General features: G+C 48.6%; 6 protein-coding genes and 1 non-coding gene across 11 annotated transcripts; 5 read left to right on the plus strand and 2 right to left on the minus strand.

The window, feature by feature from the left end:
* The first annotated feature begins 6,639 nt into the window (after positions 1–6,639).
* Positions 6,640–30,765, plus strand: SOAT1 (sterol O-acyltransferase 1). The gene is made up of 16 exons (XM_088524872.1): positions 6,640–6,657; positions 9,286–9,415; positions 16,946–17,004; positions 20,286–20,428; positions 20,524–20,583; positions 21,002–21,109; positions 22,474–22,756; positions 23,790–23,868; positions 24,576–24,657; positions 25,340–25,385; positions 26,390–26,519; positions 26,982–27,079; positions 27,574–27,672; positions 28,676–28,811; positions 29,707–29,852; positions 30,705–30,765. The coding sequence occupies exons 2-16, from the start codon at positions 9,292–9,294 to the stop codon at positions 30,759–30,761; spliced, it is 1,650 nt and encodes a 549-aa protein (XP_088380998.1). The 5' UTR covers positions 6,640–6,657; positions 9,286–9,291; the 3' UTR covers positions 30,762–30,765.
* Positions 30,766–35,619: 4,854 nt separating this feature from the next.
* Positions 35,620–52,954, plus strand: AXDND1 (axonemal dynein light chain domain containing 1). Its single transcript, XM_088524892.1, has 25 exons — positions 35,620–35,716; positions 37,705–37,874; positions 38,227–38,327; positions 38,902–39,028; positions 39,408–39,493; positions 40,058–40,114; positions 40,254–40,362; positions 40,907–41,028; positions 41,367–41,507; positions 41,902–42,006; positions 42,541–42,661; positions 43,238–43,339; positions 43,892–44,058; positions 44,894–44,957; positions 45,406–45,640; positions 47,258–47,471; positions 47,999–48,092; positions 48,493–48,695; positions 49,410–49,503; positions 49,833–49,943; positions 50,145–50,255; positions 50,423–50,551; positions 51,488–51,579; positions 52,236–52,387; positions 52,797–52,954. The coding sequence occupies exons 1-25, from the start codon at positions 35,620–35,622 to the stop codon at positions 52,901–52,903; spliced, it is 3,111 nt and encodes a 1,036-aa protein (XP_088381018.1). The 3' UTR covers positions 52,904–52,954.
* A 3,022-nt stretch (positions 52,955–55,976) lies between these two features.
* On the minus strand, positions 55,977–61,667 carry NPHS2 (NPHS2 stomatin family member, podocin). 2 transcript variants are annotated; one of them, XM_010215961.2, is made up of 8 exons: positions 61,385–61,667; positions 60,701–60,804; positions 59,930–60,002; positions 59,586–59,668; positions 58,599–58,802; positions 57,858–57,913; positions 56,989–57,067; positions 55,977–56,275 (listed from the first exon to the last, which is right to left on the minus strand). In XM_010215961.2, the coding sequence occupies exons 1-8, from the start codon at positions 61,641–61,643 to the stop codon at positions 55,997–55,999; spliced, it is 1,137 nt and encodes a 378-aa protein (XP_010214263.2). In that variant the 5' UTR covers positions 61,644–61,667; the 3' UTR covers positions 55,977–55,996. The 2 variants fall into 2 exon arrangements, with proteins under 2 accessions (XP_010214263.2, XP_088381025.1); XM_088524899.1 differs by having other exon boundaries at positions 55,977–56,151; positions 61,385–61,661.
* Positions 61,668–62,742: 1,075 nt separating this feature from the next.
* TDRD5 (tudor domain containing 5) lies at positions 62,743–80,405 on the plus strand. The gene is made up of 16 exons (XM_088524874.1): positions 62,743–62,993; positions 63,860–64,264; positions 65,092–65,216; positions 65,652–65,735; positions 66,035–66,091; positions 66,601–66,754; positions 67,749–67,900; positions 69,712–69,932; positions 70,760–70,972; positions 71,518–71,584; positions 72,489–72,689; positions 73,961–74,122; positions 75,873–76,082; positions 76,769–76,918; positions 78,970–79,186; positions 79,957–80,405. The coding sequence occupies exons 1-16, from the start codon at positions 62,762–62,764 to the stop codon at positions 80,151–80,153; spliced, it is 2,847 nt and encodes a 948-aa protein (XP_088381000.1). The 5' UTR covers positions 62,743–62,761; the 3' UTR covers positions 80,154–80,405.
* Positions 80,406–91,664: 11,259 nt separating this feature from the next.
* Positions 91,665–93,420, plus strand: LOC104569009 (protein FAM163A). Its single transcript, XM_010215960.2, has 3 exons — positions 91,665–91,750; positions 92,071–92,185; positions 92,913–93,420. Exons 2-3 carry the CDS (start codon positions 92,093–92,095, stop codon positions 93,315–93,317), a joined length of 498 nt encoding a protein of 165 aa, XP_010214262.2. The 5' UTR covers positions 91,665–91,750; positions 92,071–92,092; the 3' UTR covers positions 93,318–93,420.
* Positions 93,421–96,394: 2,974 nt separating this feature from the next.
* On the minus strand, positions 96,395–115,116 carry LOC104569012 (ADAMTS-like protein 2). Of its 4 annotated transcripts, none has more exons than XM_088524876.1 (18): positions 114,962–115,116; positions 110,659–110,801; positions 109,410–109,485; positions 108,846–108,948; positions 107,707–107,852; positions 106,840–106,963; positions 106,001–106,081; positions 105,462–105,637; positions 104,753–105,179; positions 103,604–104,024; positions 102,682–102,788; positions 101,562–101,688; positions 100,836–101,049; positions 100,305–100,460; positions 99,727–99,897; positions 97,645–97,821; positions 96,833–96,977; positions 96,395–96,712 (listed from the first exon to the last, which is right to left on the minus strand). In XM_088524876.1, exons 1-18 carry the CDS (start codon positions 115,043–115,045, stop codon positions 96,594–96,596), a joined length of 2,997 nt encoding a protein of 998 aa, XP_088381002.1. In that variant the 5' UTR covers positions 115,046–115,116; the 3' UTR covers positions 96,395–96,593. The 4 variants fall into 4 exon arrangements, with proteins under 4 accessions (XP_088381002.1, XP_088381001.1, XP_088381003.1 ...); XM_088524875.1 differs by having other exon boundaries at positions 101,562–101,691; XM_088524877.1 differs by lacking the exon at positions 100,305–100,460 and having other exon boundaries at positions 101,562–101,691.
* Positions 115,117–127,126: 12,010 nt separating this feature from the next.
* On the plus strand, positions 127,127–127,200 carry TRNAV-UAC (transfer RNA valine (anticodon UAC)). Its single transcript has one exon. It is a non-coding gene; the product is annotated as a tRNA-Val (tRNA).
* Positions 127,201–138,340: the final 11,140 nt, after the last annotated feature.

Here is a 138,340-nt window from a genome sequence, read left to right on the forward strand (position 1 = left end):
CATGTGTGCACTGTGCGTAATTCCGGGATTCCTGTGCACCCGAACCAGCTTCACCTCCCACCCCAGCATCTTTTCTGCTGTGGCTTTGGTGCACCGTGCTTGTCTGACCAGCTGCATGGCTGGTGGCAGTGGATTCTTCTACTTCCTTCCAGTGTGTAGAGAACACTCCTGTCTTCACCTGCTTTTGATGGGCCTGGAAACACTGTTTTTGTATTCTTGGGAAAGAGCTCCAGAGCACTTCTATTTTCTGCCTTGCAGGGAAGCAGAAACTGTGAAATTTCCGGCATCCTCTGTGTTTGCATGTTCCCCGGAGCTGCTATACCGCACAGTGTGAAGCAGAGATCGGCCGCAGGGATTTGCTAATGATGCATTCAGTCTCAGCAGGGCACATGCTCATTCCTGGGGTATTACTGAATTAACATTTACAATTCTACGCTTTTCCCTGAATCCCTCTGGTTTCCCCCCAGCACAGAGGTCCTGTGTGTTGGATTCTCTTCTCGTGACATCCCATTTGGAAGAGCACAGGCAAGCTTTCAGTGTGGATCCTTGCTCCTAAGATCATGGCCTGCAGCAGCCGCAAGCCAGTGATTCCTGTATGACTCGTGCCTAACAGCAGGCAGCACTGTGGATTGAGGCCGTTAGGTGCGTTTTCCTGGTAACAAAACAAAGGTTTCTGCACTGGGGACTGCTGCTGTGGGTGCTGGAAGCCCTTATGCCCCTGGGCAAAGGAGCTCATGAACAGGAAGCAAGGAGCAGATAGTGAGGAAAGCATCAGTGGAAAAAACTGTGGAGAGTTAAGCACTGCTGGTTGGCCTGGTGGCGCTCGCTTGGTCCCTACTGCAGAGATACGGCGATGGGTAAAGGCCGAGGTGAACTCACTCAGGGTTTACCCTGCACTCCCGTTTGTGTGTCACTTCATGTTTCTCCAGCCACTTTATGCAATAAAGGATTTTTTTTTTTTGTGAAACAAGAGTTGAACAGGAATACTTTACTATATTTCATATTAACTTGCCAGCAAAGACAAGACTTCTCTTGCATGACCGACATGCCTGAACTCAGAATCCATCTCCCAGACCTGCCATCTTCAGATTTAGATCCTTTAAACAAGCTCAAGTTTTCATCTCCCCATCCATATTTCCAAAGCATGTAAGCCTCAAGGCACAGGGCCAACAACGGAATATTGCTGAACACAAAGATGTTTTTGTAACCGCATCAGCTCGGCCCGATGCAGATTGACTGCAGCAAACTCTGCGGACTGCTTCACCTCCTAGTGCAGCTCCATTATCGCCTCCAGCTTTTGCTAGTCCTCAGCTGACAGCCAAAGCTCCTCTTGCAGGGAACGGTTCTGTAGCTCCGATCCTTTTGTTTTCTTCTTGCAAAATTCTGGCAAGAGCTGCCGGAGACTCAGCTGTGACACAGATCCATGTGAATTCGTGGCATTGGTTGTGTTCCTTCAGGCCTGTCATCTCCTTCAATAAGCGCTGCATTGTAGCGAGCCCATTCATTCTTTACTGCTCCACTGGTTGCTATGGCCAGAGATGCCAAGTTTCAGACTGATTCTTTTGGGAGACCAGACATGACAAGATAGAAATTTGGATTTTGTTTCTTTTTTTCTTTTTCCTTTTTTTTTTTTTCCTCATTTATGATTGTGCTTTTGACCCCTACAGCTTTCACACTTACCTATCATCATCCGAAACTCCTTTCCAAGGAAGTTTGGAGTACTGCCCTCTCCAGCCCTTCCACTTGCGTAACCCATCGCAGCCCCGTGTGATTTAGCAGAGAACTGGGCAGGGAGGTAACATATGTAGATCCCGTAACACATGTAGGTCTCCTAACACATGTGGATTCCCTAACATGTGTAGATTCCCTCGCTGGCCAGGTATTTCCAAAGTCAGAAGTAAAAAGGAACAGATGGAAGTGGCCTTGCGCAGGGCATAGTGAGGATTTTGGCAGAAGAGCTGCCAGCACGTGGTGTTTCCATCCACCTTGAGCTCGATGGAGGCTCTTGCAGAAGGGAAAGCAGCAGGTCTTGCTGCGTCATTGCCATGGAAACAGCCAAAAAACTGCTTGGACAGATTTAGAAATGTTTCCTGCTTGGGCTGCTCTCGGTAGATGCCATCCATGTAGACGTTAAAATGAGGTGGAGAAGAAGAATGCCTGGCAATGAGAGCTGAAAGCGTGTTTCCTTTCTTAGTTCGTGCTGAGGAACCGATCTGCCATGGCTTTATGAATGTACTCCCCTCTGAGAAATACATCATATTTTTGAGGAGAGTTATTTTTCCCAATATCCTCTTATTTTTGGGGACTGTCCTTGTCTTTAGATCAATGACTTTTGGCATTGTGAGTCTAGCTGACATGTGGATGCTTCAAGATTTCTCTGTGATGTTCCCTGTATATCTTGTAAACACTGGCTAACTGTTACATTTCGCTGAGCCTTCTCTCCTGGAGAAGTTACAAAAACACTCATATTTCATCTCATGTTGGAATAGGCCCTCACGGCCCTGTCCCTAGAATTGCTTCTGCTTCTAGAACTGGGAAGTAGAGGAAGCTAAGAATGTCTCCCGTGTTGCAAAAGTTAAAATGATCATTAGAGCACGCAGGAGGTTATTAGCCCCTATAATCTGTATTTGGCAAAGTACGAAATAGGCAGGTCTGGATGATCCCCTCCAAACGACTGCCCGTCCTGGCCCGGACTCAAGCAACACGTGCAGACTCTGCTGGAGGAATGGAAAGGGGAACCTGGCGAAATTCAGTACTGTGTTTCTACAAAAATATATGTGTATTTAGAAAGCCCTTAAAAGCGGTGAGTCAATACCATTAACTAGACCTGTTTGTTCTGGAACTAATCTCTGGTTGACTGCACATTTTAGGCAGTGCGTTCCTGCTGATAAAACTTCAGAGACTCCCTCACTGAGGCAGTTTCAAGCTTTTCATGCAATTTTAATAAGCAGCAGAACATGCTGCAAAATAAATCTGAGGCAACATTGAGCTAGTGCCCCAAGGAGAATGCTTCTAATGGCATAATGTGGTTGGAACCCTGGTGAAATTGTTTCTGAGCCTGACAGAGGGGGAAAGCTGCTTGTGGTGCACAGAGTAAAGAACAGTTGCAGAAAACACAGCTCAGCTTAGCAAGGGTACCCTGTAATTACACAGATTCGGTATTTTTCCTAACTGGGTGTTTAGCAGATAAGGAGGATCTCCTTTTTAACAATACTGAAGAAATGGCTTTTCCATTAGCAGGAGAAAAAAAAATGTTACTACACCACCCCAGCTGGGAGGATTATTCTGACTGATGACTTCAGAAATGGCAGGGAAAAGGAAAATTGTTTGACAGTCAGAAAATAATGTAGGTTTCCCCTTTTCAGACCTGAGCAGTGGGATTACAGCAGTGGAGTTGGCTGATGTGCCTCCTCTTTGGTCAGGCTGAGGAGAAAAACCCTTGATTTGCTGAGGTCTGAGTGGAGAGCCCAGCAGGGCTTCACCCTTTAAAAAGCCTCTAAAGGACCATTTCTCCAGCAAGGAAACCACTTCCCTCTGCTGAAAGACACGAGCTTGTTTCTTTCTGACTCTTCCATCTGCCAGGAAGAAAAGAAAAAAACGAAAAAGTTAATTTTTTGCTTGGAACGTAAGCACACATTTGGAATGTAACCACTCGGAATTGCTCTCCGAGCCTCATTCCTGCTGCTTCTCTCTTCTCACAGAAGTCTGCTAAGCTCAATCTCTGTCACCAAATATTTTGAAAACTGTATTCCTCACCCAGAGTAAAGAGGAACAAGGGTAATTGTGTGCAAAATCTTGATATGGTGATAGCAGGAACTGTGAAAATTGGAATCAGAGCTTCAAAAAATAATCTTTAAAAATTATAAACACATCAGACACCCTCAACAAAGTGATGTCTGCTGGAGCTAGTTTTAGTTCTTCTTGCCAAAATTCAGTCATGCATTAGTGATGAGTCTGAAATCCTCCACAGATTCTTAAATGTCATTTTTAACGGCAGCACTTGGCTGTTTTTGAGTTTTGGTCTCAAGTCTTGGTGCCATTTTTTCTAGTTTTACAAAGATGGAAACTCATTTATTGCTACATTTATAGCCAGCTGTACATTATGCGTTTAGTTTCATTGTCATTTTATTAGTGTTAGATTAAAAGGCTAAAACTGTAACTTCAAAAGAAGGTGGCACAGCATTTTGTACCACTTGAGGGCGCTCTTTCATTAAAACCATAGGACATTGCTATGGGGCCTTGCTTTTGTTTGCATTAATGAGAAATTATGAACTGTACTTTTAAGCAGTATAATGTAGGAAATACTATACACTAAGTTAAAAAGTGTGAAACTGTTGCAGCGCTTGGATAACTGATGGCAAAGGCCTGGGAGAAGTTGGATAACTGACTATAAAGGCCAGTGGAAGTTTTAAAGGAATTAATTAATCCAATTAAAATCAGCAGCAATAAATGCAGGCATCAGAAAGCATTATAGCTACTTAGCACCTGAGACGACTGACACCAAAAACCCTAAAATAGAAAATAAATCTGAGTTACACAGAATTAAAAATAGGCAGTGTTAATCACCTCAGTTTTGCAGCAGTGCCAGGAATGGCAGAAGGGAGCAGGACAAGACACGGATTTTCCAGCGGGATGTGAAAGCCCCCCTCTCCAAGGATAGGTGCCCACCCAGCTGCCGCGTGGATGTGTCTGTCCGCCCTGGCCACAATGTAAGCATAAACATAAAGGATTTTCTTTACGCTCCTTCCTAGCTGGTCAGTTTAAGGTAGGCACAGCCGGTGTCCGCTGCATCACCAGCCCCAGGGCTGGCACCTGGTGTGCACACAAAACCTGGGGAAGAGAAAGGAGAGATGCTGCAGAAACGCTGGGAGCAGCAGCAAAGCAAAGGCTGAGCAAAGGGCCGCAGTGTCGGTGTTGGTGCTTCCCCTGTCACTGCTCCAATGGGAGCCTGCGCTGATGCGGCCCGGTGCCCACCAAGCTGCACGTGCCCCGGACCACCAGGTACAAGAGCCCTCGTGCACAACGTGAGACCGCGAGCACTGCAGCGAGGGGCAGAGCCCATGAAGTCACCCGAGGAGAGGTTTTTAAGAGGCGTCGATAAAAACGTGATGGCACCTGTTCCTCTGAGTAAGAAAAGCACATTCTGCAACTCAGAAGGTTTCAGCATCAGGGCACCAGCGGTGATGTACAGCCTGGCTTTAGGGTAGCTCAGAGAAACGTATGGAAACAGGATTGCAGCCCTCAGTGGCTCCGTTACATGGAAGTCCCCGGAGGTATCATCCATGCAGCTGTTGCATGTTAGCAGTGACAGCTGTTGCATGTTTTAATGTTTCCTGCTAATGCTTCCATTCTACTAAGCAGCCTGGAAGATGGGTGGTGGATTAATATTGCAGTTATTGTGACCTGGGTGCATCTCCTCCAGGTTTTGCATTTAGTGGCTCTGCTCAGGGTCCCCAAAGATTATTGAAAACAAAGTCCTAACAGACCCAACAGAGTTAAACATTAAAAAAAAAAAACGTTTCTCGGGTATACATTGATCAAAACTAGTTTGTTTGACCAGTAGAGCATGGGACTGATAGGGCAAAGTGTGACAGAAACCACAAAATAGCCAGAAATAACTTCGGGACGACCTCTCCTGGCACAGTTAAATAAGCAGCGTGCGTTGGCCAGGGAAGCTGCGGGAAGACGAAAAGGTAGGAGACTGCTGGGAGTGATTTTGCTCTCCCTCTTCTGGGAAAACCTTCCCATTTGCGCTTGTGAAACGCAGCTCCTGGCAGGTTACTGGAGTTTGTTTGCCTGCCGTGGAGGCGTTTCCAGTGACTCAAGGGCCATGTGCCTGCAGAAAGCAGGGCGTAAAGCTGGGCTTTTCACCCAGTTTTGGATGCTGCTGCTGACACTCTTCCTGGCTTTATGCCATGAGGGTCCTTTCGGGGCTCCCTCCTCACTGCAGAGCCGCCGCTTTTCCCCCCATAGGAATTGTTTCCTCCAGAAAGTCCCTGGGTGAAGCTTTTGACTTATTTATCTTACGGCAGAAAATTGGCTGAAAAAAAAGAATAGCAGGAAAGTGTTGATGGTGCTACTAAAGTTGGCAGGGGTCCCTCTTCCTACTTCCCTTCAGAACTATTGGCAACTCCGTGGAAACCTGTGAAAATATTCACATTTTTATCAGATGCGCCACGAGGACGCGGACACATGAAACCCGAGGGGGGGCGGGGAGCAGCTGGGAAACCGCCGCGTCCTTGCCCAAGGGCGAGGACACGCGCGAAGCCGCGAGCACCCTTGGCCCCGCAGCCTTGCCTGCGTGTCCTCCCGCTTCCCTGGAAGAGCTTCCCGTGTTTCTTTAGGGATGGGGCGGGCGCGATCGCCGCCTGCTTCAAGGGCAGCGGCGCGAGCAGCCGTTGGCGGCGCGAGAGGCCGTTAACGGACGCGGCGGGCGGGGGAGGGGGCGGGCGCGGAGCTCCGGGGCGGGGGGGGGCGCCCACGTGCGCCTCACGTGCTGCCCCCCCCCGCGGCCGGCCACGCCCACCGGCCAATGGGCGGTGGCGGCGGCGGCGTGGGGCCCGCCTCCTGCGCGGTGACGTGCGCGCGCCGAGGGGACGGGGTGGCGCGGGCGCCGAGGCGGGAAGCGGCTGCGCGGGGAGAGTGGCGGCCCCTGAGGTAACGCGGCGGCAGCGCGGGGCGGCGGGTGCGCCTCGGCTCTGCCGCCGGCCTGGCTGCCCCAGGCTCGGCCTGTCCCGGCCCGCCCCCTCCCCTCCATCTCTCTCTCTCTCTCCCTCCCGCCTCTGGTCTGGGGCCGCGCGGCGAGACGCTTCCGCTCTGGGCCGTTAGAGGGGACGGAGACGCCTCGGGCAGCTCTGAGGGGAGGAGAGCCATTTCCCGTCTTTATTTTATTAACTTAATTGCCTCCCCTTCTTGGGCGGTCTGCGTGTCGCGGCGAGCTCCTGGCCTTAACTTCATGTCGGCGCCTGTCCGTGCCCCAGAACGACGGGAGAAGCCGCGGGAGTCTGGACGGCCCCTGGCTTGGGGCAGTTGCTTAGGGTAAACGCGCCGCAGCGGGGAGACGGGTCCCGGCTGCCTGAAGCGTGCAGATTCCAAGGTGCAGCTTGTCTCCTAAGGCGTGATTGTAACGGGCAGCGTTTGGAAAAGCAGGGAGGAGAAACTCTTGTTTGCTGGCATCTCTCTACAAGCACTGTAATGTGGTCAAAATAGCCATAAACTCACTGGGTTTCTGTCAGATGCTTGGATAGTGGGGCGTGTTTGTGGTTCCTGGTGCGCAGCAGGTGCCTGAGTGGGACGAAAGGGGTGAGAGTTTCCCAGATGTGGGCACAGACTTCCTCCTGGGACTCATCCTGGTGCTCTGGTGTGATCCACCTCGCGCTAGCAGAGACTGGGGGGAAGGTCTGACGGAACATGGTAATGTTATACCTCTTTTTCTGATGGAAACTGCGCAAGGAAAATGTTTGTGTCTTCCTAGGTTCCCCAACAAAACTCTTCTCTCTTGGCCAAAAGGACTTTGTCACTTCGCAATCAGAATTATGTTGCTTTGCTGCAGATTTACATAAAGTTAGCTATCATCACGACTCTCTTGCCTCATCACTTTTCTGCACGTGGTTCTTCCTTCTCCCATCCTGGATCTCTTCTGATTTCTTTCTTTTAGCTTTTCTGTCAAGTACTGCAGCTACCCTCACAGCTACGCTGGATAGGAAGGAGTATCGCTATCACTCCGCAGTTAGGGTGGAGAATATGATGATAAAAGAAGCCAACTCTGGTGCCCTTCACGGGAGGGACGTGCTCTGAAGAACAGTGTAGCTTCAATGAGAGACACTGGAGAGGTTCCCTGGTGGCCCCAATGCCCCCTGTTACCCCAAATCCTATTACCCATCAGGTATCTTGCATGTGTAAGAGCAGAAGGGTTGAAGTGTCCACCTGTCCAGGGTCTCCTCTAGGTGGGGAGGCAGGATGATTCTTTGTGCTGAAAAATGGGATAATGTCCGTACTTGGCAGTGTCTGGTAAAGGTGGGAGGTGAGGAATTGATGTCTTTGTGCTGGTGATTGTGTTGCATTTAGTTCCACCTCCATGTGAGGAAGAACTTCTTTCCTGTGAGGGTGCCAGAGCCCTGGAACAGGCTGCCCAGAGAGGCTGTGGAGTCTCCTTCTCTGGAGATCTTCAACTTGCCTGGTTGGCACCCTGTGCTCTGGGTGTCCCTGCTGGAGCAGGGGCTGGGCTGGATGATCTCTAGAGGTCCTTTCCAACCTCAACCGTCCTGTGATTCTGTGATTTAAAGCCAAGAGAGTTATTTAGGAGGGTGGTAGCAATAGCTGTTGACAGAACTGGCAAGAGTAATTACATTTTTGCAAAATTTTCCCTGTGTTTTATAGTGCTCAAAAGGAAGGTGGGAGGCGGCTTTGCTAGAAGGACAAACAGAGGAAGCTGATGCCAAGACAACAAGTAATCATAAAAGTCTCATTTCCTTCTTGCAGAAGTGCTGGTCCCAGTATTTTGAATAAATAGGACCTTAAATAAGTACATTCCTCCTTCCCTCCACCCCCACCAAGAACTTTCTGTGTTTCTGCTTAAGTCCAGTAGTTGAGGTGCTCACTGCAGGCAGTTCTGTACTCAGCTGTAACTATTTGCCACCAAATCCAGTCAAATCCAGTGTGCTTCAAACTTGATTCTCTCTTCCTGTTTTTCCCTTGGTTTGCAATATGACCATTGTCTGGTGAAATAGAGTACAAGGATCTGTTGAGGAGGCTGCTTTTTCAGTGTAAAGAGAAGAAGGGTGGGGGGGGGGGGAAGGCTTGACAGGAAGGGGACTGACTTGACAAGATCTTGCAGGTGATGTGTGTGTGGTTTCTTGTTTTGTCTTTTTTTTTTTTTCCTTGCAAAGCAAGATCTCTTGGAAGACAAATTTTGCAATGAGATTTGCTATTAAAGCATGTGCAAGGGCTTTTCGGACTTCAGGATTCCCCAAAGAATTGGAAGCAACTTTAAGTACACAGTTAGAGTTTTAGTGGGGAGAATGTTTCTGGTAGTAATGATGAGGAGTTTGCTTGGCTGTTGTGCTCCTTAGTGTTTGTAGTCGGGAGAAAAAGGAGGAACTGTGATCCACGGGAAATGGCTGATGCACATATGTGTTATCCCCTACCCTTTTCATTTTTAATGTCGGAGGGGGAAAAAAAATAACTTTATACTAAAGAAGGCCCTGTAAATCTATTCTTGACCAGTGTAAAGAATAAATGAGTTTCTTCATTAATAATTTCCTATCCCTTTTTTTGTTGAGCTAGACAAGAATGGCGGGTGAAGACTGTGTAAGAAAACGTCAGCCTGGCTCCACTATGACCTGCCGAACCTCTGAGAACGAAGAAATGCAGAGGAGACCTGACAGCGAGAGAATGCTCCCAAATGCAAGCAATGGTGTGAGATTTTAATGATTGTTTTTATTTTTGTTTAGGATTAATTCCATATCTCCTCTAAGGTGTCCTTCCCAGCTCAAAGCTATTGCCTCTTCACTCTTTAATTTCAGTTATTTTGCTCTTAGACTGGTTTCCTTGGGAGACCAGTTCCATTTCTTAGTGGATTCAGGTTGACCCGGGTCAACCTTGGCTGCCAGACAAGGTGTAATACAAGAACAAAGAATTGAATTTGTGTTAATTTGTATATGGCCACATCAGAGGTAATATGACTTGTTTTGTGGGTTTGCTGCTGTGGGTTTTCTGTCCACTGACTTGCAGGGCAATTGTATGGGTGTCTAGGTTTTGCCTATGGACTCTATGGACATTGCTAGTCTTGGCTTTGAGTTATGCTGTACCTTTTAGGAGCGGTTGTATTTTTTTGACAAAATTATTGGAGGGAAAACCATTGCACAAACCAATTGACATCACTGAAACCTTTAAAATCTCATTCTACAGTGTTTTGTACTAGTCAAATAGACTGTTTTGATAATGCTTTCAAGGAGTTAGTGGCCATTGGAAAACAAAATATGATGGGATTAGAGGCAGGCTTCTATTCAATCATCTGTGCAAACGCCTTAATTTACACATGGATTTATGCTCTTGCTGGCTTGTGGTTGAAGAATAAATATAGCTATAATAATTACCACTTTACAGATGGGTGTACCCCTTTTTTGATAAGGCTTTTCATTTTTAATCCCTCCGAAATGCAACAATGTCATTGCAGATAGATAGTGTGGATTCAGAGCAAGTAAATGTTCTGGGGCAGCTCTTGAATGTATGCTGAGCTTTCTTCCACAGATATATTCCTACTGGGTTTTGCTGAATATTAGGCTCTTAATGCTTATTTTGCATGGTAAATATTTTTTTACAGGTAGGTGAGAGCCATAATCTGGCAGTTATATCTGTTTGGGAAGACTCATGCACTTTTGTGAAATGCTGGCAAGTTACCGTGTCCCTTTTCTTGATTCCTTCTAGGGCTTAAGTTGGCAAACAGATTTGCAGCATTGTGAGCAGGCTGGGGTTTTGAGCTAAAACATCCCGAAATGAATACTCGGATATCATTCTAGACTGACACATCTGAGCTTGTCCGTAGCTAAGTGCAAAGCTGTACTCGTTAATACAGTCCAAACTGCAGTAAAGGACAGCAAGGAAAGCTGAGAGGAATCCTGTTCAGCTGACACCTGGAGTTTCTGCCTTTCTGGGTTGCTGCCAACTGAGGAGAAATGTCATGAAGACTTGTTAGCAGTGTTCCTGGTTTCTGCAGATGCCTCACTCAGCACGGGAAGCAGTGCAAATGCCACAGCAGGTAGGAGGCACAAGTTGGCCTCTAATGCCTGGCCGTGTTATAGGACATGAGGAGGATGCATCCCTTTGGCTAGAAGCTTTTCTGTACAGTGGGGCTAGGTCAGCAGCTCTAACGCAAATTAAGGCTTCCAAAGTTGAGGAAAGTGTTCATATGTCCCAAATATGTGGTCCCTTCGTTGTACAATATTTTTTACAGAGTTTACACCACTAACAAGGCTGAAGGAACAGCTCAGGTGAAAGAATTTCTCAGGGAGATGGTTTCCTTTGTGCTAGCCATTGACTTGGGAATAGCTTTTCCTCAGGCCTTAGTCTTCTTATATGCAAAGGCAGCTTGAGGCTAATGGTTTGGTATGTCTGGCAACATCTTACTTACACCAATGCATCTTAATAGTAGATGGCATGCAGAATTTTAAACAAGACACGTTCAGTGGGTCAAGAGATTCCAGCCTGGCTGTAACTAGTATGTAGGTAGTGTCTTTGTGGCAATTCTTCCTGTAGAAAAGCTAAACCACTAATGTCATATCCCACCTGATATGTGGTATCTTCCCAGATTAATGCCTGAATCTGTTTTTAAACTCGAGTTTGTGTAAGGGGGCAAGTGATTTATTTCCAGAAGTTTGTGAATTCCTTACAGAGACCTATAGGCCAGTTATCCCTTTTCTGTTAAGAATAAAATGTATTGACTAACCTGAATGTGTTTGGAAGCATAATTTGGAGGCATAATTACTTCTATGTATTGGTTTTAGAAAAAAAGTTCTTGGTTCTTACATTTCTATAGTGCGTGTGGGGTTTTTGTTTTTGTGGGTTTGGTTTTGTTTGTTTGTTTTCCCTGCTCCATCAGTGTTGCTGGAAATGGTCTCATTGCTTGCCAAGTTCTATGACTGAACAGTTTGTATTCAGGTCTATCCCCATTTATAGTAAAGTGGAAACGTTCCTAGCTTTGAGATTGCCAGAAGGATTTTTTCTGTGTTTGTGTTAGTCTTGTGATGATTCAGCCTGTGATTTTGCTTCCACAGAGTAGCTGAATTTTAGTCTCATTACATACTCTTTTTTTTTCCCTGTTGTATTGCCTCCAATGTCATATTTAAATAAATAATCTTGTACTGGCATAGAGTCAAAAAGTGATATAGGCAGTGATAATTCCTTATTGAGAATTAGACCTCCTTAGTAAGAGTAGTCCTAAAATATGTAAATGAATCTAAAACTGTTCTGCTTAATGAGATATTGATCATAATGTATTACCTGTGGGAGAAAAGCTGAAATGGTTGCAGTAGGAACTAGCTGGAGAGATTTTTATAAGGTTGGAGAAGACATAGCTCTTCCATATGCACCTGAGATCCTCTAGAATCCTGAAATTACACCATTCAAAATAGCAATCTGATGGCTGTGGAGTTTGCTGCTCTTTCCCTAGAAATCAGGAAAGATTGCAAGTCTGGTGACTGGTCTGTTAATAGACTAAGCCTGTTCAGTAAAGCTTGTCTTGAAAAGGAGCTGTTATCTTCTAAGGAAGAGGTTGCTATGGGTCATTCTTGGTGCGAAAGTTCATGAAGCTGCATGAATAGCATGTGCCTACTGAGGAAGGAGCTCCAGAGTAGAGATCAGTCCAGAAAGCTGCTTTACTGTAGATGTCTGACTTGCAGCAACAAGCGAGTTGTACAAGCTGTTTCTTATGGATTCGTTAATTTAGGATTAAGCTGAATTGAGTTTCTCGCATATATTTCAGAGAGATGGACTGTTGTCACTTTCAATCTTAAGTGGATTCTAGTAATAAAATAAAAAAACACAAGGGACATGGTGGCTCTCTACAAATTAGAGAATGCAGTTCCCTTTTGCTAGGGAAGAGTCTGTTTGGGTCCCATGTTCCTTTAGGCTTCACCTCTGGACCGAGCCCCTTGCCAGACTGCGATGCAGTCACATAGATCCTGTGGTCTCTGTTCCTTAGGCAGATCTGCTGAGCTGTGGAGTCAATTCAGTCATGACTTGCCTCTGTCTGCTGAGTGACCCAGTAAGTGAGCGTAACTCAAAATAATGCTTGCTAGCATCCAATTATTATGTGTTGTATTGCAGTGGACTGCAAAGCTTCCCTCTTTGCAGTAGATGAGCACTAAGGTTGCTTTAATGCAGCTGTCCTTCAGAAAACATCCCCAGTGATTAGAGGAGCCTTGGAATCCAAGTATTAGACAGTAACAGGAACTCCTTCTTTTGGTATTGCTGTAACCACATTAGCCATGACTTGCCCAATTAAGAAAGATTAAGGATAATATTTTTAAACCCTTCTAGGGTAGAACAATACTGGCTATAAAAGTATCAGCTTGTAGCTGGGACTTTGCAATGAGATGCTGAAATGAAATTTTTTAGCGTTGGGGAAACTCCTTCTGGACTGAGAGTGTGTGGGGTTTTTTTTTGTTTTGTTTTAAAGTTTGTTTTTTGTTAGACACAATCTTGTCTGGTGTAGATACCTGTCCAATCCACCTAGGAAACAACTTTCTTGAAGTACATGTGGCTATGAACTGTAGTTTGTTATTTATATAACTTTCTTAGCTTTTCTGCAGGGAGGCATTGTGTCATGAATGTTCTGCAGTGATTTGGACAGCAGTGGTTTCTCTGCATCATCCTAGCTGCTCCATAACAAATGTCCTGCCATAATGCTGTAACAGTTGGACAGAGAATGGCTCACAGTGCTGGACTGCAGGCAGTCCTGCTGTGGCTGCTGAAGTCATCACAAGGTGAAACCATGATACTGCACAGAAGCCCTGCCTTCATTCAAATGACTTAGTCCCGTTTGTGCCCTTGGCTGTAGTTTCAGACTTGGTGGTTAAGCAAAATTTCTGACTGCCTTCTAACACAGTTTGTATTGTAGAGCGTCTTCAGTAGAGCTGAATAGTTTAATGGAGACTTTTTGCTGGATCCCAAGCTACAGCACTAACTCATGTTCTGTAGTCATCCTAATGTCACTTGTCTATAGCATGTACAATACTAAGTTGAAAAATGGAAATGTGACTCTCGAACAGTTTGTATGAAACTACGTTTCTCAAATTTTTATCAATAAGAACTTCGCTCAGTTTTCAGGTGATCTTTTTTTAGCCTCGTTTCTGAAGGCAACAAAGCTTATTACTCCTTTATTCTTCTGACATTTGAGCCCTCTGGAATTTGGAGGGGTGCAGAGGTGTCAAAGATGTTGGGAGTATCTGTTCCAGCAAACCCAAGATCATTGTATAAACTTCCTACCAATACCACTTCTGAGGGGAAGGGAGCACAGCTTCCTTCAAATTGCAACTTCCCTCTGTGCAGCAGGGCTCTTTCAAAACAAATACTGCTTCTGTCTCCTGTGGAATTTGCTACTATTTCATAATAGTCTTCACTTGAGATTTTCTTAAGGGCTTTTAATTATTTCCTGGTCTCTTAAGACACATCCCAAGTTGCTTTAAATGCCAGGATGTGCTTACTTGTCCCATGCAACCCAGAATCCAACTTTTGTAATGATGTTGCAATCCCTAAACGATACAGATGAAGCCAGCTTTCCTTTTCAGTGTCAAAGGAGAACAGATTCAGATTTCTATTAGTGCACAATTTCTTTTGGACAAAACTGTGTGATGATTCCCTCCCAAATGCTCTTTGAGGTCATAAGTGGTAGCTTGCGCAATAGAAGATGAATAACTCGGAAAGAGGCTGAATTGCAGCTTCTCTGTTTCCTGTCTGGTGACTTGGTGTGAGTTTATTGGGCAGTGCTTGGCAGCAGAATGACTTGTTTGATCGCTCTTCTTTTCAGGAGGCTTTTTTTTTTTTTTCATCCTGGACAAGAGGCAAGTGAGCATACAAGCTGTTTCACTTGCTTTGTTACATGAGTGTACTAAAGTTCAGATCTTAATTTAGAGCATTTTTAAACCTTGGTGTGTTTCTAACCTGTGCAGCATTGGTGTGGGTGGAGTGACAAGGAAGGCTGTGTGTGATTTAGCAGTTACGCCATGAGTCTCGGACCTCATTTTTTGCACAATCATTAAAGATTTGCTTTGGGTGTCTGTAAAACTACGTCTGTCTTCTAAAACCTTTTAAATCAAAAAAAGTTTTTATTTCCAACTTCTGGGCAGTGGCAGTAACTAAGGCTTCAACTGCAAGTTTTGGCAGGAAGTATGTTGTCCAAGTTATAGCTATTTATTTGTAGCTTGGCTTATGAAGAAATTGTGCTACTTTCTAAAGTTTGGGGTCCTCTTTGGTGCTGTTGAGCAGCACCGGTCCTCTTTGGTGCTGTTGAGCAGCTTCCAGCAGACTTCCCAGAGTCTTAAAGACTCGCAGCTGCATGGAAGAGAAAGATGCAAGTTCCTACAAGTTTCAAGATGCAAGATGCAAGTTTCTTTTTTTATTTTTATTTTTTTGGAAGTTTCTGTGCCGCAAGTTCAGTAGCGCTTTCTGTGCTGCTGTCTAGCAGACAAGGACATGATGGTTCTTGCTGTTGTATTAACGGGAGGGTATTAACATCATTCTGAAGTGGGGAGCAGATGCATACAGGGCAGTTCTGCTCATGGGAAAGCCTGGTTTTGGTGAGTGGAGGAGGGAGCATTTGATTTCAGCCAAGTGCACAAGCTGAGTGGCAAAAAGGACTCAAACAGTCTCTTACACCCTTTGAATCACAAACTGCTTTCACTCGGCGAGTATAACAACGTAATAAGCTTGAATGCTGAGGTGATTTGCTGTTGTCAGAGATGCTTAGCAACCAGGGGTTTTTTGGCTTTTTTTTTTTTTTTTTTTTTTTTTTTTGTGTGTGTGTGTGTGGATACTAAACACAGCCAAAAATCAGTGTTAGTAATTCTTGTGCTTATCGCTATATTACAAAGTTGCTAAGTAATGAGTTGCTACCACTGGTCCATTCTTTAGTCTCCAGCTTGAGCTTGTGTAGCAATTCTTACAGACAAAAAATCACTTGGCTGCTTGATGTGGAGTGAGGGGATGTCAGACTATTGCTGTCATACTGAGGTGCCTCACAGAAGCACCTCTACCTAAACTGCAGATCTGGTAATTCAAGTTTACTGAAACATTATTACCAAAATTCAGTTTGAGACTTTTTTTAAACATGGCAATGTTATCTTAGAAACTGAATCTAGAAGTTGCAATACTGAGTTACCGTAAGATGTACGGTAGTGGCTATAAGGGCCAAAGGACACGCAAAAGTCAAGGTTTGCTGGTGGGGTAGTATCTCTTCATACTAACCAGTATTTTCGCTGGTGAGTATCACTGTCAGTCTTGGGTTATTTTCATATGCAAAAACCTCTCTTAAGTGACTTTTTTGTATTTTAGTTCTCATTACTGTGAAATAAAATAACAGGTAATTTGCCAACAGGGTGCAATCAGCACAGGCAAGTGTGGTCTTTATACACAACTTGTCTGAAATGGTAGTTTGAATTGTATATCTTGTTGCCCTTGATGTGTATAGTTTTGTATGTGTATAGGCCCTTCAGATGTGTTTAGTTCCTTATGCAGAAGACAAGTGGATTTTTGAACTTCTAAATATCAGTGAGATATTGGTAATGACAGTCAGATGATGATCATGACATAATTAGACCTAATTGTTTGCTTAAGTGATAAAGCATATTGAGGAACACAGACCAAAGTCTAGTATTTTGGTGGATCAAAAGGGTGGGAGTAATCAGGTTTCAGTACCAGCTGTTCTTCCAACTCACTGTTCTGCCTGTCTTCAGAGCTGCTAGCTTACTCTGTTTGTACAGATGGTCATGACTTGACCACCTTGTCTATTAACAACACAGAGACCTCCAGACAACCTAATCTTATGTCTAGTTCACTGTGCATAAGATAAAGCCCCGATAAAAGATCAGCACACTTGCATATGACCTTCTGGGGGTTGTTCTAGTTGCTGTTTCAAGGCTGAACACGTTTAGAGACCTTGAAGACTTGCAGAGTTGCTGATGGAAAATAAAGCTTTAAAAGTCCAACATGTTATCAGCTTTTCCCTGTCTTACAATGCTGTGCTTCTAAAGGAGAGTCTCAAATATTTGCTTAGAGTTTATAAACTTCGTGCAGCTTAATTGTGAACTTATTGGAACCTTAGTAGAAGCCAAAAGCATTTATGAAAAGTCCTGATGGCTAAGCTAGCAGATGCTGCTGCTTGTGTTTTCAGTCATGCGGGTCATATCACTGAAAATACAACTGTTAAATATTTGCTTTCCTTCCTTAGGCCGGGTTGATGTCGACCATGTGATAACAAGGAAAATGCAGCTAATAGCAGAAGCTGAGGTAAATATGATCTGCTGGATGCCGGTGGAGAGAAGGGGGATGATTTGCCATGGATGTCATTTTGCTCCAGGACAGTGCCTCTCCAACTCTGCTTCTCAGGAACATCCCGAGAGCAGTGATTGATTGATTGATTTTAACACTGCCTGCCCTTTATCCCTTCATCATACTTCTCGCTTTGCACAAAACAAGTAATATTATCAAAATGCAGTTCTCCTACGTGACCTCAAAAGAGTAAACTCCAAAGATAAGAGTGAACTTCGAAGCCTGTCATAAAGTTGCCTTCTGGCAATACCATTGTCTGCTGACCCGGCTTCCTTTGACAACTTGCACATTTAAGGGGACGTGCCCTGCCATCCACTGAATAATAGGAAACGTGTAGCCTGTATCCTACAGCTTCTCTTAACTATTGAGAAGACCTTCCTGAGCTTTTGTCCTATTCTTTCTCATGGAGCAACACCTGCATTTTTCTTCCCCAAGGAAATAGCATGAATATGTTTTGAGTTTAAGCTGCTGTTGTCTTAGCTGGGATGAGAAGAGGTTTGTGCACCTTTCCAAATTGCTCTGGGAGAGATGGTGTGTGCCCAAATTACATGCAGTTGGTTTACAATGAGCCACTCCCTTCATGCTAGCCATTGTTTCTTGGTACACAGCTTCTTCGGGGCAAATTGTCCTGCACTCTTGCTTCATTTTACTGCAGAGATTTCAGTGGTAAAGGTGAAGTCATCTAATGTCACAGTCCTATGCGCAACTTAGGAAAGGAACGCTTATAAATCAGAAGGAAAATGTCCTGTACCTTTGAGCTATTTCCCTGTATTACTCTTTTCTCCCCTCATGACGGGCAGTGGGTTTTGAATTTTCATCAGAAATAATTAGAGGCAATAAAATGTGATTAAAATACAATAAAATATAACTAAAGAGTGGGTAAAATACTGGAGAACTGCAAGTTTTCTTTCAGCAGCGAGCTGCAGGGATATTTGGCTTAACTTCCTCTGACTTCAGTTGAGTCAGCTTCTGCTTTTTATGGCATAGCAGTCTTCTCATACTTGCCTCTGACTGTAATGACTGGTTTATTTTTAAAATTGAATCACAAAGCTGAGTGGATTTGCCCGATTCATTGACTGGAAGACACTTAAGCTTCCTTTGGGAAGCTCTTTCAGTGCCCTGAAATGGTGAGGGGTGCGGCAGGGCTGCTATTGCTGTAGAAATTCTTTTGGTGTAGAAATTTGCTCCAAAAGGAGCAGGAATTTCAACTGTTTTTTTTTTTTTTTTGAAAGGGGTGTGTGTGCATGCTGTGAATTGAGATTAGGTCAGGAAGCACTGGTTTTGTTGCAAGCTGTAGTACTAAAGTACCAAAGTGTTCCAGCCTTTGTTTATAAAGGCAGGGGGAAAACCACCTCACCTCTGCAGGGGGAAAAAATCGGACTCTACCCCTGGGAAAGCAATTTTTGAGAGTAACCAACTACTAAGAATTGCTATTTCATTAAGTACTAGTGAAGCTTGTTTGTTTTACATTGGCAGTTGCCAAATAGGGGAAAATGATTAAGTTTAATATTAATTTCCCACTGCAGCTTCTGTTTTAAGAGATGTCTCTGTGTCTGATTGCTGTGGAACAGGAGAAACAGATGTGACCCTCATTTACTTCAAGGTCTTCTGGATTTATGTAGCCTCATGCCTGATTGCTGTATATGTTCCTGGAGGGTTAACCTCGTTGCTTGGCAATTGTCACATACTAGACAGTAGCACTCTGTAAGAATGCATCCTCCCAGGTTAAAATCTCTTGTGTTAAAAGAGGTGGTCATAATAGAGTTGTTTTTCCAAGTCTGCCATCTAAAAATCAGTGTAAGCATGTCTGGAAGATCAGAGCTCTATCACTGATAAGCAGTGTGAGTCAGTGGAAACAAACCTCTTTTAAAAACAGTTGTGGAAAGTTCTCTGGGAGACAAATCAGTACTGCAGTTTAGAGCTAAAAGCTGATTTTATTGGTCTGGGTTTTCCTTGCTTTGCTGGGCTTTATTCCTCTTCCTTCTTAACAAAAAAAAAAAAAAAAAAAAAGCAGCTCCAGCTTTCTCTAGCATAATAGTCAGTGAACTGTAGCGCTTGGTGACCAGAGCCGAGTGTCACACGTGGCCCTTCCAGAACGCACCCAACCTCCCACTTCTTTCTTGCCCTCACTGGAAGTGGGTTTCTCACTTCTCACTTGCTATCTGCCTTAAAGATGAATCTGGGCAGAAACTGGGAAAATCCCAGGCGATCCTCACTAATAGACACTTGCCCAACAACAACAAAAAACATATTACTGTGTTTCTAGCCAGTTCTTGAAACTTAACTGCCTCCTGTGCTGAAGGTGAGCATCTAGCAAAGCATTCTGGAAAGGCTTATGGTTTGGGAGCTCAAGGTTTGGCTTTCAGTCATGTTTTATCATCAGGCTCAGGCACTGGGAAAATAAATATCTGTCTGAGGGTTTGACATTGGGGAACTAAATGCTCCAAAGTCCTATAAATCACTAAATTTTCTGAAGTAAAGATATAAAAACAAATCTTGGGATTTTTAGGTTCTCTAAGCTGGACACAAAGCGAATGCATGCTTTTTCTTCAGGGAGTTCGTTTCCTGCTTTCCTAGTCAGAGGAACACTTGCTGAGTCTTGCACACAGACATCTAATATTGATATAAAGAACAAGAGAATTTATTCTGCAGCAAAGCATATAGCTTGTTAGAACTTAATGTAGCCCTCTCTACAGAAACAACTAACTTGGCAGTGGTAAAATGTTCAAAGTGCATCTTGCTTAAATAACTACGCTTGTGTGGGAGAAGTTCTCCAAGCCTTCATGTTCCAAGAGTAATAGTAGATTCTACCCACTAGATCTCTATGTAAATCTTGTTTCTAGTAGGTTTAATGCTAATGGTATGATAACTTCATGTGAAGTGTTTTCTGGGGCTCCCTCCTGAACTAACTTTTTTTTTTTTTTTTTTTTTTTTTTTGCGGGGGGGCACCATGAAATATACAAAATTCTTGCCACTCCCGGTGTTGGTGAAGGCCAGACTGTTTACTTTCCTCCTCTGTGTTGCATCTGATAGAGAAGATAAACACTATTCAAAGTCATCTGGCCTGAGATGTGTGAACAGGCCAGGATAAGAGCCTGATCTCAGCCAAGTTGGCACTAACTGTTGGCAGGTTGAATGGGAGCATTTTGGGGATGCCTTGCTCTGTCCTGCCCTGGCACAGATCCCTTAGGAAAATGTACTAGAGGCGTAAGCACCTTGTTCTGTTTCCACTCTCTCAGCAACTGAAGCCAGCTTTCATGAAGGAGGTGGACAGTCATTTTACAGAGTTTGTGAACAGCTTAGTGGCAAAATCAGCGCTCCTGGATTCTTCATCTTCCCTCTTTCCAGATCCTTGCTCAGAGAAGGACCTACACAAAGCCAAGTAAGTCAGTTTTAGGTTCATCCTGTAACAAGGTTACGTGTCCTGGGAGCTTTATTTTCTTTATGGTCTTGAATGTTCACCTTTCCTGTTTGCAGGACTTTGAGAGCCCCTCCAGAACATGGCAAGATCTTTACTGCCAGGAGATCCCTCTTGGAGTGAGTAGCTTAGCTTTATTTTCTTTCTTTGGAAAAACTAACAAAAATGCCTTTGCTAGTAAAGCAGTCTTCTCTTTTTCCCTTCTCCTGTTCAAACCTCTGTGGACTAATTTATTTTTAATCTTCATTTCTTTCTAGCCCACTCCTACTACAACTTGTAGGGCTTTTCTAATGCAAACCTTAATTACTGTTTTCTTGGTATAACTGTGATGATGGATAAATATCATTTATTTGTGGATAAACTGAGGAGGTGACAGGCATGGAGACTGACTTCTGAATTTTGCATTAACTTTTGGTCTCTTGAGTTGGGATGGCAGTGATATCTCCTTACCTTACTGTGAAATGCTTGGAAAGCTAATGTGCTGGAGATGTGATGTTCCGTGTCCATGCCCTGATAGCATTTGAATCTCTCCCTTAGTGAACTCTTCGAAGTGAGTCACATCAGGACGATCTACCACATGTTCATCGCTCTTCTCATTGTCTTCATCCTTAGCACGCTTTTAGTAGACTTCATTGACGAGGGAAGGTAAGAGCCTGTGGGAAAAGCAAGGGGCAGAGTGGGTGGATGCTTCCAGAGAAGCAGAGGTGCCTGAAACTGCCCAATGGTGAAGGAAGGAGGAAATGTTTTCCTTGGATGCCCTTGCAGAGGGGAAGAGGGTGAACTGAAATGTTTAGAACACGTGCTGAAATAGCTTTTGCAGTGAAGTGATAATATCAAAGCAGATAGCTAAGCATTTACAAAATCATTCAAATGTGCATTTCCTGAGGGCTGTGGTCAGTGCAGTTAGGTCAAATGCTTAGCTCTCCAAGACTGATGAGAGGGGTTTTTACTGAACATGAACCACTTTGGTTCAAACAGTGCCGCTAGCGAAGCGGCAGCTTTCAACTACCTGTTTTGGCTGAGGGGAAAAATGTTTATAAAAACACTTGAGAACATTGGCAGTCCCTTCTCTTTCTAGAAGTAGCAATTCTGGTGCTTAGAGCCTCACTTTTTCTAAGTGAACACCCTGCATACCTGTATTGTACAGGTAGGCAATCCTGAACAATATTGTGAAAGACTGCTTTCCTCACACTTGCTTGTTACAGCTTGTCGAAAAGACTATTTAAAGTATCAGCTGTACACAAGTTGGATTACACATTTATCTTGTTGATTTGTCTTATCTTCGGTGTATAAAGCTATAGTCGTCTTGATAATAATTGTCCCTTTTGTCAGGGTATTAAAACTGGCTTGTGCAGTACTGAATACTGCCGGGTGGATTGTAACTTAATAGTAATATGGGCACTGGGAAAATAGATATTTCTCCCTATAAAGTCAACTAAAAGGGATGGGTTCTTTGTGATTATGGAGGAGGAAGAAGAAAGCTGCTCTATCCTACCTCTTCCACCCAAGCTTGATTGAGAAGAGCTGCTTACACATAAAAGAAAGTTCTGACTTTGGCTAGTCCTTCTTAAATTTTCATTAAGGAAATGAAGTATCTAGTGTTCACATCTTTGGAGTGACCATCTATAAGTGTCCCCAGAAGCTCTTTTGGACTGTGATTCTGCAGTGGGTTTAGTTACATGCTGCTCCTTAGCAGGGATGAGCTTGAGCACAGTGTTAAAGCACATGCTGGTCTTAATGTGCTTAAGCCCTGTGGGATTTAAAGGTCAGCTGTGCTTGACAGCACTGATGACTTGAGTCCTTCATCTTCTGATGTCCTTCTTGATGGTCGCTTAAGTCTGCAGCAAACAGTTCCCTGCTTCAGAGCTGAAACTGCCCCAGGAGCTTCTCACCAAACTGTCAAACCACTATAGGGGGAACTTGGTCTTCTCTTGCCATTAAGTTAAACAGAATTGTGTGTTAATGAAACAATGGATGCTGAATATTGTCTTTTTGTGTGTGCCTTCTAGGCTGGTCCTGGGATTCGACCTTTTGGTCTTTGTTTTTGGAAAGCTTCCTGTTGTCTTCTGTACTTGGCTCTGCATGTTCTCTGCCACCGTGGTGGTTCCCTACGGCCTCTTCTCCCAGTGGGCCCAGAGCTACAGCAGTTCCTCCCACCGTGTTATCCGTTCTGTCTTCTACGGAATGCTGTTCACGCTCTTCCAGACGGTTGGGCTGGGGCTTGGATCAACCTATGTCACTATAGCATATGCCCTGCCTCCAGCTTCCCGGTTTATTGTAATCTTGGAACAGGTGGGTCTCTGCCTTGTGTCTTGGGATATGCTCAAGACCCTTTTCAAATGGGAATGGTCCCTTTTCCAAAAGGGACAGATGTGTGGGTGGATTTTTTTTTTCATATTCACTAAATTAAGCAAGAGCTGTAGATGAAGTTAAGCTCTGAGGTGAAAACAGACTTCTGTGAGACAGATCTAATGAGGGAGTAAATAGTAAACTTTATTTTGGCCTGGAAACCCCTCTTTTTACCCTATTCAAGGACTTTATTAATGTTTTTGGAACACACTTCAAGGCTGAAGCATTTATTTCTGTCTTGTGGATGCTAAGCACTTAAAAACAAGCTTAAGAACCCTTTGTGCCATAGTTGAAAGGAAGCTGTAACATTCCTCTAAAACCAAAATAAAAACATAGCCAGCAAGGGGTTCCTGTTTTTTCTTCTCATCACAAGAACCATCAGTGTGTCTATAAGACAGATCCTCAGTAAGAGCAGAGCTGCTTTTTCTTGAAGGGTGGATTCACATGTAAGACCTTTCAAGCCATCAGGTTGAAACAAAAAGGGCTAGAGATCAGAGTGCAGGCTTGCGGACAATCTGTCTTTTGGTTCTTCAGTTCTAAAACAAAAACCTTGCGTAGCTGCCACAGGCTTTGTACGTGGCACCACCTTATTCCAACCTAGTGGTGACTGCAATACCTCTTACCTTCACGGCTCACTCAAGACTTCAAAACACGCTGGGCTATTCAGATGGATAAATTTCTGTGTTTTGAATTTAGATTAATGCCGACTTGCTAATGATTTATTGATCTCTTTTTGGTTTCTTTGGAGTGCATTGGCTGTACTTCTGTAAGTGTAAATGAAGTACTTGGTTTTCCTGAGTCATGACCACTACTGCATTTCCCTCCTTGAGCTGTTCTAATTCATAAATAGGCTAATTCACTAAATAGGGCTGATTCCTCCAGCCACAAGCCTTTCATTTTAAAAGAAGTAAATTGACAAGAGACCAGGATGTTGAGTGGGTTATTCTGAGCTGCTGTCTCTATCTCAATCATGCAGGTCCGCCTTGTTATGAAGGCCCATTCATTTGTCCGAGAGAATGTTCCTAAGGTCCTGTCTTCCGTGAAGGAGAAGGCTGGTGAGTAACTTTCTGTGCTTCTGACAGCTGGACGCAAAGGGCACCTGCATTCCCTCCGCTGCTCTGAGCTAGCCATGTGAATAGGAGACAAATAATATTTGGGTAGGTGGCTGTGAGGAGGCTCTACACCAGCATTTTGCATTGTGAATTTCAGCCCAAATCTTTTGGTATTATACAGTTTGGTGTTATACAATTATGCAAAGCTGTTGATTTTAAGTCTTGCTTCAACAGGGCTTGTCTTTCCCTGCTCTTGTCTGCAGAAAATGCAGACCTCCCTGCCACCTGCTTCAGTGGCCTACTTGAAATGACAACAGTTCTTGAAGCACAAATTCTTTCAGCAAGGCATGTCAGAGCTGAGCATGAATCCCCATGTTGATATGGGCTTCAGAGCTTCGTAGAGTTATGATGATTGGAAAACGCCTTTAAGATAATAGAGTCCAACTGTTCATCTCCCCTGGGTGGGGAGAAAACATGCCAAGGTGTTAGCATAGCACGGCGTGTTGCTAACCCTACCTTTTAAACTGTTTCTTGAGACTAATTCCCCTTGATAAGTTTAACTTGCTTTATTTTCTCTGGATATCTTGCACATCTCATTCCAGGCTGACTTTTTTTGAGGTGAAATGGGCGGTAGGTTGTAAAAGAGGATTGCAGAGACTGAACCTTCAGTGCACAGTTTGAGTATTGCATTTTTTTCCCCTTTCTTCTAGGCCCTGTACCTATTCCCCGAATTACTCAGTACCTGTACTTTCTCTTTGCTCCCACCCTCATCTACAGAGACAACTATCCCAGGTAATGTGAACAATATCAATATAACGTTAAAGCAATCTAAATACTGAAGCTAGCATTAAGCATCCCTGGATGCAATCTATTCCATTTCTGAGTTCAGGTAGATCTGTTGGAGTCCTTAACTTGGCAAGGACAAGACAAGTGTCTTTGCAGAGTTCAGTCATGCAAACTCTCTCTGCCACTAGGAGTATTCTGACTTTGCCGTTGTGGTTTTACCTCTCTGGGAAGCAGCTGTATGAGCTAGCTGCTGAGTGCAAGTGGCTTGCAGAGGGGTTACACTTGAGTTTCAGGTGGCACTAGTAAGCAGCCCGTCTTGTGAGTTTGAGGAGGAGGTGGGTTGACTCATCTAAAACCAGGTGCTCCTGAACACTTTTGTTGCACTTTGACAGTGTGAAGTCAGCAATCCTGTGCAACTCCTGGGTGGATCACCATGTCCTATGTAATAGCAAAATGCTGCTCTCAAGTTACCTTCCCCTTTATGGTATTGTCTAAATTGTCTTGCTCTAGCTGAAAGGAAGGAACGAGTGATTTGGACAGATGTCTTGTAAGATCTTAAGAAATTAAGGACCTCTGAATTCTTAAAATGGTTTCTTTAGGGTCGAGGGTTTTAAAATCGGTAACTGAAGTGAGGCTTTTGCTGCCCTGAGATTATATTTAAATGTGACGTTGTGCATCCTTTTCCTAGGAATCCCACAATAAGATGGGGGTATGTAGCTACCAAGTTTGCACAGGTGAGTAATGCAGCTGACTAATACATTTTAAGAAATCATCCAAACTCTTGCTAAACAACTATGCCTTTAACAATAAGTTAAAGTGGTTTCAGGCTTATTAGAAAAGAATACCTTTTAGTCAAAAAAATCAAGAAGATCATCTTGAGTTCAAAAAACACAGGTGCTTAACTCAGCCTTTACAGTAACTTTCTTAAGTCAATGCCCTTCCATACAAGCTAATTGCATTTTGGGGAAAGAGAAGAGAGCAATGTCCACGCTGACTATCTCTGCACTGTTGTACTGCATTATCACATGTTCAGACCAGTTGTACTGCATTATCACATGTTCAGACCAGTTATGAAATCAAATTTTTGATAATTATTGAGCTTAAGTCTGACGTGGTCTTCACTTCAGGGTCAGAAAAGCCCATCTGGACATGAGCTTCAACAGCTGCTTGCAGGTGTACTTGCAAGTACTGTCTTTCAATTTTGAGGATGTGATCGTAGCCTTTGCTTTTGCATGATACATACCTGTTTAAAAAACCAAAAATACCTAAAGCATGGAAAGGCTTTTCGCCATCTGCAATCAGATCACTTTAACACAGTGACTTGTACTTTGAGGTCTACTTCTGGAGGATGAGTTCATGAGCCAAGTAAGCTCTGAGGCAGCTTGGCCTGTAAATACGATTTAATACTAAACTGAACCACACTTATTTTTCAATCCCTTCTGTTTTATCCCGCACCTAGGTCACAAGGTACCTTCCACACTTACATTGGATTAAATCTTTTGCATCATGACTTAAGTGAATAGCACCAAAAGGAATTTAAAACTGGTGTAGTTCACTGCTTTTGGCTGTCAAAGTGCTGTAGAGGTGTTAGAAGTTTACTTTGTCTGAATCCTTATGGAAGCTTATACATAGTAATATAACATAAAATACTTAATCTTATGCTGGCAGCTGCTGCCCTTCTCCTGGAGTTGTAGTTAATTGTGCATTTCTCTTATGGAGCCAAGTTGTTTTCTTCCAGGTGCTTGGTTCCCTTTTCTATGCCTACTACATCTTCGTGAGACTCTGCATTCCTCAGTTCCGCAACAGCAGTCAAGAAACATTTAATCTTCGGGGGCTGGTTCTCTGCATCTTTAATTCCATTCTGCCAGGTAAGGCCTGGATTTATGGGTCACTCTGCAACTGTGGAAGAGATGGAAGGGAGAGGAAGTGCTTTATATTAGACACGTTAAAGACAACAGCCCTTTCTGCCCTTCAGGGGTAGAAGGGGGATCCTTTCTGAGGGAAACAGCAGGCCAGGCTTAGCAATGGAGGTTTTGTGGGGAGGCTTTGGTGTTGTGGTGCCAAACTTCAGAAGGAACAGCACAAAATGACAAGTTGGGTTTGAATTTAAGCCTTTCAGAGCCAAGTCCTAGGCTCTGTGGCAGTCTTGCTGTTGCCCTCTGGTGTAAGGGTGACCCTGTGTGGTAAAAAATTGAAATACATTGACATTTTTTGTGTAGGTAGCATACAGGTAGCTGTTTTGGTGTGTTTAAGACTAGTCTTGACTGTTACATGCTCCTGACTATACCTGAGCAAAAAATCCTAATGCTTCTGATGCTCCATGTTTCCAGGTGTCCTGATCCTTTTCCTGGTTTTCTTTGCATTCCTTCACTGTTGGCTTAATGCGTTTGCCGAGATGCTGCGCTTTGCAGATAGGATGTTCTATAAGGTAAGATGCACAAGCTGTAGACTGTTAGAGTCAGCTTTTTCTTCTCTCAAAAGGCTAAGGGACGTTTTATAAAGCTTCTAGAATTACTTTCTCAAGTGGAAAGAGAAGGAAACTGGGTAGTTTAAACAAACAGAACATCCACAGTGTTTGCTTGTTTTATATTCCTAGGGTTTAAATTTGTTGCTACCCTGTAGAAGAGGGTAGGCCCTTTTAGTCTGAATTTTTTTAAGATAACATGGCCTGCACATGAACAGAAACAGCCACCAGACCTGTCTAATACCTGTTTAACGCTCTTTTCTTTTAGTATATCAGCTGCTGCATTCTGCGATGCAACATTTTACTTGCTACTAAAATGCAGTTTTAAGTGCAATGGTACACACTGTTTTATGGTGCTGTTTCTGTTGGTGTTACTTTGATCAGTGTTTTTGTATCCCTGAAAGGGCATAAAACATGAGTTATGCTTGTTTAGATTAGTTTTTATTCAATGCTTTCAGGACTGGTGGAACTCCACTTCCTATGCAAACTACTACCGAACCTGGAATGTAGTGGTACATGACTGGCTCTATTACTATGCTTACAGAGACTTCCTTTGGGTGAGTACCAAGCAAATCTCTTGCTTTTTTCATAAACCACGAGATATTTTTCCCTCCTCTTCCCCTTCTCCCCTAACCCAAGAAATAAGCTTGTCTGGAAAAGTGTTGTTGGGGATAGAGAATTTGCAAGCAGAAGAGAGTTAAAATATGAGTAATTTGTAGCTATTGTCCTCCATGTCTTTCAATGGTGTTCTGCAGTGACTTACACTTAACAAAATAGATCTACATTACCTTTTTTGTCTCTCTTTTTAAAAATAAAGAAATAAAAACAATGCTGTCACAGCTGAATTGTTTCTAGAAACCTCTGTCCAACACACTGCCTTTGTTTCAGCCCCTGTTGTCAGCAACTCCTATAGTGGTGTTCAAAACAAAAAACAGTTTCTTCCCCTTCAAGCTTTACAGCAAACTTCCCTAGCTATTTAAGTTTGGACAGTGACAAGTGAATAAGGACTTGTGTGTCTGAAGTCTCTTCTGATCTCAAGCTGCTACAATGGTAATAGCCTATAAACCTTGCCTTGCAGTGATCTAAAGGTGTAGGCTTCCAGCACATGGTGTTCAGGGTTAAGTGAAGGTTACTTGAACATTTGACTACTGAGCTAGACAGTACACTTGTCCAAAAGCAGCACTGCTGGCTGTTAGGTCCGTAGCTGATTCAGCTGGGTTCATTTGGCTAGCTCTCCTGGTTATACTGCTGTTCAGTATAAAGTCCTCTGTGTGTGTAAAATGGAGCTCTGAAACCTTCTCTGTGACACAACACTCAACTCCTGTTCTCTGTTTTGAAGAACTATGATAGATGGCTCATGAGTGGACTTGAGGTGAGTACTAATGCTGCAGAGCAGAAAGATGCCTGAAGATGAGTACTTAAAACATGTTGTGTGCTGAAAGCACACAGTGCTTCAGCTGTTTTGGTTGGAGCAGGTCTTTCTTAGCTCAGGCAAATGACTTTCAAATGAACAAACTTAAAATGCAGCGGAATAGCTTATCCTTTGTTGTTACCTTTCAGTTTTTTGGTAAGAAGTTCAGAGCAGCAGCTATGTTGTCAGTCTTCACGGTCTCGGCTGCTGTGCATGAGTATGTCCTGATTATCTGCTTCGGCTTCTTCTATCCAGTTCTCTTCTGCCTCTTCATGTGCTTTGGAAGTAAGTTCCTGAGTGTGAGTGTGGTGTAGATTTGGGGAGCTGGGTGATGAGTGTGATTCTTAGATAAGTTTTGTTCTTTTGATAGCATGTAAAAGACTACTGATCCCAACCTGCTCTTGACTCGCAGCACTGTTCCTTGTCCAGGAGCCCACAAAGGTGGGCCTGAACCTTCCAAATGGGTTTGTGCAGCTAATTAGCTCCGCACTGACAGACTGGGTTTGCAAACTTGGGTCTTGGAGACAAGCAAGACATAGATGGTGAGCAGGAGAAGACAATATATGATATAGTGTTGTTCATGTCTCAGAGACTGCCAAAGCTTGTCCTGGGGGTGGATGATGAGCAAGTTGAGAGCTTGTGGGTAAGGATTCAAGGGCAAGCTAATGTGGGAGACACTGTGGTGGGTGTCTGCTACAGGCCACCTGATCAGGACAAGGAGGCTGATGAGGCTTCTACAGACAGTTGGGAGTAGCCTCACGGTCTCAGGCCCTGGTTCTCACTGGGGACTTCAATCACCCTGACATCAACTGGAAATGCAACACAGCCAGGCACAAACAGAATAGAATCATAGCATCGTTAAGGTTGGAAAGGACCTCTAGAAATCATCTAGTCCAACCCCCCTGCACACGCAGGGTCACCCAGAGCACGGGGCACAGGACTGCGTCCAAGCGGGTTTGGAAGATCTCCAGAGAAGGAGACTCCACAACCTCTCTGGGCAGCCTGTGCCAGGGCTCTGGCACCCTCACTGTTAAGAAATTTTTCCTTAAGTTCCTGTGGAACTTTTGGTGTTTCAAGATGGGGAGGAATAGGGGAACATGCAGTAGAGTCAGTGGAAGTTTTTACTTATTAATCTTGAGGATTTCTTCTGAAAATTGCCTTTCATTTCACTTTTTTCCAGTGGTCTTCAACTTCATCCTTAATGACAGGCGGAAAGGGCCTATCTGGAATGTGGTCATGTGGACGTCCCTTTTCCTGGGCCAAGGTGTCATCCTTTGCCTCTACAGCCAGGAGTGGTATGCCCGCCAGTACTGCCCTCTGGAAAACGTGAGTGACTGACCTTCCCTGTGGAATAACTGACCATGCAAGCGGCTTGTCCTTTCTTGCCATGGGAACAGGGCAGGAATTAAGTGGCACGAGCCTTTCTGACAGTACGTGGGAACAGTTCATTAAATGTGTTCACTGTAGGAATTGCAGAGACTCTGGGAAGGCTTTGTCTGGTAGAATTGCTTACACTAGTGCTCCTTCTGTGCCTAGTGGTGTATCGTACTTGAAACTTCTTTCCCACATCTCTGAGAGGGCACAAGCCACTGCTTGAGAGCACGTTAGGCCAGTCAGGCTGCATGAATAGAACAGCAGCACTTGGTTAACAAGGTCAGGAGAAGCTCTTCCAAGGCACCCACAAAAACTAAGCCTAAAAACTGAGCCTTTTCCAGGGTCTGGTGTGGGTAGCAGTGAGTTGGTTGCTTAAAAAGCAGAAAAAGTAAAGGTCCAACTCTAAAATCAAACGGACAAATTATAGCTAATTTCTGATACCCTCTATTTCAAAAAAAAAAAATCTTACCATGCCAGTTGATTTCAGCCTTGCCCAAAAGTGCTTCCTGGAGAACTAAGCTTCAGTTCAAGTGTGCCTCGCTTTGAGCTCACGGGTGTAGGGGTGCCTGCTTCGTGGCAGCACGCACTGCTGGACGCGCCGTTCAACTGGTGTCACAGCTGGGCTGAGGGGGTGGTGGGGGATCAGCCTCTTATGGCTGTAGCTACTTTCATACCTCTCTAGTGGAGGCAGAGGAGGGCTGCAGGGTGGGAATGTCTTATCTCCCCTGCCAGGGGACCAAACAGACTTTCTTCAGCTGCTGCTATTTGTCTGTGACTCACACATTACCTGTCTCTCTTTTCCAGCCCACATTCCTGGACTACTTAAAGCCACGCTCATGGTCATGTCATACGCAGATGTAAAAGCAGATACCTTGGCTGCATCATCGCCACAGAAGATCAGAGTCATCCTCCAAGCATTTGGACCACTTACCCAGCTCACAACAGAGTCTTATAAAGGAAGTTGTGCCTCCTGTCTACTGGGGAGAAACTGTAATATTTTTTGTAACTTTACCGAGGCGACCCAGTTGAACTGGATTGTGACAGGCTTCACAGGCAGCATCTGGTGCACACTGTCCCACTTTGAGCCATTTTCACACCAGTAAAAACATGGAGCTGAAAGTGGAGTCTACTGGAATCTTGCTCATCCCCGGGTCCCCCAAATTGCTGCTCTTCTGAACAGTAGATCAGACTTGCTAGTTTTTTCACTGTTGGCCTCCATCCATCTCCCATCCCTTTGCAGTTACTTTTCCCTTTTGATAATGGGATGTGTCTGCAAAACTTGAAGTCTTTGTGACCCTGCTTGTTGCCGCAGCACTAAGTGACGGAGCAACAGGTTACTTGCATCTTTGCTGTGAACTTAGCCAAAGTATTCCTGAAGAGCTTTGAGAAATGCGTTCTACTGCCGGCTGCTCAGAGATTTAAAATGGGTAGAGGAAGAGGGATTGTCAGCTGACTCGTGATTGTGCTGGAGGGTCAGTTCTTGCTTTACAAAAGTTTGCTACATTCAGAAGCAAGGCATGGTGGTAGCAGTTTGTCCTTTTCTGTACTGAAAGTCTTGCTTTTCTTAAGTAAGCCCAATCTCTGCATTTAGATTTCCAGCTGACTTGCGCCAGCTCTGAAGGCCCTGTGACTTGTTTCATTTTTTTCTTTTTTCTCTATTACTGTTGCTCCAAGGTGATCGGTTCTCGTAATACGTTTTACAAGTTAAAGAACTTTTGCTTTAATTAGGCAGGTGCTTTAAGGTATACGAGTTGTCAGGCTTTCTTTGGTGAGAAAGCTCTGCAATGCTGTGACCCTACTGTAAGAATATTAGACTTTATAGGTACTTGGTGCCCTCCCATTTGAAATGCCTACATCAAATCCAGTGCCAGCAGGTTTTGGTGCCTCCTGCCAACATATATTTTAACAGCTTCTCACCACCCCTCAATGGGCCATTAGCAGCTGGAGTTAGAGCTGCTCTTCCTTTCATCTCTCTCTACCTACTCTTGCACCAGGGAGGATTTCAGGTGAAGATTAGTTTCCTAGACACTGTCCCATCCTTCCGTGGTCCCATACATACCCTTATGGGGAGAAATATGTATGAATTTGTCGATATCTGTTTTGCAATAGGAGTTACCTGATCTATTCACTTTGGAGCTTAGAGTCCTTCCACTCCGGACCTTCGAGTTTGGCAGAGCCAGATGATTACTATGACTCGAGTATGTGAATCGCTGGTTTTATTACAAACACAGCTCCCATTATCGGAGGGGGAGGCTAACTTGATTAGAGGTACCTTAGCATTGGTCAAAGGATTTTCTTAATTAATCAAAAGTTCTAGACTGGCATTTTTTCAGTAATGATTCTTCTTTACCTAGACATTGTAAGCCAGTGTCTCTGGTTGCTGAACTTCTCTCAATCCACTTAAGACTGTTTTGCGCTACTATTTTTTTATTAACCTGAGTTCGTAAAAGCTGGGTGATACTTCAACTCTTTTTGTTTTTCAGTTTTCTGTGGAAAAATTCTGCTCATCAGAAAGGACATTCATTATGTCAGTTAATTTTGCCAAATCCAGGCTTTGCCTGTGCAGTTCTCTGCGAAGAAAAAACAACAAAGAAAAACTCCTGCTAGAACTTGTTTCCTTGCTGAAGCAGTTGTGTTAACTTCAGGGGAAGTTTGTGAATATACTCAAACTTGGCAGTATTAGTATATATCCTGAGAAGGCCATGGATTACTTTCTTATTCAATTTAAATAATCCTATTTTTTTTTTTCAGGTTACCTTTGGGATAGGTTCTAGACCAATTAAGGAGTCTCTCTTAGCCCAAGCTTCCTTTATAAAACCAACCCTCAAACTCTTTGTGGCCAAAGAGTTTTGTCACCTGCTTACCACAGAGTGGGTACAAGTCCATTCCTCTTGAGTCATGGTGCTCAATTATGTACAGCTGCAATTGCACTCAAATAGGGTGTGATGGATCGAGTACTTGAGTTTATTTCTTGATGCCTGTGTCAGGTCTTGCTACTATCTCAGTGTTCTCAACAGGAGACCAAATCGTGGCACTTTGTGCCAAGTAGTGGTATTTCCCTCACAGCTGGCTCTGTGCCATATCCCTGAAGAAGGATCTGGGCTTTTTCTTGTGTCAGCGTGAGGAGATGGAAGGGCTTGAGTGCCTGGCAAGCAAAACCCAGCCAGAAGGGATGCTTGGCTGCTGGAACTCGTCTGTTTTTGATGGGGGCAAGTTTTCAACCTTGTAGATCAAGACATCTGGCGACTCTTCTGTTAAGGCATTAACACTTGGGATTATTTTCAACTTTTTTTTTTTTAAATTGCCTTCCAATGTGAGCTTGTTTTAATTTTTCTGGAGGGGAAATAATGTTCTGCATGTTGCTTGTTTAATTAGTCACACTGGGTTTGTTTTGAGAAGCGTTTCCTTGGGCTGTGGGAGCCAGAGCCAGCTGTATAGTGCTCTTCTGGCCAATAACTTGTATGCTGAGACTTGCAGCCTGTCATCTTCAAATTGGTAATAGCAATAGTATATGCAGTTCCCTGCGGTGCTTGCCAGGATGAGCATCACGAAGCTTGCTTCCATGGTAACTCGTCTGTTTGGAAGTGGAATTCCAGCTCTGGAATGGTGGCCAGACAGCTGCAGCGCTTTGCTTGGTAACACTAAGGAAACAGTATTAACGTGGCGGAAGGTGTTCCAGTTTTCATGTGGATAACTTCCTTCTCGGGAAGGCTGAATCTGTGCAGCGTCTTCATGCCTAGTACGTTCTTTCCATTGGGATATTTGGCTTCCAGCTTCCAGAACCGAAACAGTGCTGCGCCGTCCGAGCTGTTCAGTGAGCTGGGCTGGGGAAGGGGGCAGTCCTGGTGTTGTTTGTTTTTGGAATGTGTCTGACACAAAGTGGCCCATCTGCTTAAAGGAAAACTGCGGTGCTTGGGCTCCTGAATGTGGATGGGCCAGTGGGATGGCCAGGCTGGTGTGAACGTGGCCTGGGAGGGAGCCCCCCTGCTCCTGCGGTGCCTCCGAGCCAGCCCAGCCCCTTCCAGGGCCATGGATGGGCCCCGTGGGACCTGGCAGCTGGTGCCCTGCCAGTGTACGCAACCTGTACCATGTTCTGTCCTGCAGAAGAGCTGTCTATATAATCTACTGTATTACAGCAGTTGAAATATATTTTGCTATTGGGGAGAAAAGTTGCTGTGGCCTCTTAATTTTCTTTTTGGAGGCTCCCAAACCTGGGTTGCCCTCCTTGTCTGGGGGGCTGGCAGGGGATGTGGGTGCCAGCCCTGGGCAGCCCCCTGTGTCCCCATAGCCACATGGAAGAGATGTGGGGCTGCAGGGGTGGTGGGGCTGGGGGGTCCCTCTGCCAGAGGAAGGCTCTGGGCCGCTTTAGGGGATGAAGACTGCGAATGGAGGGGCATGACGGCAGCCCGAAGCTACCTGTGCTCCCTGCCATCCCGGCCATGGCCCCAAACTTCCCTCTTCGCATTCCAGGCCTTGCTGTAGGGATTTTCAGAGCAAAACTGCTAGCCCAGAGGGGCTGCAGGTGATGCTGGGATATCCAGAGTGAGGAAAGGGCTCCCGGGAGCTGCTGGTGCAGAGGGCAGTGCAGTTGCCAAGTGTATTTAGGGCTGATGATTTCTGCCTCTCTTGGGCCTGAAGAGGAGTTTGTGTGCCAAGACCTCTATCGGGTGTTTTCCAGCCATGTCGCAGATGCTCTGAAGTCAGCCCTTGCCTGTGTCCTTAAGCTGCTGCAGCTCAGAACAACCCCATTAATCTCCTCATCCTTTCGGCGGGGGAATACAGTGTTCTGCCAAATTGAGCTGTTAGGGAAGGAAAACAAAATGACTTCTCCTGACAGAAGGTCTCTTGGCAAATCCTTGTATTTTCTTCCCAAGAAACCATTTTGCTGGCAAGGTTATGCCATGGTTATAACACTGTGTGCACAAATGTGCACATGAGGCAAAGCAGAGTTAACCTAAAGAGAAACCATGATGCGTGGGGATTCTGCTGATGTGCAGGCCCGTGTTTAATACCAAGAGCCCTTGTAAAGAGCAACATAAAGTAGGGACAAAGGCCTTTTAAATGAGAATTCCTGGGGATTTCAATGGGAATATGACTTTTTTTTCCCCCTTCATTAGCAAGACATTAATAAGAATTACAAAGTGGTAGGAGTGATACCTGGAGGAATCGAAATGCAATTAAATCTCTAGCACAATTATTAGATGTGTAAAAGAAGCAACCATTAACTTTAATTCTTAATGCAGTTTGCAAATGGAAGAACAAGCGTCCTGTGGTGGATGAACAGAGCTCTTCCAGCTGCCTGAGTAAGTGCTTGTACAATAAACTATTGCTTAGCAAAAACTAATAAATTGCAGAAGTGATATTTGGCTTTAGTGCAGTATAATCACAGGCATTTATGGAGCATTCAATGACTGTTAAGTAATCATTTATTTTGGTTATGAAACAAATTTTCATGAGTCCAATTAGGTAAAGGGTAAGGCTGATTTGTAAAGCATCTCCCTTGGTAGAGATGTTTAATTGCCTTACACAAACCAAAACATCAGCTGTTTTGGGCCTGTTTAATATATCTAACATGAGACACAAGATGGGTGGTGTTCCCTACCCAGTAAATAATAAAAAGGCAGGTCACCCTATAAGGTGTGAACACAGGTTTAATTCTGTTTTCAGATCATTTGTGAGCACTTCCTTTGTTCAGTGTACAAATAACGAACCTTCTGCCATGTCCATCACCGGAGCACCAGTTTCTGTATCAAAAGCAGATGGAAGGAAACAAAGAGGTGCCTTATGTGCCATGCCTGGCAGCAAAGACCCCTCAGGTAGGGCTCACTTTGCGGCTGGACATCTCCACCCTAAAGGGCTCCTGTTGTTTTTATGGCCTTGCTTAGTATCCGGGCCACCCCATGGGTGGGTAAAGGTGCTTTTGTCTCCCATGGTTTGAGTACAACTCCTGTTCTGGGCTTCACTGTAGAGCCAAAAATGGGATCTGCTCTTTATGTTGTGGATTTTGTGTTTTAGATGCAGAAAAACCAGAGCTACCGAATGCTGCCTTTGCTTCAGTGTTTACCAAGGGCAGCCCTCTGGAATCCCAGACCCTAGAAACCAGAGAAGGTGCCTGGAGAGTGGAAGACTTGCCCTGGGTAAACGAAGATTGGGTCAGAGGGCACCTAGGGAAACCTGACCTTGACCCACAGATCCGTGGGCCCTGATGGGATGCACCCAGTGGGGCTGCGGGAGCTGGCGGATGTTGTTGCGAGGCCACTCTCCATCTTCAAAAGGTCCTGGAGAATGGGGGAGGTGCCAGAGGGCTGGAAGAAAGCCAATGTTACACCAGTCTTCAAAAATGGCAAGGAGGAGGACCCAGGCAATTACAGGCCAGTCAGTCTCACCTCCATCCCGGGAAAAGTCATGGAGCAGCTCATCCTGGCTGTTGTCTCCAGACATGGATAGGGAGGTGCTCAAGAGTAGTCAGCATGGATTTACCAAGGGGAAATAATGCTTGACTAAACTGATAGCCTTCTATGATGGAATGACTGGCTGGATAGATGAGTGGAGAAGGCTTTTGACACCGTCTCTCACAGCGTCCTCCTGGGCAAGCTCGGGCAGTGTGGGATAGATGAATGGATGCTGAGGTGGATTGAGAACTGGTTGAATGGCAGAGCTCAGAGTGGTGATCAGTGGTGCAGAGTCCAGTTAGAGGCCTGTGGCTAGTGATGTCCCCCAGGGGTCAGTCCTTGGTCCAGTCCTGTTCAATTTATTTATCAATGACCTCGATGAAGGCACAGAGTGCTCTCTCAACAAGTTTGCTGATGATACCAAACAGGGAGGAGTAGCTAATACCCTAGAGGGCTGCGCTGCCATCCAGAGGGACCTGGACAGACTGGACAGCTGGGTGGTGAAAAACCTCATGCAATTCAACAAGGCCAAGTGCAAGGTTCTGCACCTGGGGAGGAATAACCCCAGACACCAGTACAGGCTGGGGACTGACCTTCTGGAGAGCAGCTCTGCGGAGAAAGACCTGGGTGTCATGGTGGATGACAAGTTGACCATGAGGCAGCAGTGTGCTCTTGTGGCCAAGAAGGCCAATGGGATCCTGGGGTGTGTTAAGACGAGGGTCTCCAGCAGGTCGAGGGAGGTGATCCTGCCCCTCTACTCAGCCCTGGTGAGGCCGCATCTGGAGTATTGTGTGCAGTTCTGGGCCCCACAGTACAAGAGGGATGTGGAGCTGCTGGAGAGAGTCCAGCGCAGGGCTACAAGGATGATCTGGAACATCTGCCCTATGAAGAGAGGCTGAGGGAGCTGGGCCTGTTCAGCCTGAAGAAGAGAAGGCTGAGAGGGGACCTGAGCAGTGTCTCAAGGGAGGCAGTGAGGAGGATGGTGCTGGCCTCCTTTCACTGGTGGCCACCAACAGAACTAGGGGAAATGGCCAGAAACTGAAGCATCTAAAGTTCCACATGAACTTAAGGAAAAATTTCTTACCAGTGAGGGTGCCAGAGCACTGGAACAGGCTGCCCAGAGAGGTTGTGGAGTCTCCTTCTCTGGAGATCTTCAAAACCTGCTTGGACGCAGTCCTGTGCCACGTGCTCTAGGTGACCCTGCGTGTGCAGGGGTTTGAACTAGATAATCTCTAGAGGTCCCTTCCAATCTTACAGATTCCGTGATTCTGTGATAGAGCTGCTCTTGCTTTGGGTGTAAATCGAGTAGGTGTTCGCAAGGCTCTTCCCTGTCCTGTGTTTTATGATTGCTTTTATTTTCTCCAGCTGAGTAATCGTGCACCTCACAAGCAGGTTTTAATGCTGTTTTCTAGCATTCCCTGAGCCAAGGGGTTCATCAAGGATGCTTGACCGTATGAGGCCTGTCTCCCCACTGGAGTTCAGTTTTGTCCCAGAAGAGATCTTCCGAGCACTGACTTCTGCTGCTGCTTCTCTTCCCAGCCCGGAGCACCTGCAAGCGGCCAAAAACACAGTGGGCCTCAAGGTGAGTCCGTTACTGCCTTTTTCTACCTAGAAATGTCCCCTTGCTAGGGGAGCATAGTCTTCACATGGACAAAATGAAAGTTTGCTAACTGAGGAGGATAACTTTAGCTCGTCGCATCACTTTCCTCATAGTGTCCCTTGTCGCAGCTCCTAAGCGCTGTCTACTAGTAACAGCAAGAAGGGAAACATGGTCCCTGGCACGCTTGTGTCGACATAGCCTCAAGAGAGACCGTTCTCTCTGTGTTCGTGTCTCTAGGGCCAAGATAGGAACTGTTGTGTTCGGAGAGGCTGCTCTCCCCTTGATCTGCATGTGTCTTGCTGTGAAGTGACGGTCCCGTGTGCTTCCTCCCCAGGGCTGTCTGCAGACCCCCGATGGGCTCTGGCATTACCCGAATCGCCGTGGCAAGTTCAGGCACCTTACGGACCACCCTGTCAGCCTGACAGGAGCTGGAAGGTGAGTGGGGAAGGGATGAGGGCCATGGGAAGACAGAGCTGCAGGGATCACTCCATTCGTTTTCACATCAGATGATCGTGCTGCCCAACACACAGACACACGACCGCAGTCCCAGCAGAGTTCAGGCTGGAAGGGTAGATGTTTCTTGCAGGAATTGTAAATAAAATATTGCTGGCTACGCTTCTCGTGGCGTTGTGCTTCCATAAGAGCCAGCACTTGCAGCGATATCCTCTGTGATCCGGGATTAAGAAAAGAAGCTCTTCTGGTTTTAACAGGCTTAGCAGGGAATAGCTTTACAGTCTTTTGTAAATATAATGCAAGGCTTTAAGTAAAAATGTTTGATATCATGCTGTCTGTAACAGACATCAGATATATATCTGATAGGGCACAGGCAGCAGCCAGGGATAGATGATGTGAGACTAATCTGCCTAAAAATGTGGTCTTGCCAGTCTGCCTTGGCCCCAAGGAGAGCATCCTGGCTGTAGGCCCGGCCCTGGGCCGAGCGGAGCCATCTCGTGCGTGGTTTCGGTGGGCGGCGAGTGAGCAGGGGAACGAGCTCTTCCCTCCGTTTCAGGGATGTCTCCTACCTGTGCGACGTTGTGGCTGGCCAAGAAGACACAAAGCCAGGGGCTCCCGGGAGCTCCCTTCCTGAGAGCAATCGGGAGCAAAGGAGGAGAAGTGGGGCTGCTTCAGGACTTGCTGTGAGTGCTGGTACTTGGGCGTGTTTTTTTTTGCATGTACTGCTGAGAAGAGAAGTCTTTATTACCCTTTCCTGATTCAGCCCTGGGTTGCAGCTGTGTTTGGCTGCAGCTTTTAGGATAAAACTCATTGGTGCTTCTTGAAGCTCACAGCCCCTCAAGACAGTTCATTGTTACCTGTTTCAACCTGTCTTCCCGTTTAGTTTGTTTCTGGTAAGTTCTCAATGAAGAGAGAGGGAAATACAAAAGTTGCCTGAAAAGCTGCTTCGTGATTTCTCCTTTCTTGGTTGCCAAAACAGGATGCTCTTTGGGAAGAACGGGTTGTTCGTGCACGTCATTGATACCGATGCATTTCAGGCGCTGCTTTCTTTTCTATTCCTAGCAAGCAAGCCTACAAGAGTCTCTGGTTCCGGAGGAGTTTCACATTGTGAAGAACAGGGGAGTTTTGCCCTTGAAGTATTTTGATGAGTGAGTGTTTTCTGATCTACAAGTTCCTTTTTCCCGAGCTGTAAGGACCCCACTGTGGTTTGGAAAAGGGGGATAAAACGATGAGAGGCCGAGAACAGCAGCCATAAACCCTTCCTGCAAGAGGGGAGCTTACAGAAAGGGTGGTTGTGCAAATGGCACCCAGGTGACTGGGCTGTAGCCAGCTGTGCAGAGCAACGTGAGCCTGCTTTTCCTTGCCTCAACTGCTTTGGGGTGGGCAAAAGAGATCACAGCTCCCTCTACACTCTTACTAATTCCCAAGGTGTTTTTTTTACTGGTTGGGCCTGAATTCAGGAGTGGAGATTTGCTTTGGATATTGATACTGCTAATAACTTCTAAACCCAATGGTTGGTTTTGGCCAAGAATGGGGGAGAAGAGAGAGGTCTTAAGGAGAGGATGTTACTACACAATTCCCTCTGAAGGGAATCACCCATTTTGGGAATCACCACACTGAACCTTGTGCAGGAGCAGCAGAGAGCAGGGTCTCTCACCTCGCACTGGAGGGGCTGCATTGTGATCCCCTTTTAATGTTTGTCTTTGTTTCAGTAAATACACCACTCTCCTCGAGGACCGTGAAGAGAAACTACGACTATTCCCTTCCCTGTAAGTGATGCCGCCTTGTGTAAAGTTGCTATTGGGGGAAGAAAAAAAAAGGGGGGGGGGCGGGTTAATTCCATTTCCTGGTAAAATATCAAAGCATTGTATAGAGAATAATGATGTATCTCTGTCATCTGGGTTACAGGAAACCTTCCGGGAGGCTAGAGGTTGTCCAGCTGATGGAAGCCATGGACAGCATGTTGGAAAAAGCTGGAGTGGACAACAAGCTAATTGGAATATCAGGACCTTCACAGGTGGATAACTCACTAGTACCCAGAAAAACTAAATCCTGTTTTCCCCAATGTTTATCCTTCCTGGGTTTAAAATGTCTCCCGTATGTTTCTACCCAAGCCGACTGCCTGGAGAGCCTGTAGTAACTATGGGTTTCCACTCCTGAGCTGCTACAGCCCTTGGTCTGCCCGTGACAAACATTTAGCTCCCTAGTGCAGGGGTTGCTCTTCTGCCACAAATGCCAAGAAGGAAAGTGTGCAGCATTGCTGTGTTCAAATTAGCAGGAAAGTCTCTGTGGACTCTGGCAGGAGAGTAGTTGGTGTGTAGCACTTTTACAGATGAACCAGTAAGTGCATTTAGGATGGCTTTTTCCCCTTCCCCTTTCTGCATTTAGTAGTGAGTGTTTGTTTTTTTGGGGTTTTTTTGCTTTTTTTTGTTTTTTTTTGTTTTTCTCCTTTTTTCCCCCCTCAAAGGGAAACCTATCTCAGATGTAAGAGAAGTCTTTGCTGATCATGGTTGTTCAAGGAGTAAGCTTGCCAGGCTGTGACTTCTTGTGTGTTTTGCCAGCTGCACAACATGCTGGAGCTGATGAGGGCAGAGCAGAACATTTACAACATCGTTTTCCACGAGCTGATTCGACAGGTCAGCGTGGACTGCGTCGAGAGAGGACAGCTGCTCTCCAAGCTCAGGTTATACTTAGCCAAGTCCCCTGGTCCCCTCCGGGTTTAGGGCCGTATCCTCTCGGCAGTAGCATGGGTGCCATGGGGTATGACGCTGAAGGGACATTTTTCATGTGCTGAGTAACTGGGGCTTATCGGGGCCAGGGTTCCTGTGCTCTTCTGCCCTGTGCATACTCAGACTTATTGTAGCAACTAAGTTGTGCCAGAGTGTTCAAAATCCCAAGTGTAGCTGGTCAAAAGCTCCAGAGAGCTTTGCACAGTGAAAATAAAAGATTTGCAGGTGGGATGAGAGAGCTGTTCTCTCAGGAAGCTGAGGTAACTTCCCTTTTTACACTCTCTCATTGCAGGCAGAAATATGTGAGTCTGCTGGAGCGAATTCCTCATCAGATGAAGACCTTCTACAGAGAAATGATGGCCCAGCGCTTGCTTGACAGACATATTATAGAGGAGTTGTTCTATTTCAAGGAGTCTATTGCACAGCTGACCAGGTCTGAACCTTGCCTGATGCTAAGTAATCTCAATGCAGTAGATTTAGCATGTTGATTTGTTCAATTTTCTAATACGCCTCCCCTAGGAGTAGGAAATGAGAGTTAGTTTTTGATTTGAACAAGAGCTACAGGATCCATAGCAGAGCCTTCTCACACTTCACACCGTAGCCTCACACTGCACAGGAGCACAGAGTAACAGCAAGGCCTTGTCCGTGCCTTAGCACCCTGTGCAGAAGCTGGAGAGATGTCCATGCATAGGAAGAGGAGTCTTAAAGACACCTTTCACCTTACAGGGAGGTGCTTGTGTTTGAGGAAGGGAACCTTGCATGACAGCAGGTTTAGGTGAAGTTCAGGTTGTGCTAAGCTGCGTTCAGACTGTTCCCTGCTGTTTCAGGGAGCTCTATGAGCTGCGAGAACACGACTGGAGAGTGACCAGAGAAGCAGAACAAGCTCAACAGGAGCTCACTGAAGCTGTGCGGGAGGCTGAGATGAATGCAAAGTAAGTTGTGCTCCAAGTTTAGGTTGCTGAAGTGTGCTGGTATCATTCTCTTGGGATTGTCCAGGAGGAGACACAAGGGCTGACTGCCTTCTGAGGAAGACAGCTAGTCTGACACATGCAGTTATTTTGCCATTTATCCTAAATCCTCAGGAGGATGTTCCAAACACTAGTATTTTTAAGCCATAGAAGCTGCATTTGTTGCTCAGTGTATTCCCATTCCTTCACATTTTCAGTAGGCAGCTTCACAGTCTGGTGGCAGCTGCTGGTCTCAAGTTTTGAGCACCTGTGCACACCTTGACATAGTTGAGCAGCAGAGGATTTGGGTAGTTGGTATCAGAGCTGTGTTGAGTGCTGAGGCACTGCTGACTTGCACAGTTTATGCGTCATGAAGATGACAACTAGTCTAAGCCCAGCAGAGATTTGTATCCCTGCCAGCTGGAAACTCACAGTGGGAATATCAACAGAAAGGAGAAAGTAAACTTTGTTAAGAAGAAAGGGGTGAGCACCTATTTCATTGTCTTTCCCTTCTTGTAGCCTTGTGGAAGAGTATCGGGAGCTGTATGAGTTACAGAGAACCAGGCTGGAAGAGCAGATTCTCCTGCTAAGCCAAGAAAGAGATATTTGGAGCTCAGCTGCCTATGACCTGGCATTGAAGGTAAGTGCAGAATATTGGCCATACACTGCAAGACATATTGTTATAACCAGCAAACTTCTTCCAAGGGAAGATTTCATCCCAAAGCACGCTTTTATTTAATGTTCCTGGGCACTAGCATATCTCATATGCATAGCCCTGAAATCTTTTTGTCAACTCTGTATTTCTTTTGCATCAATTTGCAAACCAATTGATTCACATAGCTTTTTTTGGCACAGGTCTTCAGGTCCATGTGTGAAATGAGTATTTCCATTCAGAAATAGTTTTAGATCTTTCCTGGTTTTCTTATAGTTTGGAATACGCTAGCCAGATTCCTTAGACATCCTCACAAAATATTCTGAGTTAACACTGTCCTTTATTGTTTGTGTGTCCCCTTTTACTTTATCCTCTTCAAGTTGAAAATCTGATACCAGAACTTTGGGGGCTTCCTGGGAGATAAATATATTTGCAAGGAAAGGGGACTCAGCTGCTTGAGTACTCTTTTACTGACAATTAAGCTGCGATGCAGCTATCAGGAGTGGCATTGTCCTGCAGTGCCCTTCCTCTCCCAACAGTGCAAATAATAAATGTTTCTTTCAGGTGATAGATAGAAACCGGCTCATACTGGCTCGCAAGCTCTATGTTAGTGAAAAAATGCTGTTCAAAGTTCTCAAGCATTTCATAGTCCTCTTGGCATCACAGGTAGGAAGCTGTCTGCAATGCTTAACTACGCCAAGCGCTTTCAAGTGGGGGAAGGTTTGTGTAACTACCTAGCTCTCAATGAAGTGTTTGATACTCTGGCTATGATCTGAGCTTACAAATGTTGGTCTGATTTCAAATGAGCATTAAGACTTGAAATAATATTCTTTTCTTCCCTTCTTTCTCTTTCCTTCGTGCCTAATATTCCTTTATTTTCCCTTTCTGTTTTTCCCTGTTCCATATCCATTAAACCAGAACAGGTCAATACTAGTGTAATTTTGGACCCAATGTGTGGGGCTGTGTGGTCTCTGCATAGCAAATGGAAAGCAAAGAGTCAGGCATCTGGTTTTGGCATCCTGTGGAAGGGTCAGGCCTGCTTGAGTCATGCCCAAGGGTTTATGAGGGCTGCATGTGGAATTAGGGAAACTTCCCAGCTCCCAGATCTGACACATGTATGTCTCAAAGCAGCTTGGGCAAAGGAAAAATTCCTTTGACTTGGGTCAAACGGGTCACGACAACGTTTCCTTTTCCCTCTCCCCTGCCTGGGGCCTGCAGGACACAAAAGACGTCGCTGATCTGCAGGAGGAGACGGAGCACTTCAGGCTAATGCTGGGCTGCATCGGAGCAGAAATAGACTCCTGTGAGGAATGCATCAAGGAAAAACTGCACATCATCCGCCAAGGGCTTGCCAGGTGGCTTCAGTACTTCCAGGAAGATATTCTGTGAGTGGCACAGAGGGGCGGGGTGGCAGCAGCCACTTCCCTGCACCTTTTCTCTGCTTTGCAGCAGGTCTCCCTGCTCCAAGGCAATCACTGTCCTGCCTTAGAGCCTCTAAAGGGTGGGGTATGCTATGGTCCATGATTTGCACATCCCCCACTGCTCCACTCTTGGATACATTCTCATAACCAGGTCCCTAACAGATATTGGTACCTCCAAAATGATGCTGCAAGGTCATGGGGCATTAATTGAATGGAGAGGTGGCTGCTGACTTCAGGGAAGAGAGGATTCTACCCTCTCTGAATCGGAGCTTCCTTTCTGCACTCCATTTTTTCCTGAGATTGTTAATAACAGAATTTTTCTGTTTAGTTTGGTTAATTTTAACCTGAATGCACATTTATTAATGCTTCTAATAGAGCACAATGGACAAAACAAGACATTAAGAGTCTTGAGACTTCATACTCATGGTCTTTTTGTTAACATAGTTATATTTTTGCAAAATTTTGTTCGTACATTGCCAAATGTTAAATACAGTAAAATATAAGTGCAAGCATGTTTGACATTTTATTCATGGACTTAATAACAGTTCAATTTTCAGCATGTTCTTTTCTGCTGAAAATAGTATATTTTCTTAATTGACGCCCAGTGCTTTTGTAATGTCAAATGAGGAAAAAAAAATTCCTGCCTGGGTAGAGCTTCATCTCTTTCAAGTTGCAACTTACATCATATACATATACATAAACTCCATATACATAAAATATATTTTGACTTTTGTTTTTTCATCAGCTCCTGAGGGATTCTTTTTTCATCTCTTACTCTTTTCTTCTTTCTCTGCTTTAGTTCCTCTCCAATGAAGGCAGAGCTATTTGATGAAATGCTACAAGATATCAAGAACTTGGAAAATGTAAGATTTTGGGGGTGGGTGATATTATTGAATGATATCTGCTCAGCAGATGAGCACTTGTCAGCCGAGCCGTGTGAGTATCTGTGTCCATCACAAATGTGAGAGAAAACATATCAGCTTATTTTTTTTGTTCTGAAGCTTAAGCTAAGAGTCTGCAGTAGAAAGTTATAATGAACAAATATCATAGCTCAGCTGAAGCATTAAACTTATTCATTTGAGCACCATCTTGATGACGGCTCTGGTGACTGATAAATTATATTAATGTGTAGAAACACTCAAAATTGTTACCCTCACAGAGTAGGTTTTCAGCTTCTGTCATTTGCTTGGACTATGACATCTTTATGCTCAGGGATCCCTGTACTTCTTACCCATTTCCATTGCCTGTCTGTTGCAGCTAAGAGGTGACCCAGCTTTTGGGGGCATGCCAACCTTGCTGCTTCTCTTTCAGCTGTTAAATGAAAGCCTGCAGGAGTATGAAGGCGAGGTGTACCTAACCAAAATGGAAAGTCTGCAGAACATTTCCAGTCTGCAGGAACGCTGGACAGAGCGAGGGCACAAGGTGCTGAATCGGCACCGGGACATCAATGGAGTGTTGCCTCCAGAGCATGCTGCCATGGAAGAAATAAACCACAGGGCACACGCACTCTGCCAGCAATATCAGATACGGATAAGCGGGGATAATGGTAAGAAATGATGGGTTCTGCAGTTCAGGTATGCCAAGTGCACAGTAAAGAAGCAGTTGATGTAATCTGTTTTGACTTTTTCCTTAAAGCCAAAATTTGACCCTCAGATATGTGCTGGGAATGAAGAGAGTTCAAGGGATCTGCTCTGAGGAAATCTGACTCACAATCATGCATGAAAAACATATTTGAAATTTGCAGTGCAGTACAAATGTGGTGTGGGGAAGCTGTGTGTGATGTCCAGAAGAAACTGGTGCAGCCTGTGGTTATGTGGCTAATGTGTGGAAAAGAAAATAAATGTAAAATGAAAAAATAGAGGTTTAGATCTGAAACTCCAAAGTTGCTTTGGAGATTATTAACCAGACAACACTGTTTCAGAGTAGAATTCTTCTTTTATTACCAAGTCGCTAATACAGGTATATCTTCATCTACATGCTGAATTATCATGATAAAGCATGTAAATGAGTGTTGTCATTGCTGATGTAAATTTATCTTGTTCTGTATAAGATAACAAACATTCAATGGGTAATTTACAACTAGCCTTTCCGACCTTTGCCTGTAGAAGGCTGTGACGTACTTCTGATTTCAGAATTGTTTTATTGCTGATGCTTTCTAATCATCTTATTTCCTTTTAGCAAACGAAAGCTAAAGTGAGCGTGTGTTTTCTAGAAGTGATACTCATATTTGCTATTTTTTTCTCATATTGTCACTTTATTCTTTCACTTAACGTTATCCTGTGCTTTTTTTATATTATGCTGGGTGTTATATTTAGACTGAGTGAAAGAGCTGAGAGGGAATTAAGTCTTTCTACTGTATGAGACTGCCAAAGGAAATCAGCAGTCCCAGGAGAACTCATTAGAAAATGAGAGAAAGAGGAAGAAACAGTGACACGACTGGTCAAGCACCAGTGCCCCAAAATTTAGCAGCAACTTGTCCGAAATCTTGGTATTTCGTGGTGGTCAATCACAAGGCCAAGCAGTACAGTACAGGCATCTTATCCTGCAGCACCACAGGCAGTGAAGTCTAGAAAGATGGATTTTAACTTATTTTGACAAGAACTTTGGAGCCTGGAGAGAAAGTATTCACTTGATGCCCCCAGGATAGGGTATTTTGGACTGTGTGGACTCATTGGTGTGTTGTAATTTAACTGCCTCTTGGTAGGAAAGGGAGGCATCGCTCTGTTTAGCTTCCAGCTATGATTAAACGCTTGTGAAAAGTAAAGGCAAAGGGTGGCCTCCTACCCTTCTTTCCAGTAAACAGGTAATTTCTGCCTTTGCCCAGGCACTTTGCAAATCTAAGTGAACTGCATCACCTTGGGCTAAGCGTCTCTTAAGGATTGTGTTGTAACTGCCAAGCTTTTTTTAAAAAGAGATTTTTATTAAGCCATTACATCCCTTTATGCAAGCAAGCAGCCAAGGCAAGAAAGAAAGCCAAGGCTTTGAATCAAGCCCATTTTATTTCAGCTTTAAATTCAGTGCATATTAAATAGTTCATTCTTAGTATAAGTCTAGGCATTTTCCACATAGGCTGTTCCTCCCTCTGGGGTTGTTATTTTGAACTGAACTTGGTTTTGTTGGCTGCAGAAATGTAATTAAAAGTTCCTATTTTCTTCCCCTCCAGGCACAGCTAAATTTTTGGCAGGCCTGGTGAGAAGTGTGGAGGATTGGCTGGACGGGGTGCAGAAGCTGAAGCGAGGCCGTGAGGTGCACGAATCTGAGCTCCAGGCCTTTCGTCACCTGCTTCCCGCGTGGCTGGCCCAGGTGGACATGGTCATGAGCTTCATGGGCTCCATCCAGGTGCATGAAGAGGAGCACGACAAGAAACCACATCTCCTGTAAGGTTTATTGGGTCTCACCTGGCTGGGAACTGTAATCTACACATGTGAAAAAGGCAAAATGCTCTTTTGTGGGGAAGCCAGCAGAGGAAGCGGAGATGCAAGTGGGAAGTGGGATACAAACGATCAGTCGAGCTGTTAAAATGATCAGTGGCTGCCTTTCACTTGGTTTGATTTGACAATGTCCATGGAAACAGTTGCTGGCTACAATACTGCTCCTGGAACATCCCTGTCTTCCTCAGAAAAGCCACCTGCTTGATATGTGAAGAAAAAAGAAAATGTGTGATTCATTCACAGTTAGAATTGTTGGGGGTAGAGTCCAGCTTGTCTTTGGTAATGCTTTATGTGCAGAACACATCTGTATAATGTAAACTCGCAAATGACAAGTTCAACCTCAACTATAGCATTAGCAAAATTGCCTGTTCCATATTCCAGTGCGCAGCATGCATAACCTGTAGCCTTCCTTGAGGTGCACTCAACCCCACTCTGTTTCTGTATTTATTTGTTTTGCTTTGTTCTGTTTTCAGGGTGGTCCCCGGAGAAATGTTTAAGATGATTCAGCAATGGATTCTGTCCATGAATAATGAGATTGAGAAGAACATCACATATCTTAACCGAGAAGTAAGCGCGAGCCTGAAACAGGGATGTGAGCACTGCTGGCAGTATTCACTCTTCCCTTTAATTTTCCTCTGCCCAGAGCACAGCTGGGAGGTTCCCTCTTTTCTGCTTTCACATCTTTGAGATGAGAGTTGTGACTTTTCTTTCAGCCATGGGAACATTTAAAAAAAAAAAAAAAAAAGACCCCTCTAATAAACTTAGTTTTAATAACTTCATTCTAATAAAACTTGATTTATTAGAGTGGGAAGGAAAATAGGAGAAAAATATGGTAAATTGAAATGTTTCTGTCCTTTACGTTAGTTTACAAATTGAATTAGTTTGGACACTGAATTGTGTGAAATGATTGAACACGCGGTAAGACGGGTCGTTTATGACTCATGTAGGTTTGCTTGCCCCTGCACAGGTGACTGAGCTGCACAGGAACCTGACGCTGTGGCTGGCACATTTGCTGAGGTACATGGTCCCAGACCGCCTGTGCCGTGAGTGTCCCCCACGGAAGGATGCCGACAAGGAAAAGGAGCTCCGGTTTCTGAGCGCTTGTAAGCTAGAAGAAGAAGCGGAAGGGCTGGTCGCCAAGATCAGCGGACTCTCTAGTTATATAATCAGGTACTAATGGAGGTTTTTAATTTAATTGAAGTTTTTTTTTTCTGGGGAAAATGTGTGGTTTGTTTGGGGAGAAATTCATGAGGATAAAAGATCCCATAAATTTCCAGGAAAGTGAGAGGGGTTGGATGAAAAAGGGGTTCCAAATTTGGTAAAAATCCTCTCCCAGGCCCTAAATGTTCTGCCTTACTGGAAAAAAAGCCTGAGAACTTGCTGCCACATCAGCCTAGCACCTTAATTCTGTCCTTAGAGATGGGGTTACAGACTCAGGGTTATGACTTCGCTTACAAAGAGGTAGCTGAAGTTGGGCACATCTAAAGGGAATGGCTATGTCTTACTTCTTCCGAGCTCTGCTATAAAACATGCTGGTGTCTCTGATTGCAAGGGCTTTGCTCACACTGTGAAGGATGAGGATGGTCTCCAGAGGTTGTAAGGGCAGTGCAGGCAGCAAGCCTGTACCTCGGAGCAGAGCCTCTGCCTTATTTGGGAGCAGCACTCGCATGTCCTCTGGGTGTTAGAGCAGCACAGGCACAGACAGGCTGTCTGGGAGGTCACCATGTGGCGGGGTGGACATGGGTGGCTCCTCTTGAGATTTCTCTTGTGCCAAGGTGGGCCCGCAGCCTGTGGCTCTTGCTGAGAGCAACAGGAACCTGACTGAGGAGAACAGAGTATTTGAGGGCACGGTTGCAGGGCTGATGGCTTTTTGCACCCCTGCAGCTGCTGCCAGGAAATTGTCAGCACCATCCTTCGGAAAAAGCAGTCAGAGGATTCAGAAGATGATTTGGAGCTGCAGGAGCTGAATAAGATCAAGGTAGGAGGTATTTCCCACCCTCCAGGTCCGGGGTACACCAGGCTGCATTTGTGAAAGGCAGAAAAAAAAATACATAGTGGCTTCATGAAGGAGAAAAACTCCTGCTGCTCCTGTGGATTCCCCTTGTCCTCCAAGTTTCCTAGTAGCCAGTGACAAATGCCAAGTCTGAAAGTTGGGAGAGCTTTTCTCTCTAAGGTGGGGATTCAAGCATACAGGTTGGTCCTTAGAACAGATAAGGACAGAAGGATGAAGTTATTTAACTGAGCAAATGAATGTGATCAGATATATTTGCCTCTCACTAATTCTTCTTTTCTGTTATGTCTTCCCAGATTGAATGCTGTAATTGGATTCAAGCATGTAATCTCATCCTTTCAGAGATCAAAGGCACTCCAGTCTCCTTTATGAGTTTAGAAGAAATGCAAAAACTCTTCGGGTCAGAGGTATAGAATATACTGCATTTGCAATTCTAGGTTGAACTGGTTTGAATGAAGGCTAGTTTCAAATTTTTTTCAGCTATAGTTCAGTTTTTGGGAGGGGGGAGCATGTGGAAGAGCAGATGAGAGACTGGTTAGCTGGTTATTAGCCTTTACCTAGATGGGCAGAGGGTATGTTACTAACCAGACCCTTACGGTACCTTACAGGTGTTGCAACTGAAGGTTAAGGAAATTGTCATTTCTCCACCTCAGGAAGGGCTTGAATCTGAGGACATCAGCACTGATGAGAAACCCATAATGGAGGAAGAAATATTAGAAGTAAGGAGAAAATTGATACTCTGCAGGTGACTGCAGTAACTGCAGTACGCTTCTTTCTGGCAGGGCTCCTTTTAGTTGTTGCTCAGTGTGTGCTGCATGAAGCAGGCTCTTACAGCTGCCCCGAGCTAGTGTTATTTCTATTTCTTGTTCATTTTCTCTCTCAGCAGCAGTCAGGGCTTAGCCCTGATTTCCTTACTGAAGGCGATGAAACAACTGAGGACATGATCAGATGCGTAGGACATGACTCGAACATCCACCTGAAGTCCCTGAAGTCAGACATCGTTTCAGTCACGGGGGTAGGCACCTCCATGACATCAGTGGTTTTAGCCTGTGCCAGAGACCTGCAGCTGGAGTCGCAGTTGGTCAGCTGCCCAGGCAGAGCCTTTCAGCAAACCCTGCCCAATGCTTGTGTCAGACCGTGCTAAGGCAGTGCAGGGTGCTGGTATTCTCTTTGATTTTTCTTTTATAACTATAAAATATTCATTGGCACAGTTAGCACTGCCTCAGCAGGTCTGCCTGACCCACACATTACTAGTGCAGAGTGACAGATGTAAGAATATGTCCTTAGAAAAGCAAATCCCTAGGAATCACAATTAACCCTCCGACGCTTAGAATAGGAGCCTTTTAACAGTTACATTTCCACAGAAATCCTGGTTACTTGCTTCAGATCAAGCGCAGTAAGTTCTTGTACCTTGTGGGCCCTTTGAGGAGTTGTCTCTTTCTGTTCTCTGAACCTTTGTTTCTCAACTCCTGATCAGGCTGCAGCCAGCTCTGACCTGTAAAACCCAAAGAATGCACTGTCAATGCAGGACTATTGGCCAGTGAGACACTCATGTCTGAAGCAGAAAAACATATAACTATTTTTAATGCCAAGGTATGAGCTGATCTAATCAAAATGAAGTGCTTGAACTGGCCCCATTTTTTACATGCTGTGCTGACATTTGTCTGTGTCGTGACTGTGCAACAGCACCAAAGCAGGCACACGTTGTAGATGAAATGCACCATCATTTCTATACGTAGAGTGATAAAGCAGGCTGCGCAGGGAAGTGGTGGAATCACTGTCCCTGGCAGAGATCAAGAAACATGTAGATGAGGCACCTGGTGGCATGGTTTAATGGACACGGTGGTGGTGGGTTTATGGTTGGACTCGATCTTGAAGGTCTTTTCCAACCATAATGTTTCTAGGGTTGATTTCATGTTCACTTACAGAAGGTTTTGCCTTTCCCAACCAGGGGGAGATGACTGCCAGCAAGTCGACGACCTGCTTTGCTCAGAAAGAGTTTGAAACCCTGGCGATGGTGGAACTTCTGCAAGCACGACTTCTGTGAGTACTGCTCCTGCACTGGAGGTGGAACAGGGCAGGCTCCCATCCCGATCTTGCTCTGATCTTGCTCCGGAGTTGGGGCTGTCCCTTAGTAGCATGTAGATGGATTGCTCTGGGCAGCAGCAGAGGTATTCAGGATGGTTTTAACTGGTGTCTTAACTGGTCAGGTCTTGTTAGTGCTTGTAGGATGCTCTGGTTGCAGCTGAGTACTTCCCAGCAGCGGGGCAGGCAGGTGTGTGATGGTGAGCCTACGCATGGGGAACACCGTGAAGGGGCACCCAAGTGGCTCCTTGCAGAATCTTACCAGGGCTTGTCCTGAGCCTACTCGAATGACTAAATGTGAGTCTGCATTTTCCAGGTTATCCCTTCCCATGAGCCTGGCTAGTAGACTGAACCATACTCCATATTTATCTTTGTACAAGGAAGATTAATTCCTCGTCCTTTGCTAGCAAACACTGAATTTTAAAAACCAATTGAATCTGCAGGAATTGCATAGCTGTGCTATGAAGTCTATTTGCTATAAACCTTTTAATAATGCCATTTTCTGAAATCTTAAATGTGCTTTATACAGTCAGTCAGTTGTACTTTCATTTGGGTGTCCTGCCAGCAGCTGCTTAGATTCAAGTTTCAGCATTATCTTGGCTTCTGCATTTCAGAGAAACAGAAATCCGCGCTCAGAAAGCAGAGGAGAAATCAGAAGGCCTTGAGGAGAAGCTGGAAGAAGCTCTGGAGAGAATCCAGGAGTTGGAGAAAAAGCAGGGGGATAAGCCCAAATCTGTCCCAGAAGTCACACCTAAACAAGAAGAAGGTCAGGAGAATCAATGGTTTGAACCTTCTCATAGACACAGAGAGAGAAGCAAACTGAGTCACTTAATTCATCTATTTAGTGCAGGACCATCTCCTCCTAGGTACCTTCTAGGGTACCTAGGATGCATCTTGCTGCCAGATGCCAAACCCAGGGAGGTATTTACCATTCCCCTGGGGAAAATTTTAGACTGGGACATGCATAAAGAGGCAGCAAGAGCCAGTGGAGCTCTGAGAAAGCTCTCCCTGTTTGCCCTGCAGAGCTTGGGCTCAGTGCAGTCCTGGTTCACTCGTGTGCCATCTGCGACATAAAGCAAGGCAGGCATGCCAGGTTGTTAATAACGTGGTACCTTGGGCATACTTTGATTCTGTAGTATTTTAATATAGTTTCTTTTTTTTTTTTTTCTTTTCAGAAAAGGTTTCTCGAGAAAAAGTGCCAGAAACCGTGACCCACTCACCTTCGCCACACAAAGCTGCTACCTCTGGCCGCCCCAAGAAACCCCGCAAAACCAAACATTAAAGAGTAGCAATGCCCAAGGAAAGTTTCTTAGTGCCCATTTATAGAAGCATCTCACCCCTAACCCATTGCCTTTATCTCCTCCTCTACTGCAGCATCTCTGTGCCTGCACATAAGTAGACTCAGCACCAAGTAGACTCAACACCGCCTAGAATTGATTGCAGTGTAAATGCACAAACTAAATGACTTTGCAGCTTGTCTTCCTGAAGTACTATTGCTACCTGGTCTTGGTGCTACTCGCATCTCTCCTGCCTGTGCTGACCACCCGTGACCTTGTCCTGTGCCTGACTCCTGTCTGTGTCACCCTTCCTCTCCTGTTGCTCCATCTCAATCTGCTCAATCTCCCCTTGTTTAATCTGCCCTTTGCACCTCTTCCCTCTTATACTGTTTTTTTTTTCCTTAGTGCCAGTGTGGCCTGATTGTAAGTCACTTAAGTTGCACCCTCTTGACCAAAATCAGAATCCTGGCTAGTTTTCTGATCATTCTAATCCTTTAATTTTCTTTCACTTTTAATTTTTTTTTTAAAAAAGAAGAAAACAAAAAAAAGTTACTGTTTTCTCATGCGTATTGGAGAGGAGGTACCTCCTTCACTCTCTGGTCTTTCAGATAGTCCATATCTGCTGGTTGGTTAGGAAGCAGAAATTGCACAGATTCCTCTGCATGTGCTTCATCATCTCCTGAAGGCGTGAAGCAGCCTGAAGCCATGCATGATCTGGAGGGCTGCCACAGGAGAGCAGCCAGGATTGTAGGCTGGTCACAGGATGGCCAGATGGGTTATGATGTGCTGGAAGTGCCACAGCAGCTGCCTGAACTTGGCGTGGTTCTTGGTGTGACCCAGTCCCAGCCTGGAAGAGCAGGCAGTGACACTGGCACAAATCGCATCTGCTTCAGGCAGCTCCTGCCAACTCCCTGTGAGTAAATTCTATTTTGGAAACATCGTATGCCAAGAATCCTGGAGTACATTCTTAAACCAATTTTTCTGATGCAACATTTTGAAAGCAATATCTCCTGAAGGTAAAATGACAAGTTTCTATCAGTAGCATATACTTAAAAAAAAAAAAAAAAAAAAAAAAAAAAAAGATTGTGCTGGAACAAGGTGTGTTATTTTTTTGAGTTGAGGATGCTCTTAGCTATCATTTTATATATATAAACCTGAATATTGCAGAAAAGTTCTACAGACCAAATTATGCCTGACTTCAGATATGACTGTAAATGGGGTGTGCGTAGTATGATGTGTCTCAGTTGTGTCTCTTGTTCAGACTAAGAGTTGTTATAGCCAGAATCAGCCTTAAAGCTGTAACTACATGCTCAGTTTCAGAACTGTTACTTTCCCAGAGCCATTTTTCCATGACCGATCACTACTCAAATCTATTATGGACTCAGGAGCTGGAGTCATATCCTTCCCTCAGTCCTGCCACGAGAAGCTGCAGTGGGGACAGAGCTGCATGGGAGTGCTCGCTAGAAGGTTACATCAAGGGCTCAAGGTGCTTGTGGCGTCAGTCATAATTTTCCAGGTGGAAATGTTCCACTTTCTAGCTACTTGTAAAGGGGTTGGTTTGAGGAGTGTCCCCGCTGGTGCGAAGAAAGCTGGCAAGTACTTGGAAAGCGTTGTGGTAACACTGAGTATTGGGAAGGGAACTTGAGGGAGCCAAAGGGGCTGATTAAGTGCAGAGAACTTGATGCTGGTGGAAATTAGCTGCTTGTGCTTCCCCATGTGAAACCAGCGTGTGCAGTCCCTCCTTAGGATGCAATTGCCTTTAAAGGCATTAGTACCAGTAGTATGGGTCTTGCAGGGGTGAGTTATTAGCAGCCAAAGAGGGGGCTAAAAAACAGCGTAACTACAAGAGTGAGAGACTAGCCAGGATTGGCATAGTGGAAAACCACTGTGTGGGCAGTTGGAGACCCCAGGTGCTCCCTAGCTCGGCCTCCGCAGGCCCCGCAGCAGAACCCTCCCCGTGGGAAGGGTTTCGAGGCGCGCGGAGGTGCCGCAGGTGAGGCCCACGGGCAGGAGCAGAGCAGGTATCGGCCTTCCCCGCGTGGAGCTGGGCTCTGCCCGCCGGCACGGCGGGAGCTGCTGCCTCCTGCCAGCAGCCCCGGCGCAGCCGCTGTTCTGGATCGCCGCCCAGCGGCGGCGCCAGCCCTGAGGCGCGGCCGCCTTCCTCTCGTCCGCCTGGTCGCTCCCAGGGCCTGAGCGCCCTGTGAATGTGTGTGAGTGTGAACGCGAGTGTGTGAGGCAGTGCGTGAGTGCACGGGAGCGCGTGTGAGTGGGAGCGCGTGCGTGAATCTGCACGTCGTGTGGCAACTGGACTGCAGCCTCTTGGAGGCTGCCTCAAAGGCCCCCGTGCAAGCAGGGGCACTCAAAGGAACCAGGCTGAGCCACCTGCAGCCTGTCCTGTCTCTCCTCCCCCTCCCCAGGCATTCACCCTGAGGGAAAAGGGTCCCCTCTGCGCCCCCAGGCTGCCGTGTTTTTCCCAGGGCACTACACATGGAGATGGGCTGTAAAGAGGGGCACGTTCCTACCCGAGGAGCACAGCCATTCCTGGGCATCGTCCCACCACCCTGCTCCGAGACCTGCTGTCTTTAGAAAACAGCTGCTGGGAGCCCGGGGGTGCAGGAGAAAAAGCCCAAGAGTCCGAGCACAAAGACAGCCACAGGAAACCAAAGCCTCTGATAAGATGTCCCTCGATGCAGGAGAAGCCTCTGCCTGCCTTCTTGATCCTAGTGCCAGGCCTTTCTGCACCTCAATTCCCTGCAGCTCATGTTGGGAGGGAAGTTTAGGGATTCAGAACTTTTAAAAATACAGAGGCTACTCTGTAGGGGGTTGATGAGGAAAGACGGATCAGAAGCCGGGCTTAGGTATGTCTGGCCAGGAGGAAGGAAGGCTCCCCTCTTCCCTTGCCCCCTGCTCCTGCCCTCTGCTCCTGTGCTCCGGGTTTTTTCCTTTCCAAAACACGCAGAAACTTATTGCACGTACAACCCACTTTATGTTAGAGGCTACCTTTGCTCCTGCCTCTGTCCTGCATGCCGTGCTGGGCTGCAGAGCGGCCTTGCTCCTCGCTGGGCAAGTCTCCACCCTGACAACCTCCACGGACCCTCTCACAGCATGGGCGAGTCCTTCTTGTCTTTCAGGCTTTCCAGGAGGTTTCCGTTGTCTGGGAGGAGGCTGTTTGCTCCTAGGGGACTGCAGGTGCCCGGAGAGACCATGTTTGTGGTATCCAAAGGCAAGGGCAAGATGAAGGCAGTGGGTTTCTCTGCAGCAAGAGAATGCAGTGCATGAAGGTACCGGAGCTGAGCAGCAGCAGGGGCGCTGGATAGGATCTCAGCTGCCATTCGCAAGGACTCGGAAGCAGCCTTTTCCCCCTCGGCAGCAATCACCTACCAAGAGGGGAACACAGAGGCTGTCAGGGAGGCTGAGGGTATGGAAACATGGACTGTTCACTGCTGAGAAGAGGCCAGTGCAAATGCAACATTCCTGCTCTCTGAAGATCACAGCATATGTGAAATATGCTGATGCCCTGAAAATTCAGGAACTCGCATGCAGCTCATTTTTACTGAAGTCACAGTGCCTGAGCTGCCTATTAGGCCCATCCGTTGGGCTGACAGTTGGACAGACTCAGGCTGCAAAAGCTCAGGAAACGCAGCCCCCTCCAGGCTGGCTGGCAGTAGGGGATGCTGGATATGGATTTTATCCAGGCTGTTGAGAAGTTCAGTGCAAGTGATGAGGTTAGCATCAACAAGGTGAGGGGGGAGTGTGGCAGTGGGGAGAGTCCTGGCTATGGCCCTGGGGGAGAGCAAAGCTTTGGGGAGAACAGAGATTTCCACAAGCTCTGTGAGCTGGAGATAACCCCAGATTTCTGTGTCTTTCTGTTCTACTCCTGGGCCAGATGCCAGATCTGGGCTTTCCAGGCAGACTCCACTGGGTGGATCAGCCTCCTGTTGCAACTCCCCTTACAGCTCTTCGGCAGGAGTGAAAGGACACAGTTTTGCCCAGAGCCCTAATTTGACATATTCTGGGTACCTCTGCTGGAGGCAGGAGAGGAAAGAGGGCTGCTTTGCAAGGAGATGGGAGGTGTTCAGCGCTAGCATACCTGCACTTTGGCCCGTCTCTGAGCCTCTGCTTCCACAGCCAGCGACTGACAGACCTCAGCAGGCAGCTGCACATTGTTGCTGTGTGAGAAAGAGACAAGAATTAAGGGTGCTCCCCAGGCAGTACAGGCCAGGTGCTCTGACCGTGCAGCCAGCCTGCTTGGAGCTGGCTCATCAGTCAGGCTCTGTAAAGCTGGTAGCTGATGTCCTTTGTTCTGAACTCCATGGGTGCTTCTTTTCTTGCTTCAGCCTTCTGCTACTCACATTCTTTTTGTGTGCTTTTCTAATGAAACCAGGTGTTTGTGATTGCCTGACAGCAAGGGCAGGTCTCCTATTTGTGTCTTTGAGGCTTGAGGCCTATGCTCTTCTCTTATGAGACATCAGAGGCCACGCTCAAGACACCACCACAGGAATTTCCTTCTGTTCATTATTCATTGCTTAGACCCAGATTCACTCATCTCCCTCTTGCACAGCCCTCTGTGCGATGGGCCCTTCTCCGTGGGCTTCTGAGTCACAAGCCCTTCCCAGCCGGGGCCAAGACCCCAGGGCCTTGGATCCAGACCAGGAAACAGAGGGGTTAGTGTCTGTGTGACTCCAGGGCTACCACAAGTGGCTGCAACTCTGCCAGGAACAGGAGCAAAATGGCAATGAGATCCCCGCGGAGGATCCTGCCCTTGCTGCCCGTACAGGAGCAAGGGCTGTATTTGCATGTGAATGTTTTACCCTAAGCAAAGGCTGAAAGGGGCAGAGAAAAGCTGGTCGGGATAAGGTCAGAGGAAAAGCAGAAAAGGAAGCAGGTGGCAGTGACCACAGCAGGGTAGGCACTTGCAAAGAGCCAGGGAGGCCGCCTCTATTGGCACTTCCTACTTACATTTCTGTTCTTTCCACCTTGATCCCCCAGCAGCCTGTGACGGCATCCAAGGCCACCTGCAAAGAAGAGGATATTTTGCATAGGGAGAACATCAGCCTTTGCCCAGCCCCCTCATGAGGAAGCAGAGTGTGCAGGGACATTAATTAAAGGCAGTTAACAGCAGGGCTTTAGGGCAGCTTTGTTAGTTTGTGTGTGCTATTGTATGAGGCCTCTCAGAACTGAAATGGTTTCTTTCATTTCACTTTTGATTTGTGTTTTACAAAAGTTTTACAAAATATAACCTGTCCATACTGGTTTGAGTGTTGAACCAATTCACTTCCCTTGGAAAGTGAATTCATGACCAGCCTTGTATGCGTAGGTGTTGTGGCACCACAGAAATACTGCTGCAGCTCCCTTATACACAGGACTAATGGCAACTTGGCCAGGCTGCAGAATAAAATCCCTCTGAGAATCTTTTCTTTGGGCTAAGCACTGAAGAGGAGCTACTGCAGGGCACTCATTCAGCCAGTTTAAGGTGTTCCTTCCCTTCACATCATACCGTGCCCATTGCCTTGGATGGCCACACTGTAGATTCTTCCCCTAAAGAGTTTAAAATACATGTCCCATTTTCTGTGAAGGGCCGCATGTCATTGCGCCTGTACAAACCAACATATGTGATCTGGGGGTCTAACCACTTCCAGCCCCTCTCTGGAGCCTCAATTCCCCCCTTGCTCTGCCCATGCTCTCCCTGGGAGGAAGCACCTTTATCTCCTGGCCGATGCTCTTCCTGTCCAGCAGGAGTTCGGAGAAGGCTCGATGGGCAAGGAGGCGCTTCGTGGTGGTCTGCACCAGCAGCTGGATGGCCGTGGAGATGCTGCTCAAGGTGGTGAGGAGGAGAGAGGCGTTCTCCAGCCGGTAGTAGCACACAGCATCTATCTCCAAAGTAACCATGTCTTTGGTCACCACCTAGGCAGAAGGCAGTAGGGACATGGAGCTGGTTCTGACAACTCTAAGGTCACCAAAGCAGCAGGTGATTCCAAGACTGAGGAAGACTGGCTGAATGGTTAAGTCCTTGTGTTCCTAGCCCTTCGGGGAGCTGGTTCTCAGCTCTGGCACTGACTGACCTTGTCCTGTGTAACTGTGACTAGGGAAGCCACAGATTCCTGGATTAGCAGGGAAGATTCAGTAGCTCCCCCATGGAGGGACATCCTCGTAAGACCTTACAATCTGTTCCTGCCCCTCTTCAGTGCGGTGGGTAAAAAGCTGGTACTCTGCCTGCAGCCCAACCACCTCCCTTTGGCTGGATGGTATTATCAAAGCATTTCAACTTGAGCAGGACTAAAACCTGTGCTTTCACACTACAGAGAAACAGTGTTTGGTATATTTTGGCCTTCCATTTTCTGAGGCATTAGGGTAACCATGAGGGTTTTTATTTTCTCCCTTCAATCTTTTCTACCACGAAGGTAGAAATGTAAAATGAGGGAGACAGGGACTTCTCCTACGTTCACAGGGACCTGGAGTTGGGGCTTTGCGAGAAAGGCCTGGTTTGCAGTGAGGCCCCAAGAACTGGCAGTGCTGCACACTATCTTATGGCCAATGCATTGATGCTTTGTGACCTGGAACAAGAATGTGTTAATTACATGCTGCTTTCTTAGCATCAGGACTGACCTCGAGCCTACCAGGACCAGTCACAGGGAAGTGAAATGCTCAAAAGTCCCAAGAGTGAACGTACGGGCTGGGGAGCCATACCTGGTGGAAAGGGATCTCCAGGGTTTTGAGGCGGAGGTCCACCTTGTGATATGTGTCCAGACAGGGAAGGAAGAAGAAAAGGCCTGTGAGGTGGAGAGAGACAGACAGCTGGTGATCATCAGGACCACAGAAATTCCCTTTCCTGCTCTGGGGGACCAGGAGAGGGGTTGACAGGAAGAATTATAAAGGAATAGCAGTGCATGGGCGCAAAATCTGAGACTATGTCAGTATGGGAAAGCACATTAGAAACTGATGGCCTCATCATCTCCTGTCTGGCTGGGCCTGTTGGAGAGGTAAAAAGGTGAAAAGGAATGTGGAGAGAGGGAGCTGAGGGAACAACCTACCAGGCCCTCTGGCTCTGCCAGGAAGGAGATGCCCAAGCCGGAAAACGATGGCTCGCTCGTACTCCCGCACTACCTGTGGAGGGAAAGAGAAACGTGAGGCTGGAAGTTAAGGCTAGAACCAGAGGAAAGGGCTCCAGCCCAAGTTGCTGTGTGCTGGGGAACCTCTGCTCTGGGAAAGCCCTGCACAGCAGAGACAGTTTCTTGGAGAATGAGAATGTTGAACGTCCTGAGAAATGGGAACTGAAATGTGCCTTCTCTGAGCCATGCTATAAACTTCTGGAGACTATTTGGTAGAGGAAAAATAACCTGTGAACTGGCAAATCAATATTGTCTTAGACCAAATTTCCTACATTTACAGATCTCTCTTTTTTAAAAAACCTAAAAGTGGCTTACAAAATGGCTAAATCTATTTGTTCTGTTGCTGTAGTGCAGCCATGTCCTCACTAGAAAGACTGAAGGTTATGTTTAGAAGTGAACAGAAATGTCACACCCATCATTATTTTAAAAAGGAGGAACTGAAGCCCCTTCTGCTAACGTGGCAGTAGAAGTACTGCACAGGAAATGGTGGAATCCCTGTCCAGCCCTCCTGCTGCGGCAATATGTAGAAAAAAAGGACAAGATAAAATTAACAATGAATTGATGAAGTGCAAACAAGAGACCAACTAAGTTTTATCATGGTGTCCGCTGAATACTGAACCCACTGAATCAGTGGGTTACATCTGCTTCAGACACTAAATGCCAGACAGAGAGAGGTCCCGTGGCTATTCTCACCTTCATGCAGAACCACACAGAAATGGGGAATGTCATCACGATGAACAGGAAAGACAAGATGGTCAGAAGCCATTCACAGACACCCAGACCCGCAGACTTTACACCTAGCGAGAAACATGACCGTGTTAAGGAATGGTGACATGCTGAGACTTGCCTGCATATCTCGATCTCTGTACTGCCCTTTCTCTGGCCCTGGCTGAACCACTGGCTCTCACTGGACCTATGTTAAAGAACAACCTCTGCTCCACATGTCTAGGCAGTGCCAGGGCAGCCTGATATATTTTGTCTCTACTGGCAAAAATGGAGCTTGGGTCCCCATGCTTCTATGTATAACTCCTTTACCAGAGGCTTTAATTTGAAGTCCTGAGGCTGCTAAGTAGTATCAAAAGGCTTAGAAGGGGCAGCCAGCTGCCTGGGTTGGGATCCCAGGAGGTTCCTACCACCTATGGAAGGGCAAGCAGAAGGACATGAGAGCAGAACAGACGGAGCTGCAGAATGTCTTTTTTTAAGCTTGCCTCTTCGCTGCAGAGCACTGTCCTGCCCCTGCTGATTGCTGATCAACGGGGAGGGTTGGGGTCTTCCAAGAAAAACCTGTCAGTCCAGGATGGGTGCAAAGGTACTCACCATGTGGAAAGCAGTTCAAAAGCCCATTGCTTTTGCCCCCTCCCTTCCTTGAACCATTACCTTCCTCTTGCTGCTCACTGTCCAGCAATGCCATCGCCTCCATTTCTTCATCAGGTATCACTCCATCCACATCCACCACAGTGGATGTGTGCACCCTGCCATCCGTCCCCACGCTGCTCTGGGTCTCCTTTGCCTTCTCCTGCTTTACATCTCCCTTTCCCTTGCTGCTCTCCCTCTTCTCCCGTTTGCTCAGCAGAGCTGGGGGCTCCCTGCTCCTCCTGCGGGACACCCTGGAGGAGCTCCGAGATCTCTTATCCATCCTCACGTGGCTCTCCGAGCTGAGGAGCACACAGGTCTTCTGGCAGAGGGATGAATTTGTGCTTGAATTTATTGCTGCGGGCAGGAAAACTGGGCAGGGCAGGAGGTGACGGATGTGGGAGGCCCATTCCAAATTTACCACTGGCTACTCAGATGTAGTGGCTGGTGACGTGAGCAAGCTGCTCCCCAGCTTCTCCGCTCAGCTCGCACACAGCCAGCGGCAGGGGAAGGGAGGCTGGGTGCATCTGCATGGATGTTCTTCATCTATCTACCTGGCTTTGTGGAAAAAAAAAGAAAAAAAAAAAAAAAACACAGCCAAAAGCACTGAGGCAGCCGCGGCGGGGGGGGGGAAGGGGGGGACAGTCTTAGGAGGTGTTTTCTCCAAAGCTGCTGAAAAGCAACTTGTAGGTAACGGCCAGGCAGCTGACTTGGAGGGACTCAAAGGGTGGCAATGACCTGCCTGGGGGAGGACAGGTCACGGCATACATCATGGAGCAGGATGGGATCGAGCGTGGGAGCACCCATGTGCGGAGCAGCAGGAGGCATCAGCCTTGTTTTCTCCTTGTTTTCTCTTGCATTCCTGCTTTATTGGGACCTTAGGCACCAGGAATCGGGGCTCACTGAGGGAATTGGCAGCGTGCCCGTCATGTTCCACCGGGTTCTGACGCACAGCAGAGCGTGCGGGGGGTGGGGGTTAAGCAGGAATAAGGGATTTGAAGCAGGAACACGGCGTTTTCGACACGAACGAGCGCGCAGCGGCCGCCCCGCCCTGGCGCCTCGGCGAGGCGGAGCGCGCAGGCGCGGCCACGAGGCGGCGCGGGAGCCTCTGCGGCTGGGCGAGGGCCGCTGTGGGGGCAGTGGCCGGGTAACCCCATAACCAGGGAGCGGTTACGGGGCCTGGGGTGGGAAGCGGTGGCTCCGTGGTGGGGTCTGTGTGGGGGGCGCCAGGCAGCGGTTTTGGCGTGCGGGGATCCGTGCAGGGACGGGCGAGCACAGCCCGGGGGACGTGGGGTGCCGTGGCGGGGCTGGCGGCTCCCGCGGCGCAGGCGAGGGAAGGCGGGAGTGCCCCTGGCCGCCCGCGCATCCCCCGCTCGCTTCTCTTCACCCCTCAGCGCGGACATGTCGAGGCAGGCGCAGCTCATGGACGTGCTGAAAAAGGAGGTGAGGTCGCTGCTGATGGCCGCCAAGGAGGGACTCAGCCCGGTGCAGCTGGAGCAGGAGTACCGGGCCATGATCGGCAAGCCACTGCCCCTGGGCGAGTTGGGGTTCCTGTCCACCATGGAGCTGGTGGCAGCTATGCCTGAGGTGGTCACAGTGTGCCCCCATGGCAAAGACACCTTTATCCTCAAAGGTGAGGGCTGGTTTCTCCAGGGAGGTGTTTGGACTCCATTGTTGGCATGAAGTAAGGCTCCAGAAAGGGGAGCTACAGGTCATGTCTGTCTGATACTTTTTTTTTTTTTTTTTAAATATTCTTAAAGCTTTGTGTGTCACATCTTACCTTTGGTGATTTTTCTTCCCTGAAAAAAAAAAAAAAGATTTCTAGTTATTTCTCTCCATTTTGCATTCTGGGTTTAGCTGCCATTAACGTTGCTAAGGCTCAGAGCACAGCAGAAGCCAAAATCGGGAACGAGGCCTCTCAAAGAATCTATAAATGTTTCCCTTCCTGCCCCCTCGGCCTCTGTCAAAGAATCTCTCTTGGTTTCTTTGTCTTTGGGAAAGAGTTGTGGGTGCAAAGACTTGCTTGGAGAGGATGAAATGATGTTTTCATAGAGGTCTCCTGTAAAGTGAGAAGTTGCTTGAAAGCATGAGAGAGACTTGGGCTGCTCTCGGGAGAGACCTTGCCAGCTGGTTCTATTCTCTAGAGTAGCTTTTTTATTTAATTCTTTTTTTCTTTAAGGGTGTTTTGAAAAGGACTCTGAGTCCAGGAACAGCCTGGTCCTATTAAGTTATAGTGAAGCTTTAGCATGATTCTGTCTGAGGAGGGCAAGGAGCCATTTAGGGCTTTCCCAGCAAAACCTGCTGGTTGCCCCTTGTGATCCTGGATGGAGTGCTTATCCAGCGTTCCTACTTGGATCTGGGTTTGTAACAATGAGGATGGAAACTGGATGTTGCCTGTTAAATCCGATCCGGATCAGATGAAAAGAATGAAGAGTTGACTGTGTAGAATTTCTAGTGATTTACTGTTTCAGTGGTTCTAACGGTTTGCTTTCTGTCTAGCTGTTGCAGATGAGACCACCAAAGATATTGCCAAGCTGATATCCAAACAAAGGACGAGTGTGAAGGCCCGGAGTGCTGCACCAAGGGCCAATGGTTTCCATTGCTCCAGGAATCAGCAGAGGCTCCCTCGGCGGGGCAGGACTCCTCCTGTCCTGCCAGCAGCGGTGAAGAGCGAGCTGAAGGACCTGCTGAGTTCCTCCCCGGTTCTGCTCTCAGACTTCAATAAGGCCTTCTCCAGGCGCTTTGGCCGGGCATTCAAATACATGCAGTATGGGTTTTTTTCCATGCTTGAAGTGCTCAGGAGTGTGTCTGATATAATTGCAATCGAACAGTCAAGAGCAGGTTCTTTGCTGACCCTGAAGAAGAACTCCTCAACTGAAGAGCAGCAGGAAAAGGCACTGCAGGGTGAGGAACGTGCAGATTTCCAGGTTGACTGGAAATCCATGGTTCTCTTAAGTGCTATGCATGGCCAGTCAGCCCTGTTTCAGGTGCATATTGTTATGTTTTCACCTGCTGTGATAGTCCTGTTTCCTCTTAAGACTTGGCACAGCGGAGCTGTGGGATACTGCAGGATCAGCTGCATGTGCAGCCTATTGCAGGGGCGTCATCTTGATAGCAGAGAGTTTAACTGCAAGATTTCCCCCCATTTTAGATAGCAGGTGAAAGAGAGGTTGTTTAGCCTAGTCAGAACATGAGCTTTCTGAACACCTGTGTGGGACTGGAATTCTTAGTCATTCAAGGCAGTAGGGAACAAAACTAGGATTTCCTGAGTGCCTGTTCTACAGGTCACTAGAATCTATCAAATGCTACTTCTGAGGCAGAAAGCGTAGTAGTCTATGACCAAAAGTCACAACTATCATGTTCTACAAAGAAAAACAGAAGAGGCTGCAGGTATCCTCAGTGTTCCTGTGATAAATATGAGGGAGAGCAGAAAATCCCATGCAGTGCCTGTCGAATTCCTGACTTTTCTGGGGAAATTTCCTTTCAGCATCAGTTTGTCAATTCAATTGGCATGTTTTCAGGAGCAAGTTTTTGTTTTGAGTTAATACAGGATGGGATATGTCTCTAGTGAATGCTGATGCATGTAATAGCTATGAGTGCTGCAAGAGATCAGGAAAAGGGCACTGATGCCTTCATATTTAATTTTTAGATATTTTTCTCTTTCTGATTGATAAGTAGCACTGCATCAGTTTGCAAAAGAGTATCAACCCAAGTTACTGCCTTTTCTGCAGCTCCTGCAGTTGAGATACCTCCTCCAGAACTCAGCTGTGGCACAGAAAGCTTCCATCAGGCTACAGAAAAGAAGTCAGAACCAGAGGAATCACAAGCAGTGGATTGTGGTGATAAACTGAAACAAGTAAGTGGCTGAATGGAGGATCTGTAGCTCTTTCATGTTAGAATCCTGGGGGAAAGACTCTTACTGCTTTCACTTCTTTGGAGATGCATTGTGTTTTGGATGCACTACCTCTTCCAGAAATGTTAGTACTTGTTTTAGATGAGTCTGGCAGTGTCGAGGTTCATACCAGCCTGCTGTCATGCTCTGTATGGTGTCAAAACCTCAGTCTTTTTCTTTTCTCTGTTCTGTAGATCATCTTAACCTTGGGTAACTTCTGCTGTTCGTGCATGTTTCCTTTGTTAATGAATGTGTTTGTGTTGCTTCTTTCACAACTGATTTATCTGATTAACAGGAATTTTTGTGAGTCTTAGAATTCCTTCCACTCTCTTGCCTTGGTGTGATTCTGTTTTTTTTCTATTGTGTTGGTTGGTTGGTTTTGTTTTCTTTTCTTTATAGTTGGAGAAAGACTTTAAGATAATGCTGTATAAAAAAGGAGCTGGAGAGACAGTAAGCTTGGCCCTCAAGGAAAAAATTCGAACTGTAAGTATTGTTAGTTGAGCACATGCTTCTCTCTGCTGCTCACTGTTGTTTCCCTGGGTGTGGACGTGTGTCCTTGTCTGCATGGACTTGTCTCCATTCTAGTCTAATGCTCTTGGTAGTTATTAAAGCTCTGCAGCAGAGATGGGGTTGACATTGAGTGACATGACAAATAAGCATGCGTCCAGTTGTGATGTCCAGCTTTTACAAATATTAAGTATGTGTATAGTCTAGTGGTCGTGTGTGTGCACGTGTATCCGAGCCTGCAGCTGGCTGCCAGTGGTGTCTCCTTTCCTGTGTAGGTGGTAGCCAAGTATCCTGATGGTTTACTTGTTTCCAAGCTACATCGTGAGTTTGAGGTAAGTCTTACGGCTGGTATTAATATTTCTTTTCACTAAAATTAGAAGTAGATGATTGAGTCAAAGTTGAGAGGAGGAGCTTTCTTTTATTGCTACTTTGGTAATCCAATCTTAAAAATCCATCCCAATGGCCATCTAACCAAGTGATAGTTACTCAGTGAAGTCTCTCTGTCACCGTGGTTCTTTAGACTGGGACATTCCTTGAAGAGGGAAGAGAAACGGGCATACATTTTTTGATCCTGGCTGGGAGATGCTTAGAAGATGTTTGTGGGACTCAGCGTTTTCTCCTTAACATTTTGAGTATCCTCTGAAAGCTCAAAAACAACATTTCTTCTTTTTGGCCTTCTTGGAGGCTTCCCCAATGCTAGTGCTCCTCATAATCCCAAATCAATCAATAGTTAGAGATATGACAACCTATTGTTTGTTGCGAACCTTAATCCTTCTCAGTGTGTGGAATTCGGTTCCGGGCATTGTAAAAAGCATCTTGTTTGATTGTTTTCTGGCACTAGGCACATTTTAAAGAGAATCTCTCTGTGGGGAAGCTTGGCTTTGTGGATATGTTGGAGTTTGTGTGCAGCCTCCATGATGTCCTCCATGTTGAGCGCAGGGAAGATGAGCAAGACTGGCTGGTGTTTGACCTCAAATCCAGGTGCTTCACAGAGGGTAAGATGGCTGCTTACGTTACATTACTGTGCAAGGATCACCATGGTGCTGCTTTGGGGATGAGAAATCAAGAACAGAGATCTACAGGGGGTTTTGAGTTGCTCTCTCTGAAAGAGGAGCAGATACCAAAAGAGCTAGTGCACCAGTTTGAGTTAAGCTGAATAGTGCCTGAAACCTGAAGAATATTAACATGTTTATTTTCTAATGAAAAGTGGTAACTAGCTTCCTCAAGCTACATCAAAATAGTCTTGAGGGTCAGTTGTAATCAGGTCTGATTAAAGCAAGCAACCATGGCTTATATCTTCTTAGTCATGACTACCATGGTGTGTTGGTCTGCCTTTTGGTGCCCGAGATTATTTTCAGAGAAATATTTGCTTGCTTTTTACAAAGTGGAAGTAATGATTTTTTCAGTGAATGCCTTGGCTATGCTGTCTGTTCGAACTGTGGCATGGGGGTTTTCAGCAATAGCTACTGCATTCTCCCACAAGATGGGAATTTGCTTTGTGTTTATTTTCTGGATTCTGCATATGTGCAGGCATTTTTTTGAGCCTTGAGAAACGTTCCCATTGGTTTGATTTTGAAGACTGGAGTTTTAGCCAGTCTGTTGAACTGGATAAGAATTGAATGTGTTGCCGCTTCTGCTTTCGGTGTGTGAAGACAAATTGATTCTTTTTCTCAGTGCTTTGTAAGTGTCTGGAAGAGCTTTAACTGTCTTCTTTACTTAGGCCATCCTCTTGAAAGAAATGTGTGTAAGGGTAGAATAACTTGCTGAGTACACTGTGCTCTGACACTCCCTCAAAATCACCACTGTGCTCTTGGTTAAAGGTTTGGATTAAGTACATCAGCGTAAATGTTTTCTCTGCTGGATTTGTCCTCATTTGTGTTAGCTCTGCTTCTCACACACAAACACGCTTTGCTGCTGCTGGTTTTCAGATGTAGAAGGGAGCAGATCTGGGGCGAGCGGGAGCATCAGATTTTGACGTAGTGCTCTTAGTTCCACCAGATGAGCGGTCACCATGTGAGGGCTCCTGGTGTTGGTCACTGCCCCCTCCTGCTGACGACGTCTCCCAGGACTCCTTTCCCGGAAAGCCTGAGGATGTGGACCCGAAGCACAGCAACAAGTTCAACGTGGTCACAAAGTCACCAGTGAGTTTGCAAAGCAGCAGCTGATAATTAAGTTGCAAACAAAACAGTGTTGGCTGTTGAGTGTTTTCCACCCAAAAATGTGCATCTTTGGTCTGGAACGCGTAGGTAAGGAAAAGATTCCAGACGTTCTCCCTGACTTTTCTGTTTTGTTTGCTAATGATCTTGGAAGCCTGGCGTTAGGGGTTACATAAACATACCCTTCAGGGATTCATGCAGGCTGCCTCAGAAGTTCTGGTTTGATACGGTGAAGTCTCCAAGGAATTCCCCTATATTGGACAAAATGAGCATATGGGAAGGACAGAAAAGGGGATGCATGGTGCTGGTAACCCCAACCTCAAGTAAGTTTTTTCTTAGGTATTACAAAAAGAAACTGTTCGAAGCTCCTAGTAAGGTAAGTTTCAAAAGATGCTTGTGCAACTAATATTTCTCGTGAAAAATAATCTGTAAAGTTTGCCTTTTTTTAAAAAAGGCCCTAAAGGGAGTAAAGCTTGCTGGAGTGTGCCAGTTAGGCTATATAATGTAGACATTGATTGGATGGCCGTGAGGAAAAGGGAAGGAGGAGTTCCCTATGCTGTTAAAAGGTATTCAAGTATCCCATCGCAAGAGGCAAATGATGGAAGCGTTGGAATGGACAACTGAGGGGAAAAGGCTGAGTCAAAGATGCTCAAAGGACCCAGAGAAAGGGACTTGGAAGAAATCCATGAAAAAAAATCTTGCTGTTTCCCAGGCAAGAATTCCCTCAGTTTTTTTTGTAATGCAAAACATGAACTTATTATTTTTTTTTAATTCAGTGTTACTCAAAATATTTTGCGCACACACACATGAAAAATACTCAGGGGCTTTAGTCGTTGCTCAGGCTTGGAGAAGGAGAGACTGTTATCTGCTTGAAACACTGTGTGAAATAGCCGCCACTGTGAGGAGCCTTATTTGCAGCTGAAGTTTAGTGGTATGTGTGCTGGAAGGCAGATTTTGCATACATTCTTTAATGTATAATGCAACGGTAACTTGTAGTATGTTCGCTCTGGGCAAAAATTAAATCATTTTGACTTCTGATCTTTGGAGGAGTGCTGTTCACTGGCACGAAAGTAAGCTCTTGAGGCAGTGAAAGTAGCTAAGGTACTACCAAGGTTCTCCTCTACACTAGTTTAACCTTTTCAATATAAAACAGTTAAAGAACAGCACAAAAAAAATGTAAACTGTGCTAGCTGGCTTGTATGGGCAGCTTTGTGCAGGGTGAGAACAGGATTTGCAGATCTTGTTTGGTTTTGGTCCTAGAAAATATCTCTAATGATAGCCATTTGCTGAGTGTGAAAACAAGATGTTTTTGTTGCTTTTGAATCACTTTCAAATAGTGTTTTGCAGTTGCAATCATACATACTTTCATGGTCACAGATCTTATAAATAGCATCTTTTGAGTAAAATGCAACAGAAATAGAAATTTTTTTGAACAATAGCAGTTCAACTCAAAACATATTGTGTCTAAATTTGGAGCATGATTTTGATTCCTTCTCCTTTATTCCCTGCAGGGGTTATGAGCAAGGTGTTTTTATTCCACCACACTCTTTTCCTGGAGGGAGGGAAAGGGGAAGAAAGAGTAGGTGAAAATGAACACTCTTATCACAAGGAAGGTTTTAAATTGCACATTGCAAAGGTTTATATAACACAAGGTTTTTTGCACATTTTGGTGAAATTCTGAGATACTCAGTACCTCACAAGACCCTGGAAAGGGAGAACTAATATTTTTACCTTAACAGACCACTCACGCGCCTGGCAAAACATCCGAGTGCCACTTTTCTCTTATCCCTTTCTAGCCCCGAGCTTTGGAGTGTTCCCTGCTAGCCGTGGAGGTGACAACTTCAGAAATCCCCCCAGATGCTGTTCAAAGTGAGAGCCTTTGTCGCTTGCCACCGCTGGAGAGAAGCTGCTTGGTGGGAGTCTTTGTGGAGTTCATCATCTCTCCTAGCCAGTTCTACATCCAGGTCTGCAGCAGGGAGACATCTGATAAGCTGCAAGATCTGATGATTGAGATGAGGTGCGAACACTCTGTGTGGGTTTGGTGCTGCTGCCTGTCCCGTGTGTGCATGTGCTGAGAGGACGGGGCACCTAACCATGAGTTATGGTCACTGCTGTCTTGATAACTTGACAGAGATGTGTGCAGTGTACTCCTACATCCGTGCAGAACGCTTTCTTATTCCATTTAACTAGCAAAGCATTCCTTTGTCACGCCTGTATTTGGCCGCAGAACCGTGTCGGTGACCCTGGCAGGTGCCGTCATATGTTTGGGATTCGATTCCACCGCAACAGTGCTACAATTGCTTCTAAATTCTGTGCTAAAGCAGATGTTTGATGCTCATAGGGCACATTAAGCGTGGTTGCAGACTCTGCAGACAAGTACTGTGGATGTAACTCATCTTAATATGAGTTAAGAAACTCGTGAAGCATCCAAGAGAGTGGTTCCAGGGCATTCATGTTTTGTTTTGCAGAAGGAATTGAAAAACAAATGGCAGAGACTGAAAAGTAATCTGGTCCTGATCTCTGGACCTGAATGACTGTTTTAACAGCTGTTCTTGTCTTGTTAATTCCCTTACCGTTGACCCCCAAGAGGAACATTCAAATGTTAATGTTTAGACTTGCATTTCTTTGTCATTTCGGTATATATTCACCAGAGTTTTGTCTCCCGTATGTTTCCCTGCATGGACTTTCCGACCACTTGCATTGACTTTTTTTAAGGCTGAATGCCTGAAAATTCATGTAATGGGTCCTTTAAGCAATCAGGGTGTTTCTGGAAATCCTGCGTGTTTCTTGCTGCCCTTTTCCTGCCTCCTACCAAGCTCAGGCCTTCCCTGTGGTGTTTTGCAGACGCTGTTACTCAAATAAAATGATTTCTGATCGTTACGTCATGCCCGAGTCCTCGGTGCAGCCTGGGCAGCTTTGCTGTGTCATGATATCCGAGGACAAATGGTGGTACCGGGTTATCATCCACCGTGTGCTCAGTGAGCATGACGTGGAGGTTTTCTATGCGGATTTTGGAAACCTGGGCACTGTTCCAAGGTCTTGCCTGAGATTCCTCAAGTAAGTAACACAGGGGTGACCTTGGGCTAAATCTTTCTGCATTTCTGCCTTTATTCCTCGGCTTTGCCTCTTGTTACTTTCAGTCATTTTGGGGCACGTGTCTGATCTTTCTTCATGGGTTTCGTGACCCTGTGTAAACATCCTTGTGACTGGGTGTCAGTCTGAGCATTTGCAGCAACGTTCTGCTTTGCGGCCCAGTGTTTTTGCTCTCTTTTGCCTCTCTTCGTGCATGGCTGTTGGCTTTCCTTGGCTCAACAGTCGTTTCTCTCAGTCTATAACTTGGTCATCATAAGAGATTAGGCTTTGGGTAAAGGAAAGCATAAGGGACTGGATACAGCTGTTTTCTTCTGCCGTGCCCTTTGTATCTCTGCATATAAAGTGTGTTCCAAAGCAGTTTATCAATTTTATTCATAAGTGCAAAATCCCCTTAAGAGCAAAGGTAGCTGTTGGATTTTAAAACCCAGAAGAGGAGGAAGTTGAAGCTCTTGCAGCTGTTCTCACTTGGTGGTTTGCAGTGATAGTGATGCCTTTGTTTCCCATTTTAGGTGGTGCTACTTGAAGCTCCCTGCTCAGGCAATCCCGTGTTCCTTGGCATGGGTGAAACCTGTGGAGGTTGGTGTTCAGGTTTGCTTTTGTTTACTGGCATTTGTGGAACTGCCAAGTGGTATTTGGCTTTCTGTCTTGATACTGGCAAGCATTTAGATCAGTGTCGGTGTCACTCATTTGTAGCAGAATCCCTCCCATGTTTAGCAGAATGTGACTGAGTGTATCTGTCTCTTACACTGTGGAAAGCTGATTGCTTGTTATCTTCATTAGGTTCAGAGTATTCTTGCTTACCTGGCTTTAGAAACAAATGGCTATCGTTAAGGAAATGAGTTGTTTCTTTCCCAGTAGCTCCCCATGGTCCTTCTGAAGCTTTGGTAGCTCCAGCACGCGTTCCTCTGGTTTTAACGTTTCCTCTATGACTGTGCTTCAAGTCAGTTACTTTTAGATTTACTCTGGTGCAGTCAGTGTAGCTAAAGAGTTACAGAGCTTGGCCTGTGCTGAGAAATCTTTTGTTCAAAAAGCCTGAGAACACAGACTTGAAAGGCAAGCATGCAAGCAGACTTGCTACAAGTAATAACTGAAGTCCTTCTCAGTTCTTTCCGATGTTTTTAGGGGATTAACAATTCCCATTTTTCTTTGCTCTGAGGCTTAGCAGCATCTTTAAAAGCTTGTGAGACTTTGCAAGTTTTGTAATCACGTGATTCCCCAAACTGTGACTCTTTAAAGCCCAGTATTTTAGAGAGCAAGTGCCATTGTGCCACGTTCGGAAATAGGTAATGAAAGGAATCCCCGGTGATAAGTTGCATTGCAAACTTTTTGGTCAGTGTTGGGAAACTTGTCCGACTCTTCTGTTACTGCCCTAAGCCTGACTTAGCCTAATTGCCTTTTTGACAAGTGCACACAGGGGAAGGTTTCGGGCAATTGTTGCTGGCTTGTTCAGAGTAACTTCTCACCCTTGTGTTTCCTGGAGGGTACGTGGACTGATGCAGCAACCCTCCAATTCCGGAGGCTGTGTGGCTCGAAGCTGCTTGTGGGAATCGTGGATGAATATGTGGATGACATTTTGCATCTCTTCCTGTGTGACACATCCTCTGAGGGAGATATCTACTTCCACAGTGTCTTGAAGAGTGAAGGACATGCAGAGATCTGCAGAGAAAACATCCCTTCCCAGGTCAGGAGAGGCAGCAAAAGGGTGACTTGGGTATCTGTAAGGGGCCACTCTTTTCTTTGAAGCAAGCAGCTCTGCGATGAGCAAAACTGGGAACCTGTAACTGAGCATCTTGTGTCTGCATCCCATAGTGTCTTAACGAATTATAATTAGAGTTGGAAAACTCTTTTAAGTTGATGAGTTTGCAGATTCATCTGGAATCTCTTTATGTCATTTATAAATAATGCAGAACTATAGAATAGCCGCAGATGTTGTGAGCATCAGGCCAAACTGAGATGTTAAGAGACGTGTTAGATTCTTGTCCACCCATTGCCAATGTCAGCTAGTTTTGCCTGTTTTAATTTGAGGCTCCTGATTCGTCCAAACATCTTAGTTGCTTAATGACTCTGGTCCATCTCTGACTTTATTTGAATGTCTCAGCTCAGTTTGAGTAAGAACTGTATGGATAATGAGAACTATGAGAAAGATAACTGCCATGGTTTTATAACTCGTCAGAAACACAGGCTTTACAGCCCAGAGTGCTTGTCTCTGTTTTAATCAGCATTTTGCAAAATGAGTGTTTTAGCAGGATTATATCCTCTGATTGTGCTTTGTGTGGGAATATCCAGTTTTGTAGGGAGGGGTACATTGCTGAATCATAGAATAGAATCATTGAATGCTCAAGGTTGGAAGGGACCTCTAGAGGTCATCTAGTCCAACCCCCCTGCACACGCAGGGTCACCTAGAGCACGTGGCACAGGACTGGGTCCAAGCGGGTTTTGAAGATCTCCAGAGTAGGAGACTCCACAACCTCTCTGGGCAGCCTGTTCCAGTGCTCTGTCACCCTCACTGTCAAGAAATATTTCCTTAAGTTCCTGTGGAACTTTTGGTGCTTCAGTTTGTGGCCATTACATCTAGTTCTGTCAGTGGCCACCACTGAAAAGAGACCAGCCCCATCCTCCTCACTGCCTCCCTTGAGGTCCTTATAGATACTGCCCAGGTCCCCTCTCAGCCTTCTCTTCTCCAGGCTGAACAGGCCCAGCTCCCTCAGCCTCTCCTCATAGGGCAGATGTCCCTGAATAATTTCGTTGTTGAAGGGAAGCAAATTGATCTTTGCAGTAATACAATTTCAGTGAGAATTTGGAGCTACCTTGAGGGTGGTATGCTGCTGCTTAAAATGCTTAGAAAATTGCTAATTTTTTTCCTTTTATGGTTATTTTAAAATGTCTTATTGATTTAACTGTTCTGTGATTATTTATTTATTTTTCTTGTTGATTTATTTTATTCGTTACTAGGGGTTCCAGGAACTAAATCCATTGGCCTTGTACGTCCAGCCCGGTGCAAAGCAGGAGAATGCTGATGTGGTGGAGCCTGACCTTCCCTTGCAGCAGGAACCTCTAGGTGCAAAGAAGGGAATAGCAAGTTCAAGACTCGATGAGGGTGAACTGTGTGACCAGGTGGGCATTTGGCTGTGCTGTAGCTGTGGTCCAGTGAAATCAGCACCAAGTTTGGTGTCATACATGTTATTCTAGTTCCTTGCAGTGGAGGGTGTTTATTTATTTATTTATTTTACTGTTATTATTTTTAACAATGACAAGCAGGACTGTAATATAAAAATGATTACAGGAGGAACATGGATACCTCTCCAGATGCTTGACCTCAGATCCTTTTACCCTCTGTCAGCTCACTGAATTCCTCTGGCCTCAATCTGTCAGCATATCTTGACAGCTCTCATATGCACTTTCATTTTTCAGGGAGAATGGACTCTCTTAGGAACCCAGAGCAGTGCCTGATTCTTGTGATCACCTTGACTTAACACATTTCCCTTTTGCACCTTCTGTAGCTGGAAAGTGGTGCATCTTCCCTACATTCCCATTTGGCAAAGGCAGCATAATAATTAAGGGTGCCATTCCAGCATCAGAAATAAAACAGAGCTTTGGATATTTTTTGCATTAGGGATCTTGCTGATGAGCACAGTTAAGCTGGGAGTAAAACACAGGTCTTGAGTCCAACCTAATGTGCTGCCATTAGAAACACCAGCAATAATTCTTCACCAGTGTGTTCTCTGCTTTCCTGTACTACTTGTAGCGTTTTCATGGCACTCATTAAAACAGAGGCCCAAGCACCTTTCAGGAAGGTATCAGTTGTTGAAGTGTACAGCAGTGTCTCTTGCAGGAGTGTTTCCCCTTGTCTTTTTTCAGAGCATAAAACTGAAGTTAGCACAAAAGCTAGTGGGATGTTAGGAATTCTTCAAGATCTCATTTTGTCTAGGTTTTGTTTTAGCAGTCTGAATTTTTGTGATAGAGAATCAAACATAAGCTGTTTATCTTGGGTATTAATGGCCCCGTCCTCCTGAAGATTAACATATCACCTGAACTGAAGGTCTTGAATCAACATCTTAGTTTTTGTATTGGGAAGAAATTGATGTGTAATCTTGCACTTAAGTGTGTGACCAAGACTTTACAAATCTTGGTTTGATTCTTGGCCTTCTGATAGGTGATTCAGATGACCTTAGAGGGATCATTTAATTTTCCTAAGCCTTGGTTACTCAACTGTAAAAAGAAGAGAATAATACACCTTGTGTCTTAAAACTATTTTTTTGTAGGAAGGGACTTTTCACATTAATATATGTATATATTGCCTTAAAAATGAGATGCCCATCTTCCTGGAACCTGTGGATGTAATATTTGAAGTGGAATGTGATTCAATGCTTTCAAGTGTCCCAAATTATATTTCAGTACCTAGGCTGTTGCAGCTAATTGCTTTGCTGACTACAGTGAGTATTTAATGGGTGTTCGTTGATTAATTTGGTATTAAAAATATACCAGAGTACCATAAATACTGGTAAATGAAAGTGAGGACCAGGAGGTTATAAAATCTAAGAAATGAAGCTTAGCTTATTGGCAAAAAGAAGCAACCTTCATGAGATGTCCGAGTCAAACGTTTTATATCTAAGCTGGAATTTCTTACCTGGAGGCAAAGTTGCAGCGGTTCTGAGCATGGATCTGCAGTGGTTTATCTTTGTGACTAACTCTAGCAAACTGGCAGAGCCACTTTTGTGGCACAGAGGAGAGGAAACTTATTTAGAGCGTGGAAATCCAGGTGTGGTAGGTAGACTTCTAGTCTGCCCTTCAGTTAAATGGCTCTGAACTTGTCCTTTACTCCAGAGATTTACTAAGTTTCTTTTTCCTTGGGCAAACTTTCCAGGATGAGGCAAGCCTTTCTCTAGGGATGCCATACCTAGAGCCGGTCTACATGGCCTCGGATTTCTGGGACAAGAACAAGCTCCCTCTGCAAACTGTTGAGAAGGACACCCGTGTCAGTGGTGGCACCACGGGGTTGGATGCTGAGGCATTTTCCATCCAGTCCGTCAGTGATGAAGGAAAAAGAGAGAAGCAGCAAGAGCCACTGCAACAGGTTAGGTTTGAGTAATGCCCTTGGAGAAATTATCCTGGAGTTTTAAACATCGTTTGCTTGAGCTTCTCTTGACTTCGTACTTTGATTTAATGGAAAGGTCTGGGAAGTCTGATTCCAAATGGTTTGAACTGAAATGTGTCTAATGTGACACTTGCTATTGCTGAACTAGCATGTCCTGGTAACTGTTCTTAAGCAGTGGGGAAACTCTGTGTTGCCAAATTTAATTTCCCTCATCAGGGTTAACAACTTGTTACCTTTTTTGCCCACTCTCCTTAACTATAGGATGGTTGGGCATTCTGCTAGATGGGGGTGCTTCCACATGGTGAAGTCTTGCAGCCTTTTTTTTCTGAAGGCTGCAATAACAGTGAAATTCAACATTTGGAAAATGAAATTTTATTCACTAGATATAAGTTTTACTGTGGAGGTAAGAAGTTAGTGACAGCTAGTTTCTCGTTGAGATTATTTTGATTCCTTCTGCTTTTTGTCTTCTCCAGATTGCCAGAGCTTCTCCAAAAAGATATGTTACAATGTTTCTTAGGAGAAGAGGGAATTCCTCTCTCCTGTCAGTTAATCTGTCTGGGTGAGGTCTCACTGCTCTATAATCTGTGCTCTAGTAGATTGGCTACAGTGCCTTCCACTTCTACCCTCATCAGCTGAGCCTTTTCTTGCTTTGTGAATCTCCTTAGGAATGGCACTTTTCAGTTGACAGAGAGGTGTGGGATGACACGTGGCCTCTTCTGGATCAGGTAGATGTCCCGAAAACAACAGATAAAGAACCTGAATTTGCAAAGGAGCATACAAATGAAAACACCCCAGAGTTTATGGCAATGGTTAAGGTAAGGACATTTTTTTCTTGGCTAATGCTGTTGAGACCTCTGTTTTACTCAAAAAGGGGGACGAACCTCTCAAAAAGGGGGATGAAACAACCACTGAGCTGAATTTTTTTGGTGCTGTTGATAGTATGCTGGTGTATGTTCCACCACCGCTACTCCACAAGGTATTGCAGAAACAAGTGATGGTTTCAGCACTTCTTACATCAAATCTGACCCTCACCCCCTTCTTTTCCTCCATGCAATGGACTGGAGGCAGCTGCTTGTAACGCGGCAGCGCGGGACTGCTGGGGCTAGGGCAGGGAGTTGCAGAGCAACGTGCAGAGCGTGTGCGCAAAGCTGTGGATGGTTAGAGCTCCTTACGTGTCCCTGCATTGCGTTCGTAGAGACAAAGCACTTCCAGAAGGATGAGGGGAAGGGTGACTTTGAAATAGGCTGGGGCAGACCCAGAAAAAATGGTGGGTCTAGGGCATGTTGCCTGGAGGGGGTGGAGAGGAAGCAGGCTAAGAAGAGTGATCTGAAAGAAGAGGAATTACGTGACAGCAGGTGTGAGGAGCGAGGAAGAGGAGATGGAGGCAGATGGGTAGCTTGCCAGGGGTGCCTCAAACACTCCCCTGCAAGCGTTAAGCCCTGTGGGTTTAGAAGCACAGGAATTCCTAACATCTTTAGAAGTGACAAGCCTTTCTGTTAAGGAAAGCCCTGTGGTATGTGAGAGGAGTGGGGGAATCCTGCTTGTGGCCACTGGGGAGAAAGTGCTCCACCCAGCTAGCTACTGAGACAGGAGGGTTTCCTTTCTCTGCTACCTGCTCATCTTTTGGCCTGAGTGGATCTTTGTAGCACCTGAATCTACAAGCAGCGTCACAGGAAGGTGTTGGTGTCCCCCTAAATGCATTGGGATGAAGAGCAGATGTTGCCTGACATGTTTCCTGCCCTTCGCAGTACTCTCTAGGGTATCCTCTCTCATTTGTTCCTTCTCTAAATTGAACAGCCTCTGTCTTTTTTGAATTATTTCCATCCCAGCTTTTTCCGATGCTCGCAGAGGTTTTCACTGCCCACCCTTGCTTCCTCTCCGTTCCTGTTTTGCCCTCAAGGGTCAGGGACGAAACTGTCCCCCAGGTAGGACAGCATGGGTGGCAAGAGAGGAGACTTATTGTCTGTCAGCTCTGTTTGCTCTTGTCCTAACACTCTTTTTCTCTTTTACTGTGTGTTAGGCAGAGGGTTTCTGTAGGCTGGTGGTGTCAAGGTGAGCAGCCAGTTAATTGGACTGTGACACCTCAGTCACTCAAATTATTCTGTCTTGGTGTCTTGTCAGCACCGAAGTTCTGCCCAGCCATCTCGTCCCTGCTTCAGGAGCTCCTCATGGTCCTAGTGCTGTGCCCAGGTTAAATTACTTGAATTGACTTCTGAAAAAACTGAAGTGTTTTATTCTGGGCTCGTTAGTGCTCTGAGCACTCTCACCGCTCAGCAGTGAGAGGGGTGCATGCGGACAGCGATTCCCCCTCTCCTAAAAATGGGAGGTTTCTCTCTCCCTTGGCAACAGAAAAAGCCTAGAAGCAGCCACAGAGTTTTTGGCCAGCTGTGGTTGGACCAAGTGAATTGCACAGCTGGTGACCTGTTGTCATTTCCCTGTTTCTCCCCTCCATGCTGAATTAATAAATACATGCATGGCCTAGACATGGGTGCTCATCTCTGAAACTGAAGTTTAATTTGTTTTCTTAATCAAAAGCGTAGAGGGACTTCCTCAGACCTGCAGAAACTCCCTCCGTCGCTGCCGTTGCTCGCTCTGTGTGGGGCTGCTGAGAGACGAGCCAGCTGCTAGTGCTTTGCTAAGAGATGGCACCTTGTAATAACCTGTCAGCCTTTCAGCTTGCTCTGCAGCAAGAGCTGCCCTTTGGCAAGGTTGTGAGTAGCTGGTATTTAAAAAAAAAAAAAAAAAATACAGTTACTGACATTCCGGTCTTGCTTGGACTCTGAAAGATAACAAAGATCAGAGCAGCTAATGAACTGAGTATGCACTAATCACACGTCTTCTGAGTGTTTTTTATATACATTTGCAGACACCACATTCTCTTGGAGAGTCCTCCAAGTCTGCTGTCTTATCCAAGTCACTGGAAGACTTTTACATCTCCCTCATATACGCCAGCCAGCCAGCAGAAACAAGCCAAGAAGACCCTGATCAGACAGAAAGATGTTCTAACAAGGCCCGACTTTTTGAAGCTGTACCTGCCTCTGTTTTGCTTCTGGCAACACCATTTATCTTGGACCAGTGTAAGAGTATGGATAGATTTGTTAGTAGAGTTGAACACGGAGGAAAGCTGGGCAGTCTGCTCTTGTGTTAGTGGTCTGGCAGTCAGTGTTGGCTGCTTTGCTAGAACAGATGGAAAAGTTGGGGTTTCTGTGGGGTGGAGATGCAGCAAAATGGATTTCTAAATGTCTAACAGGGACAATGAATAGGGAGTTATTTCTCTCTGATTTTTTTTCAGCCTTTTCCAGACTTTCTGCTATTTTCCTGCTGCTATTTCTCATGCAGGTGTCTGTCTCTCCCTCTTAGCATGTGTTCACTTCACTCTGAGAATCTCTGAGCAAGAAAAGTTTTTTCTTTTGTCTCTATTTCTTTGGTTTTTAACCTAATAAGACCACCCGAGTGAGTCTTTATCTTTCCATTGTCTAAATCATGAATGAATTTACAAGATATTGGGAAAATTGCCCAGTTTACAAGCCATATTAAGTGACTTGCCCATAGTAGTGCCGATGTTAGTGCCTTGGAACAGAGTGGTCTTCTGTCTCTGAAAGGGAGGCTCAGTCCTCAGGATAGAGTGACCTATCTCACACCCACTTTACCTTTTTTGAGGAAATGGGAGTGAGCATTAGGAGGTGAGCGAGAGAGGCTCCTGGATTACCCTGTGCCAGCGTTGGCTGGGTAGGTTAGTCCTCATACACCGCTTGGAAAGGTCCAGGCAAAAGCGATTTATTTATTTGGTCTAAACTAACACTATTGGAGCTGCCCTGTAGATACCATCTTGCTTGTTTTCTTCCTCATGCAGATAAAGTGAAGAACAAAGAGCTCCCTGAGACGGATGCAGTCGTCCTTGGCACTGCCAGTAGACTGGCTGACCAGGAGGCCCATCAGAAGCTCTATGTTCCTCCTACCGCACCCTCTGCAACACTGGGAGCTGCTGCACGCCTGGCTGCTTCCAGTGGTCTCTTCCAGTGGTTTCCAAGCCTGAGAAAGGAGGCGTGAAGAGAGGGAAGAAGTTGTAGCTAAAGCAGCTGCCGAGGAAGGAACGTTGTCTGGAGCAGCAAGGGCTCTCTGCCCTGTTTCTTCCTTGGTCCAGAAGCATTTCATCCCTGGATCTTGGCATCTGGCATCTTTGCTGATATGCCCAATATATGTGTTAAATGTAACATTCACTTTTAGGAAAATAGGCTATGTTCTTGTTGTACTGCTGTTGTACTGATTTATTCCTCTTTAATGTTTTGAGAGCACATCTGAGAGTCATATTTTGTTGCACTCTCTAAGGCTGAGAGAGAAAAACTCTTAAACACTCTGAAGTGCAGCTTTGACTGTGACTGGGGGTAGGGGTGCGTAGTCAGGACTTCTCTCAGTTATATCCTAGTTTAGGTCTCCACCTTTCTGAATTCTGCTAATCTGAAGGAGAAAAAAAAGGAATTACCTACTTATCTACCCCAAGAAAAAGACACTTAGATTTGTTGATGAGTTAGGATGCAGTACCTATAAAGCCCCAGGAATCCCATTTTACATGTTCTGAAGCTCAGTGTGTTGACCGTGTTCTGCCATGACTGCTTTCAGACAGGCATATGAAACAATGACCTTTCCATGGTTTTCAATAACTTCAGCAGAGAGCAAGCGTAATTTAGCTTGTGTCCCGCAGGAGTGGTGTTTTGCATGTGATTCATAGGCATGGAGAGAGATGCTGAGTCTTCCCGGCCTCCAAAAATTGCATGTAATGTAGTTCTGGTGCCAAGGCTGCTCTCAGCCCGGGACTGTGTGCTATGCTGCAAGGTGGTTAACTGCACTTGCTCCAAGCATGGCTGCAGTGCTGGTGTTCTATAAGGAGAGTATTTGCTGAAGGCCACAGAGAGAAAAATGAGTTTCATGACCCTTTTTGGGGTGATCAAGGGTCAGGAATTACTCTTTTAGGAAGCAGCTGGAGCAGGGTGTTGCAGGGGAGAGGTGCTGTGTGATAGACCTGTTGATGGTGCTTTATATGGAATAAGTAAATTGATTGAACAGATGACTTGAGCTTAACTAGAAATGCTGTTCTGAAAGAGAATTTTCTTCTTCGTGCAAGGTGCAAAAGCATTATTTATGCAGTTCCCTCTTGGTGTTGGGTTTATTAATGCAGAATAAAGCTGTGAAAATGTAAGCGTGATGGTTTTGAATGCTGGGAATGGAGGTGGTTTGCTTGGTGCCTACCCTGTGTTCCCCTGGGCGTCTGGGTGAGCCCCAAGCATGCCCAAAGTGTGATACTGCTTCATTGTGAACCACGCAGAAAAGCTCAAAACAGGGTTTAATACTTACATTAGAATGGATAACAGACTAGCATAAAAGTTGTAAAAGCTTGGGGTGAGAGGTCCAAGAGTTTAGGAGGAAAGATCAGCAGAGCTCAGCAGAGTCAGGGCTCAGGGAGTTGCCACAAGCTTGTTTGAATGTCACTGTGGACCACCTGCATGCGTGCAATGGGTAGGAAAGAGAGGCGTTTTGTGTCCTTCTGGACTCTGAAATAAGGGGCAGGGGCTCCTTGTTCTCTAAGTAAGGCAGGCCCTGCTGGCTGGTTTCCAGGCGGCTGAGATCGGGCAGATGGGATGCAGGCAGGAGGTGCCGTCTTCCACATGCTCAGTGGCTCCGCCGGGCTCCGGTGAGGGCGCTCCCTGCAGAAGAAGGATGTTTCGTGTCTCTTCCTCTCTGGAAAGCTGGCTTTTGTGGCCATTGCTACCCATAGGGGGAGAATGGCATCTGGTAAGGAAGGATGGGAATGCTGAGCTGAGCAAATGGGTCTGAGTGACGGTGGCTTTTGGTGCTGCCCCAAGGAGAGGAGGAGGGGAGTATCCTGGGCATAACCATCCTCTTGCTGGGGTTCATCTTGAGCTAATAGGACACAGGACCTAAATAACCTCCAGCAGTAACTTCTCACTTATAGCCCCTTGGTATGATGCCCAGTTCTGGCCTCAGTGCTGGTGTGGGGGGTGGGTCGTGGAGCCAGGCTAGTGAGGGAGGACATGAGGCAGGAGAAAAGTAGGGCTCTTGCAGATATTTCAATGCCCCTGATTCCTCCCATCTTCTCATTCGTGGCCCTGCGCCCTCATTGTGTGGCTTGGCTCCATGGCTGCAGTCAGCACAGATCTGGTCTTGGGGACCTGGCTGACCTAGACCTTATTGTCCCAGGTGCCCGCATCCTTCTCCTGCCTCATGTCCTGACTACTGGACCAACCCAACAGTTGATGGCAGCTGCCACCATGCTGTGTCTGGGGACCTGAGCGGGCGGGAGAGGGTGAGGCAGGGCAGGGCAGTAGTGGGGGCCCCATGTGTCCTCGCTGCCCAGCGTGTGGGAGGGCTGACATCAGCATCATGAGGCGGCACTCGGGAGACGCCCGTGCTGGGAATGTGCTGCTCCAGCGCCTTTTCTGCTTGCTTGCGGAAATGGTTAATTAGCGTTGGGGGCCAGATGGCTGCAAGCTGCTGCTGCCGGGGGGCTGGGGGAGGCCATGGGCCGCTGCGAGCGTCAGCCCGTGAGCGCAGCGTCAGCGAAGCCCTGTGACGTGCCCCTCGCTACAAAGTGGCGTCTGAGCCCGGTTCTCCTCACGGCTCTGTTCCTTGCTCCTGTCTGTGAGATCTCAGGGGCTTCCAGCTCCACTTGGCACCCGGGACCTTTTTTCTGAGGAACTGATAGACTAAAAATGCAGCTGTCTGCGTGGCTCGGAGGGCGAGGGGTGAGGTGTCGGGGGAGAGATGCAGCCCAGAGGTGGCTGCTGGCCCTTGATGCCGTCTGCCCCCACTCGCCTCCCTCTCCTTTGCTCTGGCCCCACCAGGCTTCTCTGATGCTCCTAAAGGGCAGGAGGTACTTTTCCAGGGGGTTTTGGCCATTTGCATGTTGTCTGCCAGCAGGGACTAGTTTTTGCCACATCACCAAACCCTTCCTCCTTGCATGATTTTCCTCTGTGGTCTGTCCTGTACCCAGGAGTTAGGAGGTGAGCGCCCCCTTCTGTGACGGATTTTCTCCCCTCCTCCTGGTACAGCTTGGATCACGTTTCTCATCCCTAGCAGCTCTCTGTTTGTACATCCCTTGCTCGAGGCGGTGCAGAAAGAGGAAAATGCCTCAGGGAGCAGAGTGCCCGTGTGCCCAGGTCACCGAGCCTGTATCCTGGCAGCTGCACGTGTGGGGGCTTCTGCTGGGGGTGCCATAGGGAAAGGGGGCGGCTGGGGCTGGCACTGGAGTCTCTGGCATCGCTGCCTGGCTACTATGATGCTTGTATCTTGTTTGGTCAGGGTTTTATTTTTTTTTTTTTGGTCTAAAAAACTCTAAGCCAATCATTTTGGAAGCCAAAGCCTTTATCTTTGTGTGTTGCAAACACTTGCGTTTCAGATGAAAATTGAGTCTTTTCCTCTTTTGGGAAGGGGTAAAACGGCATTCAAGCCTGACCGGGATTGCTGCATGTGACCCGCAAGTAACTGCTTTTCTTTCCTCTGACCTGGAAGGATTTCTTTTTCCATTTGGCAGGAAAAAGAGAAAAAAAAAAAAAAAGAGAAAGCACATTGTCAGTACAGGTCACTGCAAGCAGGGTCTTGAGCTGCAGCTATCGTTTTAACTCAAGCACTCTGCTAAAAAATAAAAATATCGACTCTCGCAGCTCCCAAGCATATGCAGTGGTCACTGGAGTGGGCCTTTTTCTCTTTTAATTGTTTTTTCAGTAGAAAGCCCTGGTTTGCCCTGCCTGCGCTGAGCTGGGAGCTAACAGCTGCCGGGGCAGGAGCTCAGCTGAGTGCCTGTGGCAGCCGCTGCACAGAGAGGACAACAGGCCTGGGCCCCTTCAGGGAGCAGCCCGTGGCCTTGGTGTGTCCCAGGAAGGTCCCTGTGGATCTGGCCACCTTCCCCCTGCACTGGGGCTCACCTTGGAGCAGGGCTGGACGTTTTGGGCAGGATGGTGAGCGTTGGGTGGGATGGGTGCCCATGTGGGGCTAAGCTGCTCGCTACAATGTGAAGGCTTCGCTGCTTCCTCCTGCTTCTCTGGCCTCCCCTTTTTCTCCCGTCTTTGTCTCCCCTGTCTTCTCCCGCTACAGCAGCTCCCACAGGACCAGACTGGGATCCCGGTGGTATCTGGGCGCACCAGGGCGCAGGAAACCCAGGCACCTGGGAAGGGGCTGCAGCATGGTGCATCCGCAATCCTCCCCGGGTGCGTCTTGGCGCAGGTGCGAGTTGCTGGCCAGGCTTCTTGCTCGCAGCGTTTCGCTGCGTGCGTCTCCCCTCACGGCCCTCCCCGCTGCCGCAGCCGAGATGGCTCTTTTCTGCTTCAGGTCTTTACAGGCTGGACCTGATTGCAGAGGGGTTGCGATCTCACTTGTGCTTTTAATCCCACGGCTGTCAAGCTCCATTAAGAGGCTGGGCATCATCTGGCTACCTCTGGGGCTGGGCTCCCCCTCGCCCAGCCTGAAATGAGGACAAGCCTGGGCGCTGCCAACGCAGGCATGGGCCGCAGCAGTGGGAGTGCTTAAAGAGACATCGTGGCCACAGCCCCTGAGCACTTCCCTGGATGCCCAGGACAACATCGCCCCCCTTTTCCTGTTCTGTCGTTGGCGGAGGCTCACGCCCTCTGACTGCAGCTCCCCAGGGGCATGTTTCCTAGCCCCGCTAAGTGAATGGAGCTGCTATGCCCGCAGCAGTGCATGGGGCTCTGCCGAGGCCACCGGGGCTTGGCAGATGTCACGCGTGCACTCTGGAGCGGATCGATGGCATGCTCGAGGAGGCGTGACTCCCTCCTAACTGTGGTAACCAGGCTCCTCTTGTCTCCTGTCAGCAGGAAGACGGACGCAGGGTGGTCGCTGCGGCCGAGGCGCAAGGTCGTTCCTGTGGGCTGGTGCCCTCCCATGCCACTTGGCATCCTCATCTTGAGCACACCAGGGCTGCAAAGCCCCCTTGTGGAGCAGACTGAGCCCGGCCCTGGGAGATATGCTGCACCACCATCAGGTGATTCCCTCCCTCCTGCAGCTGCCCTGGCCTCTGCTAAAAACGAAAATAGGGAGTAGAGTGGGACAAAATAAGAACTGTCAGTGCTGGCAGGGCAGCAGTGCTGCTTTGCCTCCCGCGTGGCCCTGACACCTTGGGAGCACAGAGCCACCTGCCTACGCAGGAGGCAACATATTGATGTTTAAAGCTCAAGCGCACTGGTGCAAGGTGCAACAGCGCAAGGGCATCTGCAGGCACGATCCCCAGTGTGCACATACGTGCTGGCCTCTACTATTTTGCAGCTTTTGTTTTAAAACTCTTTGGCAAACTCCTCCTCGGCACTGCAAAGCAGCGGCCGGGCCTCTCCGTGGCCTGGGCCGCGTGCGGGCGCTGAGCAGCCATTTAGCGGCGCATCAGGCACTTAGGTGCCGCAGCAGGCGGCAGCCACTTATCTCTTGCCTCTCTTTCATAATTCATCTCATCCTCCCGTTAAACTCTCAAAGCCATTTGCATCCAAACAGGCTATGGCTCCCTCCCCACTGTTCGAGCTGGGGGAGGAAGCGGTGTGCCTGATGTCCCACAGCTCCGGTTGAGCCTGAAGTTGCGGCCTGGACCTGGAAAGGAGTTGGTGACAGGTGACCTCGGGTGGTGCGGGGTGATGGAGGATGAGATGGGTGTTATTTCCTCCTGAACTGCAGAGTGTTCTCGGCCAGGAGGAAAGGATCGCGGTCGTTGCTTGCTTAAAAACAGGGAAACAGAGGCACGGGCAGCTTGCAGCCTCCAGCTTATCCTCATGGTTTCAGGTGTCCAAAGCTTCCTCACAGCAGAAGAGTGGCCTGGTATGTTTCACAGGGAGACACATGCGTTTCCCTGCGCACTGAGCCTCGCTGGGCCTGTGCGGCTGGGCCGAGCTCCTGGCAGCACCTGAGCGCCGCAGGCCTCGTGCACTGGCAGCTGCTGAGCACTGAGGGCGGCTGTGCCCGGCGCAGAGCAGAACCTGGGCTAATGGCATTTGTAGAAGATGCAGGGGTGGCTTCACATCCTGCTCCCTGGCTCATCCCTCACCAGCTGGGGCATTCTCTGGCTCCTTGGGACTCCAGCCTTGTCCCGGTGCTGAGGCCAGGGGGACACCGGGCGGGGGGGCTGCCGCGGGGCCCTGGTTTTCTTTTTTTGGGGGGGAGGGGGAGGGCTGTGCTCTCCCACACAAAATTGGTAAGAATTTTTTAAAAAGTTAATAAATCAAAAAAGCAAACTTGGGAATCAGTGGTGCTGAGGGCACGTGGGGAAGACGCGCCTCGCCCAGCGCCGCTCTCTTCTGGGGCTCGTTATTAATAGCGGTATCACCATCCTCCTCCTCCTCCTCCTCCTCCTCCTCCTCCTCTCCGGTCCTCCCCTTCCTCCCCCCGCCCGCCGCAGCGCTGCTGCCGGACTCGCCTCGGCTGCTGCCTGCGACGGCCCCTCTCCTGCCCGGCCCAGCCCGGCCCGCTTCGCTTCAGTGCTTCCCAGTCCTGCCGGGCCGCAGTACCCAGGTACGGTGCGGTTGCCCCCGCGGGCCAGGGGTTGCCTGGGGCTGGGGGAGGCAGGAGGGTCTGGTCCCTTCTCTTTCTTTAGCCCCTCTTCTTTCTCCTTTCTTTCTTTATCTGTTTTTCTTTTTCCTATATGTTTTCTTTTTTTTTTTCATTCTCTTTGCTTTCTTTCCTCTCTCTCTCACTCTCTCCTTTTTTTTTTTCTTTCTCTCCAGTGTTATGTTTTACTTTCCAACTTGCCGCGTTTTATTCTAAGCACCCGTTAACTCTGGGCGCCTGTAGGGCTGAGCCCTGTGGTCCGCGCTCCCCATCCTGCACTTCCCACGGCTCTCGGCCCACCTAAGTTTCCCAAAGTGCCGGGCTCTGCCTCTCACCTCCTCGCAAGGAGCCCAAAGCCGCAAGGGCCCCGTGGGGCTGCGCGGCCCCAGCCCTTCACCCCAACCTCTCTGCTGGAGTCATGGCTGCCCTTGCCGAAGCCAAGGAAATCAAATCCTCGTGTTTATTTGCAAGGATCTCTGTTTTATCTCTGGCTGCGCCACAGTAATTAAAGGAGACCTGTGCTCAAGTTATCTGCCTGGCTTTGATTTCTCTTAAGGTTATCCTGAATGATTTTATTCCCTGAAAAAGGGTATGTGAGAACATTTAGTATTTTCAGCCGGATGTTCTTTTTTGCACGTGTGTGGGTACTATTGATTGCCTTTACAGCAAAGAGGTTTTCTGATGTGATGAGGAATATTCCACCCCACTGAAGAGAGCTGGATCATGGGATCCTCCATGTGCCCCAGCTGCCTCACTCCTGTGCGATGCCGATTGGGCTATCGAGCTGGTTTGAGCTGCTGGTAACCCCTTGCTGTGGCACTGGCAGGATGTGTCAGGCCGGACTGCACTTCCCAGGGGAGGGGGAGAAAACTCTGCTGCTAGGAAGGGCTCCCACCTGTTGAAGAGCCAACAGAGGGTGTCAGAAGTCAGCTCCTGGTGGCTACGGGAGGCAGCAGAGCAGGCAGCAAGGCCGGCCCTCGCCTCACTCCCCATTCCTGCATCTCTGCTGAAGTGTGAGATCCTACCCCATGTCCTTTCGAAGCAGCCGATCTCAGACCAAGGAGGGGCCTGAGCGTGACTGAGAGCGCAGACCTCCGCTCCGGGTGAAAGGAAACCGGCTGCTGAGCATGGCCCTTCGGAAAGGCCTTCTCCCTGGGGAAAGGTACAAGGGCAATGCTTTGCATGTGCAAGCGGAGACCAGCAACCCCTCTGTCTGTTGGGAAGCATCAGCACAATGCTCTTGGGAGAGAGCAATGAAAAGACTTGGAAATGGCTTTTTTTTTCCCCCCCTTTTTCTCACCAGGTACTCGGGGCAAGTCCTTTTTGAGAAAGGCAATAGAAATCAGAAGTCAGGATAAGAAATAAGGTCAGGCTGCACTGGTGTTCCCTGCTCCAGCCACCTCTCCGCCTCCCTGCTCCAGGCTGCCTCTCCCGCACATCTGCTACGAGAGCAGAAATCGAGCCCCAGCGTGTCCCCCTGCTCTGACCTTCCCGGTCACTGTTTTGCCACCTGGACGAAATGTTTATGAAGGTTCTGTCACTGTATCTTTCATGGGAGCATTTCACATGTCATTTGCCCATGACATTGGGTGATTTCACGCCGTGTTTTTCATGTTTTTGGCTGATGGGTGCACAAGCATGACTGCCCCATCCAGCCGTGTGTGACTGATGCCACTTGTGTCTGCGGGTGGTGCCAGGGGATGGGTGAGGTGAAGGGTACCCATGGGCAGTCTGCGTCTCCACCACTTTTTAAACCACATAGAAAGAAAAGGCGTTTTTGTAGCAAGCCCCCTTCTCGCCAGGTACATCTTGGGGCTCTTCCATGTCTGGCTCCGGGCTGCTTAATCCACAGACCCGCTTCCTGCCTTGTCACTCTGGTCACGCTGTGCCTCTTTGCCCCGGCTTGTGATGTGGTTGTGCTGGCGAGGGGGGCCAGAAACAGCAGGATGGGTCCTACAAGGAGCCCGTGGTTGGGGCTTTCCCCTTGCTTGGTGGATAGGAGCCCCATGGAGGCTGGCACAATCCATCCATCCACCAGCCTCACAGCAGGTTAAGAGACCTGCACAGTTGCAGCCCGCGTGGTGCCTGACAGAGCAGGGGGAATGGCAGTGTTTTGGGGTCTGGCACCCCTGTGCTCGAGGCTAATGGCACCACGAGGAGTGCAGCGATGGAGCTGTAGGAAAAGGCTTCTGCCCGCTAATTGAAGCAATTAGCGGTGTGGCTGAGCGCTACCCAAGGCAGCCTAAGCAGATGGGGCCCGATCTCTACTGGCTTTAGTGCAGTAACACCTGGAGAGCCCGCATCCTCCGGCCACTGTTCGTGTCCACCTTGTCACTCAGCAAGTGCTGGTGGTGCCAGTGCCTCCTGCGGCAGCCGCCCTGGGGTGGTGCTGTGCAGGGCCAGGTGCCGGGGCCTCCTGCCTGCGATTCACCTGAAAGTCCCTGAATTTCTGAATTTTGCCCCCGTGATGTAGGGAGAGGGCAGGGCTTGGGGCAGAGGACACTCTCGAGGAGGGTCAAGTGAAGGAGTTTTTCCACAGGAAAAAGTCTGTGCAAGGGGAGGGGAGAAGTAACAGAGGAAGAAGTGAGTCTGTTTTTTAGAGGCTGGCTGCATTACTGCGATCTCCAACCCTGGCTCCAGAGCCGGCACCTGGCCCTGCTGTCTGGTCCCATTTGACAGAGACAGTCTGTCTCCGCAGCGCTTTTGGGGAGGGGAAGGTCTCTCCAGCGCTCCCGACCATAGTACTGCCGCACGTGGGAGGCTCCTCTCTGCATATTGCTCGGGCGAATGCAATTAGGCTTTAATGAGTCATTAAGATAAATCTCTGTTTATCCTCTGAGCAGCCATGCCGGGAGGATGCTGACAGTTGGAGCAGCAGGTCTTGCATCATGCCCAGGAGGAGCCTTCGTGCTCCTGTGCTTCCCCCGGCGTGAGCTGGGGCCGCAAGGGCCTTGTCCATATCCGTGTCCCTCTTCTGTGGGGAAGACTTCTGCCGAGTGCCTTCCCAAATTGCTCCGGCACTATGGGAAGGGAGTATCAGGCGGGGGCTAAGGAAAGGAAAGGGCCTTTGACCTATCCCTGATGGCCATCCTAGGGAAGCTTTTTGAGGCAATAAATGAGGTTTTAATACAGAATGACCTGGAAGGGTCAAGAGGTGTGTGGGGCAGTCGTGGCCCTGCATGTGGAGGGGAGCATGCTGAGCACGGAGGTAGGCCAAACAGCTCTGACCCACTGTGGGCTGGGACGAAGATCCCACCAAGGGACGAAGGCCCCTGTGCAGGGAACTCAGGGGAGAACTGGGGGGTGAGTGCAGGGGGAGAATTTTGCCCGCAGTGACTCAGGGCTCCACAAGAGGACTCGAGCTGCTTCGTGGGGCTGCCCCACTGTGACTGATCTTGCCGTTCACGTCGTGCTCATGGTAAAGATATGCTTGGAGTTGCTAGGTCCCTTAATAGGATTATCCCAGCCAAAGAGCATTGCCTGTAAATTCCTTTGGTGGCGACAGCAAGGAAAGCAAAACTGAGAGCAAATCCCATCTCCTTTGGGTGTGTTCGGAACAAGCCGAACACACAGAGGGGAAGGGCCGGCAGGAGCATGGATGCTCCTGGAAAATGGCCCTGGTGGGGCTGGGAGCAGAGCCACTTCCCTGAGAGGAGACAGGGTCAGGCTTCCCTAGCATAGGGCTCTTCCCAGAGTGCTGCTGAACTTGGTGGTGTTTCTTAGGGTCCAAACTCATGTAAAACTCGCAGAATAGCCAGAAAAGAGGCGCAGGAGAGGGGCAGGATCTTGATGGCACGCAAGGCAGGGCAAGCAGCGGGGAGGGCATCATCGCCCTGCAAGGCCGGAGCTCCGGGTGCATCTCCTGGCTGCTCCGCTCCCCGTCACCGGCTAATTGGCTGCTGCTCTCAGAGTGCTAAATCAAATCACGGCTCCCACAAAATGAAGTTTTCTGGATGCAAGCGGCCGCCTGCAGCATCCGTCATGGCCTGACTCGCCGCGCGCGCCCGTGCTTGGGTTAGCAAAGGCCAAATCCAGCCTCTCCTCCCTATTAGTGGAGCTGCAGGGGGGATGCGATAACTCCATCATTCCCTCCCCTCGGCATTTTGGGACACAGTGGAGCTGTAACGAGGCACGGGAGCCGAATGCATCCGTCTCTATTATTAGCACTGTGTCGGGTCTGCTGATGGATGGCAATATAAGCCAGGTTATGGTTGTATTGATTTCGTGGGTGTGTTTTTTTTTTTCTTTTTTTTTAATTTCGCGCGGGCAAGAACCTTCAGGAGGAAATCAAATCTGAGCCATCCTCTCTGCCTCCATATGGTAACTTTCCAAGAGCTGCGCATTGATGCAGGGTGGGTGGCTATGCTCCCAGCTCCTCATCCCTGTGCAAAGATCCGCAGCGCGTCTCTCTTGTGGGGTGCCCCCCATTCGCAGCAGGGACGGTGCCACTGAGCGCAACGCTGGGGCCGAGCACCTGATTAGGCAGCTCTGCTCCATGCATCACCACCTCCCTCAATCAATTACTGGCCGTGTGCAAGCACCTAATTAGATCTGGGCAGCCAGCAACTGGCTGGCGCTGGGGTCCTATCAATTAGTGCTGCTGTGGGGCAGGCGCAGGGCTCCCTAATGAAATGTGCTGGAGCCAGGCGTGCCGGCACTTCCCGGGGTGACGGGTGACACCTCCCTTTCCCTTTCCTTTTCCCTTTCCCACCTGTCCCTGCAGGACCACCTGTGGCCACCCCGGCCGTCTCCGCAGGCCTGGCGTGACTGTAAGGCCGCCTCGGCTCTTTTCCAGGTAAGAGCAATCTGGGATCCGTCTCTTTTCCAGGTAAGAGCCATCTGGGATCCTGCCACACACTGAGCATTCCCAAGTCAGGTGGATGTCACCCTCCACAGAGCAGCCCAGTGACGCCTAACGTCTCCCTCCCTGTTTATTGCAGGTCCTCTGGATCCCCCCTGCAGAAACCTTGTGCGGGAGCTGGTCTGCAGCGCTTCCCATCACGGACCAAGCGAGCGGGCGCTCCAAGCTGAGCCTCGGCTTCCCCCAGGGCCACAGGCTGCTAGGTTCCCAGCTGTGGGGAGGCAGGAAGGTGGGTGAGATGCAGGTGTCCCAGCAGAGCAGCTTCTGTGGCTGCAAGGGAAGGGTGCTCACACTGGTGGCTTTGGCTCAGGTGTCCCCTTTGGTGGCACCAAGCGTTGCCTACCTGTGCTGCACACAGCACCGGCTGGGAGGAGAAGGGCCCTGCCATGCAGCCTGGGCACCTGAGGGAGATGAGATCTGCGCCATGGTCATCACCGTCTCGGATTGGCCAAGCTGGTGGCTGCGTGGCTGGAGGCTCTCCCAGCCATAGGGTTGCGCATAGTTGGTGCCCGGGGTGGGTGATGCCTGTCTCCTTGCCCTGCCCTCCAGAGTTTGATGGAGAACCGGTCGGATGACAGCGGGAACTGTTGTTATCACCGGGGGAATCCTAGCCACGGTGATCCTGCTGTGCATCATCGCCGTGCTCTGCTACTGTAGGCTTCAGGTAAGCAGCCCCGTGCCTCCCTGCTCCTCCCGCCGAACCGCTGGTGTGGCAGGAGGCATTTTCCACCCCTGTGTTCACTGAGAGCTAACGTCTTTCCTGGCTCCGGGCAACTCTCCCCACTATTCTGAGGCTCTGCAGCACTTGTTAGTGAGGGTGCAGGCCTCGCTAGGTCTGTAGCACCAGATGGAGAGTTTTCCCCCCCCGCCCCCCGCAGCTCCAACAGGGAGGCTTTCAGCAGCAGCAAGCTGCAACCTCTCTCTTTTTAAAACTTAATGCGGTGCTGGTGCTGCGCAGCAGTTCTCTGCCGTGCTCCCCATCACACGGGTGTCAGGGGTGTTCCCAGCTGGCACGATGCAATTCCAAGCTTTCCTGCTGCGCTGCACACGGGGCAGGCCGCATCCTCTCCAGCTGTGTCCCAGAGGGCTGGGCTGAGCCCCCTGCCTGCTGCTGCACGGGCCCCACTATCAATTGGGCAGACCGGAGCAGCTCTATTGAACAGCAGGGGGTTTCCTTGGCGGGGGGATGAGACCAGCTATTTTCTCGCTATTTTGCTTTGTGGGTAGGCAGAGCGCAGCCTGGCCTCGCTCACGCTGCAGTAGCCAAGTGTAATAGATAAGGCTGCCTGCTGGTGTCGCTCCCTCCTTCTCTTCCTCGCCCAGGGTGGTTCCTGGGGTGGAGGTGGCTCTTGCCTCTCACTTTCTGGTAACAGCCTTTCCCTTGTGCCCAGTACTACTGCTGCAAGAAAGATGAATCTGATGAGGAAGAAGAGGAGGAGGAGGAGGAGGAGGAGGAAGAGCCTGATCTTCCTACTCACGCGCATCTCGGCATGTGCAATGCCTGCAACTCTCGCGTCGTGGACGGCCAGGGCAGCCCCGCGCCACCACCGAATGAGCTCAGCCAGCGAGGCGCTCACAACTACTGCCCCACGTGCTCACCCTATGGCTCCCCCTTCTACATACGGACTGCTGACATGGTGCGCAACGGGGGCGAGCGCATCACCTATGCGCCCGCGTGCTACAAGGAGATGGGGCAGCCCCTTGGCATGGCGGCCCTCCAAGGCTACCCGGTGAGCCGCCACGGCATCCTTCGCGAGAGCTTCCCAAACCCGAGGGCTGTCAGCACGGAGGTGTAACCACCGTTGTCACTCTCACAGGGTGCTTCAAGCAGGCGCCCGCTCGAGGGAGGGGGCTTTTCACTTGTATTTGAGGGGGTTCGTGCAGAGAGGACCCCGTAGTCCAGGCCAAGATCAGCACAACCCTCTTGCTGAGCTGCCCAGCACTGCTAAGCTCATGGGTAAGAAGATGAGAGACGTCCAAGGGCAATGTTAAAACAGTCATCCTTGAAACCATAATAAATGTAATTACTATTCTACTCTGTCTCCTGAGAGGACTTGTCTAATGAGGGCTATGTACAGTACAAACTAACCAAACTATCCAAGACTTGCCTAACCTTCCGGACTTCCCGAGCCTAGAACCAGGTCTTTGGTGTCTACATGAAGCAACCCTACCTGCTACTACCCAAGGCAATTCCCACAGCCTCCGGTACAGGTGAACCGAGCACCTGCAGCAACACTGGGAGCCGCCACCTCCAGCAGCAACAGCAGCAACAAGGTGGAGGGAAGGAGAGAGGTGGAATGCCAAGTGCTCCAAATGGATGGAAGAGCAAAGATTTGGATCATACTGCATTAGTTTCCATTAATGTTTAGCTTTCCTATTAGAAGTAAAATAGGATGCTGTCTCCCACCTGCTTCAGTCTTTACACGAGCTGAAGAAGCTAAAGAGGAAAGGAATTTGTGTAACTGCAAGGGGACGGCGAAGCTACTCAGGTAGGCTGATGGACACAGGTTGATCCTTCTGCTTTCACAGCCCCCGCACCTTTTAATACTCACAAGCTTTCTTAGGAGTCATTTTAACTCGGGCCAGGAAAAATGTCAAGATTTCACTTGCGCGAAGCATTGCACCTGTGAGGAACTGCTGTCTCCACCACCTTCAGCCTTCAAAGCCCTCAGATTACCCTGACATTTCTGGCAAGCCAGAAGAAAGATTGTGTTCAGGAGAGTGTTCAAATCTGCTTTTGCCAGCAATAGAGGAGACCTCCCAGGTCACTCTTGCTCCTTTGATGGCACTGTGGCCTCCAGTGGGGCACCTCTCCTTTCCTTTCTGAAGAGGATGCAAGACCTGAGCCTGGGTTCATTGGCACTGTGGCCGGTAATGACAATGCGACCAGTGACTCTGTCTTTCTGCAAAAAATGAATGTGGGAAAGTTCCTTCTTCCTCCAGAAATCAAATTAGGTGAAAAATTACTGAAAAGGCATCTCCGTCATTCACAGGCACTTCCATAGCAACCAAAGCAGGATGGCTCTGCTGAGCACTTCTCATTCATGATAGCAAAGAGGGATCTGGACAGCAGATTCCCGCAGCTTTACAGATGTTATGAGAAATAACAGCAGAAAAATGACAACCCCACTTTTGCGACATATGGTAGGACTGCTCAGAAATATGAGTGGGGCTTTTTTTTCACTACTGCAGTTTTGAATTTGGCTTGATGCTCCCAGAAGGATTTGGACTGACCAGTCTTAACTTCCCTATCCATGTGCAGCTAGATAGGTCTCCGTATGAAGGCACATGTCACAAGAGCCTCAGTCACCCAGCGTTATCAGGCCGAAGGTTACCTTACACTTCAGACTGGTTCATGCCTTGCTTCCTCTGCTCAAGCTACCAGAAAAGAGGGAGCCAAGTAAATACTATGAGGAAGGTCCTTGTAAACCCAGTTTTATCCAGTCCCCCTTTTACCCTGCTTTTGTCTCACGTTATTCACCATCTACCCCATCTCCAAGGCAGAAAGACACTAGCTCATCATCCTGAGACTCGGTCCCGAGGCTGTGTTTCTCCTACAGAGTCTCCTCCTAGTCTCCTCTAGACACTGACAGCAGGGCTTTAAATGTTCTCTCACATTGCAGGCAGGCATGAAGTAAAAAATCAGAGTGTAGCAACAAAGTGCACTAGCTGGTAGTCTGTAGCTGCTGCTGCTGCCCGTCCAGACAGTACTCCCCTGGTAATGTAGTCTCTGACCCTTCTTCTTGGTTATCTCAGTAAATCCTACCCTTTCCCTTTAGGGCATCAGCCCAGCTAGGTCTCCACCCCGCTGGCAGCCACAAGCCCAGGTGCCGCAGCTCCCTCCCGCACCGCTCTGCCAGGCAGCACCATCTCGGTCACGGACATAGAGCCCACTTGAGGACACTGCGTGTCCAGGCATCCGATTCTACCTCTTGGTGCGAAGCACAGCTTCCTACCGCCACGGCACTGTGGGCTGCGCCACTGCCTCGAGAAAGTGGTGGTAACACATAAGGCTCTTGTTTCTGCGGGTCACCCTTTTGGTGAAAGGCTTCTATTGCCAATCTTCTCTTGGAAGGCAACTGTATCATCATCATCATCACATGCAAACTGAGTATAACCCGTTGCCAACTAACAAGGTGCCAAGCCTGGCAAGGCAATTCCAGAGTAGCTGGATGGCCAAGATAAGGATTAACCTCACAGCCAATATATAAAACGATTGGCCTGGCATATCTACACGTGAATGGGTGAGTCTAAAAGGGCAGGAAATGCAGGAGATCCCAGTGTGGAATCCCTAAGCTCTAAGGGAAGGTGGGGGAACAGGAAGGGGGGAGGAATCTCAGATTATCTTTTTCCACGTCACATTTCTCCTCTTATTGTTCTCTCTTTGTTGCTCAGCTGTGAGTCCAAATATAATGTCAGAAATAAATGAGGACTTTGAAATACAAAACAGGAGTGGTTTCTGTCCTTTGGCAGGCAACACAAAGTGGGATTTATACACTGTTGCCCTGGAAGCTGTCCTGGCTCAAGGATTTGTCCTTCCCACCCTTTCTGCTTTTACTTTCCTTCTTCTCCTGCCCCTCCTGGTCCCTCACCTCTGCTCTAGGTGCATGCAACCCTAAAACACACTTTTACAGTTTAGCTCTTTATTGTGACACAGACTTTTGGTGTGTTTTGGATATTGACCTTGCAGTACAAAAATGAGCAGAGTGGAGCGGCTGTTGTTACCATGTGGGCTCTACTGCAGGCTGGCCTCTGTGCCTCCAGCTAGGCCTTCTGCTGGTGTGGGCCTAGCTGGGGCTGCCAAGTGAATTACTGGAGCAGAGGAGGAGCTCTTCAGAGAGGGACTGCCTTTCCCAACTAGCTTTGTAGGAACTGGTGGTTTGTCTCAAGTAAAATCCTCTCAGTGGAGAGGGGACGGTGATGACTAAGTCCTAAAATCCTTCCTCACTAAGCAGGCTGGTTTACAGGGACTGGCTCCGTGGCCAAGTCAAGTGGGGTGGCTTCATGTGGTAAAGTCTGGTTCTGGGGGCTCTTACCCCTGAGCTTGGAAGGACAGTACGGCCTGGCAGCAGTCAGGGTGACTTGGTGCGACATGACTGGCAGCAAGCCTTCCTGTAGTACCAGTGAGAGCACAGCTTCACCTTCAGCACCAGCACGCAGTTCGCCATCGCTCTGTCTTCACAGTCGTCTTCTGGCAGACAGAAGCACCCACAGAAGGTGTTAGAGCAGAGACACCCTTCCCCCAGCTGGGAGCTGGAGGCAGCAAAGGGCTCCCAAAGGCTCCTCTCTCTCCTGGCCCTCCCAGTCTCACCTGGTGCCTCTGTGGGGCATGGCTGGAGCTGGCAGCTCTGCCTGGCTTCTGGTTTGGAAGTGGGGTCACACCCTTGACCCAGCACCTCCCCTTGGTAGCACTTCACCTCGCGCAGTCGCACACCAGCCCCGCACGTCTTGCTGCACTGTTAGGATCAAGAGAGGAAAGGGATTATGAGAGACATTTTCTTCCTTTCCCAAAGGTCTCAGGTGTTTCCTTTCAGTCACACCTCCCCGTTTCCTGCATTGGTGGCTGTTCTGAGGAGGGCACACTAGTTTCAAATTCAAACTTCTCTCTCTCTGCTGCAGCAGAGCTGGGGGGCAGGCAGGGTGATGAATGAGTTCAGTTTTGCTTCTTTAATGCAATTTAGAATGGTTTTTGCTTTGGACACTTATGAAGAGGGACAAAACAGCTGCTCTGAGCCAGTTCTAGTCTCTCCGCGCTCCCCGCCCCCGGCCTGATTCCCTAAAAGCTTAGCAATTAAAGTGAAAGGAAAGCAGGGGAGAGGAGAGAACATGGACTCCCAGCAGAACATAGACTCCTAGCAGAGGGAGGAGACAGGGCAGTACTGGCTGCAGCGTGGTCATGGTCTTGCCTCAGGCAATAATCTACATGCTCTAAGGTTTTCTTCAGCCAACAAGTGTCAGTGCCTCTATTGGCTGCCTGGACTGACACAGAGCAGGGCTCATGGGTCTGTCCAGACCTAATGTAGAACACAGAAGAGGACAGTACAAATCTTCGGTGCTCCATGCAGTTCATGCTCCATCAGCCTAGGTCACGAGCCCACCTCTCTCTGCATCCCCAAGCCCTACCTGAGACCAGGAGGTAGTGAACCATGTTGAACAGGGTCTCCTGAAACAGGCAGCTTGCTCCTCAGGCTTCTGAGAGGCCTCGCAGCGCTTCTCAGGATACTCCCTGTACACACCATTCTCCAGGCCTGCACACAGGACAAGCCGAGTCTTGATTCCTCGTCCACAGGTGGCATCACACTGAGAGAGAGAACATAAATGGCCAGGTGACGAATGATGCTCCTCAGCAGCAGAGAGTCAGGCTTCAGGTATGGGAGCAGCCTGTTCAGAAGAAGGTGCTTTGTGCGTATGCTAAAACCCATGGGGCTGGTGCTTCCCAGGTCACAGGAGCAACGATATCTGAAAAGGAGCTGAATTTCTCTGAGCGAGGGCAGGAGCTGGTATTAGTTTTAGCCAGCACTAGGGCAAATTCAGTTTGGCTGGCCTGAAAGCAGCTACCACAAGAGACCTGAGCAGCCAAAGCAAGACTACAAGCGTTCCTTCTGTCTTATTTCACATACATCCATGTTCTCAAAGACCATGTAAGTAATGGTACATGGTAATGTATTTGTGCAGCAACTGTGGTTGACATCTGGGCACAATGACAAGCTTTGCTTGGGGCCAAGGGGACCAAGTTGCTGCACTGCAGGTCACATGCATGAACATACACTGCTCAGCTCAAAGCCATACTGGTCTAGGTAGGAGGGCTCAGTGTCTTAGGAAGACACTGGGGTGCAGGCAGGCAGCGGGGGAAAAGATCTCATTCAAGCTGTGCTCTGCACCTTCATGACAGTTGCTGGTTTGAGATTTCACTTCGTGCCCTTCTCTGTCATGCCAGGGCTATCCCAGGTGCAGGGGGAGGAAGCTGGTCTGCATCGCCCTTAGTCACCCTGTAAATGGCACATCAAGAGCTAATCAGCCACCTGGGAGAACATAGCACAGGCAAAGAACCTAGCATGCACCAGGAGGAGGAGTTCACCTGGCCCTTCAGACCTCAGGCTAAGTTAATAATCTAGCAATAATGGAAAAACTGCACTGTAGAATGGTGAGTGATGCAGACCATGGACTAGGGCAAGAAAGGATTATGGGACTGCCATGGGTCCCAAGATTTAATCAATTTGTGCTAGTTACCAATGCTGGAGGAAGACTCAGCTGAATATGGTGAACAGGTAAGAAGGGGCAGCAAAAGGAGAACAGCGTTTTACCTATGAATGGAGGGAATGGGGTTTGGCTGCTTCACTGGTTCCCTAGAAGGCTAATACCCTTCTTCCTTAGTGATTTATAAATCACTGTTTTGCTTAGAGCTTTATAAGGCAAAGTCCAAATCTAACAAATGTACTGACATGCCCCTTCTGGGGATTTGGACCAGCTTGTAACTGGCACAACCCTGCAAGGCCTTGAGCAAAAGGGGAGTAGAGTGGCAGAGAACGATTAGTCGCCCACATGTGGAGGGGGGGAAGATGGGTCCTCGTCATTGGACTATGAGACCTGAGACAAACAAATGCTCACAGGCTGGTTGTCTTTTCCAGGGTAGGGGCCAGGGCTGTGGTTCAGGTTTGTCTCCAGCTCTTACCTATCAAAGATGAGGTTGGTTTTGCTGGAGCTTTCTATTTACTGGTGGGACTAAAATCTCAGGGTCATGGATGTAGGTTTTGGTTGAAGAGCTCTGCAGTACTGTGTGTAACTGCCAGGTCCTTGCTGGGAGCCAGGAGTGGGAAAGGACGGTTTCCTCGGGGCATTGCTGCCCTCCAAAGGAGGTTCCAGGAAAGACAGCAAGTGCTATAAACCTTGGGGTGGCCCGCAGGCTGCAGGGGATAAGCAGGAGTATCGCTCCTTCCTCTCTAGAAAGAGGCAGGACAAGGGCATAAATCTACAGCTGGAGGCAGCCCTGCTTTGCCAAGGAAGCCAAGTGTCCACCACCATGAGGGATGTGGAGTGGAAGGAGACACCCCCTCCAATTCAGCAGGGACCACAGTGACTCCACCTCCTGCTCCCTTCCTCTGGAAGCTCAGGGAAAAAAAGATTGTGTGTCTTGCCCCTGGGTTGGGGGAAGTAGATACAGACAGGAAGTGAGGGCTGAGGCCATGGGGCTCTGCCTGGCTTTACCTGATCCCACTCCTGCTCCACCCAGTGCGCAGGGCAGTTCTTGTCACCACATGGATGGATGGCCAGAGGCTTGGCAGCTGGGTCGCACTGGGAGTCAGAAATCACCTTGCCCTCGCGGTTGCGACACGCGACGAAGCGGCTCATGCGTCCCTCACCACATGAACCTGAGCACTTGAAGGAATAAAAGGCATTTAGACACAGCAGGCAGGCAGGAGGAGAGGAGGGGTTTGGTGGGTACCAAGTTCTGCTACTGGGGCTGTGGCACTTGACCCTAGCAGTATGTAGAGGCACGTCAGGTCAGGGGCTTCCATTGGAATCTCTTGCCTCCGAGTGCCAAGAACTTACCAGAAATTTTTAATGGGTTTTATATTTATTCACCTCACAGCTGACAAATTCACAGCTCATGAATAGGCAGAGGCAAAGCTGCAGAGCAATGCAGTTTCTCTAGCTCAGCCTCTGCCAGACAAAAGCCGAAGGAGAGCAGCAACGTGCCTGCCCCGTCAGAGCTGATGCCTCCCTCCTGCTTGCCTTGTGTCACCTGTATCGGGGACAAGGACGGGCAGCCCCTTGGCACTCACTGGGCCCCAGTCGGAGGTGATCCAGCGGCGGTCACAGGGCGGGCCTGCGCACACCTTCTCGCTGCTGGGCTTTTGGGACTCGTCGCAAATGGGTGCTTCTACCGAGCAGCGCACCTCCCTCTTCATCATCCCCTGCGTGCCGCACCGGGCTGAACACTGCAAAGGCCACACGGAGTCAGAAACAGAGCTGGGGGATGAATAACGGACAGAAATGCAAACTGGAAAGGCCTCCCTCCATTTTGCTCTTGCTGTGCTAGCAGAGAGAGGAAAGACCTGAGCAGGCAAAGAGAAAGCTGGGTCTGACTGTATCTCTGCAGCTTGTTTTCTTTAGGTCCTAGATGCTGAGACCTGAATTGCTATATAAGGTCCTTGGGCAGTTCTCCTAGCCCAAACAGGTCATGAGAAGTCAATGGAAGGATTTGAACATATGGGGTTTACCTGCTGTCTGCCTCCACACCAGTGTTTCCCCATGCATCCTCAGTTCGATTCTCCTGGCTGGTTACCTCCAGGAACAGGGTCTTTGCTGCCTACCTCGGACCACTCGGAGAGCTCCCACTGGGGCCCACAGGCTGTATTTTTGCAGGCTTTCCTCTCCATGGGCCTGGCCAGCCCAGCTGACTCGCAGAGGTCATCATAAACAGAGCTGTCAAAGCCCGGAGCGAGCATCTTCCAGCAGCGCACAGTTCGGTACTGATAGCCCTCTCCACAGGTCCTGGAGCACTCACTCCACCGGCTGGTCTCCCATCTCCTCAAATAGTCCCCAGGAGAGAGATAACAGAGCAAAACCCAGGTAAGGGAACAGGGACACAGGACACGGCAGGGCTGGGGTATGGGTACTGGCCTGGGACTCTGCCCCAGTAGCTGGTACAACTCTACTCCTCAAGCATGCATCTGTGTTAAGTCCAGTCCTGAGATGACTTTGCTATTAGCAAGCAATGCAGACACAGTAAATTCCTTTCCTCTTTTTGCTTATGTGGGGATTCATGGGTTTAGGAATATCTTTCAGTCCAGAAATGGCTGTATATTTTGAGCAGAAAATGATGATTACAAACATATGCTGTTCCCATGGACAGCTGATTGCTCAGACTGTGATGGGCTCTACTAGGTTACTCAGCCTAGCAGGCACTAGAGTCAGTCACTGGGATGACCCACAGTCAAGACAGGCCTGTGAATGATGGGGTCAGGTCAGTTCCACCTTTGCTTCTTCCCTCTGGACTTCAATGAGGATGTGCAATTGGAGCTGTTATTTCCACTCACCTGGACTGGCAATCTCTCCCCGTGCAAAACTCGTGAGTAGGTTCTGGTCGCATCAGGGCGTCGCAGTATGTTTCATCCACTTCCACCCCATCGTATCGGACACACATTGCATAGGAGGCACTGATACCTGCTGGACAGTCAAGAATTTCTCTTGGTCAGGCTCCATCAGATCCCAAAACCTCCTCCCTCCACGATTAGATTACTGGAGAGTGCTCATTGCATCTGAACCTCTACCTGACATTTTCAAACTACCGATATTCTCTCCTTCAGCAAGCAAAATGGACCTCCTCACATCATCAGTCTTCTAGGAGAGGCATCAACTGAAATATGGCTAAAGACAAAAATCAGCCAGATGCTATGGATATGGAAAAAAAAAAGACATAGATGCCAAAAATCATCCTCCAAAGCATGGAAATTCAGGTGGCACCACTGCAAAAGTCAGTCATTTCAAGATGGCATTTTCAGACCAATAAAATTTGAAAACACATCTTTTCCACAAAGAACACATCTTTCCTACAAAGAACACATCTTTCCTCTCCAGTTAACATATAGGGAGAGAAGCAAATGGCAAAGAATTTGGTGGCCACTATGTGGATTCAAATTACAGAGGTCACTTGTTCAGACCAATGAATTTTATTCAGCAAATCCTTGATAGTAGGAGTTGAGCTCAGCTCGTGTCACATCCAGACACAGAGCAAGCTCTCATCATGCCATTTGTCATTTTCAAGCAGGGCTGATACTAGTGGAAGACTTAAGTGAAACCTGGAAAACAGACTCATTGTTAAAGGACTACAGGACTATTCAGAGCTTTGGATTGTGGCCGTGTTTAGAGAAGATTCATTTCTTCTCCACTATCATTTACTGCAATCGCAAATGTGGGTATCAAATATGACAGCTTTTTCTGATATGCATCTCCAGCGAAAACCAGCCTTGGAAATAAGCACCGGGTCTTGAAAACTATTTAGATTCCCGTCTTTAAGAAATTGCCCTTTTGTGATATTGCATAAGACAGGGACTCAAGTCTGAGTCAAGACTCAGTGTTGTAAGCACTCTGGAGAATCCAGCTCTCAGCTGGAGGACTTTCCAGTGAAGGGCTGTGAAGCCCTAGTGTCAAACCTACCTGATGTGCATGTGGAGCTGCAAGGGGCATAAGCTGAGACCTTCCACCGGTACATGTCAGCCAAGCTGATATCATCATGGCCTACAGGGCTCACATCAAACTCATTGCTGTGGAGAAGGAAGTATGAACTAAAATGAAATACTTAGGACACCAAATGCAAGTGGAGTTCATTTCCTCTTGACATTCTTTGAAAACAGAGGAATGAACCCATCCCTATCTGCTCTCCATCTCCCCCACCTTGGGCAAGGCAGATCTTTGACAAGAGTTTAAGTCTCTTATCTGCCTCCTGATTTCAACCAGTGAGGCTGTGTCTGGCCATGGGCCCACATCCCTTGGAGAGGATGCAGTTCCTAATGAGACTCATAGATACCACACCTGGAAACATGCAGGAGGCTTCAGTTCCTATGACACCTTTGAAAGGTATCACATTAGGTTCAAAAGGAGTATCCAAGACCTCTCTTAACATGGCTTAATGTGGCAGGGAAAGCTCACACGTGGCTTGCCAGAGATGGTTAAAGTTGTTCCTCAGTTCCCTGTCAGAGACTTATTAGAGTTAGAGAGGAATGGGACAAAACAGGCAGCATGAGCATATGTGATATGTTATAGACTCCTATCCGTCTCTACCATCACGTTAATGTTGGACCTGCACAGGTCCTTCAGAAGCCAATTACACGGATCCTTTAGAAGGAGAGAAGGGACAACAAATATGCTGTGGGAGCCGAGCCAGGCCAGGCCAGGCCAAGAGTTGTGCAAAATATTCTCCAGGGGACACACCATTAGTGAAGTGTCTACACCACCTGCCATGGATAGACACTGTAAAATGGGGGACACCAAGGACAGGAGCGAGACTGCCAGAGGATTGGCTTGATCTTCCCTGCCCAGCTAACCATGCTCCTGTTTTGCCCTGGATATGAAGTGCCACCTTTCAGTGCCAGGGGCTTGCAGAGGCTCTGCCTGGCTGATGTCTGCAGTAGTGCTGGCACCTAGCAGAGGGATCTCCATGGATGCCATCGAGCTGTAGTTTGCCGCTTCCCCCTGACTTCCAGTGAACGTCTCCACCTTCAAGTCCTCCAACAAGTTCTTATGGGCCGGTGCTTTGTGAAGGCCCTGTGGCCACTGGGCAGGCATCTCGCTCCATAGCCCTCCTGTGTTGTTCCCCCGGGGCAGCCTGGCAGTTGGGTGCTGCAGCTCCCTACAGAAGGCAGAGTTGTTTGGGTCCCGGTGACACAGGCGCCGGAAGAGACGAAGCCTGGAAGATGCCATGCGGCCGTTCTCTGAGAGCTCAGGTCTCCTCATGCTGTAAGGAATGGCCGTGCTGATGGAAATCTGATTGAATCTGAGGGCTGGAAGAAAAACACGGGCATGCTTATGAGGGTAAAATATCCTCTGCCTTAAGTGTATTAAGGAGACTGAGGACCAAATAAGTCTTCAGTCACTCGGGATGGTTTATGCTTTAGCATGTGGTTTAGTGATACCCAATATGGCAAAAACCATTAAGTATTTAGACTCAGGATCACAAGTTGCTATCAGGACCCTGAGTGCAACAAAAAAGCCTTACCTCAGATCCTCATGACCTTTGCCCACAGCCCGGGATTCCACCTAAGCTCAGGCCTGGGCTTTAATTCTGGTATGAGGCAGAATTAGGTATACTTTGTTCCCAGTTCTGTTCCTGAATTCTGGGCGGCAGGGTATGTGAGGGGGTTCCAAACTGACCTAAGACTTCTCACTTTGCTTTGGTCTAGTGATCCCCGGCCTGTCGCTAGGATCTCTTGCTGTCACCACCCTGCCCTGCTTCCCTGACTTGGGTGTGCTGGGATCACACCTTTCCGGAGCGGGCACTGCCTGACCTGCATTGTGGCTGCCCTCAGCTCCCAGTTCCCCACTGCTTAGGAAGGAACTGGTCCTTGCTGCTCCCTGACGGTTTCTGCCCGTGCCATCAATCACCAATTCTAACTGTCTGCTCTGATTGGAAAGCTATCCTAGATTTCAAGAAGACTGGAGCCAAATGTTCTGGGGTATCCACTTTCACTGACGGAAGACTTGGGAGTCAAGGTAAAACAAAGCAACCAACCCAGCTCTGTTTCTCCACCAATTGCTGCTGCATCCTCTTCTTCCTCTCTTCCTGTGCTTGCATGGTAGACCTGCCTTATCCGGAAGTCATACTTCTCCTCCTTCTCTCCACCTTGTTCCCAGCCCCAATCCCGAGGCTGACTGGTAGAGTTAGTCTGGAAGAAATCCAAGCGACTGAAGCCTAGCTCTTCATGCCCTTCTCCCAGCGGAAGCTGTTCACTGGTGTCATCTGGTGAAAGGGAGAGCCATGTGGTGTTGAAGTCCTGAGCAGCTCTGGATTTGGCAGGAATGGGTTGGTTCTGGATGGTCTCTGGTAGATGATGATAGAGAGGTGCATCAACAGCAGGGGCTGCAGTTCGGAGCACTGGTGTTCGTGGCACAGTGTAGTCATAAGTTATGTGCGGCATTTTCCCATTAAAGTTATAGTACTGGAGGCAATGAGGAAAGAAAATGAAATCCTTTTTAAGGACGTATATTTCACAGAGATCTCTTTTAATTACATCCACCTTGTGATGGATGTTGAGGAGAAAGCATTCTAGTTAACCCAAGAGGAAACCCCCTCAAGACAGCGGCTTCCTCAGATGCCTCCATGCTCATGCTCGACTTGGGAACTAGATTAATATTCCCTTTGTCTGAGAGAGGCTCACAATTCTAGGAGCTCTAAAATGGACACGCAAGACAGGAAAGCCTAAAACTAGCTCTCCACATACCATGGCATTCAGGGACTGGTTGGTGGGCCCATGAGCTATGATATACTCCAGCCCATCCGAATTCAGGCTCGAGGGCCGCCGGTACTTGAAGATCGTGCCAGCTACCCTGAAGTTCTGGGGGTTGTCAATGGCAGAGTTGCCGTTGAAGAAGAAATGTCCGGATTCATCTGCAAGTGCTTCAAAGAGAGAGAAAAAGGACAAATGTGACACTCCACGCTCCAGAGCAGTGGGACTGCAATGGCACTGAGGAGAGCAGACAGTTCCTCCCTGAGAAAAGCCCTCTGGAAAACAAAGAACTGCAGACCCTTCAGCGGTCATCTTCCACGCCTGGTCAGATCAGTGGCATCCAACACCTGGTGCTTTCACTTTCCAACAAGAGTCTTCATGGCAGGGACTGCTCACAAGTGAGCTTGGTTTCCAAATGCTCGAGATGCAATGGCCTTGTGTTTTGGAGAGATGATGTGCCCCTATGCTGCCCTCCTCCCACCTTCCAGGCAGCTGAACTTGGTTCTCCATGTACATCCCACTCTTCTGCTTACCCAAGATGTTTTCTGTTTTCCTGCGCTCAATGATGAGGATGTCTGTAGCGCCAGCAGGGATGTTGGTGACGAACACATAACCTGAGGAACAGGAAGAGAATCGAGTGTCAGAAAACCATGAGGACAAAATAAAAAGCTACAAATAACCAAAGCAATAAGTGTGCACATAGCAGGGCAGTGCTACCCTTGAGGCACTATTACTCCTGCCACAGAAAGGGACCTGAGTGCTTCTCTGGTCTAGTGCCTGTAGAAACTGAAGTAGACTAGTGGAACAACAACATGAAATTATGTTTCAGAACACCCCCAAACTACAGCTAGTTAATTACTGATGAGCATGGCGACACCACAATCTATTCCTTCTATGGGTGGAGGAATGAACGATGAGGTTGGAAGGGAAGGTCCTTCAGGTGTGCAAGCTACAGCACTGGGGAAAGCAGGAGAGCAACTGCAGAAAGTTGAAATAAATGATGTGACTCTCAACACAGGAGCTTAAGCTTCCAATGAACTCATAGCACAAATAAAAGAAGATTCATTGACCTGTTCACATTATCTGACGTGGGCAAGATGCCCAAATCAATATGAACAAATAGATCCCCAGCTGTTTCCTATCATTAAGAGGTGAAGATAAACCTTTCCAGCCTAATACACAGCACATCAAACCAATGTCCTCTGAGACTGAGCTGAAAGGACAAAATGCAGGCATTTAGCAGGGGTTTTCTTCAGCTCTTTCCACCAAGCACTTTGGAAACTCCTACCCAGGTTGAGACCAGTAACCCTTGATGTTAGCTGATGGTAAGAAGCAGCAGGTGAAGTCTCTGGACTGTGGTAGCAGGGAGTACCTATCTGTGAGATTCCCTTTCGGAAGCTGCCCGAGACACGGTGGCAAGTGCTGCCGTCCCCTCCACACACCCTGCATCTGTCCATCGTCCGGGGCGAATACAGGCTCCCATCGCACCCAACTGGCTGCAAAGAATGAAAAAAACAAGAGAGGGTTTCCTGGGGCCGTTTCATCTGTACAGGTCAGGGTCTTTGCAGGGAAACGTTACCATGTTCTTTAGGAGAGGCTCTAGGTCTGGATGTAGGGTAGCTTGGAGAGGAATGATGAGCAAATCAATCTAGCCACTGCAGAAATTCTCTTGTGTAACTTATGACTGCCTACCCTGTGCTCTTAACATATGATGGGAGCTAGTGTGTGGAAGTGAATGGAGTAAAAACAGGGGAAGCTGTTTTGATTCCTTCAGTCTCTCACTTTAGACCAATTCTTCTCGCTGAAACACTGACATACGTCTTCCCCCCGTAGGAGATGCTGCCTCAAAGACAGGCATATCTGAGGTTGTAAGGCTTCTCTTGCACAGTGCTGTAAAACCCATCTTCTGCCCTTGCAATATGAGGGAAAAATCAGATGAAATATTTTTGTAATGTCGGATGACTATGAAAACAAGCCTGGGATTCTAGTCTTCTCTGTGCTAGGAGGAGAATGCTCTCACTCAGTGGGAATGCGTGGTATATCTAATGTTCTCCCTGTAAACCTCTCTGTTCTAGCCCATATACATCCATATGGATATTAACTACTCCATTCCAGGCCTCAGTTTCACTTCCCTGCAGGGGACACTGGCTTTACAATGAACAGGAGCTCCAGTCGTGCCCTTAGGCATGCACTTATGCAGTTAGCCCAACTCCCACACTACTTCCTTCCAGATCCTCACCTCACACTTCCCATTGATGCAGACCCCTTGATAGGTCCTGTCCTTGCAGGAGGTACCATCCTGGGCCTGGGCCATCAGCTGCCTCTCTCCACTCTGGGTGGTGCATTGGAGGTCACACGGTTTGTTGGAGATACTGGTGTAGTCATCTGAAGGAGCAAAAACAGAAAATCACCAGGCAGGTCAAGGTGATCACAGATGGGCAGCAAGGAAGGGGACTTTCCTCTTATCTACATTGCTGATTTGATGTCATCTGGGATGTTCTTGCTTCCCAAGAGGAGACCCCAGGGCTACAGATCTTGTGGTGGCAAAGGGGTCATGGTATGAGGCTGCAGCTGGGGACCATGCCTAGCAGAAGGGAAGAAGCAGAAGTTTGCCTTGGTGGCAAACCCTCTTCCTTGCCACAGCCTCTCCCCTAAGCATTGCCATTCCCTGTGCCAGATGTAGGACTCCGCATCAGCGGATCCCAGGCCATGCAGTAAATACACGAGAGCAAGCAAAACCAGTGAGAGAGCTGAGAGCTGCATGAGGCTGTGGCCAGTTACATGCCATCTAACAGTGCAGCTTAACCTAGAGGTGTAGATGGTGTGTGTCCCCTTTGTAGGTAACAGAAAGAGCAAAACAGGCAGGTTTGGAAAGAGTCAGATTTCAGGCGAGCTGAATGTGGGCCTCAGGAACCACCTGGCAACCCAGGCGAGGTAATTCGGTGGTCTCTGTCTCCTCCATGCCTCCTGATTGGAATAACCCACCACCAACCCTGCAGGAAGGCATGCTGGGTGACAGGGGCAGCCAAGCTGGGAGAAGGCACGAAGAGAGTGAACACGCACTCTGTCAAGGTGGTTGCTCAACTCAAGAGAAGCCTGTGCCCTGTCTGCACACCGGTGCTTGCTGAGGTGGAATCCAAATCGGGAGCAGACATGGTGAGGGAGAAGGCCTGGCTGGGTGGAGTGGCTCTGTGAAGAGACAGGGAATGATCCCTTCAAAGCAGGGAGCACAGGGAAACTTCCAAATCAGCCAGTAGTGCCCATCTCTTGTCCCCTGTGACCTTCCCCTCTCCCACCCTGTGTCTGAGACAATTCTGTGGGTGCTTTCTCACCCCGATCCCCTGCCCCTGGCTCTTTATGGAAGCTGTGGAGACCCACCTGGATAGAGTGGCATCCAGTGGTAGTAGCGTTTCCCAAAGGCTTTGGCATTGAAACTGGAGCACTGCTGTTGTTTGAAGCTTGCCGTGTTGGCTGGGCAGGGCTGTGGAGACATTAAGCATAATAAGAAGTTCCCTATGGCATAGCTAGGCTTGTGACAACTGCATGTCCCAACTGCATTCTTGGAGGATGCAGATACCCTGTTCACCCTGGAAAAGGGCAATCAATGCTGGTCTTTGAGGTGTTGCAATACAGGCAAAAAGGACAGGCCTCCATCTCTAGGGGGCCCTCATGCAGCTGTATTTATATCCTGCAAAACTTACTTGCAGGGAAGAAAAAAGCATATCGGAAGAACTTCTCCCAGCAAAATACATTTTTATATCCTTTCGGCTGCCTTTCACAGAGAGCAGAATGTGTTTCCCATGTGTTCAAAGGCACCCTTGTCAGCGCTCTCCTGAGAGACTAGTCGTGGCCTGAGTGCAGGTGCTCTTCCTGCTCCAAGTGCGGCACCCTGAGACCTACGTGCTGCGGAGAGGACCTGGCAGTGCTGGAAGTGGTTCTCACCTGCTGCTGGCACAGCCGGTAGTGCTTGGCTTGGCCAACACACATGGTGCTGTTTGTTCCCTGGGGCATCTGGAGCCTGCAAAGCAAACAGAGCGAGCAGAAATGAGCTGCAACGACCAGAGATTTGGGGACTCACTGGGCAGTAGGCAGAGAGATGGCATCACTCATGGCGACTGGCTACCTCAAAAAAATAAGCAGGGAAGGTGCTGTGCTGATGATGGACCAAAGCCCATCATGTTTCTCAGCACCTGATGTTTTAGCTCAGGCCATCAAAAGGTTTCTGGGGATTCAGGAGCCTACAGGTTAAAGCAATGTGTTCTCTGTGAAGGTCAGCAGCAACAGATTAATAGTATTGGTAACTTAGGGTGCCCTGTGTAAAGAAGCGCCATGTGGACATATTTAAGCTGGACTGGCCAGAGGTAGTGCAGTTTCCCTGCAGAGAAGTGCAGACAAAGCCTAACTTTGCACCATAAGGCTTCAAAAATGCCATCCCTTTCAGCTGAAGAAGAGGCTGCCTGCAGACTGCTGGGCAGAAACTGTCTCACTGGGCATGCTGCTTCAACTGCTTTCCTCAAACTGCAGAAACCTTTTGGCTGGATTTTATGTGGGCTTTTGGAGCATAAAAGCAGTTCTCTTCTGTGGGAAGGGGAGCTGCCCGCTTTGAGCTCAGCAGTGTGCTCGGGCTCAACGGCGAGCAGTCGAGCACCCCCCAGGCTCCAAGACCACCTCTCATCGGTGTCTCTGCAACCTGGCGCAGCAGGCTGGCCCTGGCTGTGGCAAGGAGGGCTCGTGGGGCTGTGACAACAGGAACAAGGGGACAAACGGCAATGCAGAACACAAAGGGATGTGTGACAGAGTCAGATAAATGATAGGGAAAGAAACCATGCAAGCCATGCAGGCAGTAAGGAGGGGAAATTACTGAGACACAGCTGAGGTGGCTGCTGGCAGGAGAAGGTGCCAGTGAACATGCAGCTACATCCTAAGCACAGGAGCTGTTTGCAAATGGAGGTCAGAAGAGCAGCAGTAAGTTGGAGTTTGTGAAGGAAAGGGGAGATGGATAAAAGCTCATCTCCCCAGGCGCACAACCCCTTCAAGCCTCCCCCAGAGCCCAATGGTCCCCAACACACGAGCCAGACCAAGGGACATGTTACCGGGGAGCTTCTCCCACACCAACTGTCCCCACGGCAGCCCCATCCGTGGGAGCGTGGGTGACCCTGCGAACCAGGGGGCAGCTCTGGCCACCACTCACCTCTGCCGCAAGCAGTGCCTCTCCCGGGACATCACCCCTCCGCCGCAGGAGCGCGAGCACGTGGACCAGGAGCTCCACTCACCCCACCACTTGGTGACCTCTTCGTTCCAGGGGCCAGCTATATCTGCTGCCTCACTACTGTCCTGACAGAAACAGAGGATGGTTGACTGGAGAACCTGCCTCCCCGGCGGCCCCACATGCGAGCTGCACCCGCCGCTCTTATCCCTCTTATCCTGTACATGCGGCCCAGAGACCACCACACAGGCAAACGCCTCCTTCCTCCAAGGCAAATGTGGCAATGCTGAGGTCTCCCTGCCCTAAAGCCATCGCTGCAGCAGCTGCTCGTTAGCTGTGGCTCTCTACTGCCCACCAGGTAACTTCTTATATGTTGTAGCTTGATTTTTTCATGGCAACATCTTCCTCTTCTGTTGACGTCCTAAAAGCTCTCTGAGATCTTTGCAGACTCGCCCGTGGAGGAACTTGCTGGTTGTTCACTGAAGTACAGCTGTGAGTTTAGCATGGTGAGAGGAGGTGATCTATCCAGCTGAACAGGCTGGCAATGTTCAAGTATTCAGAGAAGACGATGAGTAATTTCTGTGTGCACAAACTCTGCTATGGTAAAATAAGGGAGTATAGGGAAGTTGTATCACTGTTACTGGTAGCAAAATGTGCTGGTTTCTGGCCGTGGCTTGTGGTCCCCTTGGGGAAGAGCTAATCTGCAAAACATAGTTGATGGATGTGAAAGAAAACTCTGCAAGAGCTGCTTGCTGCTAAATGTCCTCCGTTCGCTGTTTTGGTCGATTGGCTCTTGGCTTTATGCTCTTTTATGGTGTAATAAAATTGAAGTGCTATTCATCTTGTAGCCTACTCTCTCCTGCCCAAGAACTCATCGCTTCTGCACCATCTGCCAACAGAACATCCTCTGGGCAGAGAAGAGGACAATATTTGCATAAAAACAGCTGTAAGTTGTAACTTAGCGCGTCTGAAGTGTGCAGAGCAAGTCTTCTGGGTGATAATGCCACAGATAGAACATACTGAAAGCAACCTATTCTATTGCAAAAAAGCACCATACTACTTCACGATCTGTTTTTTAAGGGATCACAGGAACTGATTTTGAAAACAACACAACAACTCAAATTCTTCACTGTAATTAGATGTTCTAGATGAAGTTGACTTGTCTGACAGAGACCAAACACTGTGGCTAGCAGCTAAGCTCATAAATGGAAAAAAAAATTAAAGAAACAAAATGCTCATTTCAACCTGTCCTGGGAGAATTTTTGTCTGACTGCATTATCAGCTTATAAATGGAAACAAGGACTATGTAGCTTTTGCGGTGGCAAAGGAAAGAAATAAAAGTTCTCTCACGGTAAGGTGTTTTCAGCCAAGGTCTTTCTCTGACCTCTCTACACTCCTCTGTGATAAGCGTCGCGCAGCCTGCGGAAGGAGAACCCTCCCTCACAACTGTCAGGAGAGGGAGGGACAGTGATTCACCTGGTGTGCATGCGGAGAGCTCGGCAGAGTTGGGGTCACACCTCACACCTCTCATCAAAGCCCGTGTCTTACCACGTGGACCGCAAGGCCCATGGAGTGCCTGCAGAGAAGGCATATGGACCAAAAGCAGCAATTCAGTATTTAGGCAGCTCTAATAGCAGCAATGAAAACCAGTGCAGCTGGGACCTGCAAGGCAGCACTGCTCCAGAGACCTTATGATTCAACTCAGTGAGATAAGACAGAGAGAAAACATCAGCGGAAAGTGCCCTGTCCTGGCCTAACCCTGGAGAGGGAATTGGTGCATTTGCAGTAATCCACAGACCCTATTGCTCCCAAGTGCAAAAGAGCTGCCGCTGCCTGGGTGGATATGGCTAAGGAGATGAGAGCCCCCGGGGCCCCCAGCCCAGCCTGCCAGGTGCTCCAGGGTGTCCGGAGAGTGAGCTGGCACATTTTGTGCCCTGGCACTAGCTAAGGCACAGTGGGGGAAAACTGCTGGCTGCTGTTCAGGGTTCCTGCCCTTGGTTGCGCTGCCTGCGGGCTGGGAGGCTGAGCGTGTGCTGGCAGGGGCTGAGGTTTGGGGAGGAAAAAGCAGGCTAGAAACACCAGAGCAGAGACGGGATGCACAGTGGCTCTGCCTAGGCTTGGACGAGGGCTCTGCCCAAAGGACGTGAGAGGATAAGTAACTATTCCTCAGCTGAAGAGACATAAAAAGGCTGGGAATTAGAGAAGATAGCCCGTATTCCTGTTCAACCAGGTGCTCTCCGCAAGAATTTCCCCCAAGGCACTTGCGGTTTGGCAAGCAGTGTTTATCCAGCTGCAGCTCTTCCACTCTGTGGCTAAAAGCTGCCTAGGAAGAAAGGGAACAAACGTCCCTCTTTGGTGGTACTTATAAAGCAATCTGGAGGGGGGATCTCTGTCCTGCAGGTCCGACATCCCTGGAGGCCCCATCCACCACTGAAATGCAGGAGCTGCGGCAGGCTGCTCCACTCAGTGTTGCCAAAGCTTATAAGAATACTAGAAGTAGCAGTTGAAAACAAATTAAAACTCTCCACAGCCCTCTTCTGACTGTATGTCCTCTACCGAAAAGCTCCATGATCCCTTCCTCAAAGGCTTCCTTATACAGCAAACCACACTACTTACTGAAATATTAAGCAGCTTAGATGCCTTAATGCCTGCAACGGGAAAAAGATTCTCATCTTACACTCTTGGGAAGAAACGGCCATGTTTAGCTACCTGGTTTGTGTTCTCCTGTGTCGTACCCTGATTAAAGCTGCAGTGACAGACTCTACCACAGCACTGCAAACACACCGCCATTAACAAAGTTATTTCTCATTCTGTCATTGCTTTAGCATATTTGAATAGACTAGATGGTTTATATAAGAGATGCCATGTCGGACACCACCACAAAAGCAAATTTTATTTAGAAAAGTCAAGACAAGATATTTTACAAGAAACCTTCCTCGTTGAAGAGTAAAGCAGGAGGCAAAATGAGCAATGCAGACTAATTTTTGCAGGGTCGGGAAGAACATGAACCGGGGCAAAAATAAGTTGCAGAAGAGAAGCAACAGATATCTGGATGTATAATGAGGCTCAGAAGAGAGATTGAAAAGCCCGTGATCAGAAGCCAGACAAGAACTATGAAGTCCTGTTTCTAACCCTGCAGCAACTGAAAGTTCACAGGCAACTGCTGCACTTACTTACAAAACACTTGAGCCAAGTAAGTCATTGCCTTGAAGTGGCATAGCATGCTTATCCCGAGGCATGGAGGTAAAAAAGCAGTAAACTTGAGAAGGGAAAGAAAGGAGCAATGTGTTGGGTATGCAAGAAGCACCTACAGCATTGTGTTGAGTGTACTGACAGCTCTGTACCAGGAGTATTTTGCTTGCCCTATCTAGGAATTTGTGTTATGTTCTTCAGTCGAGCTGTAGGTAAAAAAGCGGGCTGACCCCCTGGACACTGAGGCTCAAGTATGGGTGGATGAGCTGAACCTGCTCCTGTAGGCTTAAAGGAGGGATTTCACCGTTTAGCTTCGCCTGGCTCACCCCCTAAAGCTCTGCAAAGGGTAAAACAGAGTGAGAACAAGATGTTGGAGCTGTAAAACGCCAGCAGCTCCAGCGCAGGCGGTGCTGCTGCTGCAGCCAGGGAGTGTGCAAGTTTATCGCGGCTCACAGGGGACAGCTTCACTTTGGGGGACAGCTTCGCCTTGGCTGCTGCTTCACCCTGAGGACCCTCCTCTTCCTCTAGCAAAGCGCAGTGGCTCCGGTGGAAGCAAAACGGGGCCGGTTTGTCCAGGCAAGGCGCGTGTGCCGCTGCAGCAACTCGGCAAGCTGAGACGCTCCAGATGGAGGCCCCCGAGGGCCAGGTGGTCATCATGGAGGCCGGCCAGGCCAGGCAAAGGCCCGTGGGGCACTCAGAGCTGCTGAGGAAGAAGCAGCAGGAGGAAGGCAAGGCGGGGAGGAAGGCAAGCACCCGGCAAGGGCCGTGCAGGCGGCGGGGAGTGGAGGCGAGCGGAGTTTGGGGCGCAGACACGTGCCCACCCGGACGGGGGCTGCAGGAGGAGGCAGGCGCTGGGGACAGACCTCAATCTCTACTTTTTCGGCGCAGAACGGGAGCGCCCCCCCCCCCCCCAGCTAAATCCCTGGCGCGAGGGGGGCGCCCAGGGCCCTCCCCGCCATGGGGGCAGCCGCGGCAGGGCCCACGGCCTCCGCGGCTGAGGGCAGCGTGGGCGGCCGCGCCCGTGGCGGCGGCGCCGCCGCGGGGAGACAAGCCGGGCCGGGCCGGGCCGGGCCGCGCCGCGCGCGCCGCCGCTTACCTTAGCGCCGAGGGGGGCGGCGGCGCCGAGCAGGAGGAGGAGGAGGAGGAGGAGGAGGAGGAGGAGGCGGGCAGCGGCGGCCATGCCGCGCTGTTGCTGCCGCTGCGGAGGCGCCGAGGAGGCGGCGCGGCGGGAGCGGGGGCCGGAGCCGGAGCGGGAGCGGGAGCCGGAGCCGGGGCCGGGACCGGAGCCGTGGCCGGGGCCGCATGGCTGCCGAAATTAATGACTTTACAGCGGGCCGTAGCGGCGGCGGGCGCCGCGGGGGGAGGCGCGGCGCGGCCGGGGGAGGCGCGCACAAAGGAGGGACATGGCGGGGCCGCCCCGCGCCCGCGGGGCCGCGTCTTCCCATTCCGAGGTGCCCCCCGGCAGCGGGCAGAGCGCTGCCCTGCGGCTCCAGAGGCGGGTTCCAGCGGGGCCCCAGAGCCCTCCTGGTGCTCCAGTAAGGGCCCCCACGGACCTGGATTACCGCAGGTCACCGGGCGTGTCCCAAGTGCCATAATAGGTTTGAAAGCTTCCTAATAGCCATCACTAGCCACCAAAAACACCTTTTGGTATCCTAACGGCCTCTCCCGATGTGTCATTTTCTTCTTTTGCATCTATCTGTAGCCCGCAGGGCTGAAAAGGCAGCTGGCGAGAGCAGTTTTCCACCTGCAGCCTTGTTGGGGATGAATCCTCCCTGTGGCACTAGAGGACAATGCTGCTTGTGCCTCTAGCCATCAACCACCCAAGCAAGTGCCTGCATGGACACAGATGTGCGTGTTCCACGTGTTTAGGCTGCGATAAGGCCAGTTGCTTTGCTGAGGATGACAGCAGGAGGCCGGGGCCATAGTCGGTGCCAGAAGGCAGGCCCCCCCATCCCAGCTTGTCTTCCAGCAGCAGTCCCGCTGGACCCCATGGGTGCCATGAAGGCCTGAGGACTGGTCTGTGTGATTCCCTGCTCAATCTTACGGCTTGATCCTGTGCTCCAGCCTCCATGGAAAGCAATCAGTATTTGCACAGAGGGGGTAAAGGGCAGTCACTAATGTTCATTTTCAGACCCAGGAAATAAATCTCCTGTGGATCTCCCTGTAGTGTGTGGAAAAAGAGTGATGCAGATCACCCGGATCACATGAGAGTCCTCCTTATAAGCTGGCCCTAAAGGAGCTCTTATACCTGTACTGATGGAGGCCAACCTCTTGGGTGCTAAAAGCCTTCAGAAAAGCGCCAGCAGTGGTGCGGAGGCCAAACCTCTACTGACATCAAACCTGACAGCAGTGATAAAGATCTGTCACCACTGGCCTTGATATCCTTGTCTCACTTGGCCACGGTTAATCACCCTTTTCATGCCTGTATCTGCTTAGACTGGATTTGATGTAAATCTTGAATTTGGGCGTGCTGAAGTGTTGTGAAATTGGGAGGAACTAATCAGTTTTCTCTTTTTTAGCCCCGCCAGCCCCGTGTGCATGGAGGCCCCCAGGGGCTGCGCGGACATGTGTGAATGGAGGCCTGGGGGAGGCTGCATGGAGGGCCTGGGGGTTGGAAAGGAGGCCCATAGGGACCCTGCCCGCCCGCCCCATGCACACGGAGGCCCTGGGGGACCGCACTGACACCCCTAAGGCTCCCCCTGGCCCCGTGAGCACGGACACCCCAAGGGGCTGCGCAGAGGCCCTGTAGGGCCCTCCTGGCCCCATACGCACAGAGGCCCTGGGGGTCGCACAGGGGGCCCCTAGGGTCACCCTGGCCCCGTACACACAGAGGACCCGGGGGGCCACACAGAGGACCGTAAGGCCCCCCCTGGTCCTGTGCACGCAGAGGCTCTGGGGATGCAGCACAGAGGCCTGTAAACACCTCCGGACCCATGTGTGAATGGAGGCCCGGGAGGCCGCGGGGAGGCTTGTAGGGTCCCCTCGGCCCTATACGCATGGAGGCCCCGTAAGGCCTCACAGACACCCCCCGCTGCCCCGTGCCCACCACTACAATGATGGTTTCACACTCTTTAGCAAGGCTCTTCCATCAAACCTTCTGTCACTCATCTCCGCATTTGCCCCACTCTTCCTTTTTTTCATCCTCTAATAGGATTTGATACAGCTACTTTGGAGTCTACTCCGTTGAAAGAAACTTTCATTATCTGGAAATGTCACGCAGCCCCACAACACAGCCACTAAGAGACTCTTCTCTGTCACTACAATGAGGAAGTTCCCACAGCATGAACAGAACTAAAAGAAAATAAAATTAAGTTCTTTGAAACAACTTCCCCAGGAAGAAAACAGAAGCACAAAATATTCCCGCCTCCCCAAAACTCATTGATGGGCAGTGACAACTCACCAATAAACCAGAGTGGCCAGAAGGGGATATTGTACTATGAGCTGAGAAGTTTTCTAGTCCTCATAAGGAAAAATAAAAAACAGAAAAAGTTACCAATTGGCAGTAATCGGGTTCTGGGAAATACTGAGGCCTGTACAAAGCAGGATGTTTTATGTAATGGAGTCAGATTCGGAACCAACATAGATGTCAGTAGAGATCATGTCTGCAGTGTTGATATTCAGGAGCCCCCAGGCTCAGAGCACCTGCCGCTCTCCAGCCTCTCTCCTCATACTCATGCTCTTGTCAAGGAGGGCACCTGCCGAAAGCTGTGGGGCTGCCATGGTCTGCGACAAGATGGAGACAAATGTTGACGAGTTTTAGACATCCAGATCCTCACTCATCACCAGACTTAGGAGAACAGCAAGAATCAAAAACAAACTAAATAAAAGGACTTCACCTGGAGGACCTCCAGGTCCCAATTCCCGAGCGGGGAGCAGTGCTTTTGGCCACAGCAACACTCTCCTGCAAACCCTGTGCGCGCGCCATCACCCTCTCCAGGGAGAGCACGTCCATTTTCCCCAACGGGCTGCAGGGCACGGGGCCCCGTTCTGATTCCGAAGGCACTTTTGAAAACCAACATTCCTCAGGGGGCCCAGGCAACGCTGCCTTCCCCTTTCCTGCTCAACATCCCCCTGCTCTGGCAGGCCCTGCAAGCGACACATCCCACCTGCACCGCTGCCTCCTACCCCCTCTGCACCTCCACGTCCCGCCTTGGCACCCCCACAAATTACACATGACACCCCCAGTGCTGGGGACTTTTCCTGAGCCTCGGGTCCCCACAAGGCACTGCCGAGCCTCCTTCCAAGCTGCCCGGTGGCTTAAAAACACCTCACTGCTGGGTACCTCACTGCTAAATAGAAACATAAACCTATAAAAGTAACTTGACCGAAATAATGGTATTTTGCAAAAAAAAAAAAAAAAGGGCAAAAATGAAAGAAAACAGATAAGAAAACAGATAAAGGGTCGGGGGGAGGGAATGGAAAATAAAGACTGAGAAGAGGGGAGAAGAAAAAAGCTAAAGGAGAGAGAAAAGAATGAAGGAAAAAATAAGCTAAAAGAGGGGAAAAACTAAAAAAAGCTAGAAGGTAGAAAATAAAGGAAAAAAGGCAAAAGGAGAAAAATGAAGGGAAAAAAGGAAAAATGTTTGAAAAAGAAGGAAAAAATCTAAAATCGGGAAAAAACAGGAAAAAAGGTAAAAAAGGGCAAATGAAAGAAAAACTAAAGGGGAAAAATGAAAGAAAAAGCTGAAAAGGAGGGAAAATGAAAATAAAGATTGAAAGAAGGGGGAAAAGGGAAAAAAAGCTAAAAGGGGGGAAAGAATGGAGAAAAAATAAGGAAAAAGCTAAAATGGTGAAAAAAACTTAAAAAGGGGAATAAGAACAAAATAAAAAGCTTTAAAAGTGCAAAAAAGAAAGAAAACACTAAAAAAAAAAGAAAAGAAAAAAAAAGGGAAAATGGAAAAAGAGAAGAAAAACTGCCAAATGCAGGATGGGGCTTCCACTTACTGACAGAGGAGGATGCAGCCCCCAGGGCGCCCGTCAGTGCCGCCTCCCCCATCTCCTCAGGCACTCGCTGTGCTCGCGGGCGCCCTGGAGCAGCGCCCGCAGGCAGGAGGGGAGCTCCACGATGGAGCCGAGGGGGCGTCCCCGGCACCCCCAGCGCCAGGGCGCTCTGGCCCAGGCACTGCCGACGACAGGCACAGCCAGGGAGCGCCGCCCGCGGAGATGGTGCCTGTGTGCTGGCCCCATGCACCTGCAGCCCTGGCCATGGCCGTGCCCAGGGAGGAGGAGGGACGGAGAACGGCAAGACGGAGAGCAGGGCCAGGACCAACTTCTTGGGCGAGCTCTTCAGCTGCCTGCGCCCGGCCACGTAGCCCAACGCCAGCGTCACCACCCCCAGCGGCAGCAGGGCTGTGACAGCCAGCAAAGAGGGGGCCCATGTGTCCCCCCAGCAACACCAGGCAGCTCTGCAAAGGCCGTCGACAGCGGGGATGTTGGTGCCGTCCACAGCGCACTCGCAGTCGTGGGTGTTCATGGACAGGAGCAGCAGAGGGTCTCCTCGGCCTCCAGCAGCACCTCTATCTGCTGCGCACATGGACTAAGGGGGGATGCGGCTTGTGCTGTCCCCAAACACAGCTCCCCGACCTCGGGATGGTGAGGACCCCCCTGGCCCTGTGCCAGGTGCCACCCACCACGTGCATGTCACACATCCACTCCAGGGGTGGCAGCAGCACCCGGCAATGCTCCCCATGCAACCCCCCTGGTGCAGCCCCAGGAGGCATTCCCCTACACACAGTGCAACATCCCGGTGCAATAACCATGAGCCCCCACTGGTGCAACCTCTCCACCCTCTGGAGGTACAACCGCCACCCAAACCCCTGGTGATCCCTCTAATCCTAACTCTAATCCTAACACTAAACCCAACCCTAACTCTAAACAGAGATCCACCGGGGCTGGGAGCAGAAAAAGTGCTGATGGGCCGAAGACCCATCTTCAAGCTGGCCAGGAACCCAGTCTGGCAACAGTGGCTGAAACGCCCCAAAGTGACTATCCCCAGTGAGATGGCAGTGTGGGCCACCCCCTACTTCCCCTTGTCATCTATGGTGGGAAGTGGATGAGTGCTCTTCTACAGAATGGTGTTGCAAAGTTGGCACCGTAGAGATGGGCGCTCTTCCCTGAGCTACCCTAACACCTGACTCCAGCCATCCATGTTCCCCGGGGGCCCCGCGATGGGACCTTGGCCAGCTGCAGCGCTGACCCTGCTCCTCTTCCTTGCAGAGAACATAAAGAATGAGCCCTTGAACTTCCAGCATTTGAGCCAGGCCCTGCCGTGACCTGTGGTGGAAAACTGTGTGGATGAGACTGTCGTCCTGTTCTCATCCCACCCGAAGCATCAGGAGAATGTCTTCTTTGTCTTCAAGGACGTTGGGGTCCTGGGCCATTAGGGAGACATAGTGAGAATGAAGTTTTTTGGCAGCTGCATCCAGCAGCTGGAGCCCACTGCGAGCCTCATTGCAGCCCTGCACAGTGTAAGTCCCTTAGATTGCCAGGTCTACTGCCATTTCTCTAGGCATCCTGCCAAAGAAGGAGCCACCTGACCTCTCCTGCTTTGCCAGGGCTGGTGGGATAATCCAACCCCTGCTGCAGTGTTTGGCCCCACTAAGTTCTCTGCTCACAGAGCAGCCCCCAAACTCCTTGAGCCCTCTCGCCACAGTTTGGCACTGCTATTAGCCACTCTCCCACCCTTGCGAGGCAGCCTGTGCACACCAGAACGAGGGGCTAAGGTGCACAGCAAAGGACTGGCAAGAAGGCTTGGAGCAGCAGGCGCCCCTTGGAGCAGGACCAAGGGTTGCTACCTTGGGCGGCAGGCACTAAGCTGCCCTGCCAACCTCCCACTGTGTGTGTCCACGTTGCAGAGACCGTGGCTCAAGGAACTGGTGGTTCCCACTCCCTTGACCAACTGCCCAGTGATCCTGTCCTGGCGTGTCTACATCTTCTCAAGGTGAGTGTATGCCCAGAATATGGCTTCCCTGTTCCTGCTTGGGAGCACATGCTGCTGGGACTTAGCACGGAGCTGAGAAGATGTCACCGCCACCTAGGCCAGGTTTGCTGCCCTTGGAGGAAACTGCCAGATCTCCCCAGAGAAGTGGCAGGGACACAAGCAGATGGCTGGCGAGAAGATCTCTGTGGGCAGCCAGGAGCATTAGTGACCACAAGGTGCCAAGGTGTGAGGCACCTCCAACCTGCTCTCCTCCAACCTGCCTTCCCTCTGCTATCCAGGTTTCAGATCAGGGTGGAAGGCAGCCCAGAAGCCAAGGCTGCCCCCGCTGGTTCTCCAGGCGGGAAGAAAAAGGGGGAAGAGCTCAGGAGCACCAGGCCCAGCATGGGTAAGCCCAAAGCTGCCTCCCTACCAGCTTGGGGCTCTCTGCCACCGCCCTGGCTGGCAGCAGACAGGTTCAAGTGCGCTGCACAGCAGTGATGCTGAAGAGCTCCCATGTTTCTGCCTAGAGCAGCATCCTGGCATGCTCCTGCAGCACGGCAGGCAGGTTTGCCTCCCTGTGCTGCCCAACTGAGGTGCACGCAGCAGGCAGCAAGGCCTGGAGAAGCCGCCTCCTGCCAGGTGAGACAGAGCCTGGGCGGGAGGGATGAAGACCCTTGGGACGCTTGGAGCTGTGCTGCAGAGAGGGCTCTCTGGGACAAGCTGGCCCGAAGGCCTCCCTCCTGACACACGGCTCCCAGCTACGGCTGCTGTCTCACTGGGTGGCAAAATTGAGCTGCTTGTGCAGGAGCGTCCCATCCCCTTCCTTTTCCTCCAGGATTATGAGCTTTGGGGAAGCAGAATGCAGATGTGTAGCACAGAGGTTTTGCTCCAGCAACAAGTCCTGGGAGCTTTCAGGAATCCCATCGTGAGGCTCGCAGGAGCAAACACCTCCTGACCTCCTCCTAATTCTGAGGAGTTGTCTCAGGCTGTTGTTGCCTGTGCTGTTGTCTCAGGGCCTGCACAGAGCTATCGGGCCAACTCTTGGCGCCCTCATGGGAGAAGGAGGCCAAGGAGAAGCACGTGCCTCATCCCGCCACTGCACCTTGCACCGGCCCTGCCAGTGCCACTACTAGTGCTGCAGCACAGGTGCGTGGTGGGGCCCCGTGTAACATTCGCATCTCTCCCGCTAGCAGCAAAGCTCGCTCCAGTGAGACTCCTTCTGCTACGGGCCCGCAGCGCGGGGTCACTAGGACATTCAGTGTCCTCGGGGGGGATCTGTCTCCAACGTCTGCATGCTTAGCTCTGCTTTTGCATCAGCCTTTTCAGGTGGCTCTCACATGCCTGTAGAAATTCTCCTGAGATTTTGCTCTTGCCAAGATGGTGCTGATTGGCTTGGATGGGGTCAGAGACCTGGGGCTGCTTTGCTGGGTCTGCTCAGGGCATGAGAGAGCAGCTTTCCACCGTGCTGGCAGCAGCCTAGCTGTTGGTGAGGCTCAGCAGCAGGGGCAGGAGGGAGGGTGAAGAGCACAAGCCAACAAGGCCCCCTCCGAAGAGATCCCTCCCTAAATGGAGAAGTCTAAACCTGTTCCTTCCTGTGCTGCCCCAGAAAACAGCCCTCCCTGCCCCACAGTGCCCTGCGAGAGCCGCCCGCCTCTCCCTTTTCCAGGAGAAGGCTAAGGCAGACCGTGAAATCCTGGAGGAGCTGCAGGCAAGGGTGGACAAGTGCACCCGGCAGCGCAATAGGGTAGGGGATGTCTAGGACAGCCCTGAGGAAAAGGCCCATCTCCCACCTGCAGGGTGGCAGGGCCTCACAGGCAGCCAGGGCGAGGATCTGGCACCTCCCCTGCGAGGGAGCCAGCGCTGTCTCCCCCATTCCCCTTGCCATCCTGAAACCGTTTGCTTTTCTTGCCCCTGCCAACAGATGGAAATTCTGAAGAAGCAGGTCCATGTGGAGCAGCGCTGCTCCCCAGCCACAGGCCAGCCAGCGAAAATGTGAGTGTTCATGGGGTTCCTGCATCAAGCCAGGTCCTTAGACTGTGCTAGACCAGCATGGTGTACAGGTGCTGGCCCTCAAATCCCTGTGTTCTAGGTATAGCTTTTAAGAGCCCCTGGTTTCCTCTGCTCTGAGGCTCCAGGCTCCTGCCAAAGTGGCAGAGGGACTTGGTCACTCCCCTTGCAGGGATCTGTTGCCGCAAACCAAGCTGAATGTGCAGCTCACGGCATCCTACAAAGTGATTCGGGACAGCTGCAAGGACAAGGTGGACCTGAATCGGCAGAGGCTGAAGGAGCAGGAAGAGGCTCAACAATAAATACACCCCACCCCCAGAGCACACAAGTGACTTTGGAGCTTGCCCTGGCCTCAAACAGCCTTCCATGGAGATGGGCTGGAGGGCCAGGATGCACCATCAGATTCCCAGCGGGCACCTAAGCACCCAGAGTGGCTCAATACCTTTCTCCTGATTCACACAGGACGCTGTTGCAGCCTCCACAGCCAAGAACTACAGGATTGCCAGCTATGCAGAGCCATCCGCAAAAACACAAATGGCCTTTTCCTGGGCAAATAACTGTCTTTCTGAGTTGGTGTGAGCCTGTCCTTGGTGGGGGTGAGCCTGCAAGGGGCACAGGGCAACATTGAAGGGACTGGAAAGGGGCATGTGGGAGAGCAGGTAGCTGCAGAATGAAGTCCAAGGAGGTCTTCATTCTGGGCTGTGCATGTAGTGACTGCATTGGAAAGGTCTCCAAGCCAGCCCTTCCAGAGCTGAGCTGGGCACAGTGGCACTGCTTTCTGCTCCCAGGTCATCCCTAGAAAGTCTCAGACAGGTCTCAACTGGAGGACCCCTGCCTGGCATGATAACACTGATCCCACTCCAGCTCTAGAATGAAGGAAAGTTGGTCAGAATGAAGACCTGTGCAGCCTGGCAGCTCTTGTCCACCGGGAACCTTTTGTTTGTTTGTTTGTTTTGTTTTGTTTTGTTTCTGAAAGCAGGATCCACTTCTCAGGTATGAAGGATCAAAGAATGGCAAAAAATCTTGCCCACATCCTACCTGGAAATTTGCTACTTCCTACATACTTTAAATCAAGCTTTCTTATATTCTCCATGTGAAGAGCAATATGACATTAACGCACATAATAGAGCAGAACACATTTTGCACCACCTATGTTAAAAGGCTTCTGGGAGAGAGGAGGAGTTGGAGAGGGGAAGACAGCAATGGAAATGCCTGGGGTGTTGTTCCTGCTCCCTTGCTGTACACAACCCAAACTCTTAGGAGAGATCAGGAATTTTTCCCTTAGCTTGAGAGAGCTGTTGTGTAAACTCCCAGTGAAAAGAGGGCATGACATTTCTCTTGTCACCACATAGTGGCACTCTTTCTATACATCTCCCAGAGGTAAAGCTGCATTTTTTTTTCACATTACCAAGAAGATATCTAGCAGCATAAATGCCTCTGGTATATGGTGTTGTCAGAAACCACCAGTACTGGAAACTGATGCAACTGGTAACTAGTGGAGGTAGTCAGCATTTGCATTGGCATCTTCTACTGGCTACTGACTACAATAACTATTGGCTTCTAGCAACTTGTTATGAGCTCAACTCTAGGAAAAACATATTGAAAAACTGCTGGCAAATCTGTTCTTGGAATCCTTTCTTAATTTTACTCTTCTCTATCTCTCCTCTCTCCACACCCTTCCCTTGCACTTTAATCTTCTGACTTTACCATTCTCAGACCTCCTCTCGGGTACTTGCTGTCACTTCTGTTGTCCTCAACTCCAGCAGCATCACTGTAAATTTGGGAAAAATGTTTACTCTCCATGTGTTCCTCACAGGAAAAGCTGCCAAGGACTCCCAAGCAAATAGAGATCCAAAAACCCCTTTGTGCTACACACATTTCATGTGTGGATTTATTCAAGGTCAGGAGAATAGCATGTGAATAGAGCTGTGGTGGAGAAATAGGACAAAGCAAGGGGAAGTAAGGGGAAACTAGGAAGGAGTTGGAAAGGAGCCCTTTGCACAGTCTTTCCTGATAAGCATTTTTTTTTTCCTTTCCTAGTTGGTAAAGGTGTGGGGATAAACATAAGTTTTGATGTTTATGGAAATGTGAACATTGAAGAACCCTTGCATGGATGACCAGGTGTCACAGCCAGATGCTACAAATGTATGCTATGATGCACACAAATGACAGAAAGGAATCCTACACTCAACAAGCTTTACTCAAAGAGCTGGGGGGAAAACACTCGGGTGCTACAGCAGATGGGAGTTTGCCTGCAAATGATGACAGAGCTGCCCACCCCAGTGCTTTCCCCCAAGCTCCTGGAGACCCAGACTCTTTACAGATAGCAATGTAGTGTTGCTATCCTCTGGTAAGAATCACAGAATCATAGAATGCTTAAGGTTGGAAGGGACCTCTAGAGGTCATCTAGTCCAACCCCCCTGCACATGCAGGGTCACCTAGAGCATGTGGCACAGGACTGCATCCAAGCGGGTTTGGAAGATCTCCGGAGAAGGAGATCCACAACCTCTCTGGGCAGCCTGTTCCAGTGCTCTGTCACCCTCACTGCTAAAAAATTTTTCCTTAAGTTCATGCAGAACTTTTGGTGCTTCAGTTTGTGGCCATTACCTCTAGTTCTGTCGGTGGCCACCACTGAAAAGAGGCCAGCACCATCCTCCTCACTGCCTCCCTTGAGGTACTTAAGAAAGGCAATAGCTGATTACTGCAGCCAGATCAATGCTCTGAAGTGAACCTGGAGCCTACTCCTCCCTCCCCTCCACTCTCCCATTCCCGCATTCAGAGAGCTCTTAAAAGAAGGCCTTGCACTGTGACCACAGAGATGCCAAAAGTGAGTTTGTGCAATAAGACATGCAATACCTTCAAGGTGCAAAGGGAAGGGGGGAGTCTCCAGAAAGGATCCACATAATTTCCAGCTCTTTCTGACCAGTCTCCACCTTTGCGGCTGCCAGCTTGCATGAACTAGGCTGCTTGCCAATCAGCCAAGCAGAAGAAATCCAGATGCCTGCAGAGATCAAAAGGATTATCATGCATGTACTGCATAAATACCGGTGACAGTGACACATCCGAGTGAGCAAATTCTCTCCATAGCCAAACCTCTTCTTGGAGGCTGGACTAGAACAAGGACTCCATGAGCTATCACACAGGTTTTTACCTAGGGGAATATCGCCCATCCCTTTTAGGAAAGAAACATGACTGAAAGAAGGATATTCCTTAGAATCATAGAATCATTATGATTGGAAGAGACCTTCAAGATCATTGAGGCCAATTGTAAACCCTTCAACACCATGTCTGTTAAACCATGTCCCTAGATGTCTCATCTACATGTTTCTTGAGCACTACCAGCCCTTGGTTACTGCACCACTTCCCTGGGCAACCTGTTCCCATGCTTGACTACTCTTTCCATGTAGAATTTTTTCCCAGTATCTAACCTGAACCTCCCCTAGTGCAACTTGAGTCACACACAACAATTACCCTTCTTTTCTTCTTAGCAGAGGCAGTCTTAAGGTGTGGGATTGACTGCCTCACTCTGGTGTCAGTGTCCTCCTTTGCCTGTCCCTTGAGTTCCATGCCTCATACCTATTGCCTAAGTCACCTGGGGAGCCGGGAAGGGATTCTCCTGCTGCCCTGGGCAGGGACCCGTTTCCGTCCCTTCTCGGCTCTTAATTCTGTCCCCTCCACCCTATGGCAGGAGTGTAGGGAATCCTCAGATGAACTAGGAGCGCTCCCCTAGCGCACTTCCTCAGATGACTGCAGCGTGTGACTCCACCAGTTTCTTTCTCGCAATCTCTGAAGCTCCTTAGCTTTTCCAAGGCTACTCCATGGTGGCACCATGCTGCCTCGCTGCCTCAGAGCCACCTCTGGTGAGGGGCTGGGCAACACCGCCTGCCCGGGAGAGACTGGGGCTGCCTCGCACTTCCTGTGCTTTTGCTTGGTGGCTTTTGCCACCGTTTCACTCCTCAAGGCAAAGTCCAAGGCACGAGTCTCTGCTGCGGAGCCCTTCCCTTCGAGATCTGAGCACAGCAGGAGATATTAGAAGCATGGATTCCATTGTACCTGATACTTAACTCAGGGGTTTACAAAACAGAAAAGCCACCACAAGGGACTCCTCAGTATGTCAATCTGCACTTCTGTTGAAGCCCTGTAAAGATACTATATGAACAATGTCTTTGTCAGGGAGCACAACCAATTGCCTGGCTCTTGCATGAAGAGCTGGCTCCTTTTGTTTGTTTGGAAACCAATTCCACTCTTGTCTTTGAAAAACACACATTCTTGCACTGGGGGAGAAAGTAAACACTCAAACTCCATCTATACTCTTCATCCTAACTGTAATTTGGTGGTTCCGTAGTGTAGTGGTTAGCACATCTGCTTTACACGCAGAAGGTCCTGGGTTCGGAGCCTCGGTGGAATCAGTGCATTGTGGTTTACTTCAGCCAGGGACAAACAGACCTGGCGGTTCCCCTTAGTGCATTGATGATGACTTTTTGATGCAAGTTGTGGAGGAGCCGACAATGAGAGGTGGACTACTGGATTTTGTCCTAACAAATAGAGTGGGACTTGTAGGAGATGTGAAGGTGGAGGGTAGCCTTGGCTGCAGAGACCATGAGTTGGTGGAATTCAGGATACAACGAGGAGGAGGCAGGGCTGTAAGTAGCCTTGCAAGCATGGACCTCAGGAGAGCCAACTTTAGCCTCTTCAGAGTCCTTGGAAGAATCCCATAGGCTAGAGCTCTAGCAGGAAGGGGGGCCCAAGAGAGCTGGTTAGTTTTCAAGCAGCACTTCCTCCACGCCCAGAAACAGTGCATCCCTGTGTGTAAGAAGTCAGGCAAAGGGGGCAGGAGACCTGCGCGGATGAGCAGGGAGCTTGTGGCAATGCGAAAGATGCGAAAAGGAAAGCTAAGGCACTTTTGGAACGCAATCTGACAAGGAATGTTAAATATAACGAGAAAAACTTTTTCAAATATATTAACAGCAAAAGGAAGATCAGGGAAAACGTGGGTCTGCTGGTGAATGGGGGTGGGTACCCTGGTTACAAAAAACACAGAGAAAGCAGAGTTGCCGAATGCCTTGTTTACTTCGGTGTTTACCAAGGGCAGCCCTTTAGAGCCCCAGGCCCTTGGGACAAGAGAAGAAGCCTGGAGAGAGGAAGACTTGCCCTGGGTAGAGGAAGATTGGGTCAGAGAGCACCTAAGGAAACTTGACACCCACAAATCCATGGGCCCTGATGGGATGCACCCCAGAGTGCTGCGTGAGCTGGTAGAGGTCATAGCTAAGCTGCTCTCCATCATCTTTGAAAGATCCTGGAGAATGGGGGAGGTGCTGGAGGACTGGAAGAAGGTCAATGGCACGCCAGTCTTCACAAAAGGCAAGAAGGAGGACCCAGGCAACTACAGGCCAGTGAGCCTCATCTCTGTTCCCAGAAAAGTGATGGAACGGCTCATACTGGCCATTGTCTCCAGGCATGTGGAGGACAAGAAGGTGTTCAGGAGTAGTCAGTATGGATTCACTAAGGGGAAATCGTGCTTGACTAACCTGATAGTCTTCTGTGATGGAATGACCAGCTGGATAGATGAGGGGAGAGCGGTGGATGTCATCTATTTCAACTTCAGCAAGGCTTTTGATACTGTCCCTCACAGCGTTCTTCTGGGCAAGCTCCAGAAGTATGGGGTAGATGAGTGGACAGTGAGGTGGATTAGGAATTGGCTGAATGGCAGAGCTCAGAGGGTGGTGATCAGCGGTGCAGAGTCTAGTTGGAGGCCTGTAGCTAGTGGTGTCTCCCAGGGGTCAGTCCTTGGTCCAGTCCTGTTCAGTTTACTCATCAATGACCTGGATGAAGGCACAGAGTGCTCTCTCAGCAAGTTTGCTGATGATACGAAACTGGGAGGAGTAGCTGATACCCCAGAGGGCTGCACTGCCATCCAGAGGGACCTGGACAACTGGGTAGTGAAAAACCTCATGCAACTCAACAAGGCCAAGTGCAAAGTCCTGCACCTGGGGAGGAATAACCCCAGACACCGTACAGGTTGGGGTACCGGCCTTCTGGAGAGCAGCTTTGCAGAGAAGGACCTGGGTGTCATGATGGATGACAAGCTGACCATGAGGCAGCAGTGTGCCCTCGTGGCTAGGAAGGCCAGTGGGATTCTGGGGTTCGTTAAGAAGAGCGTCTCCAGCAGGTCGAGGGAGGTGATCCTGCCCCTCTACTCAGCCCTGGTGAGGTAGCATCTGGAGTGTTGTGTCCAGTTGCGGGCTCCACAGTACGAGAGGGAGGAGCTGGAGAGAGTTCAGCGCAGGGCTACAAGGATGATCAGGGGCCTGGAACATCTGCCCAATAAGGAAAGACTGAGAGAGCTGGGCCTGTTCAGCCTGGAGAAGAGAAGGCTGAGAGGGATCTAATCCATATATAAAAGTATCTCAAGGGAGGCAGTGAGGAGAATGTTGCTGGCCTCTTTTCAGTGGTGGCCACCGACAGAACTAGAGGAAACGGCCAGAAACTGAAGCACCAAAAGTTCCACAGGAACTTAAGGAAAATTTTCTTAACAGCGAGGGTCACAGAGCACTGGAGCAGGTTGCCAAGAGAGGTTGTGGAGTCTCCTTCTCTGGAGATCTTCCAAACCCGCTTGGACCCAGTCCTGTGCCATGTGCTCTAGGTGACCCTGCCTGTGCAGGGAGGTTGGACTAGATGACCTCTAGAGGTCCCTTCCAACCTTAAGCATTCTATGATTCTATGATTTTTTTGTATCCTCACCACACCACCTTCTCAACTGTGACTCTTCAAAGCTGAAGAGGCTCACTCATTTCTGTATGGAAGCTATTCTGGTCCCAAGAACATCCTACTTGGGACATTCCCGGTTCTAATGTATTCTTGAGGGACGAGAGAAACAGAACCACATGTCTCAAGGTGAGAGTTTTTCAGTGATACTTCACTTCTGGCCCTTCTCCTTGGTACCTTGAAAAGTTCGTTATCACCACTTCTTGCAGTCTCACTAGTCTCCCTCCTTTCCAAGTCATTTATGAATGCATTCAACAGTATAGATCCCAGTACTGACCGGGAAAATTCCACTGGCAACATCCCTTCACTGGGAGAATTTTTTTTCGCATTTTCTCTTACCCTCTATTTCCGACCTTTTAGCCAATCAGTTCCATGAATCAAGACCTTCCCTCTTATTAAATACCTACTCAGCTTCCCAACAAGGACTTTTGTTGAAAACTACAGAAATTGCATAGATATGACTTTTCTCAAACTGAGACAACTATATTTTCCCTGATGCCCGCTGTAAATATTTTTTAATATTGCTTTTACTAGTTTACATACTTGACATGTGAACTGTCTACAAGGCTACTTACAAGCCTTCATTTGTTGGATCCTTCCAAAATATTTTTAAAGACTGATGCTATATTTGACTACCTTCCAGACTCCAGGTGGCAAGAATTTTTTAAGAGAAAAGTTACACACTGTGTTTGGCAATTCAGCTATTTCATCCTTGAATTCCTTACACCTCAGGTGAAACCTCCCACTTCTGGCAGATGGGTAACTTTCAGGGCAAAATTGCAAGATAATTTTACCCAGATTTTATGTCCTGTGACAGAGTAGGAGAGCAAGAAGGAGCTACCTCCAGCAAGGTCAGCTGAAGCCAAGTAGATATCCATTTGGTCAAAGGAAGCATTTTAGTAACTGAATGGTTGTCCTAAAATAGATGTGCACTGCTCAGATTCATCAGTCTACTCTAATCAAAGTCATCTGATTGTCACACAGCGGAGTCTCAGCATGGTCCTTGCTGGCCACCAAACTGGAATGCTAACAGAGCTTGTCTGAAAACCCAGCAAAAATAATGCAGCTTGCATGAGTTTTTTTTCAGCATGGGTTTGTAGACTGGAAAATTTCAGTGTTCCTTCTAGGGGCTTGAAAAAGAACAGTTTTGAGGGGCCAAAGTGCTAGCTGAGATAGTCCAGAGGCAAACAGTCTATTCTGCCATCCATCCATTGGATCCATGCAGGCTGCTTGCTTTGCCTAGTGACAGTTTTCCCATGTTTAGTGCCCTGCTACCCCTAGGGGGAAGGAGATTATTTCCTTTAGTGAAACAGGGCATTCAAAGCCCAGAGCAGTCCTGCCAAGACCCTCAGTCCTATTCCTACAGGAGCCAGTGATGAGCTTTCAGACCCTAGGCTCCCGCATGAATGAGAAACCTCCCTTGGATGCCTCTGTGCTGTTGACTGGAGAGGGAGGGGGTAAAAAAAAACAACCTCCTATCCCCACTTTGTGCATAACACTTGGCTCTGGCCCAATTTTCATTAAAAATATATATAAGGTTGCAGAGCAAACGCTACAAGATAAACAATAGTCAGACTATAACTGGATGCAGTACACACAGAGAAGTTGCACTCTGTAAGAGGCTGGCACTTCCAACAATAGAAAAACTAGCTGCTCTGAGGCTCTTGGAGGCTCCTCCCTGCTTTCATCCTTCAGCTGAGACAGTGATACCTTCTGAAATTCTCAAGATGGGTAACGGATAGAGCTGAGGCTACTCCTCCTGCAGCAGATTAGATCTCATTTGCCAATGGAACAGCTATTTCCTACCTGGCCCCTGGGAATTGGACTGTCAACCCCACAGCATAAGCCAATGCAGATTGGTGACTGGTCAATCCTGAACAAAACCAAACACTGGACAAGGAAGACTTCTGGCAGCACATTTCTGCAAATGAACAGTTTTTCAGGTGACCTAGACCTACCAGACACCACCATCCTTATTGTTCTGTACCACTGTGGGTTCTTTGCTGCACCCACAGCTGCAGCTAGCCTACTAGGTAGAGAAGATTGCAGAAGAAAATATCCACACAGACAAACAAAATCCAGTTACAATATAAAACCCTGGACTCAGTGAACCCACTTCTTCTGAACCATCTCCTTCACTGCAGCTTACTCTCAGTAGCATGGGCCACTCAATAAAGAAAAGGGTACAAGAAATGTTCTCATCTGCTTTAAGCGCTTGCATATAAGAGGACAACATCAAAATGAGGGATTCCTGGACTTAGTCTTCACTACATACGCTATCTCAGTGCCATGAACTTGCAGGGATCAGGAATGTACGCATTTGGGCACTAATATTCAGAAAATTCTTATGCACTCGATCAAGGGGATTCTTCATAAAAAACTCACGTTGGAGTGACAAACAAACCTTGACAAGCAGCTTTTCACACCGATCTTCCAGCTTAGGTTTCTTCTGCCAGACATGGTCAAAGCTGTTTTTTTCACATCCTACTGTCAGGGCCTCCACACCAAATCCTGCAGCAGCTCCCTCCCCCATCGGAATTAAAACAACCAAACAACTTAAGCTGATCTTGTTAAAGGAATGGGGAAACTAGTGCCTGCAGGGCATGGTACTTGAAGAACCAGTGTTTAGGATAAAAAGAAAACTCTCTAATGTAGACTAGGTGGTAGTAGATTAGTCCAAAGAGGTGGAACATCTTTGTGCCACGCCGTTCCCTGCATATATGGCAGAAGAGACTGCCTCTCTGTGCCATAATGGTATCCAATACCAGCAAGGACATGGTGAAAAATTTAGGAGACAACAGGTTTTACCAGAAGCATTTCCAGTCCCTCAGGGAATCAACTGAGGGAGAGGATCACAGCGTGTGTGACTAGAATGAGTTGTCCACACAAAGGCCTACAATGACCAGCCCAGAGCATGGACCCTATGGCCATTGATTATGAAGCCTATGTCAGATCCTGCACAGTGTCTGAGATGCGGCCTCAGCAGCACCGAGCACAGGGGGACGATCCCTTTCCTTCTTCTGCTGGCTACACTGTTCCTGATAGCAACCAGGAAGCCCTGGCCCACCTGGGCACACTACTGGCTTGTGTTCAGCCGGCTGTCGACCAACATGCCCAGATCCTTTTCTGTCACGCAGCTCTCCAGCCGCTCTGCTCCAAGCCTGTAGCTCTGCATGGGGTTGTCGTGACCAAAGGGCAGGACCTGGCACTTGGCCTTGTTGAACCTCATATGGTTGGTCTCAGTCCATTGATCCAGCCTGTCCAGATCCTTCCTATCCTCAAGCAGATCAACTCTTCCAGCTTGGTGTTATCTGCAAATTAGACATGCGATCATGACCAGGGAGGGGGAACATATCAAGGAGCAACATATGTTAGGCAGGCCCTGAGGTCTGTAACTTCTGAGTACCTTGGCCACTGGGAAAAGGGGAAGGCATCCCTTCGTTGGGAAATTAGAACAAAAGGAGGCTGTGTCCTCCAGTAATCGGAGAGACCCCACAGGGGTATGCCCTGGGGGATTCTCTCTTTATTCAAATAAAGTTTTTAGGGCTCCTCTGTCTCCTTTGTGGACATTCAGTTCTTAACTGTGAGATTTCCGGCACATAATTGATCTGAGGATCCCCTCAAGGTAGCCTCAAGAGTGGCTACCCTCTGTGGTCAGGTGTCCTGCAGGTGTCCCCAAAGGAGTCCAGAGTTGAGGACTGTGAGCCCAAAGGAGAGTCCAGAGGTGTGTGCAGCATCTGGAAAAGGTGGGACAGCTCCAGACAGGGTAGGGGACAGCCCCTGTCCCTGCTGTCCTCAAATCATTTCCTAACAACATCTCTGCGCCCTTTGAGATGAAGGAGAGCATCTTGCTTGCCCTGCATCAGCCCCACCAAGCCCTGCTCCTTTTCCCCTCCACGCTGCCTCAATCTGACCACACTAACACCATTGGTCATTGCAGGACTTTGCAGCCCCCCTTCCCTGGGCTCCTCCTGCTGATGTCCAGGACTGCCGTCCCCAAGCAGGATGGAAAATGAGGAGCGTGTGAAGCCGCTACCAAGCCAAGGAAGATGAGCAGGTGAGAGCCTCTGTGTGACAGCCACCAAGCACCCATGGGGGTCCTGGCCTCTCCTGCCCTTTCCCCGAGCTCGGCGGACCACCATGCTGCTTGTGGACAGGGCACAGCCTGCCTTTGTAGCCAGGGACGATCTGATGATCCTGACCAGCACTTGTAGCCAGGGTAGGCCTTGTGCCCAAGCTGTCGCTTCAAGGTCCAAGGGACCTGCTGTTGGCATGCCCTATCTCCTGTGGACATGCTGTGCTGCAGCCTTGTCATGCCCCTCCAGTGCCACCTGCTGAGGCACATGGGGAATCACTCTTGGCCCCAAAACGCATCCTGCATGTGTGTCCACAGGAGCCGCTGCTCCCTGACCTGGCCCACATCTGTCTGGAGATCAGCTCACTGCCTGCTTTCCTATGAGTGCAGCCAAGAGGTCGGCCAGGGCTCCTCATGCTCCATCAGGACCTTGTTCAGACAGCTTTGGAGCATCTCCACAACCTTTCCAGGGGCTCAGTCATCCTCGCAGTAAAGAAGTTATTCTTGATGTTCAGGTGCAGTTTCCTCTCTTTCCATTTGTGCCTCTTGACTCATCCTACCACTGGGCAACACTGAGAAGAGGCTGCCCCCTCCTATGGACAGCCTCCCTTCAAATATTTCAATGCCTTAGGAGGCACCAAGGCCCTTCATTTGTATTTGGGTTTGCCCCAGAGCCCTGCATTTGCTCTTTCAGGTCCTCAGGACCCCTCTATTCACACTTCGTATTGTCCCGAACCGTGCTGTGTTACTCCATCACCTTTCCAGGAATGGAGGTGAGGATGACCACCCTGTAGTTTCCTGGTTCCTCCTTCTTGCCCTTTCTCAAGTTTGGAGTGAGGTTGTCTTTCTCCCAGTTCTCCATGACCTCTCAAATATGAAAGAGTGTCTGAGCAGTACTGCCTGCCAGTTCCCTAAACAATCTTGGGTGCGTCCCGCTGTGGGCTATAGATCTGTGGGTGTCTACTTTGCCTAAATAATCTCCAACCCAATCCTCTTCAACCAGGGGAAGGTCCTTCCCTCTCCAGGTTTTCTCTTCTGTCTCTGGGCTCTGTAGTTCATGTGTGCCTGAACACATTGGCGCAAATGATTTGTCTGTAACACTCTGCAGATACAAGGTGGCAAGGAAGGTGTCAGCAGCTTTCTGAGTTCTCAAATGCTGTTTCTGCCTTTCCCTATATTGCCTTACTCTCCACCCCCAGACCCAGGCCATCGCCCTCACTTTGCCCGCTTGTCCCCTGTGCACTCTTTGCCATCTTTCAGACAGCACGATGAGACCTGTCATCACCGTTTTGCACATCACCAACCTCTGGTTGTGCAGATGCAATTTCAGGAAACCCAGGACATTCTCATCAATCTCCTGCTCCAAGTCCATGCAGCTGTGAGGGACAATATCTCAAGCTGACTGTCTCAAAGCTTGTTACCTTTCTGCTGAATTTGCTGCAAGAACAGAGCTCAGCAACTGTAAATAGGCAAGGACTCAAAAGAGTTTTCGGATGGGGTCAAGGAATGGCTGTTCTGCATTGGAGGATGTGTACCACCTCAACCTGCCAAGGCAGGAATGCAGGAATGCTGTTGTCCAGGAAACGACCTTCCTGGATCCCATATAAGAGACTGGGCAATTGAATAATAGAGGGCGATCCGGAGACACCCCACCACTAACATGCACAAAGACTACAGATCAATGGGGCGCCGCTGGATCCGTGGTGGTGGCTCTCTCTTGCAATCCTATCCTGACTGCTTGATAGATTTTCTTTGTTCCCTCCCTTTCCTCTGACTGTTTCTTAGCATAACACATGAAATTTTTATTTGTGTAAGTGCTCAATACATTTCCTTAATCAGCATTATTTGATCTCATTCGCATATTCATCTCACTCTGGGTATAACAGTTAATAAAGAATCTTCCTGGACTATAACAGCAGCTCCTGGAAATGCAATTCACTGGGCTGTTTTGAGCAGGCTCTCCATGAAGGAGAGCCCATCTTCATTGCTAATGGTCCTTTGGCTGGTGCCCTGTGGCGTCCTGCCAGGCTGCTGCCTGCCCTCCACTTGTCTCATGGCCTATCTCTGATATCTGATAGACACATGAGGAAGCTGCAGAGATGATGAGAGTGTGGAGCTGGTGGGGGGGAGGCTGTAAGTAAGCAGCAGAAGGAGCCCTGTGGAGCTCGTCCCAACTTACAGGGGAGGACTGTACTCTCAGGACACAGAGAAGAAATGTTGAGGATTTCTGCTGCTAAAGAGCCCTTTGGAAGGGTGACAGGGGCGTCTTAAAGAAAATAAACCATAGAAAGAGATCCATTGTGAGACGGCCCATCGTGAGGCAGATGAATGTGAGGAAACGAGAGGCTCATTGCAAGGCAGCCCATTGTGAGATGGTCCATTGTGAAGCAGTCCATTGTGAGGTCACGAGAGGCTCGTTGTGAGGTGGTGCATTTTGAGGCGACCCATTGTGAGGTCATGAGAGGCCCGTGGTGAGGCGGCCTGTTGTGAGGTCACTAGAGGCCCATTGTGAGGCAGCCCATTGTGAGGTGGCCCATTGTGAGGTCATGATAGGCCCATTGTGAGGTCACGAGAGGACCACTGTGAGGCAGCCCGTTGTGAGGCGACCCAGTGTGAAGTGTCCCATTGTGAGGTCACGAGAGGCCCATTGTGAGGTGGCCCATTGTGAAGTGGCACATTGTGAGGTCACGAGAGTGTCATTGTGAGGTCACGAGAGGCCAATGCTGAGGCGACCCATTGTGAGGCTTGCCATAGTGAAGTGGCCCATTGTGAGGTAACAAGAGGCTCATTGTGAGGCGGTCTATTGTGAGGTGGCCCATTGTGGGGTCACAAGAGGCCCATTGTGATGCGGCCCATTGTGGGGTCACAAGAGGCCCATTGTGAGGCAGTCCATTGTGAGGAGGGCCATTCTGAGGACAGGAGAGGCCCATTATGAGGTGACGAGTGGTCCATTGTGAGGCGGCCCATTGTGAGGTCAGAAGAGTCCCATTGTGAGGTGGCCCATTGTGAGACAGCCTACTGTGAGGTCAGGAGAGGCCCATTGTGAGGTCAGGAGAAGCCCATTGTGATGCCGCCCATTGAGAGGCTGCCCATTGCGAGGTCACAAGAGGCCCATTGTGAGGTCACGAGAGGCCCATTGTGAAGTGATCCATTGTGAGGTCACGAGAGGGCAATTTTGGGGCGGCCCACTGTGAGGCGGACGATTGTGAGGTCACCAGAGTCGCATTGTGAGTCGGATGCTTGTGAGGTCATGAGAGGCCCATTGTGCAGCCACGAGAGGCCGATTAAGAGTTGGCCAATGGTGAGGTCGACAGAGACTCTTTCTGAGGTGGCCCATTATGAGGCGGCCCATTGTGAGGCGGCCCATTGTGAGGACACGAGAGGCCCATTGTGAGGTCATGAGAGGCATGTTGTGAGGCGGCTGATTGTGAGGTCACGAGAAACCCATCATGAGGCGGCCCATTGTAAGGCGGCCCATTCTGAGGTGATGAGAGGCCCATTGTAAGGCAGCCCATTGTGAGGCTTGCCATAATGAAGCGGCCCATTATGAGGTAATGAGAGACTCATTGTGACGTGGCCCATTGTGAGGACACGAGAGGCCCGTTGTGAGGTGGCTCATTGTGGGGCGGGCCCTTGTGAGGTCACGAGAGGCCCATTGTGAAGCCGTCCATTATGTGGCTTACGAGAGGTGCATTGTGACGTGGTCCATTGTGAGGCGGCCCATTGTGAGGTCACTAGAGGCCTATTGTGAGCTGGCTAATTGTGATGTCACGAAAGGGCAATTTTGGGGCGGTGCTCTGTGAAGCGGCCCATTGTGAGGTCACCAGAGTCCCGTTGTGCGGCATCCCATTGTGATGTCACATGAGGCCCATTGTGAGGGGGCCCATTGTCATGTCACGAGGGGCCATTGTGAGGCGGTCCATTGTGAGGTCACGACATGCTCATTGTGAGGCGCTCCATTGTGAGGCGGCCCAATGTGAGATCACGAGAGGCCCGTTGTGATGCAGCCCATTGTGAGGAGGGCCATTGTGAGGACACCAGAGGCCCACTGTGAGGCAGCCCATTGTGAGGCGTTGCATCGTGAGGTCACTAGAAGCCCATTGTGAGGTGGCCCACTGTGAGGTCACGAGAGGCTAATTTTGGGGTGGTCCGTTGTGAACCGTTCCCATTGTGAGGTCACCAGAGGCCCACCATGCGGCATCCCATTGTGAGGTCATGAGAGGCCCATTGTGAGTTGGCCCATTGTGAGGCGGCCCATTTTTAGGACACAAGAGGCCCATTGTGAGGTCACGAGAGTCCCATTGTGAGGTGACCCATTGTGAGGCGGCCCATTGTGAGGTCAGCAGAAGCCCATTTGTGAGGCGGCCCATTGTGAGGTCATGAGAGTCCAAAGCTGAGGCGGCCCATTGTGAGACAGACCATTGTGAGGCGGGACATGTGAGACTTGCCATAGTGAAGCGGCCCATTGTGAGGTCACGAGAGGCTTATTGGGAGGCCGCGCATTGGGAGGTCACAAGAGGCTCATTGTCAGGCGGCACACTGTGAGGTCACCAGATGCCAGTTGTGAGGCGGTCGACTCTGAGGTGGTCCATTGTGAGGTCATGAGGCCCAGTGTGAGGCGGACCATTGTGAGGGAGGCCATAGTGAGCACACAAGAGACCCATTGTTAGGTCATGAGAGGCCCATTGTGAGGTGGCCCATTTTGAGAC

Source organism: Tinamus guttatus, unplaced genomic scaffold (assembly GCF_059628265.1).
Source record: "Tinamus guttatus ecotype Peru unplaced genomic scaffold, ASM5962826v1 Tinamus_guttatus_pri_ptg000215l, whole genome shotgun sequence".
NCBI lineage: Eukaryota > Metazoa > Chordata > Aves > Tinamiformes > Tinamidae > Tinamus > Tinamus guttatus.

Bases quoted from the DNA above. Each gene is read 5' to 3' on its own strand.
- SOAT1 (XM_088524872.1), top strand. From the start codon at position 9,292: ATGGCGGGTGAAGACTGTGTAAGAAAACGTCAGCCTGGCTCCACTATG. The intron at 17,005-20,285 runs GTAAATATGATC...CCACTCTCTCAG, and splicing joins AGCTAATAGCAGAAGCTGAG to CAACTGAAGCCAGCTTTCAT. The intron at 29,853-30,704 runs GTGAGTGACTGA...TCTCTTTTCCAG, and splicing joins AGTACTGCCCTCTGGAAAAC to CCCACATTCCTGGACTACTT.
- AXDND1 (XM_088524892.1), top strand. From the start codon at position 35,620: ATGTCCATCACCGGAGCACCAGTTTCTGTATCAAAAGCAGATGGAAGG. The intron at 39,494-40,057 runs GTGAGTGTTTTC...TCTTTGTTTCAG, and splicing joins CCCTTGAAGTATTTTGATGA to TAAATACACCACTCTCCTCG. The intron at 48,093-48,492 runs GTAAGCGCGAGC...GCCCCTGCACAG, and splicing joins TCACATATCTTAACCGAGAA to GTGACTGAGCTGCACAGGAA.
- NPHS2 (XM_010215961.2), bottom strand. From the start codon at position 61,643: ATGGATAAGAGATCTCGGAGCTCCTCCAGGGTGTCCCGCAGGAGGAGC. The intron at 59,669-59,929 runs GTAGGTTGTTCC...TCCACCTCACAG, and splicing joins TGGCAGAGCCAGAGGGCCTG to GCCTTTTCTTCTTCCTTCCC. The intron at 57,068-57,857 runs GTAAGTAGGAAG...TTTCTCACACAG, and splicing joins AAGGTGGAAAGAACAGAAAT to CAACAATGTGCAGCTGCCTG.
- TDRD5 (XM_088524874.1), top strand. From the start codon at position 62,762: ATGTCGAGGCAGGCGCAGCTCATGGACGTGCTGAAAAAGGAGGTGAGG. The intron at 67,901-69,711 runs GTGAGTTTGCAA...ATCCCTTTCTAG, and splicing joins ACGTGGTCACAAAGTCACCA to CCCCGAGCTTTGGAGTGTTC. The intron at 70,973-71,517 runs GTAAGTAACACA...TTCCCATTTTAG, and splicing joins TCTTGCCTGAGATTCCTCAA to GTGGTGCTACTTGAAGCTCC.
- LOC104569009 (XM_010215960.2), top strand. From the start codon at position 92,093: ATGACAGCGGGAACTGTTGTTATCACCGGGGGAATCCTAGCCACGGTG. The intron at 92,186-92,912 runs GTAAGCAGCCCC...CCTTGTGCCCAG, and splicing joins TCTGCTACTGTAGGCTTCAG to TACTACTGCTGCAAGAAAGA.
- LOC104569012 (XM_088524875.1), bottom strand. From the start codon at position 115,045: ATGGCCGCCGCTGCCCGCCTCCTCCTCCTCCTCCTCCTCCTCCTCCTC. The intron at 108,949-109,409 runs GTGAGAACCACT...ATGTCTCCACAG, and splicing joins ACCGGCTGTGCCAGCAGCAG to CCCTGCCCAGCCAACACGGC. The intron at 100,461-100,835 runs GTAGGCAGCAAA...TGGCCTTTGCAG, and splicing joins AGCTCTCCGAGTGGTCCGAG to TGTTCAGCCCGGTGCGGCAC.